The sequence below is a fragment of the Notamacropus eugenii genome, chromosome 4, assembly GCF_028372415.1.
Source record: "Notamacropus eugenii isolate mMacEug1 chromosome 4, mMacEug1.pri_v2, whole genome shotgun sequence".
Lineage (NCBI taxonomy): Eukaryota > Metazoa > Chordata > Mammalia > Diprotodontia > Macropodidae > Notamacropus > Notamacropus eugenii.
The window spans coordinates 407,728,431-407,872,609 of record NC_092875.1 but is presented as its reverse complement, the minus strand read 5'-3'; the positions used below and the strand labels follow the sequence as shown (position 1 = coordinate 407,872,609).

The following is a 144,179-nucleotide window of genomic DNA, read 5'->3' as shown; positions in this document are numbered from 1 at the left end:
CACTGAGGACTGAGATAAACTCATTGGATTGAGCAGTTAAGAGGTCATTTGTAAACCTGGAGAGAGAAATTTTGCTAAAATGGCAGAATGAGAAATCAAATTTCTTTTTTCCCCCTTTCTTTTATTTTTAAAAAAATAAAATAAGCATTTCCATAACATAGTATAGTAAAAAAAAAATGATTGCACATGAAACTGCAAGACTATTATGTACTACCTGCGATTCCTTTTAAATATATTATAAAGTTATCGTGTAAATTTTTTCCTTGTTTTTCCTCCTTCCCTCCACCCGTTTCCCCGCCCTAGATATAGCTACCATCTGAGAAATCAATTTCAAATAGCAGAGAAGTGAGTGGAAGGTGAGGAAGTGATGATGGTGAAAGCAACGAGACTATAATCAGAGCTAGCAGATGGTAGAAGAGGGAAAGGAGAGACCTCTTTTCATGAGAGAAAGCATAATTCGGAGAAGATTTTTTCTTCAGGTACATACAGTATGGAAGAAGCTAGGAAGAAATATTGTCATTAGCGAAAATTACAATGAAAGAAAGGCAGGATGGTTAGTGAATTCAGTGGGTAAGAAGATCAACAGTTCAAAGGTGGCTAAGACAGAGAGTAAAAGCTATGTCAACTGCTGAATTTAATAAGAAAAAATGAACTGCTCAGTGAAGCCAAAAAGGTCAATATAACCAGTCCATGAAAATGCAGCCTGAGAAAGGTTATTGGAAGACAAAATAGATATGAAAGGAAGACAATTGAAGGAAATGAGGAAGATGGAAGTGCTGAGTCTTTTTGCTAAAATAAAACTTGTGAAATTCTCAGTGGTGAGATTTGTCACTGCCGTGAGAGAAACAGGAGGGTGCAAAATATTGAAGTGAAGTGAAGTACCACTGAAATGAACAGATCTTTCTTTCTTCAGAAAAAAATAGCTCTCTTTCTCTGTTCTGCTTCCCCACGGTCAGGCTCACAAGATAACTTCTTGTAAATTGTCTGACCCAAGGAGAACGCAGGGCTGAGGAGAGGTGCCCAACTCAAAGAAAAAGGAGCAAAAGGAGCAAATCTTATAGATTTGATTCAACCTCTCCTTTTTGAAATGAGGAAACTGAGGCCCAGGGAGGAGAAGATTTGTCACAGTTTGTACAACTGTAAAAGTCTTTAGATTTAAGGCTCTCCCTCCCCCTCAAAGAAGTCAGGATTTTATGTTGCCATCCTGCCTCCTCCCTTTTATATAGTGCTTAGTTTTACCCACAAAAGACGGTTATTTTGCTGGCCTTGCTAATGGTATAATGCATCATCGTTCCCATGAGTATTACACAGAGATTAAATTCACTCAGTGGAAAAGACCACGGTTGAGTTATCCTTCTATATCTCTCAACTAATGTAGATAACCAGCAACCACTGAATCATGCTTTGAACACATCACATCCTGTCTGCCACAAAGACTACAGTGAGTGAAACCACTGATCAGTGATCTTAGCCTTGCTTATGGCATCATGACAGGACACAAGGAGCCCTAGCTCTTTGCCTGGAGACAAACAGGAGGTACATCCTTCTGGGGGTTAGCTCTGAGTCAGGACTATGGCAGTCAGTCAGCTGGAAAGGGACAGTCCCACCCCCTCCAGAAGATCCATAGTTCCATTGTTCTCTTGTCACAGTGCAGTGCTTAGACATACCAGGCCAAGAGCCAAACCCGCAGGAAACAGACCTACTGCCCAGCCTGCTGGACAGAAGACAGTGCCCAGGCCAGCGCCACTGATTTATATTCTGGACCCTCAGACGGAAAGGTCATAAAAGTGCTCCTTTACCCATGTTAACTGCAAAACTAGCAGAAAGCTGTCTTTTTAGGAACCCACATCAAAGTCAGTGCTGTCTGGGCAGTATTTATGGCTATGGTTAATTAAGCTCATTGAGAGAAAATGGCATGGATTCCAACTTACAACTCTGGGTAGTGCCAGGCTTCCTGAATAATTATAATAGCTGGCATTTGCATAGTGTTTTATGGATATATATGCATATATACATATGCATATACATACACAAACATATATACATATACACACATGCATATATATACATACATACACATACATAAATATACATATACACTAAGACAGATAGCTACATGGAATATATATGAAATATATGCACAAATGTAATAATAATAGTAGCTAGATTTATATAGCACTCTAAGGTTTCCAAAGCACTCTACAGTATTATCTTGTTGGATAAGATAACAACTCTGGAAAGTAGTTGTTGTTGCAGTTCAGTCGTTTCCAACTCTCCATGATCCCATTTTGGATTTTCTTCACAAAGATACTGGAGGGGTTTGCCACTTTCTTCTCCAGATCATTTTATAGATGAAGAAACTCAGGCAAACAGTGTTAAGTAACTTGCCCAAGGTCACTCAGTAAGTATCTAGGTCTAGATTTGAACTGAGGAAGATGAGCCTTCCTGACTCCAGGCTGGATGCTCTATGTGCTCTGCTACCTACCTGCCCTAGATGCTACTATTTCTCATTTTACAGGATAAGAACCTGAGTCACACACAAGAGGCTTGCCCAGGAACACACAGCTAGTAAGGCTAAAACTGGGTTAGAACTGAGGTCCTCCTGACCTCAGCTCCAGAGCATTATGTACTCTCTGTATAGCTGTGATATGTGTGTATATGTTTGGAACACAGTATTCCAAAACTCTTAGTGTGGTTTTAAGCTAATCTTTCTGGGCCTCAATTTACAAATTTGTAAAATGAATGGGTTAAACTATATGGCTTCTGAAGGCAGATTTTAGTATTAGTGAAAAGTATATCTTGAAGCACATTTCCTGAGTGACCTTAGACAAATTGCCTCATTGTTCTCACCTGCAAAATGCATGTTTTGAATTTGATGGCCTCTGAGGCCCCTTCCAGCTCTAAATCTATGATACTGTGGTCCATTCTAGCTCTCCAGCCATGAATCTCTGACTTACAGTCCTATGACCTGGATTTGAATCCGAAGTATCTGTGACATTGGACAAGTGATGCAACACCACACCACCAAGAACACTCCAACTTTAAAGTTGGTTAAGAGGGGGCAGAGCCAAGATGGCAGAGTAGAAAGACACACGTATTTTAGCTCTTTCCCCACAGCCCATATGATACCTGCCCATAAAAAAAGAAGACTCTCAACAAATTCTAGAGAAGCAGAAGCCACAGAACAACAGAGTGGAGGAGATTTCCAGTCCAGCGTGACCTGAAAGGTTGATGAGAAAGGTCTGTCAGAGTGGAGCCCAGCCCAGCCTTGGCCAGGTGGTGCTGGGAGGAGGACCAGAGCAGGCCTCGGGGTGGAATCAGCAGTCATGTTCACAGATCTCTCAAACTGCAAGTGCCAGAGGAAGCTTCAAAGGTCAATGAAAGGGTTTTTTCACCTTTGTGACAAGGGAGCAGGGTCCCCCACAGCCCTAGCCCCAGGCGGCAGCTGGTGGCCAGGTAGACAGCAGTCAACATTCATTGTTGGATAAAGCCTCTGGGGGAATTGAGCAGCTTATCTGAACCTCAGCCCTGAGCAAGGTCTTGGGGCATGGCAGAACTGGAGGCCCCTAAGGAGTAAAGCCCTCTCCTTTGATTGTGCCACCTTGGAGGAACTGAGAACCTACAGGTCCCCAGAGTATACCCTATTCTTGACAAAGGAATCAAAAGTCAAGTAACTGGTTTGGAAAATGCCCAAAAAAGGGAAAAAAAATAAGGCTATAGAAGGTTACTTTCTTGGTGAACAGGTATTCTCTCCCATCCTTTCAGACGAAGAACAATGTTTACCATCAGGGAGAGACATAAAAGTCAAGGCTTCTGCATCTAAAACCTCCAAAATAAATATGCAATGATCCCAGGCCATGGAAGAGCTAAAAAAGATTTTGAAAAGCAAGTAAGAGAGGTGCAGGAAAAATTGGGAAGAGAAATGAGAGTGATGCAAGAAAATCATGAAAAGTGAGTCAACAGCTTGCTAAAGGAGACCCCAAAAAATGTTGAAGAAAATAACACCTTTAAAAATAGACTAACTCAGATGGCAAAAGAGGCCCAAAAAGCCAATGAGGAGAAGAATGCTTTAAAAAAGCAGAATTAGCCAAATGGAAAAGGAGGTTCAAAAGCTCACTAAAGAAAATAGTTCTTTCAAAATTATAATGGAACAGAGGGAAGCTAATGACTTTATGAGAAACTAAGAAATTACAAAACAAAACCAAAAGAATGAAAAAATGGAAGATAATGTGAAATATCTCATTGGAAAAATAATGGACCTGGAAAATAGATCCAAGAGACACAATTTAAAAATTATGGGACTACCTGAAAGCCTTGATCAAAAACAGAGCCTAGATATCATCTTTCATGAAATTATCAAGGAAAATTGCCCTGATATTTTAGAACCAGAGGGCAAAATAAATATTGAAAGAATCCACCAATCACCTCCTGAAAGAGATCCAAAAAGAGAAACTCCTAGGAACATTGTGGCCAAATTCCAGAGTTCCCTGGTCAAGGAGAAAATATTGAAAGCAGCTAGAAAGAAACAATTCTAATATTGTGGAAATACAATCAGGATAACACAAGCTCTAGCAGCTTCTACATTAAGGGATCAAAGGGCTTGGAATAGGATGTTCCAGAAATCAAAAGCACTAGGATTAAAACCAAGAATCACCTACCAGCAAAACTGAGTATAATACTTCAGGGGAAAAAAAATGATCATTCAATGAAATAAAGGACTTTCAAGCATTCTTGATGAAAAGACCAGAGCTGAAAAGAAAATTTGACTTTTAAACATAAGAATCAAGAGAAGCATGAACATGTAAACAGGAAAGAGAAATTATAAAGGACTTATTGAAGTTGAACTGTTTATATTCCTACATGGAAAGATAATATTTGTAATTCTTGAAACTTTTCTCAGTTTCTGGGTAGTTGGAGGGATTACACGCACACACACACACACACACACACACACATACACAGAGAGACAGAGACAGAGAGAGAGAGACAGAGAGCACAGGGTGAGTTGAATAGGAAAGGATAATACCTAAAAAAATAAAATTAAGGGGTGAGAGAGAAATATATTGGGAGATGAAAGGGAGAAATGGAATTGGACAAATTATTTCTCATAGAAGAGGCAAGAAAAAGCTTTTCTAATGGAGGGAAAAAGGCAGGAGGTGAGAAAAAGTGAAGCTTACTCTCATCCCATTTGGCTCAAGGAAGGATTAACATGCATACTCAATTTGGTATGAAAATCTATCTTACACTACAGGAAAGTAGGGGAGAAAGGGATAAGCAGAGTGTGGGGGATGATGGAAGGGAGGGCAAATGGGAGGAGGGAGAAATTAGAAGTAAACTCTCTTGGGGAGGCACAAGGTCAAAAGAGAGAATAGAAGAAATGGGGGGCAGGATAGGATGGAGGGAAATAAAGTTAGTCTTAGGCAACATGACTATTATAGAAGTCATTTGCAAAACTACACATATATAGCCTACATTGAATCGCTTGCTTTCTCAGTGGGGAAGGGTGGGGAGGGAGGAAGGAAGAGAAGTTAGGAACAAATGTTGAGAATTATTTTTGTGTACAACTGGGAAATAAGAAATACAGATAATGGGGTATAGAAATTTATCTTGCCGTACAGGACAAGAGAGAAGATGGGGATAAGAGAAGGGAAGGGTGTTAGAAGGGAGGGCACATTGGTGGAAGGGGCAATCAGAATGCATGGCATTTTGGGGGAGAGGGGAGAAATGGGGAGAAAATTTGGAACTCAAAATTTTGTGGAAATGAATGTTGAAAGCTTAAAATAAATAAATTTAAAAAATTAAGTGGGTTAAGATACAGAAGCAGAAAAGCTCTGGTTTTATTCTAAGACTAGTCTAAAATTGATTATGGCATACATGTAAGTCAGTAATGGACAGCTAAGTGGTGGAGTCAGAAAGACTCACCTTCCTGAATTCAAATCTGGCCTTATTATTACAGCCTTAGTAGCTGTGTGACCCTGGGCAAGTCATTTAATTCTGTTTGCCTCAGTTTCCTCATCTGTAGAATGAGTTGAAGGAAATGGCAAACCACTCCAGTATTTCTGCCAAGAAAACTCCAAATGGGGTCATAGAGAGTCAGACCTGGCTGAAATGACTGAACAACAACACAGGTAAGTAATTTGGAGATGTCAAGAATAGTTAGGTTGGGAACAAAGCCCCTTAATGATTGTATGTATGTATGTGCAGGCTTTATTCTTTTCTTTCTCCCCCTGTACCCATCACATTAATGGATATTCATGTGTCTCAGCAGGGATTGAGACAAGAATCAGCTACAGAATCTTGGAGCTGAAGAAATGTCAGCGACCACCTCCTCTAACCTGTACTTGACCAAGCAGCTCTTCTGAAGCTGCCCCCACAAATCCTCAGCAAGCCTCCAGTTCAAGAACTTTGATGAGTAGAAATTCACTGCCTAGTCCATCCCCTCTGGGGATATCTGTGACTGTTGGGAATTTTTCTTTTCTTACATCAAACCTAAATCTGCATCCCCACAGCAAGTTTTACCCATTGTTCCTAGTTTTGTCCTCTGGGGTCAAGCAGAACAAAAGTAATTCCTCTGACATATTATAACCCTACAGATATTTGAGGACAGGCATTTTGCTTCCCCCTAAATCCTTAGGGCTAACCTGCTGCCATCTTGATTACCTTCCTTTGGATACTTTCCAGATTGTCAATACTTTTCCAAAAATATGGTGACCAGAAGCAAACAGTTCATACTATTCAGTGAGCATGGACTATGTAGTCAGAGAGCCTGGGTTAAAATCCTGGCTCTGACATTTATTAATCATGGGACTTTGAGAAAATCATTCAACTTCCCTAAGCCTCAGTTTCATTATGTGTAAAATGAGGATACTAGATGATCTTGGAAGGTCCCTTCCATTCTAAATCTATGATCATATGAAAGAATTTTCTCAAGAGCTAAAACTTGAACACGGGTCTTCTGAAATGTGGTCTGATCAAGAAAAAATAAAGTGAGACAATGACCTACAGTATTCTGGATACCGTATTTCTCTTAATGAAGCCTAATTAGCATTTTTCCTGCTACAAGTCTTACATTGGTGACTCATCTAGAATTTATATAGCACACCAGAATTATTAGTGTACTTATTCTGTTTCTGTCTCCTGATGTATTCTCCACACAAACTGTTGTCCAGTGATGGTGCCCCCAGTTTCTGTTTGCAGAGTTGATTTTTTTAACTGATGCATAGGGTTTTAAATTTCTCTTTATTAAATTTCATCATATTAGACTTGGGTCATTATTCTAGCCTACTGAAAGTGAAAAAAAAACTAATCCATAATGCTAGCCACAATTCCCATCTATGTGTTACCTTCAAATTTTATAGATATGGCACCTATGCTTTTACCCAGCACTTACTAAAAGTTATATCATACAGGGTCAATCACCAATCCTGCAGGCATCAAAACCTTCTGCAAGTTGACATTGACCAATTAACAACTACTCTTTGAGATTCATTGTTCAACAGCTTCTGAATTCATCTAATTTTATTTTTTTTGACCAGACCCACATTTTCCAATGATATCGAACAGTACAGCATGAAAGATTGTGCCAGTGTTTTGCTGAAATCTAGGTTAACCATGTCTAAAGCATTCCTCATCAATCTCATTAATCCTGTCCAAAAAGGAAATAAAGTTAGCTTGGTTTGACCTGTTCTTAGTGTAGTGGATAGAGAGTTGAATTTGGAGTCAGGAAAATCCTAGTTCAAATCCTCTGTCACACACATAATAGCTGTCACTCTGGGAAGTCCTTTAACCTCGCAGCCTCCATTTCTTCCTCTGTAAAATGGGAAAGATAACTTCTACCTTACAGGGAAATTATGAGGATCAAATAACGTAACATACAAAAAGTTCTTTGTAAACCTTTAAGTACTACATAAAACCTAGGTATTATCATCACTGTTTCACTTTCTAGAAGTTCATAAACCATCCCTTTTAAAATGCATTTCACCATTTCCCCAGAACTCAAAGTCTAGCTTACTGGAATATAGTTTGCTTACTTCATTCTCCTTTCTTTTTTGAAAATAAGGAAAATACTTGCCCCATTTTGCCTTGTAGTATCTCCCCCATTCTCTTTTCATAGACCACGGATGATGGCTCAGCAATCTTTTCCGCCTCTTCTTTTAGCACTATAGGATATAATTTGCTAAGGACTGGTGGTTTGAACTCATCAAGTGCTTATTCTGTTTCTGTCTCCTGATGTATCTTGGATTTCAACTCTGGATTAGCCATTTTTGTTTTGTCCTTACCAGCCCATGTTATCATCTTCCTCAGCAGAGAAAACAAAAACAAAATAAGATCTGAGTAACTCTTCCTCTTTCCCATCCATTATCCTTCTCTCTGGTCTGAGGAGTGGTCCTATTTCTTCTTTGATTCTGTCCTAGCTTAAAAAAAAGTTTGGGTTTTTTTGGTTACTGTCCTCCAGCATTCACAGCCAGCCTCAACTTTAGTGCTCTTGTCAATCTTCTCACACAGTACTATTACCCTTTTGTATTCATTCCTCTTTATCTTTCTTTTATTCCATCTCCTAAACATGACTTTTAAAATTTCCAGCTGGTTGATATGGTAAGTTCCCTTTTTAGCCAGCTTCCCCTTTCCTTCCTTATTGGAATTGTTTCTGTTTACAGCTCCAGAATTTTATTGTATTCCCCTCAAGCTGACTTGCCTGGTAGCATTTCAGGACATGGGTTTTTTTGTTTTATTGGTTTGTTGTTGTTGTTTTGTTTTGTTTTTTTAACATTTTTCTGAACCTAGTTCTACATACAAACTTTCTCAACCCTCTGAAATCTGAATTTAAAATCCAGCATGACTGCTGGGTGATGTCTGGCTTTCCTCTCTTCTGTTACTAATTCTAAGATAGAATGGTCACTTTTCCCCCAAGGTTCCCATCATTTCTACTTTAGCAACCATTGCTTTCTTTTTCATTGGTTAGAATTAGTTCCAGTATACCTGTCTCTCTCTTTGCTTCCTTTGTCTTTTGAAGAATGAGATTATCTTTAAAATAAACCAAGTCTTTATCTTAATTTCGTAATGAGTGAGCTCCAGTATAAATCACCCATCCCTTCTGTCTCGTGCCTCTAGAGTTCTGACACTTAAATCTTTGTATCAGTGGTGCCTCACACATAATTAGTGCTTAATAACTGCAGAAAGGACAGAAATTTATACTGGAAACAACACTGGATTTTGGACCTTTTTAGTCTCAGTTTCCTCATTTCTAAAGTGAAGAAAGTGAACTAAGTTATCTCTAAGTTTCCTCATCCTGTGAGGACGGGGAAAAGCATTCTTTCTCCCTCACACATTCTATTTTTCTAATCTAAGATCCACTTATACTCTTTACCACCTACTGATGAATAAGAAGCAAAATCCAAAAGAGATATTCTTCATGGTTGAGTTTGGAACTATCTGCTTAGGGAAACAATTTAGTACAACATAAAAACACAGAATAAAGTCAGAATGCTTTGGTTCCACCACTTAGCTAGCTATAGGATTTGCCCCAGTTACTTATCTTCTTTAAATCTGTTTTCTCCTATGTGAAATAATCATATTAAAAGTTACATTCCCAGATTATGGAGACAACATCGCTGTAAGGACCAAATGAGACACAAGTGCTTTGTCACCCAAAAGTGCCATAGAAATAGAAACCATTATTTTGTTGACTCGTAATATATCATGATTATTGACCATTTTTATTGACTGTATAACACATAACTAATATTGACCAGATAGTCTCCTGGAATCTTACCCTGATGCTTCATTATGGTATGGAGATAATCAATCTTATCCAATCCAATCAACATTTATTAAGTACCTACAAAATGAAAGGCACTGAGTGAAACCACTGAGAATACAATTAATTAAAAAAAAACAACCAGTCCCTACCCTCAATGAACTTACAGTACAAAGGAGGAGACAACACACAAAAAGAGGCAGAAAAGGGGTGGGGGAGGGGAGGAGGAACACCAAGGGTAGCCAGCAAGGGGGCATTTTGTTCCTTGGAGTTGGACCTAGGCAGAGCAGCAAATGTAAAGTAGAGAGACTTGAGATTCCAATTTCTGCCTTCTATAAAGAAAGGAATTGGGAGGAGTTTGGTTCTCTACTCTCCAGCCCTCTAATCAGAGGAGAGGGGAGGTTGAGGGAGATGGGATCAATCAAGACCTGAGTTAGCAGCAGGATGGTAAGTTTAGAACTGATGAGCTTATCCTGGGCTCCTTGTTTTATGGAGTTGAAACCAGGCAAGTCAGCAGATACAAAATGGAGTTGTGACTTCTGGATAAAATCCTGGGTTTTTGAAGGTCATTCCAGTAGAGTGCAAATTCTGTAAAGTTCTTCAATGTTGGAAAGATTCCAAGTACAGTCCTGGCCATAAACTGAATCTACTAATCAAGGACTCAACTATCTATTACCAATAGGATGTCTATTGGATGATGAATTGTTTCTCCATAGCAACCCGGGAAACAGAACCAATACAGAATGGCTCGCAGTAATCTTATGCTTCTGCAGTGATGATAGCAGAGTGGTAGAAAAAGTACTAAAGTGTGTTAAGAACCACACAGTTCTTAGACCAGATACAACTATTAATGTAACTGCTTGTACTCAAAAAGTGAGATCTTTGTGCAACAACCAATGATTATCTAATATACTGCTACAGAAAGTGAACCATATCAGTATTCATATTCTCACTGACAGGGAAACCAGAAGATATAAGAAGCTTCAGATAAATGGAAGAGTTCTTCTGAGAGAGGCAAATGAGTTAGCAAAATTGGTTTCATCCTGCGCCCATGGAATACTTGGTTATCAAGTCCCAGAGTGCTCACAAAGAACGTAGGCAAAGGCCACCATGAATATCTACAACATTGTGTAGCAATAACTTGACAAGATCTTCCAAAACAAGTCAACATATACATGGATACTCAGTGATTTCAGTATGAAGGCAGGCCCAGAAAAGAATTATTCCCATACTGGAATAAATTTTCAGATTAAGAAACTAAAGAAGCAAAGAGTTACAAACTATTTGGAAGGCTTACAAGTCTCTATCATGAATACCTTATTGAAAGACAGAGCCAGAAGGGGATCTACATAATGTGGTGGCAGCTTTCCTCTAGATCTCCTGATGTTGCATCAATATCAATGGAACATGTGGTCTGTCTATTGGCTATCCTTTGTCCTTACCACATGACCAGTCCACCTCCTTTCAGGTAATACCTCTCTCCAATGATATCCTTTAGACCACTTCTCATGCCAATTTATTTCTTCATTGGTAATATGCCATAGTCTACTCTTGTCCACCATGTACCTTCCCATTGTCCTTTGGGTGACCTCCAACTTTAATTCTTCAGGAACTATGATAGAATACTGATGTTAAAAGTACAGGTCTTTGTTTCAGGGAAAAGCTTGGGGTCATTAAAAACATTATTCAGTTTCTCAAAGGCAGTCTAATCCAATCTCCTGCTCCTCTTCAGTTGTGGACCTGATTTGTTTTCTATCTCCAGTGTTTACCCAAGATATACACATACACAAACACATACACATATTATACTAATACTTAGTACATACTTATACATGAATACTTAGAATATACCTAAATACATAAATAAGTACATTCACATACCAACTCTATCATCTGCATATCCAACTACATAACATTGTCTGCAGAAGAAGCATTATTCATTCGTTTCTTTGTTGTTCTTCTTGAGTAATTAGTATGACCAAACTTAGCTGAGTGATTATGGTTGCTAATTTGTGTTTTGTTCCAGGGCTTGATACAATCAATCAACACTACAGAATTCACTTTGTTCAATGACTCTCTGGTTATTAACATCAAGACATTAGACAAGGAGATATGTTTACTCAAGGTATTGATTACTGTCATGGAGGATGTACAACTCAGAGTGTAAATGGAAGGGGAAATCCTTATACATGGTGAGGGAGTTCAGATACTCCTATCTGTGGACGATAGTATCACCATAGAAAGATGATTTTAAGGACATTGGCAACTAGGTGACATAGGGGACATGGTGTTAGGCATGAAGTGACAAAGACCTGAGTTCAAATCCCACCTCAGACACCAACTAGCTCAGTGACCCTTTGTAAGTGAATGGACCTCTTTCAGCCTCAGTTTCCTTATATGAAAAATAGAGAAAAGAATAGTGTGTACTTCATAGGATTGTTGTGAGGACCAAATGAAATAATACATGTAAAGCAAATCTTAACATGTTATATAAATGTAAATAGTTATTCTGATACATAAATTCTAGGGATTGCAATATCTTTCCGTGTTTATTTTTTGTCAGTTGTAAAGAAGCATTGACTCAAGAAAGCATAAGATGAAATCACACAAGATTTCTGAAGATCACTTTATTCAATGATCTTCTGATTATCAATGTCAAGCAAGGTATAAAACAGTAAGCCAGGTTTGCTAACTATATTCACTATCTTTACACCACCTTTGCCATTCAGAATGATGTCCAGTGGATGCAGAACCTAAATGAAAAGGGATTCCCTGTGGATCATGAGATTCTCCAGATGCTCTAAGACACAACTGAGTACTGATCACATCAGGTCTCAGGGTGTAGATTCTTCAATGAAATTCACAAGCACTCAAAAAAGACTGGCTGAGTAAGCCACACTAGAAAGACAAAATGGATGAAAAATGTCTCTTGTCTACTTTATGATATACAGGTGCAATAGGGATTTCGTGTCTGTCTGGATCCCCTAAGATGATGTCACTCGTATGGAAGATATGTAGCATCTCTTTCCAGGAGATTGGAGGACGAAAGCATGCATAGTAATTCTAAGTTGGGCTACCAAGTAATTGAGAACAGCCTTTGTTTTTTCTTCATTGGCTGTGTTGCCTGAATTGTAGGGGTCATTAAAACCCAAAACTCAATATGGGGGAAATGTGCAGCATTCCTGGCATTCCTGACAGAGGATGAAAAATTCCTTCACTCATACCACATGGTAAGAAGGAAGACTCTGAAGGCAGCCTCCTTTTCTCCCTCTGAGTCTTAGGCCTTCCCTTAGTTCCATTTTAGGTGCCAAGAGTCTCTGATCTGACCTGAGAGTACCAGCCAAGAGGATCCAAGAACCCAGGAATCTAGGATGAATGTTGAAACAGCGAAGAAGGTCACTGGTCAGGCCCCTAGCCCAGCACTGACAGCTTTGGACTTGATTGATGGGACAATGCTCTGGAGACTAAGGGAGTGGGGGTGGGGTGGGGGAAAGGCAGTGCATTTTGCCCCTAAAATATAAGGGGAAATGTTTGTATGTTGGTTCTTGCTATACTTTTGAAGTAAACTTCCCTTTGTAAAAGCTATTCCAATTTAAAGTGGTTAAATAGAACTGGGATACTAGGGTATGAGTCACTGGCTCCCTGCAAAATGGGGGGAAATATTTGGTGAAGGCTTGAGCCAAGGGCAGAAAAAAGAGATGTCCCCAAGGGGGGAGTGTAAAAGTTAATAGGTCTGACCCTGACATTTGCACAACTTAAAGCATTGTTATCAGAAAAATGCCTTGTGAATCTTCAAGTCTCATACAGATTTTAGTTATTACCACTGGAGGATTTAAGTGACATCACCAAGAACTGAGTCTATAATTATGGCTCAGGATCAGGATACCTCAAAGCGAATCCAGGAAAGTAGGAAAGAGCAGAGCTCACCTTTGTCCCTTCTCCAGTCATTCAGGAAGCCCTCAGGTCCAGGAGACCCCAGTCACCATAAGCTCTGGCCAGCTCCTTGAAGGCAGGGACTCTTTTCCATTTTTGTTTTGTATCTCTAGTGCTTCCACTACTACACAATGTAGAGGTAGACAGTGGGGTGCCGGAAGGCTGCAACACATTTCAGCCGAAGACCTGCATTTTGTTGTTGTTCATGTCTGACTCTTTGTGACCCCATTTGGGATTTTCTTAGCAAAGACACTTTAGTGGTTTGCCATATCCTTCTACAGCTCATTAGACACATGAGGAAACTAAGGCCAACAGGGTAAAGTGACTTGCCCAGGGTTACACAGCTAGTAAGTGTCTGAGGTCAGATTTGAATTCAGTAAGATGAGTCCTCCTGACTCCAGGTCTGGCGCTCCATGCTCTGTGCCATCTGGCTGCCTAAGGGTTACATGGGAGAATTTTAAAGGATGTCATTAGAGGAATGTATGATGTGGAAAAAAAATAAAAAGGATGAGCCAGTCATATAGGCCAATGTATGCCTATGGTAGTCGCATGTCCAGAGAAGTTAAGGAAGACCCCTGGTATGTTGAGTGGACCCCCAATGTTGAATTAGTGGGAGAACATAGACGAGTTATGAAAAATTGTCAGGGTGAGAGACAGTGAAAAGTTGCAAATGATGGATAGGCAAATATGGATGGTTTGTACAAGCAAGCAACGACAGTTCATAAATGAAGAGGAAGGTGAAGCAGAGATACTTGACCAGGAAGACAAAGAAGGGATCCAAGAGAATTCCTTAGAAATGACTTCCTTATGACTACTTGGGAACTCTGCTTTGCCATGAATAAAATAGAGACTGAGGCTTGCTCCAGCTTCCTTAGTAGAAGTTATATTTCTACTTATGCTACCAGCTGCCACTCAAAGGGAGGGCAAGTCAAACTAGCTGAAATAACATGGTGCCCTGAAGGAGAGACAGGAGGCAGCATGTCCCGGGAAGGTCAAACCACCACCACCACCACTTTGGCTAATGGAGACAGCCCAGGACCCTGAACTCAAGAGCCTTGGAAATCGCAGACCCCCCTTTCCTCACCTCCTTCTGGTCTTGTTTCCAGCTGGCCCCTGGCCATCACTAAAGGAAGCAATCATTTAGAGAAGGGTTTCACCTTCCTCCATCACCAACATCAACTGCTGACCAACAGCCACCAATAGGCATGTGACAAGACGTGACCATGCTCCCCAGACCACCTGTCCTGCTTCTGACCTAGACCCTACAGCCACCACCCAGGGAAGCAACCCTTACGGAGACAGGATCTGGCAAGCACAGACTCAGACTCCTCAGCAGCCATAGCCCCTGAAAATCTGGAAAAAGAAGTTCTCGTTACCAAAGTTCTCTGCTTTGTCAATTAGCTTAAGGTCTGAAAGGGATATGATTTTATCTGTGGAAATGATACTAAAGACACATTACCACCTGTTTTGTCATTATACCCTAAGGACCACAAGGCCTTTCTCTCTGACCTGCAACTGAACCTCTGATATATATTAATAATAATAGCTAATATTTATATATGGCAGCTAGGAATGCTGAGCCTGGGGTCAGGAAGACTCATCTTCCCAAGTTCAAATCTGGCCTCAGACTCTTACCAGCTGTGTGACCCTGGGCAAGTCACTTAATTCTGTTTACTTCAGTTTTCTCATCTGTCAAATGAGTTGGAGAAGGAAATGGCAAACCACTCCAGTATCTCTGCCAAGAAAATCTCAAATGGAGTCACAAAGAGTTGGACATGACTGAATAACAACAACATTTATATAGTGCCTACTATGTGTGAGCCACTGTGCTAAATGTTTTACAATTATTCTCATTTTATCCTCAAGTAATATTTTTAGCCCTGTTTTATAGATGGGGAAACAGAAGTTAAGTGACTTGACTAGGGCCACCCAGCTACTATCTGAGGCCAGATTTGAACTCAGGAAAATGAATCTTCCTAACTCCAGGCCCAGCACACACTGCACCACCTAGCCACCCCCTGAACCGAGATCAGAGATGGAACATTTAGAGCCTCAGGCTAGAATAGGTGGACTGTGGAACTCATGGAAAGGAGTAACACCTGGAGGAGAGTGGAAAGGTAGATTGATCATAAAGAACTTTAAATGATGAGTAGATATTTCCCCATCGAGTTTATTGTCTAGCTTGGAAGGAATAATCTCAGTGAGCCTAGATGCGCTGGAGCTGGCATTTCCACATCCCAGCCCACCACCTTGTACATTTTGGGGGGTGGAGTCTAGATCTGTGATCTAATTGGTGTGGGGAGTTTCTGATGAGGAAATTCCCAACACCTGGACAGATCAACAACTTTTTTGCACCTTAAAGTGGCCGAAGAGAATTGCTCAATGCACTGAGAGGTTAAATGCTGTCTAGGGTCACAGAGCCAGAACGTGTCAGAATCAGGAAAGGAACTCAGGTGTTTCAGACCTGAGTCCAAATCCAGTCTCAGATCCTTACTAACTGCATGACCTTAAGCAAGTCAGTTAATCTCTGTTTGCCTCAGTTTCCTCAGCAGTAAAATGGGGTTAATAACATCACTCACCTTGCAGGGTTTCTGTGAGGATCCAATGAGGTAATATATGTAAAGTGCCTAGCACAGTGCTGGTACATAGTAGGTGTCATATAAATGCTAGTTATTATTTCTTATGGCTGACTGTAGGGTTGACTACTATACCATGTTGCTTCACATAGTAGATGCTTAATCAATACTTACTTAATCAATGCTGGGATTGAAGAGCCTGGCATTATGAAAGTTAGCTCAGCACAGTAGGTAGAAAGAGTCTAAACTTGGCTAAGTATGCCAGGAGTAATGTTTGCTCATTCTATTAAACTGGCTCCAAAGGGTGGGAATGGAGAGGTGGGGAAAGCAGGGAGGGGAGGAGTGTTTATTTTGGAGGACTCCCCTGCACCACTCTCAAGATGTGATCTTCAGATGGCGGCTCAGGTCCTCCACCTTCCGGGGCTGGGACGAATCCCTCTGCACAGCACGGAGCACCATGCCAGAAAGTCCTGGGTCTCATAGCTAACGACTTTAGGAAAACAGTCCTTTACAACCAGGCGAAAGTGTGCATGGAACAGTCCCTCCATCCAAGGTGCTGTATTACATGCTGTGGGAATACAATCACCACCACCTCCACTAATGATAACAATAATCACCGTTTATGTTGCTTTAAAGTTTACAAATCACTTTTTATATACTATTTCATTAGATCCTCATAATAATCCTGGTGAGGTTTGCGCTATTATCCCCATTTGGGGGTTTTCTTGGCAAAGATACTGGAGTGCTTTGCCATTTCCTTCTCCAGCTCATTTGACAGATGAGGAAATTTAAGCAAACAGGGGTAAATGACTTGCCCAGCGTCACACGGCTAGTAAATGTCTGAGGTTGAATTTGAACTCAGGAAGATGAGTCTTCCTGATTCTATGTCCAGCACTCTATCCAGTGTGCCACCTATGGTGTAAAAAACTCACTTGAATAACCCCAGGCAGAAACTGTTTCAACCAAACTAGGTTCCATGACCAGATGTAAAATGTTTTCCTTGAGGGGCAGCTAGATAGTACAGTGGATAGAGCACTGGCTCTGGAGTTAGGAGGACCTGAGTTCAAACTCAGCCTTAGATATTTGACACTTACTAGCTGTGTGACCTTGGGCAAGTCACTTAACCCCGAATGCCTCACAAAACAATACAAAAGCAATAAAATCCTTTCCTTAGTGATAGAGGAATAGATGAACAATGTCTTGTACACGGAACCTTCCATGATCCCTTTTCAGAGGACAGTGAATAGGAAGCAGCGGTTCAAGTCAAGAAGACTTTGGTATGACTCCCATCTCAGACACAGACTAGCTAGTCCTAAGTGGACCTTATGTAGCCAAATCATATAATCTCTCGTGGGCTCAGTTTTCTCATCTATAAAATGGAGATAATAATTCCTGTGGCAGTTGTTGTGAGGATCAAATGGGATAATTTAGGCATTTGTAAATCTGAAGGAGCTATGGTAATTCCAATTATTATTAGGAGGGAGAGGCCTCTGTCTTTTGAGGTGACTCCCAAACCACAACTGATCTGTGATTTCTTCCAGGAACTGAAATAATATATTTTCAGTTCTGGAAAAAATCCAAGTCTTCCTCCCAACAAAAACTGAGAAGGAAATTTTCAGTCTTGGACAGATTCCAGGTTTGGTTTTACCAGTGATCAACACTTTGGAACACAAATACGACATCTGGAATTATGCCTCATGGCCTGAATCACATGGTGCTGTTGGGTGCGTGTGTGTGTGTGTGTGTGTGTGTGTGTGTGTGTGTATTTAAACAAAGTAAAGGAGACTTCCTAAGACAAAAGGGTCTAGGGGGCTGTAGGAGACAGAAATTAGGATGGACAGGCCAGTCATCACTGTACCACCACTCAGAAAGCTCTTGCTAGACAGAATACTGGTCTCATGCAAGTAAATCATACTGGTTTACCCTGGTGGAACAGATTGCTGGGCTCAGAGTCAGAAAGTGCTGGGTTAAAATCTTCCCTCTAATATATACTTGCCAAGCGATTCTGGATAAGTCACTTAACCCTTCTGAGCTTCAGTCTTGTTATCTATAAAGTGAAGGTGTTGGACTCAATGACCCCTAATGCCCCTTCCAATCCTAAATTTAAGACTCATGATCCTAAATCACTTAATCTCTAGGCACATCAGAAAGTTCCCTAATACCAGGGTTATGCTGATGTCAGCTCCAATCAGTGCATGAGATCTGACTGTTAAATTTTCAGTGTGAGCATTTGCACCTTGAAAACTGGCAAAAGCAATAAATCAGGATTTGATTTATTATTTTGTGGATTGTTTAGACTAGGGGCAAGGAACCTACAGCCTTAAGGTCATATGTGGCCTTCTAAATCCTTAAGTACGGCCTCTTGACTGACTCCAGTCAGTCTGACTTACAGACAGACAAAAAGCCACACTTGAAGATTTAGAAGGCTGCAGTTTCCCTATCCCTGCTCTAGGTTTAAAATTTTGGAGAAAATATTAATAATGAAGATTAAGCTTAAAAGTGGGTCATGTGTTCATTTTTTCAGAGTTCATCATTTAACATTTACCATTTAACCATTGCTTTGGACTTATCTACTAATTCACATCTGATTTGCTCAGGTATCTGTGGAAGGACTCTACGTAGAACCTTTGAGTATTCTCATAGAAATGTTTTATGTCCTCCTCTGCTGAAAATATTTCCAACATATATGGGACTCTCCTTATAAGTGCTCAGACCATAATGATGTCTTAAGAAATCTTTCCCAGAGGTTTTTGTAGCAGATAAGGGCAGGTAATAGCATCTCCATTTAACAGACAACAATGATCATGATAATAGCTAGTATTTACACAGTGCTTTAAGGTTTGCAAGGCATCTTACTTGATATTTCATCTGATCCCTATAACTACCCTATGGGGTAGGTGCTGCTATTCTCCCCATTTTGCAGATAGAGAAGCTGAGACTGAGAGAACTTAAGTCACTTACCCAGGTCTCACAGCTAGTAAGTATCTGAGCAAAGGTTTGAACTCGGGTTTAAGTCCTATTCATCGTAGCATTCTAGATGGAGAAGGGGAGATGCTAACAGACAATACTGGTAACACAAATCAGGGGGCCAGTTCAGCCAAGTACCCAATCCTCTTTGCCCTGACTGCAGAATCTTTGGGCCTATACCTCTGAGATCTCTCCTGCCATTTTGTTAAGCTGAGCAGAAATTATCCATGTAGCAGCCTCCAGCCCCCTTTCTTTCCTATAACTACTAAAACATTGTCTTTTCTGGCTCTGACCACTTTTTTCCCCTCTCTGTCCTAGTTTCTCGCAATTCTCCCTATAAGACCCTTGGAAGGGCTGTACAGCCCAGCTCTGCTTTCAATTACAATACAATACCCTGGGAGGGAGTTTCTGAATCGGAGCCTTTGGGTTTGCAATTGGCCATGGCAACATCAGCCACAAAGATGGGAACTCTTTTCAGAATAAATGCATACTCCATTTACTGTGACTTGGAAAGAAAGGGTCAGATTGCTGTCTCTGCAGTTCTTGGTAGGGGGATGGGCCTTCCCCTCAAAGAGAGGGGAGAGAAGTGCTGTCCAGACTAATTCCTCCATCCTCTGCTCTCTTCCTACAGCTTCTCAGAAGTGACACTCCTGCTTCCTCTCTGCTCCAAGACCCAGAGAAGTTCCGAGATGACTCCTTGGCTCTCAAAGCCAGGAGAACCAAGAGAAGCTAGGCTCAAGAGGCAGTTTCTGTCATTTAGTGTAAGGTCGGTGAAAAACAAGGTCCTAAAAGTGCTGGAGAATTAAACTGTGCCTTTCTTAGGAAGAAGAAAGGAAAACTTGAGAGCAGCTAAAGCGTGGGAGAAGAGATAGAATAAAAGGTGGTCTTAAGGTAGAATAAAACAAACCTGGTCTAGGAATCAGGAATCCTGGGTTTCAGTGCCCTATCTGTCACTCTCTGGATGGCCTCTGAAAAGGCACTGGGCCTCTGTGATGCCCAGTTACTTCTATAAAATGGGCTTTTAAAGTTCAGTGATCTCTAGGTTTCCTTCCAGCTGCAATATTCTATATTTTGGAAGCAGAGGGAAGTTTGTGCTTGAGAAAGCCAAGGGCAATGTGGAAGGAAGACAGTGCAGCCAAAAGAACACTGGCTCTAGAATCAGATTATATACAAATAAATATCTATATTATAAAAACACACACATATATACAGACATATACATACACACATAGATACATGCATGTATGTATGTTTACATACATCTATCTATGTGTAGCTCTTTTCATAGGAACAAAAAGCTAGCATCTAAGGGGGACTACTTATTGGCGTATGGATGCACAAATGATAGTACAGGACTATAATGAGATGTTATTGTGCCCTGAGAAATGACAAGATGAACAATTTCAAAGGAAACTTGAAAGATGTCTATGAACTGATACAGGCAAGTAAGCAGAACCAAGAGACAAATTTATACCATTATAACAACATTATAAAGAAAAATAACTCTCAGCAGCTTTAGAACTTTGACCAATGCAACGACAAAACATGTTTCCAGAGCTACCCGACTCCTGTCAGAGAGGTGAGGAATTTAAAATGCAGAATGAGACGGACAATTCTGGACATGGTCACTGTGGGAACTGGTTTCACTTCACTATGCTACGAGGGTTTTGATGTTGTTGCTAAACGGAGAGGGGGGAGGTAGTAGTAGGGAGTGGAAACAAATGTTTGTTAACTGGAAAAATAATAAAATTAAATTTTTAAAAAAAAATTAGGGGGATGAACTAAATGGCCGCTGAGTTACCTTTCAATTCATATCAGAATGAAATAAGTGGAGGGAACACTAAACTCAAAGGAATGGGGGAATTTTAGGCAGGTGACAACTCGCTGGGGAGAGCTCAGCATCATGGAAAGAATAGTTAAAATCCTCCAGACACTTTCTCATTGTGCAATCTTGGGTAAGTCCCTGACTTCAGTTTTTTCTCTTGTAAAATGAGGGGATTGGACAAAATGGTCCATAAGGCCTCTTCCAACTCTAGAATTAAGACCTCTGACCTTCCAACTGCTGAATTTTACAAAGGTGTATTTAGAAACAAATTTTATATGCAGAAGATTTAGAAATACATAATTTTAACTCTTTTTTTACTTTGCAAAACATTGAATCACGACTCAATTTTTTATTTGGATACTTGTAACAATTTTGATTATTAAACTTGGATAATTTTTATTTGGATACTTGTAATAAATATGTAAATACATACTTACAAAAGGGTAATGTGATAGAAAAATATGCACCGTGAAACAGTTATGGACTTCTTTTTGTAGTACATCCTTTCTATTTTCCTTAATTGAACATGAAAAAAATTACATTTGTACAACCACTCAAGAATGTGTGGTATGTTGGGCTCCTATCTATAATGAGATTCCTTTTTAATAAACACAAAGCATAGTCATTCAAATCGTCATGATTTCCACACATACAATCAAAAGTTCCTTTAGGAAAACATCTTGATCCAATTATGCTAAACTAAAAAAATCTCAAATATGATACATTGTTTCTGTATGTTTATGTGCATTTCCCCTCCATGTGAGTTATTTAATCTTCATCATTCCTAACAAACAAGTCATATTTCTTGTTACATTATGTTAGTGCTATCTTTGAGGTATTTCATGGATTCCATCTGTCCTGTCAGTCAGTAAATATTTATTAATTTACTATGATCATGTGCCAAGAATTGTGCTAAAAATTGTGGATACAAAGAAAAAGCAAAAACAGACCCTGCTCTCAAGGAGTTTACATTCAAATGGGAGAGACAACATGTAAAAAGCTTGGTATATTCATAATATATACAGAGTAGAGAAGAAGGGAGTGGGTGGGAGTCTCCTGCAGAAAGTGGGATTGGATCTAAGTCTTTTAGGAAGTCAGGAAAACTAAAAGAGATGAGGAGGGAAAGCCTTCTGGATATGGGGGAGAGCCAGTCCAAAGGCATGGAGCGTCCCATGGAAGGAACAGAAAGTTGGCTGATATAACCAGATAGACTGTTGTTGTTGTGTTTGTCCTTTGTTTTCAAAGAGGACCATGGCATCAAGATAATGACTTGACTTGCAGTTGACTTTGATTTCAGTGAGGGAGGGCTATGCAAGGTCACCAACTTCACTTTTTTCTCCAGAGCCATTTTGGTCCAGTGGCCTGATATTCATCAGGATGACTGGAGATGGCCCAGGATGCAATGGGAGACCCTGGCCCTTTCAGGCTAAGGTCTTACTATATTCTCACTTTGGGAGTGAGATACACCATTCAATGAATAGGCTTCTTTAAGTAGTTGTTCAAGGGATGGCCCCTTTAATAAAAAAAAAAAAATTAAACTGGGAGGAGAAGACCCTCGGGGTTCCTGGGTGAAAGAGAAACAATTACTATTTAGTATTTAAATCTACTCTTCCTCTGGGTTTACTGGCTACATTTCTTGCTCAAAGATTTCTTGCTCCTCAAACCCAATTCGCTCTAGAGCTCATAGACAGGACAACAAGTCCCCACCTATCTCGCACGGAGTAGATTTAAATACTAAACAGTAATTGTTTGAATACTAAATAATAACCATATAATAAAATGTGGGGAGGAGGTTAAAATGAAAGAAGACTCAGATGTTGGGAAGGGGCCAGGTAATAAAGAATTTTAAATGCCAAACAAAGGACTTAAGATTTGATTCTGGAGTTTTAATAAGGAAATTAGGAGTGGTGGGCTGAAATGGTCAAATCGGTGTTTTAAGGCAATTGTTTTCACTAAGGGGAAGAGGATAAACTGGAATGGGGAGCAATTTGAATCAGGGAGACTGGTAGCTCAGGTGAGGGGTTATGAAGGCCTGAACTAAGGTGGTGGTCATGTTAGTGGAGAGATATTGTAATGGTAGAATGATTTGGCAATGGATAGTTTATGTGGGGCAGCCAGGTGGCACCATGGATAGATCACTGGGCTTCGAATAACAAAGATTCATCCTCAGGAGTTCACATCCATGCTTAGATACTTACCAGCTGTGTTAGATATGACTGCACAACAACAAAGACTTTAATAAATTAAAATACAGTAGAACATAGAGAATGTTAATTTGTGGTTTTCTAAGTCTCTATGCTGCTCCAGAGATCTTTACGTACAGCTTAGTGGCCTGGTTTGTTCATGCCATTGATCTAGCATAACACTATCACCTTCAGATGAGGAAATGGAGATGTCAAAAAGAAAATTAAGTAATTGCTTCCTGGCCCCTCATTTTCTGAACTTCACCTCTTCCTCAGTCACTTTCCCACCTTGGAGAAACCTCCACCTTAAAGCTGCCTTTCTTGGTTGGTGGGCCTATTCTTCTGATTAAGGGGAAGCTAGGTGGCCTAATGGATACAGTACCAGACCTGGAGTAAGGAAAACTCATCTTGCTTAATTCAAATATGGTGCCAGACACTAGTTGGGAAAGTCACTTCACTCTATTTGTCTCCATTTCCTCAACCGTAAAGTGAGCTAGAGAAGGAAATGGCAAACCACTTCAGTATCTTTGTCAAGAAAACCCCAAATGGGCTCATGAAGAGTCAGACATGACTGAAAGGACTGAATGACAAAAACAGCAAAGTCTATGTGGAGTGAGGGTAAGGAGTTGAGGATGATACCAATGACTGGGAGGATGATGGTACCTTCAACAGTAAAAGGGAAACTAGGAAGAGAGGAAGATTTGGGGGGTAGAGGGGAAGATGCTAAGTTTGAGATCCAGTTCTTTCAGAACAAAAATATTATGGAATTTTGTACCTTAACACAGACATTTCGAAAGTATGCCTCTTTTTCCACTTGGATTGTCAGACTGTTCACTACAACATTTTAAATCCTCTATAACCTATTATATAGTTTTCTATTCCAAAACATTTGCTATCACCAGAATAGGAATTTTTCTAGCCATGATCTAATAAAATGATGCCCAAAAGGAGTCTTTATATGATATTAAGCCTTCAATTTTCTGAATTTTTTCTACAGCAATGTTTATCTCTCAAGGAGCAGCCTCAGAAACCATACCCAACAGTCATCTTTAATCAGTGAAATAACACTGAGAAAAATTAATATAGCCATAAAAAGGGAGCACAGAGGATTAGTAATAAACCATCCAAATTGCTCTGAGAATTATGGATAGAACCCCACTAACACTGACAAGCCTGTCTGTCAGTATAAGTAGACACACGTCTCACAGTAACATTGCTTCCTCTTCATTCTCCTCCCATGCCAGTTCCTGACCTTTTGGACTTAAAAATCATGTGCTTCTACTGCGGTATCATTGGGGAACTTCCCTCAGGGGTCTCCTCATCCTAAATTATCCTACCTCCCATGAGGCCTGCTCCACATAGGCCCACTCCACCTTTCCCATTGGTAAGTTCCTTCTGCAGCAGACATTTTGTGAAGAGGCCTAGGTTAACTGGCCTTCATTCCTTTCCCAGCTTTGTCTTTGACTTCCAAAATTTCAAAATCAAACTAAGCCCCATTCTTTCATTTCCTTCCACCCACTTTTTGTATGTCTTCCCCCATTAGAATATAAACTCCTTGAGAATAGGGAATATCATTTTTTTTGCTTGAATTTGTATCCCTAGTATTTAATACATGTCTAGCACATAGCATGCACTTAATAAATTGTTGTTTCCTTTCTGAAGGTCCATAAGAAGACCTATAGTTGAGCCTATGGTCACTGTGAGGATGGCTATCACCATGACTGTATCTATAGTGTGAATGGCTGATCATGTGAGCGACAGCCTCTTTTTGATGCTCCATGGGCATGGACATAAATATGAATAGGTACTGAAAAGGTTCACATACAACTGATACGGACTTTAGAGTCAGAAGATTTGAGTTCAAACCCCATCTCTGCCACTTACTACTTGGGTAAATTTGGACAAATCATTTACAATAGAGGGATAGATGGACGGTTAGACATTCAGACAGAAAGATAAATGATGAAAGAAAGAAGGAAAAAGGAAAAGAAAGAAGGGAAAGAAAGAGAGGAAAGTAGGGAAGAAAGAAAAAGAAAGGAAGGAAGGAAAGAAAAAAGGAAGAAATGAAGGCAGGAAAGGAAGGAAGGAAGGAAGAAAAAGGAAGGAAAGAAAAAATGCAGGAAGGAAAAAGAAAGAAAGACAGACAGAAAGAAAGAAAGAGAAGGAACATTTATCAGTGCTTACTATGTGCCAAGTACTGTGCTAAGCATTAGGGATATAAATACAAATGGAACCCTGGTTTCCAAACCTTGGAGCATTTTGTGAGCTGGGACTTTGCTGAGATTCCCTTCCCCCCAGTTATGAAGTTCTAGACTAGGTGTCTCTAGTGAGGCAAGCTGGGAACCAGAGAATGATGAGGAGCCAGCTGTGTGTCCACAATTTCCCAAAATCTTTATTCTCTCTCTGAAATCATTTCCCAAGTGAGTTCGGAACAGCACGCATCCTCTACTAAAGTATAAAGGGAGATCATCTCTCCTCAACAAAGCTCTCTGGTCAACTCCTGCCTTCCCCTGCAATCTTGCCTAAGTCCCAACTTGTCAAAAGTCTTAGGACTTTGAAATCTATTTTGTACAAGAAAACAAGAAAGCCACTGTCCTTAAGGAGTTTACATTCTAGTGAGGGAAGATAACCCTTCCAGAGGAGCTAGAAGTGGAGAGGAAGAAGGTATTTGTGATAAGAAAGAGAGAAGTCTAGGGAGTGAGTTCAGCTGGAAATTAAGTGGGCATGACTAGGGGCCCTTAGGAAATGGTGGTCCAGGTAGCCTCACCAATCAGCAGAATTATGTTCAGTTGTTTCAGTTGTGTCAGATACTTCATGACCACATTTGGGGTTTTCTTAGCAAAGATACTGCAGTGGTTTTCCCTTTCCTTCTTCAGTTTATCTGACATAGGAAGAAACAGAGGCAAACAAAATTTCACAGCTAGTAAGTGTCAGGCCACATATGAATTCAGGAAAACGAATCTTCTTGACTTCAGATCTGGCCCTCTAACCACTGGTCCACTTAGCTGCCCATCAATCAAGAGACTAGGCCTCACCAATCAAGAGAGGCAGCCTCAAGGTGGAGGTTTCTCTAGGGTGGGAAAGTGGCTGAGGTGGAGGTAAAGTCCAGAAAATGAGTGAAGCAGGAAGTAGTTGCTTATCTTCCTTTCTGAAGTCTCCATTCCCTCATCTGAAAATAATAAGGGCTAAACTAGAAATAGTCTAGAAACTTAAATAGAAACTGGGTCACTAAGCAGTACATAAAGATCCCCAGCATATGGACTTAGAAAACCACAAATTAACATTATTTATGTTCTACTGTATTTTATTTTGTTAAAGCTTTCTGGTGTTGTCCAGTTATATCTGACTCTTCCTGACCCCATGGACCATATTGTCCATGGAGTTTTCTTGGCAAAGATACTGAAGTGGTTTGACATTTACTTCTCCAGTGGATTAAGGCAAAGAGTGATTAGGTGACTTTCCAAGGTCACACAGCTAATAACTATTTAAGGCTGTATTTGAACTTAGGTCTTCCTGACTCCAGGCCCAGTGCTTTATCCACTAAGCCACCTAGCTGCCTCCTTGTTATTAATTACATTTTAATCTGGTTTCTGCCCCTTATAGAGTACTGGGTCGCAATGGGGCAGGAAAGGGAGGCCTGTTGAACATCTCTTGACAAGATGACTGCTAAGGTTGTCCTGTATTGCTCTTGCTACACCCTCATTATGGCCCTCACTAATAATATTTCTCAAGCTCTGGAGGCCCCAGTGAGGGCCTTCCTAAGTTTAGCCTGGCCTCATAACACATGTGGAATTTCTAGGTTTTCTTTCCACAGGCATAAACATTTTAAATGGCCAAATTAACACTGCTCATATTCTATAATGAAACCCAACTTCTCTACCCCAGAGTTTTAATGCACCCTTTCCATCAACTGTACATTCTTCCCACTGAGCTCTTGCAACCTGAGCTGCAGAGTTTATGACAGGCAGGGCTGCTAACACAACCACTACTGTGAAAGACCTGGCCTCCCTCAGACTAAACACCATTGAGTCTTTCTAAAAATATTGGGAAATGTAATAAATCGTAGTCTTGCTGTAGAACATGGCACTGACACGTCTCTGACTTCTGGAATTTGGCCTGATGGGCAAAGGAGCTTCGAGACACATCAAGCCAGACTGTCCACTGATCTGGGTCAGCAGCATGGCTCTGGAGACAAGGGAACCCCAAGAGGTCCTGGATGCCACAGGACTAGGTCTCATGCACATACTCAGCAGCTCTATGAGCAGCACTGTGTGCACAATTTGTGGTAAGCCAGTGGCAATGAAGATTGCTGTTCTAGGAGTAGATGAATTACTCAGGTTATATATATTTGAGGGAGTCTGAGGGAACTGGTCAATGCTAGGAAGACCAGGTAGGAATCAGAGAACCTAGGTTCAAATCCCAACTCTGTCATTTCCTACCTGTACAACATTAAACAAATGGCTTAACTTCTCTGGATCTCACTTTCTTCACTTGTACAATAACGGGATTAAAGCAGATGACTTCTAACGGCCCTTCCAATCCTAAATCTATTCTTATGATCCTATGAGCTTATTCATGGCAACAGGCATGGGACAACCTGAATGGGTGAAACTTCAGAAGTCACTAGTAATTTCAAACTTTAGCCCTTATGAAATAGAAAAAGAAATGGAATGTTTTGGGCTTCCCCATCTTTTCCCGTTCTCTATCACTGTTGAAAGTCAAAGAAGCTTTCTTCCAAGTAGTCTGGTGGGAAAGAAGGTAGAAGGAAGGAAGGAAGAGACTGAGGCCAGTAGAGTGGATAACCAGCCCCCAAGTGATGCAGAGTAACTTCCCTGTGGAAGGCCTGTGAGATGTGAAGACCCCACAAAAGGGAGGAAATGTTGACAGCATTAAGCTGGAAGTTTCTCCTTTCTGGATGTTTCCTGTTGTACCATTTTTATCAAGTGTGACTTTATCTTCTCATTCATCCAACTCTGCCACTTACAGATGAGGACATTAAAGGCCCAAGGAACACTGCAGTGACTTGCCCAAGATCACCCAGTCAGTGAAGTCCAGAGTTGAATGTTAAACCTAGGCCATACAATTCTTTCTGTTGTCTCCCTTCCCGGGGGTCACATCCCATCATTCCTTTTCACTCAGTTTGATTTTAAAATAGATGTCACTCAGGGAAAGATGATCTTATATCACTAAAGCCTTAGTGAGAATTAACTGCTCAGTCAGTAAGGATTTGTGCGTTTGTCCTTCGCTGCCGAAGAAGACTATGTCATTAGAGAACTAATGACGTGACTGGCACTTGACTTTGTTTTGAGTGAGGGAGGGCTGTGTAGTCACCAACCTCACTTCTCCTCCAGAGCCATCGGAATCCAATGACCAGATATTCATCAGGATGACTGGAGATGACCCAGGATGAGGCAATTGGGGTTAAGTGACTTGCCCAAGGTCACACAGCTAGTGAGTGTCCAGTGTCTGAGGTGAAATTTGAACTCAGGTCCTCCTGATTCCTGCACTGGTACTCTAGCCACTGCACTACCTAGCTGCCAGTAAGGATTTAAGTGCCAACCAACTAACTCATTGCTCTAGGTCCTGGGGCTCCAGAAAAAGAAATTAACCAATCCCTGTCCTCAACATATGTATATTCTATCAGGGGAGACATGCATATACAAAAGTATAGATAAAGCAAATATAAGGTAATTTAAATAATTTTTTGTCACTGTGAGGGAGACACTAACAGCTGGGGAGAAGGCCTTGTGTAGAAGACAGTGCTTCAGCTGAGTCTTGAAGTAAACCAGTCGTGTCTAACTCTTGATGACTCCATTTGAGGTTTTCTTGGCAAAGATACTATATTGGTTTACCAGTCCATTTTACAGAAGAGAAACTGAGGCAGAGTTAAGTAATTTATCCAGGATCACACAGCTACTAAGTGCCTGAAGTCAGATTTGAATTCAGGAAGATGAGTCTTGATTCTAAGACCACTGCTCTACCCACTCCACTACCTAGTTGCCCCTGGTCTCGTTGGCATAGTAAAGCCTTAGGACACTTGTGATGTAAAAATAAATGGGTGACATGAAGAGAGAAGGCCAGTTCGGTTCAATCACAAGGTATAATGTCTGCTGAGGATGGAAAACAGGTTGAGATTAGGTTGTATAGGGCCTTATAAACTAAACAGAGAAATCTGTATTATCCTATGAGCAAGGGAAAAGGAAATTGTAGATGACTGAGTCAGAAAATCACATGGTCAGATGTGCGGCTTAAGGAAAATAACTTTGCCAGGAGTATGTAGGATGGCTTGGATTGAGGCTAGAAGCCCAAAGAGGCGGTTGCTTCAATAGTAGAGATAAGAGATGAGGGCCTGAACTAAGAGATGAAAAGAACATCCATTCAAACCTGGTATTCATCTTAGAAGTGACTTGGGCTAACCCTTTCTTTATCTGTAAAATGGGGATAATACTAGTATCTGACTCCCAGGAGTAACTGAGATGACAATAACAGTGCTTCGCAAATCTTAAAACACTAAAATAAATGCTAGCTATTATTTTGTTGTAATTTCTGTTGTGTCTGATGTTTTGTGATCCCATTTGGGGTTTTCTTGGCAAAGATACTGGAGTGATTGGTCGTTTCCTTCTCTAGCTCATTTTACAGATGAGGAAACTGAGGCAAACAGGGTGAAGTGACTTGTCCAGGGTCACACAGGTAGGAAGCATCTGAGACCAAATTTGAACTCGGGTCTTTCTGGTTCTAAGCCGGCACCCTATCCACTGAGCAACCTAGAATATTATTATTATTCTGTGTAATACAATTATTAAAATAATACAAAACTGAATTCTCGAGAAATTAAGTGAATTGCCTAAGGTTAAGACTCTCCGCATCTCTGAGAGCACACTGAGGGATTCAGACAATGTTATTTATCATCTACCACAGGACGGGTTTAACTCGGGCACCCAGGCTTGATGGCACAACTGAAAGTTCAGCAGCCAGTCAGGAATCCCCAGGCACCCGTTTTCAACCACAGTCTCTTTCTCTGCCACCCCCCTCTCCCAACTCCCATTACAACATCCCTCAATTTAAAGTCAAAAGACCTGGGTTTGATTTCCACTCTACCACCACCAAGGTGTGTGATCATGAAGAAACTGCTTCACTTTTTTGGCTTCCGTTTCCTCTTTCGCAAAATGAGGCAAGAAAGCGGGTGAACAAGATGTTCTTTAAGGTCCTTCTAGCTCCAACATTCTGTAATTCTACCAGGAAAGAATGCAAGAGCTGCTCTGTAGGGTCAGCCTCTTTACCCCACTCTCTTTCATCCACAGTGGCTCCTCACACCTGGGATTGTCTTTTAGCTATGGTTGTTTGCATTGCTTGCAGGCCCTAAAACGAATAACTTCAGACTGAATTGAATTTTAAAACCCCCTTTTCAACACTGAAGATGATCACCCAAACTACTACTTACTCCCTCTTCCTTTCTTTATTTTTTATGAGTTGGAGCTAGCTCTAAAAGCGAATGTTGTTTCTTTTTAATTGAATACATCTGGAAATCAGGGGGGGATCCCCTTTCAAAGCTCTTCAGAAATAAACTTCCTTAAACCCCATAATTAATAAAGGAATTCACAAAGAGTCTTTACCCGTTGACTTTATATGCTGTCTTCGTCCTAGCAGACATTCTTACTAAAGCAGCATGATTGAATTATTTTTTGTGCCTAATTGTTTCCTTCTAATGGGGTTAAATGATTTTCAACACCAGTCCCTCTTAAATGAAGAAAATAAAATGGAGCAGAAAATAATCGGGCCTCTTTCATTTAGACATGTTAGATCAGAGACTTCATGGCTAAAGGGACCAAGTCTTTTGGTCAAAGAACTTTGGGTTCTGTCTGCTTCATCATGGATGAGACACTGTTATATTCTCCCTTTTTGGGGTGGGGAATCATTCTATCTGGCATTTAGTAGCTTAAAACTGCACAGAGACTTTTGGGACACTGCATAGTGCTTTACAAGTTTGTAAAATGCTTTACATACATTATCTCATGTAATCCTTGCAATGACCCTGTGTCCTCTAGGTACTATTATCCTCATTTTACAGAGAAGGAAGTTAAGCCTCAGAAAGGTTTATGACTTGCCCAGGGTCACACAGCTAGTAAATTATTGATATTGGTGTTTGAATACTGGTCTTCCTGACTCCAAGTCCACTTCTACCCATTACCATGAGTCATAGTTACAACAGTAGAGAAACAGAAAACTGGACACAGATTCTTTGTATTTGAGTAATATCTTTGTGTTTGGAGTCTGACCTCCCAATCTCCCATTTAAAGAACGTCTGTGTAAATGTCCAAACTGTGTTTGCTTTCTTCAGAAAAGAGTTATAAGACCCAATTCAAATTAGACCAAAATTCAGCAGGGTTTGAAGAAGGTTGGCTACCACAGAGATATGCGACTGAAAGAAATGCATGATCATTTGCCTCAAGGGATGCTGCCTCCTACAGGTACATGTCCCTGGGATCTAAGGAGCCCAAATCTTCCTATGTGAGAATATTCTCAATTGGGCTCTCACAACAGCAAGGCAATCTTTTCATTCCTCTCTAATTGATTTGCTATCCTATTCCCCATAGAGGTTGTTTAAAATCGTCTCTTCTTAAGCCTCTGATACTATCCATCCTTTCTGCCTTCTCAGCTGAGGAACAAGAAATATATTTTACTGAGAAAATAGAGAGATGGCACAGCAGATGGAGTGCAGGGCCTGAAGTCAGAAAGACTCATCTTCCTGAGTTCAAATCTGGCCTCAGATACTTATGAGCTGTGTTACCCTGGGCAAGTCACTTACCCCTATTTACTTCAGTCTCCTCATCGATAAAATGAGCTGGAGAAGGAAACGTCTCTAGTACCTTTGCCAAGAAAACCTCAAGTGATTGAACATGACTGAAATGATTGAACAACATTTTCCTTTATTTCCCACTATCTCCCTCCTTAACTCCAATTTCTGAGCAAAAGGAAGGAAACAAGCATTAAGTACCTACTAGGTGCCAAGTACAGTTTCAAGCACTTTACAAATATTATCTCATTTGATCCTTAGGATAACCTGGTGAGGTAGGTGCTCATTTTACAGCTGAGGAAACTAAAGCAATGACTTGTCTAGAGCTAATGTCCGAGACTACCTGGACTTAGGGTTTCCTGATTGCAGGCACAGTAATCTATCCACCTTACCACATAGCTGCCAAGGCCAGCCCTTCCCTAGGTGCTCCTGATCCCATCCCCTCCTGTCTTCTCTAGGAGAGTGCCCTCAAACCATGCCCTCTCTTGTCTTCAGTCTCTCCCTTCCTACTGATTCCTTTCCAACTACCTACAAATATGCACAAGTCCCTATACTTAAAAATATACAAGCATAGAGACTCACTAAACATTGCTATCTCTTGCATGACTGTTCATACCAATACTCCATTCACAGCCAAATGCCCAGAGGAAGCCAATTATCCTCTTTGCCTCTACCTCTCCCAATATCTAGCACCATAACTGCTCTACTTTTCTCTCCAAGAGGAATGAAATGGAAAAAAAACTGTCTCCCCTACTTCCCAAGGATCTCCACAGGCCTCATTAAGAAGTAAAACTGTCTTGGGACATGTCCTTAAGAAACAGATCAATGCATGTGCTGGGATGAGGGTGGGGGAGGGAGAGTATCACTTCTCTATTTTAAAAGTTACTGCAGCTGGCATGATGTTTGTTAGTGGCATCACTGCAGTCTCTTCTCTTTCCCAGGCTCTCTACAGAAAGGCCCTGGGGCTCCCTGAGACTTTGTGTTTGATGTCTCTCAACCTTCTTTTCCAGTTTTACTGGATCTGCTCTCTTACAAAGCATGGAAACCAGGCTGTAATATATGTTCTTCTCCAATTGATTTTGTAAATTATGCATGTTGCCTCTCATAATGGGTGAGTTTAAACAGCTCTGGCTATTACACAGAGTTAAATAGCTCTGGCTAGGAAGCAAAGGCAGAAGTGCTGAAAAGAAAGGGGGGGGGAGGGAGAAAGTGAATTCCATATGCAGTGCACCTGGGGAGGCCCAGGGAGAGTTTGGGGGGGGGGGTGCTGTGACCTCTCCTGCACCTTTGTAAATATTCCTACCAAATGTGTTCCACCTGCTCACAAAGGGCTTCCTGGCTCTCCATATTCCTCTTCTAAAATGTCTGTATGTTAAAAAATTTAAGGGGCATTAACCTGATTTACAAAGAAACTGCTCATGGTTACCATTTATGAGACAAGTTTAAAAACATACTACTGTGGAATTTCCAACCCCTCCCTTCCCTGTTATGTTACATAATACACTTTACACATATATTCAATAGCAAGTTTATTCATCTTTCACAGTGTATATGAAGGTAGGGAACTTTTCACTACAGTTTACACAAAACATCAAAATATAAAATTGATACATTCAATAAGGCTCAGATCTGAAGGATCAAGGGAAATATTTTCTGGCCTCTGTGTTGTGATCTCCATTTTACTTTGAGAGAAACTGAGGCTGAAATGGAATATTTCCCCCTCTACTAAGTCACTTAAATAAGAATGCTGGTATTACAAAATATTTCATACAGTAAAAGGCACAAGAAATGCAAACATACCAGTGACTGAACTTGTGAAATCAATCTGCAAAGTCTCAACGTTGCTTTAACTTTTTGACTTTGCCAACCGTTAAAGTGAGGTGTGCTATAAAGTCCTGGTTTGTAATAGAAACTAGCAGATGTTTCTCGATAACAAATAAAGTTCATAGAAAATATCCCAGAAGGGTGACCAGCCCTGCTGGCCTTCTCTCACAGACCACAGATGATGAGAGAGGTATTTACTGCATTAAGAAAAGAACAAGGATGACCCAGAGGTTGCAGCTTAAGGTCCAAAGAAATAAAGCAAATTTTAAAATAAACAATGTAGAGACAGGTTCAATAATTCAATAAATAGCCTCTCCTGCTTACTTGAAAAGGTTCATGTATTTCCAACTGACTCACTGGGAGTGAATCCATTAAAAAAAAAAAGAAAAACCAAAACACCATAGTTTTCTTGCATTTGGACCAGCTTCCAAACAGAGGAGCTAGTCTGACTTAAGAGGAAAGTGGCTTGTATCTTGGAAGAATAATACTTAATCCCTACTAATTTTTGTCTGTATTGAAAAACTCAGATGGAAGAGGAAAGTTGCAGTAGTCTTTTGTAAAGGGTTTATACAAACGGACTTTTCTGTTTCTTGAAAAACATGCTATGACTAAGCTCCATATTTCTTTTCAGGGACATAGAGCCTCTTAGAAAAGACACATAAAAATAATGTTAAAAACTAGCTAAGGGGGCTACCACAGATCTTTTTGTAGATGACAGGAACCCAAACTACTTTGCAAGTTTTCATGCCTGCCTAGACCCAGTATTGATTGTGCCTAAGTGTTGGGTTGGTTTTCCGGCAGTGTTGGACCATTTCTGGATCCAGATTCATCCAGACATCCCAGAGAGAGATTTTCTCAACCGGTTTAGCCACTGGGGCAAGCAATGGTTGACATTTTGGGGCCAGATAAGAGCTGACTGCTGGGCTGCTGAAGCTTCTTTTAAGGGGTGTCACTGTGACAGAGGGGATGGTCACACTCCTTTCTGGACTTAGGTTTGGAGTCCTGGGCTCTGGGCTAGCCTGAGGGTCAATGAAAGGTTTAGCTTTTTTTACCTTGCGGCACATCAGGCAGATACAGAGTGCTATCACCGTCACTATCAACAGAAAAGTGGCAACAGCAAGTGGTATGATGACCATGAGAGGATTGCTGCTCTCTCTGGGCTGTGCTCTGGCTGTCCTAGAGTTTGCTCCAGTGGTGGCCTGTGGCCAGGTAAACTGAGTCATAGGAATCTCTGCATCTGCCACCAGATCTCCCCCTTTCCAAGGTCCCCAGAGATTTGAACCCAGTCTTCTGGTCTGCGTTGTTTTCTTTGGGCCTTCAGTCTGTGCCATGGGTCCTATGGAAATCATAGATTTTTCTTGGAAAACTGTAGATGTCATCAGACCATCCGATAACAATGAGGTAAAATTTTGCACAACCAAGGAATCAGGTAGCACAATAGTATATGGAAAGTAGCCTACAGCTGGCTGCACGTGATCTGCCTTGAGCATGAAGGTGAAGGAATCATTAAGTGTGTCCACACCAGTCATGTTAGCATATGTGTCAAGCATCAACATACCTTGATCAATGTCCATTTGAGTAAATAGGTCAACTCTTTCTGGTGCAGCATGGCGACTGACTCTTCTTAGAAGTCTTCCATGGATGGGTGGCTCTGTGATTTCAAATCTGGGAACACTTTTTGTCAAATTAGCAAGTGCAGAAGCATCCAGGTCCTCTCGTCTCAATTGATAAGTCACGCTGTTGGGAATTTTCAGACTCGATGTGACTTGCAGCAAAGGTTGCACTCGGATGTGGAGAGCCTGATCTGTCAGGTTGTTCTCCGTTGTAAACAACATGAAGTATAACTTGTCCTGGGAGGCAGTGAGATTTGTCATATGGTAAGACAGTCTTCCAGAAATTAAATCTTCTTGTTTGAAGTCAGTGACTTGTTCATTTTCCATGAGAAGGTACCCATGCTGGAGGGGCTGGATTAGTTTATAAGCAATCTCAGTACTTTTCCCATTGGTCATTGCTGACAGATGTACATTGGTGATAGAGACTGAGGTCTGGCCTTGGGGAAGGAGCAGGTCAGTCAGATTCACAAGGGTGACAGAGATAGGTATAACCTCCAGGTGGAAGAGTTTGTACAGTGGACGATGTTTGCCATCTGTCACACTAAAGTAAAATGCCCCAGACACTGGACTTCCATCTTGTATAAACCACAACTGGCCACTATCAATGTCAGCCTGTGTAAATTGGTGAATGGGGAAGTCTAGATGGGGAGATCTTGCTAGAAAGCCATTGGTAGGGCTGCCAATGACTGTGTATCTGATCTCTTCTGAGGAGTTGTCTAAGTCCTCCACCTTCAGATTGTCTGGTCCCATCCTGAACATGTTGCCCTGAAGCACTTTCAGAGAAGGTCCTTTTGTCTTCAGCTTTGGTGGCTGATCATTCACAGGAGAGATGGTGATATTAAATACCTCTTCGAGAAAGTCAGCCTCTGGTTTTGTGGCAGACTTACTCTTCTGGTTCAACCAAACGGAGAAAGTAAAATTATCAGCAAGGGATTCGGAGTCATCATGGTGATACATGATGCCATATTTATTAATTATGTACTGTGAGAAATAGGGTTTTTCTTTGGTAATATTTCTCTGTCCAACCACAATTGTACCATGGTGGGGAAGAGATGTAACCTGGTACCACACTTCGTATGTAGCACGCTGAGATGCAGGTAATTTAACTAGAAGATTTGAAGCATCTAACTTAGACCTATCAATTAAGACTTCCCTTCCTTCCTGGACAACAGCTCCTATAAAAAGAAAAGAACAGTATTTTACTGAAACAGATTTGTATGTCATAAATCAACTGCCTCCCCATTCAGACATGATCTGAATACAGAATTTCTTTGTTTCTTATGCATTTGAATTCTTTTCTGTCTGGTACATTAGATGCATCCAAACACTTAAAATATGCACATCAGCTCATACTATTAAATTATCATTTCAGTTTCAAAAGAGCTTTTCTGTTTTTGTTGCTGAGTTTCTTTCACTTCATTTTCAAAAGAACTATGCTTTCCTCAGTATGGTTGTTTCCTCCATGAAGTTGATCAAAACCTACTCCCAACTTGTAGGCTGATTATAGGATCACAGATTAAGAGCTAGAAAGGACCTGAGAGGTCATCTAATCCAAGCCAATCCTTTAATTTTACAGATGAAGAAATGGAGCCCTAGTCTGCTAAAGTGACTGTCTCAAGGTCACACAACTTGTAAGTGGTAGACTCAGGATTTGAGCCCAGGACATCTGACTCCAAGGCCATCAAACATTTCCCTCCACCATGCTGCTTTTCTGTCATGAATTGTCTGGCTCCCACAATCAATCACCTGGGGATTGGTTATGTGACCACTCCCACAATCAATCACCTGAAGGAGGCTAGGGTAGCTCTTTGGTGATAGATACGGAGTGAGTCACTAGCTTGTAACTGAAACCTTTCCAGCTTGGTAGGGTTCATCAACCCCATGCTCCATGGGCAACTTAAAGTCCCTTCCACCCCAAAATGAACAGGACTTTTGTGGAGGAGTCTTAGTTTAGGGGACTTTAATTTCCTGATCTACCTTTTACTGACCCTACGCTAAACACAGGCATTGGTGCAAATTTCCAAAACCAATCAATCAACAGTGTTTATTAAGAACATATCAAGTGCCAGATACTGTGCTGAATAGTGGGAGTACAGTACCATTCTAAAGGGCAGACAATATATATACATCAAAACTTATAAAATAAATACAGAGAAAGTGGAAGGTAACCTTAGAAGGGATGTCACTAGAAGCCAGAGGGGTCAGGAAAAGCTAGAGAAGTGGGGCTTGACTGAGGTGAGTCTTTAAAGGAAGCAAGGAGTCTATGAGTTGGAGATTGGGAGAGACAAGAGGCCCAGCTAGCCAAAAGCATGGAGACTGTATGCAGGGACTAGCACATAGGCTAGTATGGCTGAAGAGGCCACAAACAACTCTTCTGTCATTTGCCTTAGGGAAGTAACATGGTCAAGCAAAAAGAGCATCAGACTTAGCACCAAATAATTCTGGTTCAAGTTCTAGGTCTGTGACTTTAACATCTCTGATTTTCAATTTCCTCATTTACAAAATAGAGATTAGATGATAAAATAGAGACTTCACAGGGTTGTTATGAGGACTCAATGAAATAATCTTTGCAAAGTATTTTAAAACATAAAGATTTTATTTATTTTTCTTACTACTATTATTCTTTTGGAAATTGTAGGTCAAGGGTATAGTAAAATAACGAAATGATGATGTATATCATTAAATGTCTTTTGGATATTTATAATAAAGAGTAAAAAGTTATGTAAAGTTTTTTTTTTCCTTTTCCAACCACCTCAGTGGTACAGTGAAAGGAGCCTTGGTTTTGGAATCAGGAAGACTCATCTGCATGAGTTCAAATCCAGCTTCAGACACTTACTAGTTGTATGATCCTTGGCAAGTCATTTAACCCTGTTTGCCTCAGTTCCTCATCTGCAAAGTGAATTGGAGAAAGAAATGGCTAAACTACTGCAGTATCTTTGCCAAGAAAACCCCAAATAAGGTCACAGAGAGTTGGACACAACTGAAAAATGACTTAACAACAATAAACTGTTATTCACTGTCTCTCAGAAATAGCAGTTACATAATTTCCTAGCTTATCATAATCCTAATCACTTTAAAAAATTTTTCACAACAGAAAACAGAACAGATTTGGACAAAGCACATAGGTAGGGAGATGGATAGCACTGTGCAGAAGAACCCTAACTACATGTACCAAAAATATTGAGGTCAATATCATTAGTGTGAATAAAAAGCTGAGAGAGAGAGAGAGAGAAAGAGAGAGAGAGAGAGAGAGAGAGAGAGAGAGAGAGAGAGAGAGAGAGAGAGAGAGAGAGACAGAGGGAGAGAGAGACAGAGAGAGAGAGAGAGAGAGAGAGCGCCCGAGCCTTGATCTTTCTTCCCACTCCTAATATTGCCACAGTTGATCATAAAAACCTAATAGCCTCACATTTTACTCATTTTACCTGTGTTTGCAAGAAGGTGACTGTGGTGACCAGGTTCGTTAATATCATATGAGATTGTAATAGGAAACACCTGGGGTCCTAGAACTGCTGGAGGTGAGGACACCGAGAATGTAAAAGAGTCTTCTGCATCCCAGACTTGAATTTCACTGCTTGTATGCTTGTATAATATCCGACCTTCATTAACCTGTTGAAAATGCAAGAAAAATCAACCATTGGATTTAAAAATTTTTTGGAACAAGAAAGACAATAAAAGTAGAAGAAAGGATCTGCATGAATTTTATTCACCTTAGTCTTCCTTTGTACTTTGATTATTGTAAAACCTCCTTTGTTGGAAGGGACTTCAGGCGCTATTTGGTTCAGGTCATACCTGACCAAGAATCCCTTCTGCATCACATCTGACAGTCATCCTGCTTTTGCTAAAGACTGGATTTATGCAGGGAGGAGCCAAGATGACAGAGTAACAGCATGGGCTTTCTAGAGTGCTCCCACCAGGCCCAGCCAAATAGCTATAAAAAATGGCTCTAAACAAATTCTAGAGCTGCAGAACCCACAGAATGACATAGTGAAGCAAATCTCCAACCCAAGACAGCCTGGAAGATTGCCAGGAAGTATCTATCACACCACACTGGAAGCAGAGCCCGGTCCAGTGTGGGCCTTGAATGCACAGAGGCAACCTGAGCAGGCCTTGGGGAGACTGACTCTCTTACACCTGTGGTGGCTTCCAGACCTCATGACCTCAAAACACTGTGGATAAATTGGAAAGTCAGTAGGAAAAGTCTGTGGGACCAGTGCAGGAGAATGCAGTAGTCTGGCCCTGGTCCCAGCTCCCTGGGTGGCTGAGGGGGTAGGGGCCAGAGAAACCATAGGCAGCCACAGCAGCAGCAGGGACAGTTGCAGCCACTGTTTCTGGAGCTCTAGACCCACAGATTATGGGGGGAGGGGTTGAGTGGCTGACAGGACACTCCCCACCCTCACTGGAAGTAGAGAACTATCTTGACAAAGAGCTCAAAAGTCAAGTAAATGGCTGGGGAAATAAGCAAAAATCAGAAAAAAGAATCAGACCATACTATAGTATCTTACTTTGGTGACAAAGAAGACCAAAGCATGCAAACAGAAGAAAACAAAGTCAAAGCTCCTCCATCCAAAGCCTCCAAGAAAAATATGAATTGGTCTGCCCTCTTTTCTGTCACACCCCTCCCTTCCCTTATCACCATCTGCTCTATTTCCTTATAGGCCAAGATAAATTTCTATACCCCATTACCTGTATTTCTTATTTCCCAGTAGCATGTAAAAACAATTTTTAACATTTATTTTTAAAATTTTTGAGTTCCAACTTCTCTCCCTTCCTCCCTCCCCACCTATCCCCACTGAGAAGGCAAGCAATTCAATATAGGTTATACATATGTAGTTATACAAAAGACTTCCATAAAAGTCATGTTGTGAAAGACTAACTATATTTCTCTCCATCCTATCCATCCATTTATTCTATTCTTTCTTTTGACCATGTCCCTCCCCAAAAGTGTTTACTTCTAATTACCCCCTCCTCCCATTTGCCCTCTCTTCTATCATCCACCCCACACCCCATTTCAGTGTCACTGGAACACAGAATATAGAAGGGAGGGGAATAAGTTATAAGGAGACTGGAAAGGTAGGAAGGGACCAAACAGGGGATTTGATATTTGCTTCTGGAGGTAATATGAAACCATTGGCTTTGACTGGGGTGGGGTGGGGGTGGTGATGGTGGTGGTCTACTTCCCTTTAGAGGAAATACCTTAAACCTGAAAATATGGCTATCTCATTCCTATAGGGATTGTAATTTTAGACAGTAAAGTAAGCCTGGCTTTCTCATGGCAGAAGGGATATATAGTTTGCTAGCAACGGAAAAGGAGTTATTTTGGATATTGGTTGGTCTTTGATACTTACGTCAATGGAGGCAAAGAGCTATTATTAACGTAATATAATATACCATAACCACTCCCTATAAAAATATATAAAGACTTTCCAGCCTCTACATTAGGGGATTCTTAAACATTTTGTGCATCACAGACCCCTTTTACAGTCTAAAGCCTATGGACTCATATTTTTAAAAAAATCCAGACTGGACAGAAATACTAAAATCTCAATTAAAAGTTAGTGAAAATAAAGATGCAATTTTTTTCCCTATCCAAGTTCACAGATCGACTAAAATGGACTCCAGGTTAAGACCTGCTGCTTTAAACGGAGTGTGAATTTACAAAGGAAAGAATGTCTCAAAGAGTCATTCTCCAATAGATAAGGTGGTCAAGGGACATACACAAGCTGTTTTCAAAAGAAGAAACATAAATCATCAACAAACATATAAAAAAATGATCCAAGTGACTAATACAAATGAAAACAACTCTAAGGTTTCATTTCATACCTATCAGGCTGGCAAAATTGATAATACAAAATTAGAGTTCAAGAGAAAGACTAGGGACTCATTTGTGGAGAAGTGATAATTTAACCCAAGCATATTGAGAGAATAAAGAAGAGGGTCCAGGCCTAAGGTTTGGGGGATGTCCTTTGAAGGAACGGAAAATGGATGAACTGGTAAAGGATACTGAGGAATGGAATAAAAAAAGAGAGGCAAGAGAGAGTAATGTCATGCAAGACAAGGAAAAGGAGAGTATTCTGGAAAAGGATATTGTCGACACTTGTAATGGCTGGAGAGAGGTCAAGAAAGATGAGGACTGAGAAAAGGCCGGTGGATTTAGCAAATGAAAATATCAAGGGACACCTCTGAGAGATTTCTCTTCCTGCTAGAAGAGTGATTATATATTATTTATTATATTATAATTACATTATATATAATATATAACATTATATTATATATAATTATATATATGATTACATTATAGATTATATTATAAATTATATATTTGCACGCGTATATAATTTATAATTATCTTTCAGTCACTAAGAAGTCCCGATCTGTGAGAACAAGGCTGGGTCTCCTTTCACCCTTGCCTATAAAACAACTGTCATTTTGGATATCCATTAGAGGCACTATAAGGACTCTGGATTCCACCAGCCTTTTTGTGCAAGGTTAGAATTGTGGAGGGGGCTAGAGGTTCCATTTCTCTGAGCCCCATCATTTCTAGTTATCTTTTTTCTTAAGCAAAAAGCAAGCTAATTCTCTACCTTGTCTTGGGGAAAATACTACTGGATTTGAAGATCTTTTAGAGCACAGACTACTTCTTAATCAAATTCCTATTTCTGCTTCCCCCACCCCCCTTGGACCTAGCACAGTGCATTGACACACACTCAGCACATTATCCATTAAAGAAAAAATGAATATGGCATATGGTAGATGCAAAGGGAGTACCTATGAACCTAGAAGAATCATCACAAGGGTTGGTTGATAGTCCCCATGAGAGTCCCTATGGTCCCTATGAGAGTGCCCTGGAAATTCTGGGTTCAAGTCTCATCTCAGATACTTATTGGCTGTGTGATTCCAAATAAGTTCATTTAACTTTTCTGAGATTAACAAAGCTGATCCAGAAAAGGAAAATGTCAAATGTTAAAGGGGCAGTGGGAAAATAGAAATTTATGCCCTCATAGTGGAGGTGAGAATTGATAAAGTTATTCTGGAAAACAGTTTGGAACTATGTTCTAAAAGTTACTTCATTGCATATGCCTTTTGACCTACTGATATCACTTGTAGCTCTATAACCTACAGAGCTCAAAGAAAGAGGAAAAGGACTCATATGCAGGAAAATCTTTATAGTAGCTCTTTTTGGCAAAGAACTAGACACTTAGTAGGTGCCTATCAATGAAAGGTAAGGCTAAATAAACTATGGTAAATCATGAATATAGTGAAATACTATAAGATACAATGAAAGGGATGTTTTCAGAGAAACATGGAAGACTAACATGAACCAACAGAAAATAAAGTGAACAGAATCTGAGAACAATGTGCACAATAGCAACAAACAACTTTGACAGACCTAAAAACCCTGTTCACTGCAACAATCAATCGTAATTACAGAGGACCACTGATGAAACATACAACCTACCTCCTGACAGACGTGGTAGACTCAGGATGCAAAATTGGATATATTTTTGAATAGAGCCAGTGTAGGGATCTGGTGACTATGGATATGTATTATAAGAGTTCTGGTTTTCTTTTTCTATTTTTTTTTTCATTAGGGGAAGGGTCTGGGATGGGGGAAGTGGGAGAGAGAGAAAATAAATGATTGTTACTTGAAAAAAAATTATAATAGTTTTTTCTATGTATCTACTATATCGTAGAATATCTGATTAACATGAAGGTTCATACAAATTTTTGACTCTGATGAATAAACATTAGATGAGTGAATATCAAGGTGAATTGAGGTATGATTGCTATCAGTGGCAGAGAGTGGTAAATTTCTTAACATGTATAACTTGGAGGGAAAGGGGGAGAGTAAGTATACTAGTTGGTAGTTAAGGTCCCTTCCAGGGGTGTATGGTATTTTTTATGAAATAAAAAGTCAAATGAAAAGCCAAAACATTTTTTAAAAGTCCACAGTAACAGTTACGCAAATAAACAAAAGAATGGGAACTGACAAAAGATAGACCAATTTGAAGCCGGGATGTGAACCCTGGTCATCTCCCTCCAAATCCAGTGCTGTTTTCATCTTATCATAAAACTGGCTTATTTAAGTTTGAGCTTTAGTGAAGATAAGGGAGGCCATTCACCTCTCCCCTCTGGAATGGCCTTGAGAATGGTCAATAAGGAATCTGGGGAGAGTACCCACATAGACTAAAATCTGCCCTCCTAAGAGTACTTAAAGCTGGATTGGTGCTCATGGCAACATCCATGTGTCGGCCCCTACAGAAACCACTAGACCACAAAGAACCAAGAAAAAGAGTCACTTAATAAGCAAGCTTGGAAGTGTTATTCAATTCCAACTTTGGGAGAAAAAAAGAAACCACATCATTGGCAGTTAGCTTCCCCTATCTTTTAATAGACCAATAGACTAGTGCTGACCAAACGTGTCACTAATGCTTAATGCCTGTATAACCTAAAGAAAGTCACTTAACTTACTTGGGTCTAAATTTTTGTATGTTTAATATGGAGGAGGAAAGAAAGGAAATATGGCCTCAGAGGTCTTTCCAGCTCTAGATATATGATAAAATATTAAAAGCCAACCAAAAAGCCAAAACATTTAAAAAAGTTCTCTAGTATCAGTGATACAAATAAACAGAATAATAAAATCCACCAGAAGATATCTGGAGACCGCATAGAACAGAGGATAGAATGCTGGATTTGGAGGCATTAAGACCTGAGCTCAAATTCAAAACCTTGTATACTTACTTGCTGTGTGGCCCTGGGCTAGTTAATCAACTTCTCTGAGCCTCAGTTTCCTCATCTGTAAAATCAAGAAGCTGGACTAGAAGAACTCTAAGGTTCCTTCCATCTCTAAATCTAGGATCCTGACATCTTTCCTGCTACTGATGGGCTAAAAAGAAAGAAGGCAGAGTCCAATGGTTTCAAACAGCCAGCCCATTTGCTGAGGTCTGACTGCTCATGCATGGCCTAGTTTCTGTATATGGTCTATAACTCACAAGCAATGAATTTTCAAGATAAACTATATAAACTGACATAGGACTCAGCCCTTACTGTACCTCATTTGCTGATAAGCACTCTCAAAATAGAGAAGAATCAGTCAAAGTCAACGGATCTTTTTCTCGATTCCAATTCATATAATTAAAACACAAAGGATTTAATGATCTCATTACATTCTCTATTAACTTTGACTAAATTGATTCCTCTCCAAATTTAGGTTATTTACTTTCTTTGTTACTACACCCGAGCTTTGAAAAGCTGTAGATTTATTTCCTGTAAGCTGGAATGATCCTTCAGTTTTAATTTGCAATGGAAAATAAATGTTGCATAACTTTTTCCAATGTAGTATTGTAAAATGGCATATTAATAGAAGAAAAGAAAGGAATGGATACATGAACAATAATTGCAATGCAATTTCTACTTTATGGGAAAGAAAAAGAGCCAAGCATCATCAACCACAAAACCAGAACATTTCATTTTTAACTGCTCAAAACAATCTGAATAAGTCCATCAATTACAGTAAAAAAAAAAAAAAAGTCAGTTAATCTAATCCTGTACTAGAAATGATCAGGGATGCTAGAAATTGAAACTTTTTTTGACTCATTCATTATTTCTAATTAATAAGAAGTTTCCCTTTTTGAAAGTTTGGAATTCATTTTTGAATTCTGATCATTTTACTCATATTCTGTGTGTATGAATTGTTCAGTTCTTTGGGATACAATCTTTTTAGAACAAATTTTTAAGATTTTCCCATTTATGCATGTAACATGTTAACATATAATTTATTTTAAGATGATATGGTAGTTTGAGGAATTGGAAATTGATTTATTTTAAGATAAGAAACTACTTATAATTAACTTATATTTGTTTACTTCATCTAAGCATACTATTCATTAATTCAATAAGATTTATTAAATGCCTACTTACCATATGCCAACCAATGTACTAGCCTACAATGTAGAACTATAATAAAATTGTACCCTCAAGGAATTTGGGGGGACTTATATTAAAAAGCATTTGTAAATAATTACTTTTGTTGACTTCCAATAATTAAAGACAATTGAAAAGTTCTGAGGGAAGAAATCTCCTGGAAAAAATTCCAAATTATAGTAAAAAGGAAGTAAACCTGGATTACAGAGAAGGATGGGAAGACATAACGAACTGATAAATGAAATAAGCAGAACCAGGAAAACCACATACCCAAAAATGACAACAGTGTTAATGGAAAAAACAACAATAAAACAACTGAAACTGACTCCTGGGAAACTGTAATGCACAAGCTTAAGCCCAAAGAAAAGACAGGAGAAGGTCCTCCTCCCTGAATCCCTTGCTTTTCTGCAAAGACAGTGCCTATGGGTGTGAAACATTGAATGTAATAGAAACATTTTTTTTGCTTAGTTTTGCCAAACTGTTTATTTTTTTAAAAAAAAATTCTCTGAGAGAGAGAAAGGGAAGAATAAAATGGGAAATACAGGTGATACAGAAAAAATCAGAAGAAACAAAAATTTACTAAAAAAAGGAAAAACTGTCTGAGGGGAAGAAAGTTATGGCCATGCTAGGTGCAGCCATGGTTCATTGGAATGTTAAATCTAAAGAAGGCTGGAGAAGAGTCAGGAAAGTTTGAATATGTAATGAAACCAAAGTCAGGAAGTCAGTGTGGAGTCTGGACAAACATGAAAAAGAGGATTATTAGGGAGCACTGAGAAGATTTATTCCATGTTGTCCCTACTCCAGATGACATTTTTCCATGGTAGTAGCATGTTGATTGAACCCATTCTTGCCCTTCAGCTTTGGATCAGTCCCCTTCCTTTCCCTTAGAACAACTTCACAGAGTTCAAGGTCATGGCTTGGTGGGATAACCTTGGTGGAAGGCTTCTACCAACTCGAAGGCTCCCATGTCCTCTCCTCAAACCTCTAAGTCTGTCCATGTTAAGTACTGGTGGTACTGGAGTCATGCTAAAGTCCCCCTAGATTTAGGATCTTCTTAACCAAGCATTCTTCTTAACCATACTCAATTACTGGGCACAGTCAAGGATTCAGTAGATCTGGTTTAGGGTTGAGGTGAACCCATCACAGTGAAGACGGAAGGGAGGGATGTTGGGTAGGACGTAACCCAGTTTGGCCATGGGGCTAATCATTTGTGATGGAAAAAGCTACCTATTACCTTTTCTCTCTCTTTGGCTTCACCTCAAGACTCAGCTCACATCCTACATCCTGGAGACCTTTCCCACTGTCTACCCTACTCCTTCTTCCCCCTGAGATCACCTACTGTTCACAATGAATATATCTTGTAGGTACATATTTATCTCCCTATAATGCCTGGCCCATAGTAGGTGCTTAAAAAATGTTGATTATTAGAAAGTGAGATCCTTGAGAGAGTAGGGACCATGCTTTGTCTTTCTTTGTAGTGACAGTGCCTGGCACAAAGAGCCTGATAAGTGCTTGTTGACTGACTGACTTTCTATCAACCTCCAGGAAAGGCTATTGATCCTCAAGTTATGGAAATATAGTCAGGCCAGATTCCTTAGGGACTCTGGTGGTTGGCCTCCCTTTAGTGGACATCGGTTGCCCATAAGTGTTCTTTAAGTTGGTCTGGGCAACTTCCAGTTCATTCAGGTACCAATTCACCACAGGAAATGTGTTGAATTGAGTAAGTACAGAGAAAAACTGGGAATAGAATTTATATAGTTCATGTAAAAAGATGTCCTTTGGGGAATGAAAAGCAAACCATATTATTTTATTTATTTCTAAAAATATATTATTTATTCCATTAAATATTTCCCAATTACATTAAAAAATTTAATATTCATTTTCTAATTGTACTCAAAAATGCCTCCCCCCTCCCATCCCTATCCCATCCCCTGAGAAGGCAAGCAATATGATATTGATTATACATGTGAAATCATACAAAACATATTTCTATATTGGCCATCAAACCACATTGTTTTCATAGGATTCTATGGTGAGCAGGGAGTACAGCATCTAAGAAGTCCAATTCACATACTCTGTGTAGTAGGTGGTGGGCCACTGGTGTAGTAGACTAAGTATCAAGGGCAAGAAATATTAATTTCATATAGTGATGGCTTTCAAGGTTGTGTTGTCATGTAGAGCTCTAACTGCTTTACTCTTCTTGACAAACAGTACTGAGGTTCTGGTGGGAAACCTAGAGCATCCTATGAATCCCTTCTACCAGTTCCTTTTCAGAAACTCCTGCCATTTGTGGCCTGGACAATGAGTAAATCCAGACAGCTGGAGTAGGTGCCCTAGGGATAAAGTTAATCATATAATAATAGCACAGATGGGGATAATGTCTCTGCTCGACAGTGCTAAAAGCACAGCCTAGCCCAGTGTCAAACTCAAAGAGAAATAGGGGCCTCTAATCCATATACAAGGATCCCCATGGGGCACATACTGACTTAGTTTTAAGATGTAATATTGTCTCTATTTTATTGCATTTTTGAGGCAGCTGGGCGGCTCACTGGATAGAGTATTGGGTCTGGAATCAGGAAGACCTGAGTTCAAATCTGGCCTCAGACACTTACTAGATGACTATGGGCAAAGTCACTCAATCCCCTGGAGAAGGAAATGGCAACTCCCTCTGATATCTCTACTAAGAAAACCCCATACACAGTCACAAAGAGTTGGACACAACCGAACAACAGTAAATAGTATTTTTATTTATTTTGTTAAGTATTTCTCAATTACATTTTAACCTAGTTCTGGAGTTCACTTGGAATGTTATGGGCCACATGGTCAGAGCAACACATGTGACACCTCTAGTCTGCACTTGGCTCAGTTACGCACTGCAGAATCCTGTTGAAATGTGTTTTCAAATCCACCCAACAGATGCCCTCTTACATGAGCAATGGGTTCCAATCCTTGGTTTTTCCTTTCTACTCCCTAAATGTATCAAGGTGCCTCTGGTGAGTTTACACCTGGATGTATACAGCCATGTGGCTGGATGAGATGTTCATCTACTCCATGTAGTGCTTTAAGTGATACTAGGAGGAAAACGTAAGACTGAACCTCCAGTTTACCCTGATCCTCATGTGATGGTTGTATGATCCAGCACCACCCGGGGGTCCACAGCTACACTAAGGAGGATAAGGGGGAGTAGGCTCCTGTTGGGCTGAATACTTTTCAATATTCCCTAACTTAAATGCACAGGAGTTTGGTCTCCAGGGTCATCAATCAGAACCAAAGGGAGCATCCAAGAATTATTTCAACTATCACCAGGCGCATTTGGGGTTCCGAGGTATTGTGAGTACAGCTCTAACTGTTCAGGTTTGAGCTTGGGTTGAAATGAGGCACTCTTGAGTCCCTGGACACAGGGGTTTACTTTGTCTGAACACATTAAGGATATATTGCAAGAATACAACAAGAATGCCTTAGCTTCTCTGGATGAAGCCTCCCTTGTCTCCAGCTGGAACTAGGGCTTGGTGACTCAGGCACCCACCAAGCCTAGAGGCACTGACTGTTTGGGGCTGGGGGCCTCTTAAATTCCCAGGTCAGGAAGTTGCTTCAAGGAAGCTGCAACTAATCAAGGATAGGGAAGGGGAGTCAGGGAAGCTGAGTCAGGAAAACATTGGTCCTTTCATACATGGACACTTAGCCTCAATTAAGGTGAAGAACAAATTCAAAATATTGGCAGAAATCCCCAAGTCCAGCAAAACTGGGACAGACAACACATAGTGGTAAGGAGGTTTAATTTTAAGAGTCAGGAACAAATACAGTGCTGGATGGGCTATGGGGACTGATCAGTCTTGGGGTTGGATGGGAAGAGGGTATTCTTGTGACTAGTCTGTGGATGTTTGAGTAGCAGGGTTGATCTGACGTGGCACCTTCTGGGCTACACAGTCACACACTGAGCTACTCATAGACAGGTTAGGCAAGTGCTGGGGGCGCTTTGAACTCCTCTGAAGGCAGGATTTTATGCACACACTTCTGAATAGTACCAGCTAGGTAAGAGGCTACCTCTCCCTGGGATACCCCATCATAGACAGACATGGCTAAATCCTTGAAAAACTGATCCATCAGGGCAGGGGAACCCTATGCCAAGTTCTGGCTTAGGATCCACAAAGTTGCCATAATCTACCATGGTTCCTCATCCCTCCAATAGTCTGTGATGGTTTGTTTTTTAATGGAGTTTATGATTTCATTAATAAAAGGAACTCCTACCAATACAGGCTGGTACTAGCTATACAATGTAGCCTTAGAGAACTGCCCAGAGGAAATCAGTGATCAAATGTGACTTGCCCATCATCACAGAGCCAGTACGCATCAGATGCTCCACTTGGACTCAGGCTTTCCTGACTCTGAGGTTAGCTTTCTCTTCACCATACCATGTTGTTCATTTAGATATGTCCAACTCTTTGTGACCCTGGGGACCATGCGATCCATGGGATTTTCTATGCAAAAATACTGGAGAGATTTGCCATTTCCTTCTCTAGCAGATTAAGGCAAATAGAGAATAAGTGATTTATCCAGAGTCACACAGCTAGTAAGTGTCTGAGGCCAGATTTAAACTCAGGTTTTCCTGACTCCAGACCCATCGTTCTATTCACTGAGCTACCTAGCTGCCTCATCATACTGTCTATGAATAAAGGGTGGTAACTTCAGACTAAAGTGGTCGTGTGTCATAAATCTCATGAAATTCTAGGGAAAACCCTCCACATTGTCCAAAAAGAGCTATTTCCCCTTAGACAGCAGCTGGCTCAATGGGTAGCAGATCCTTGCCAGATGAAACAAAGGCTACTTACATTAGGCTGTGGGGAATATCCATTGGGGGACACCATGAATAATTTTCATAGTGAAGAAACCCCAGAAAATATTCTTCCTTTCTAGTCTAGTGAAAGGATCCTGTGAGCCAGTGGTGCTGCCAGTAGGGAGGGCAGCTAACTTCATTAACTCCAGAACCACTTGGTCCTTCATGCAAGCCTGCCCCAAAGTGCGACTAGTGCTGAAGTAGTCTGCTCTGTGGACATAGCATCACTGGAGGACTTAGGAACTCTGTTGTCATGGGTGGAGGAAGGTTTATCTGGAGGTGTGGGTGTATGTATGCACATAGGAGGGAGTGGAAAATAAAGTTATCAATCACTGGCACAGTGGGCCCCAACCTCTGAGGGTCTATCTATGCCAGGGATTAAGGGGAATTAACAGGGAAGAGCCCTCCTGGGGAGAGAGCATGGATCAAATCCTAATCACAAAGAACAAACAGAGGTTATGCAGGGTCAATCCAGATTTCACTGGAATACCAAATGCAATGGACAACAGGGGGCAAGGGGAATGTGTTTGTGCCAGTTCCCAAACTGGAGAGTTACCATGGTGACTGTCAAGGCCAATACATTTCCAAAGGGAGAAAGCAGTAGGTTTAGTGATATGGCTTGTTCCCATGACTTTCCAGCTCCAGATAGGTTTCTTTTATGGCTGGGCATGGTAGCCATGCCCACTCCTCATTTCTCTGCATTGGCATTGCTACAAGGCACAACTTTAACCGGCATTGTTTTCTGAAGTTTAGCTTCAGAAAGGCAGGGTGTTGGAGTAGAAGGATTCTAAATTTGGAGTCAGAGGTCCTGCGTTCAGTTCCCAGATCTATGCATTTAGGAGGTATATAACCTTCTACCCATCTTTGGGCCTCAGTTTCCTTATCTGCAAAATCCCAATCTGAACGAAGTAGGATTCTATGTCTGGACCGTTACTAGATACTTATTTATAAAATAATATATTTCCAAGGCATAAGAAAGTTTTTGTAGGGGTGAGTGGTCCCATCTGTATAAGTTGCAGACATTAGTTTTGTCTCACCAAGCTTTGAGTTGTAGAATTCAAGACTACTGAGGAATGCTTAAGCATAATTGCTAGACCACTTAGCAAGTCAGTTGTCCAAGAAACTGGGTCACAGTTGCTCTATCTGTAAAACTAACTAGATGACCTCTGAGGGTCCTACTGGTTCCAAATCTATGAACATTTTCCTACGAATTATGAGGCAAATACTTAGTGGGTTTTTATGGTTTCAGCTACAATAACCAACGAAACTGTAAGTAGAGGAAAAATCGCCAAAGTGACTTAGCATTGCTGAATCTTAACTCCTTTCATAACTATAGTGAAATATCACCCTCAGTTAGCAACTGATTGCTCCCCACTTCTTACATGGGTATTGTTTTTGTTCCACCAGTGAAAGAGGCTAGGCAGGTAATAGGTGTTTAGTACTTACTTTCTGATTAATTTAAGTTAAAATGTTCTGGGCATCTTCACCACCACCACCATTAGTGAAGAACTGACCCCACCATTTCTCTCACTGCTAAAATGTTATCCGGGTAACACAGGGTGCCTGTAGCAAACCCTGTAAAAGGGATGACTTTAAAAAGGGATAAAGTTAAAAGTGGGTGGCAACTACATCATTATTTGACACAGGCCATGAAACCACAGACATCAGGAAAAGATTAGCATTTCCATCTGCTGGCAGAAAGGAGACAAGGGAACAAAAGAGGAGAATGGGGAGGGAGGAAAGAGGAAGAGACTAATTGCCCATCAGCAACACAACAGTTAAAAGAAATACACTTTGTTGAGAAATATATTGTATATTTTCAAACACAGAGGCTATTATATATGCGTGTGTATGTATGTATATACAAACTACAATATATTAAAATTAAACTCAAATATCTTGTCTGTTGACACATGTTTTGTGGCTTATATCTCTTGATAGCCTTTGTACCTTACCTACCATTTTTTTCTTCTATCATTTTAAAGTTTTAGGGGCTTTCTATAGGAAATGTTTTCACAATTTTCCTCAAATGTCATTTGCCCTGTTATCTATTCCCATTATTAACACCTTACCCTGAGGGTCAAATAAATGTTAAGGGAAGGGACCTCAAACAAAATGGGAAGATCATCACAACTCTCCACTTCCTACTATTCCACTGAAAAGTGTCCTCTGAGAAGCTACCAGAGCATAACTTCTTCATTTCTAAATCCCATGATCTAGTCTTTCTCTCCGGTCTTTTTGTGGCTTTTCACATTGTTGAGCACACCCCCACCCTTTAGCTATTCTGTTTTCCTTTGGCTTCCATGAGCCTGTTTTATCTCTTATTTTTTCCTACCCACATGTATGTGACTTTCTTTTCAGACTTTTACTGCTCATTATCCATGTTTCATCCTCTACTCCTGTAAGCAGGGATGTCCCCCAGGTTTAGTGCTGGACCCTATTCCTTTCTCTCTATACTCGCTGTCTTGGCAACTTCATCTGCTCCCCCTGGTCTTCTTATCTCCTTTATGCAGACAACTCTCACATTTATATATCCAGCTCTAATCTCTCACCATCTAGTTAATCCAGAAGAGAGGATTAAGAGAGAGGGAGGGTAGGAGAGGCTAGGGGAAGATGGAAGAGAAAAGGGGGAAATAGAGAAAGGAAAAAAGAAAGAGGCTAAGAAGAAAGAAAAGGAGAGAAAGGGAAAAGGCAAAAAAGACTGGGGAAAAGGGGATAAAGGGGGAGGAGACAAAAAGGGAGGTAAGCAGGTAAATGAGAAAGAAGATGACAGAAGGTATGGAGGAAGGAAATTTTAAAATAGGCATGAACTTATTAACAGAGAATTAATAAAGTTAACAGAGCTGTGAATATGAAGACAGGAGAAAAAAATGCATTGCTAGTATATGTTTCTTTACACCAGATACCAAGTGTCACTCGTAGCTATCAGAGAACAAAAGAGTGTGTGTGTGTGTGTGTGAGTGTGTGTGTGTGTGTGTGCGCGCACTCGAGCGCCCAGGAAAGCCTGGCACTTAGCAAATGCTTTGTTGACTATGAGAAGATTGGGGAGAGGGGTGCAGGGCAGAACCAGGTAGACTGGAGCCATGGAGCCCTGGCACATCAGATGACTGTAGTCTGAAAGGTCTCTGATCTGACGAGACTTGCTAACAGTCATAACATTTTCAGGTTCACAAACCACAAGTGAATGAAAGGAGGGAACAAGTAATTTCTGTAGTTTGTGGATAATTCATACCCCAGGCCTGCTTCCTGGTTGAACTTTGAAGGACTTAAGTACACAGAGTAGGACAAGCAAGGAAGGAGGAAGAGGACAGAAATGCTGGCGATGACAAAGAACATTAGCACACTTAAATCATATGCATGTTAGATACTGTTAACCCTTCCAGGGTTGCCCCTTACCCCCATCTCTTTTCTCTGCTGGAGAAAGAAGAAAATAAATTGCCAGACTAAGATTGGAACGGGGGTGGGGGGAAGATCAATGAGAATCATGGGAGTGGGGGGAGGACCCTTAGAGATTAACCAGAGGCATCAGCTCCTTCTATACTTCAGGCTCAGCAGAACTGACTGCCTAATTAAATCTTTCCTATACTACATTCTTTCAGCCTGTATTCAGTAATTATGAGTATCATAACAGGTTCAATTCATATCTCTTAACTACTTTTCCCTTGCTACCATACCACCATCCACAAACCTCTTAATTAGAAACTGGCCTCGGATGTTTGTTGTTTCTCATATACAGCACTCTCACCTCCCCTTTCCATGTCTTTGCATAGGCTCTCTCTCAGGGCTAGGAATGTACTCCCTCCTCATTTCCCTTTCTTAGAATCCTGTTTCCTCAAGGACCCCATTCTGTGTAAAGTCTTCCTTCCTCCCTCCAGATGCCAGTGTCTTTCTCTCAACCTTTACATCACGTATATTACATATATACTTATATATGTATGTGCTACCTTCTCCAACAGAACATAAGCACCTTGGGAGATGAGTACTGCTTCATTTTTATCTGTGTTCCCAGCACCTAGCATGGTACCTGACACACAGTAGGTGTTTGATAAATGTTTGTAGACTGAATGACTTTCATGACCTCATTGTCATGGACACATGGACACATTGTCATGGAGACATGGACACAACCTCATTGTCAGGACCTTATCATGCAATTATTTTGTACAGTGTTTATTATTTTTTTCTTATGAGGCAATACAAAAAAATAGGTCATCATATGTCCATTCACCCCAATAAAATATTATGACTCAACAATTAAGTTGTGCTTGACACAAGATGTGTGTGTTGTGTCGTATAGAAACTACCTTGACAGTACAGCAGGTGAGTGACAAGAACATGAGACAGAAACAGCAACATGGTGCATACTGTGTGCCAGGCATTGTGCTTAGTACTTTGCAAATATTATCTCATTCGATCTTCACAAAAAACCTAGGAGGCAGATGCTATTATCATTTCCATTTTACAGATGAAATTGAGGTAAATAAAGGTTAAGTGACTTGCCCAGGGTCACACAGCTAGGAAATGACTGAGACTACATTTCAACTTGGGTCCTCCTGACTCCAGACCTATCACTCTACCCACAGTGGCGCCAGATGCTTCTAGATAAAAGTTCAAACTCCCCTTGTGTCAGTCTTCTAGCTCCTATTTGGCCACATGGCCACTTGAAAAAGATACACAAGTTCACTCAGAGAAGTCATTTCTCATCAAAGAACTATTCCAAAGAAGTCTTCCTGAGAAAAAGTAGACGTCAGTGATCTATCCCTTTTGGATAGCACCCAAACAGCATCTGCAACACACAAATTTACTTGATTATATGCTGTTCTGGCCTCTCCTTCCCTCAGTAAATCAGTTCCTACTTATCCTGTATATAATTGTTTGAACATATTTGTTTGCTTGTCTCTCCAATTAGTTTGTAAGTGCACTGAGCACAGAAACTGTCTTTTGTCTCTTTTTGTATCCCCAATATTTAGCACAATGCCTGGCCCATCATAGATGCTTAATAATAAATGCTTACTGACTGACAGTTTTCTAATTATTTCATGCATATTAGTCTTTTCCTTCTGACTGTGGCTTATTATTCATTCTCCAAGAGGACCATGACATCAGGAAGGTGATGCCATGACTTGCCAGTTAATTGGATTTAAGTGAGGGAGGGCTCTGCAAAGTCACCAGCCTCACTTTTTCCTCCAGAGCCATCTAGGTGCACTGGCAACATACAAATTAGGACAACTGGAGATGGTCCAGGATGCAGTGGGAGTCCTTGACCTTTTATACAAATAAGGATAGGGCCATGTACTTCAGAATTGAAGACGTTTAGCCTAGAGAAAAGAAGACTTACTGGAGACAGGATAGATGTCTTAAAGGATCCAGAGGGTTTTCATGCGGAACAGAGAGATTAGGCTTGTTCTGCTCGGTCCCCAAGAGAAGAACTAGGAAGTGTTAAGTTTCAGAATGGGGCATTTAAGTTTAATGTCAGGAAAAACTTCCTAAGAAGTAGAGCAATTCAAAAGCAGAATGAGTTGTCTCAGGAGGGAAAGGGTGTCCTTCAACACTAGAGATGTCTTTAAGCAAAGGCTGAAGAACCATTTGTCAGGTATACTACAGAGGGAACTCTTGTCTGAGAGCATCCCAGGTTTGGGATTCAGTGATCCTAAAAATAACAAGAATCATAACTCACATTTCTACATTACTTTACAATTTAGGGAGTGCTTTTCTCATGGAAAGTTCCTAATATTTAGAAAAATCCAAAAAGGCTATGTATGGGCCATCTTGAGAGTTAATGAGTTCACCATCAGAAGAAGTATTCATCCAATAACTAAAGGGCCACTTGTCAGGGATATTATATATTTCAGGTGGGCATTGGACTAAATGAATTTACCTGCTTACTACTTGTAACTAAAGTCACTAAAATTTTCTATGCCTCAGTTTTCTCATTTGTAAAAAAAAAAAAGGGGTTTGGAGAAGAAGTCTTCTAAGGTCCCTTCCAACTATAAATTTTAAATCTTATGATCCTATAAACTCTAAGATGCCTTTCAACTCTTGAGTGTTCATGCCACTGATAGTGAGCAGAGCCTGGAGTCTGGGCCTGGAGTCAAGAGAACCTAAGTTCAAATATAGTGTCAGACACTTCCAGGGCAAGTCACTTAACCTCTGTCTGCGCCGCACCCCCCCTCCTCCACTTCCAGTTTCCTCATCTATAAAATGAGGAATAGCACCTACCTCCTAATAGTTGTGAAAATCAAATGAGAAAGTATTTGCATTCTTTTGCAAACCTAAAAGCACTACACAAATACTTTGTATTTGTATATCTCCTACCCTCACTGCCCACCCCAGCAAGTACTTCGAAATGACAAGCTCAGTTAAGTGTGGAATAAATTCTTGCTGATTAGATTAAGGCTCAGGTACCTTCTGAAGTCTTTAAGCAGCCTAGAGGGCCCATGTATCCGCTGTGTGACCCTGTTTGCCTCAGTTTCCCTATCTGTAAAATGAGCTGGAGAAGGAAATGGCAAATCACTCTAGAATCTTTGCCAAGAAAACCCCAAATGAGGTGACAAAGAGTCAGACACAACTGAAAAACTGAATAACAAAGGTGTTCATTTCCCCTATTCACCTCTGCTGTGCATATTTTTAGAGCTGGCAAGACTCTTATGGAAGAGTCTGGATATATGTTACCTGGGATACGCCTAACAAGAGGCATTGATGACCCATTTCAGTCAGTATTATTCTTATTACTGTCATGAAGGAATGTCTTCTTACAGGTACTGTGCATTCACCTAGGTCTCTTAGATGCTTGTTGGGTGGTACAGTGAGAAGTGCATTGGACCTGGGGCTTGTAGACAGACGACATGGGTTCAGATCATGGTTACACCATCACTTACTAGCTGGGTAACCCTGACCAAGTCACTTAACCCCTGTGAGACTCCTACCTTTCATCTGTAAAATGGAGATGATCATCCTTGCACAATCTACCTCAAAATGCTATTGGTTGTAAGGATGAACAGGAATAACGAATGGGAAAATGCTCTATAAACTGCAAAGTGCTCTAGAAACTACGTTTGTCTTTATTGTATTTGAAATACTGACTAGAGCAGCCTCAAGCCTACATGTGGCCTTCTAGGTCCTCAAGTACAGCCTTTTGACTGAATCCAAATGGATTCAAAGGACCACACTTCAGGATCTAGAGGGCCACACGTGGCCTCAAGGTCCCCAGACCAGAGTAAAGCCAAACCAACCAAGATCGTACTTCCATCCTGAGTGGCTGCCACCACATTAATCTCATCACATAAACTCACTTCTCTCCAGGAGTGCAGGGAGAGCAGAACTGATCCTTCCTCATCTCAGTCTCACACTCCATGCCCCCGCTAGCCATATGACCTATTCCCTAAATACATTGAGACAAAAGCAATGTGGAAACCAAAGAGAAACTGAATTCTGCCACATCAGCCTGAGCAGGGGCCACACCGGGTCAAAGGGGGCAGTCTGGTGAAGTTCTGCTATTTTCATTCAACTTTATGCTCACTCAAATAGTATGCAATTTTCATCTTTCCATCTACAGTTTATTCAACTCACAGGCCAACAGTGAGGATATTTCAGAATTGAAAAGTAAACACACATCAAAAAAGGAAAATATATTTTCCCCCTAAAATTCAGTGTAGTTATCTTTTTAATCACAGTAATTACTCATGTGCATTTAGCTCTAAGGTCTCCAAAGTGCTTTTCTCACAAGAACCCTGCAGAGTGGGCAGTGCAAGGGTTATTAACCATACTTTACAGTCATTTCAGTCATGCCTGACTCTTTGCTACCCCATTTGGGGTTTTCTTGGCAAAGAGAATGGAATGGTTTGCCACTTCCTTCTCCAGCTCATTTTACAGATGAGAAAAATGAGGCAAAATGAGTTAAGTGACTTGCCCAGGGTCACATAGCCAATAAGCATCTGAGGCTAGATTTGAACTCAGCAAGAGTTGTTTTCCTGACTCAAGGACTGGTGCACTATCCACTGTGCCCCTAGCTGCTATACAGATGAGGAAACTGAAATATAAATAAATAACATGACTTATTCATAGTCACAGAACTAGGACCTGTTGGAGCCAGGATTCAAACCTGGGCCTCATGCCTCCTACTCCAGACGTCTCTCTACCAAACCTTAATGCTTCTCTATGTGTGGTATAAACCTTCAAGAATGCCCGGATACACAGGAATATCCAACAAAAAAAATCTCTTGCAGGCATAACTCTGGTTACACAGGTTCCCAGTGTGGCTGAAAAATCAACCAAATCCTTTTATCCCCCTTTTAAACCATTCCTCTTAGAATCACAGGATCCTAGAACTGGCAAAGATCTCAGAAACCATCTAGTAGTCTAAACTCTACCTTCTACCATGGTGCAATGGGTAGAGCACTAGATCTTTAGGCAGCGAGATATGAGTTCAAATCTAGCCTCAGACACTTACTGTGTGGCCCTGAATAAGTCAATTAGCCTCTATCTGTTTCAATTTCCTCACCAGCAAAATGGGGATAATAATATTTACTTCCCAGAACTGTTATGAGGATAAAGTGAGATGACATTTATTAAGTGTTTTTTGTGATCCCTAATTCTATAATTCTAGCTACTATAATAATAATTACGTGTTGTTCTTAAAATTATAATTAAATTATGACATAAATTGTTTAAAATTATAACTGTTATGGCAGTTCAGGTGATGATGATGATGATGACGATGACAAAAACATGGTCCAGGAAGGTAAAGAGATTTCCCCAAGGCAAACTTGTTCAAATTAGGTAATAAACCTCATGGTTGTGAACTGTTTCGCAACTGTGACACATGCTCTCTTCCATACTGTGCTTAACCCTCCACATATGTTAATAAAACAACAAGTGCTAAGCCACTTGCCTTCCTATTATACTAGAAGCTACTAAAAAGGGAGTCCAAACTCTGTTTAACTATTTGGTGCCACATGAAGGCCCCTGGAAATCTGATTTTAAGCACATCGTCACTACAACTGGCAAAGAAGTTCCATCTACTCAACTGTAAAAGCATGGGAAGGAGGAAGATGGGAGACAAAGGCTGAGTCATCTTGGCAGAGCCCTGCTCACCCTGGTTCTGTCAGAGTAAGGTCACATCAGAATTAGGGTACTTACCGCTTGCTGTGTAAATGCAGAAATATCCTGTGTGTCATGGCCAGAGTCTCGTCTAATGAGCCTCCCAAGTTTGGGGGAACTCAGAATGGTGAAAGTGATTGTTCGGTTTCCCAAACTGTCCCCATCATTGGTCTCAGCTTTCAGGACATGAGACGTAATGGGTTTTGTGGAGCCTAAGAGACAAATCAAGATAAAAATGTAGAATCAGTAAGGTCCCATCATAACACACTGCTCCCTCTAAAAGGCTCCTCCTGGATGATCTCATTCATTCTCTTATCCTTTCTGCAACTCAGGAGAAGGCAAAGTATTCTTTTGCCTCTCTTTGAAAGCCATTTCTATTCCAGTATTTCTAAGAGCTGTGATTCCATTAGTACTGGGACACCCTCCATCAATGCAGATCACTGTCCTTCTGTACCTTACTTAGTAAATGGTATTCATGAGCGGCTAGGACCAGGGAAAATAGCATCACTATGTGGTCAAACCCTAAGTCTAGAGAGTGATGAGATTCTCCAAATATTTAGGCCCTTTATTTCCAAATACCAAATTTATTTCCAAATATTTCCAAGATGTCTCCAAATAGTTAGGCTCCAAATTAAGGCCCTTCCCAGTCTGGTAGGGTCTGGCAGAGTTTGGGCTCTGCTGGCACAGCCTTCAAGAACCCAAGGTCAGAGGCAGTCTTTATTTTGTTTTGTTATTAAGCTAACATTTAGATAGTACTTACTATATATCAGGCACTGTACTGTGTTTTAGTAATACTATCTCATCTGATCTTCATAACAACCCCAGGAAGTAGGTGCCATTATGATCCCCATTTGGTAACTGAGGAAACTGAGGCAAACAGGTTAAGTGACTTGCCCAAGGTCATACAGCTAGTAAGTTTCTGAGATCAGATATGAACTCAGGTCTTCCTTTCTTCAGGCTCTATCCACTGTACCACCTAGCCGATTCCTAAATGGATTCCAAATGGCATTTATAATATTTCAGGATGGCCAGGTTGTAAAGGGAATTCATATCTTTCAACACACAGCCCAAGATTTTAGCTACTTTCTTTCTTTATAGGAAAATAATGCCTTTTGTGGGAGTTGTACACACAGCAGGTGCTCTGTAAGCACTTGCTGACTAACCTTAACACCATAAACAAAGCTTTTAAATAAAGCCACTTTAATTCAAGGGAGCAGGTGTTTCCCACTGTGTAGGGAGGGCCAGACTTGCTGCTTAAATCTAACCACAAATCTAAGAGCCTAAAACAAGAGAGCGGCTATTATGCTGGTAAGACTCTGGGGCTGAAGTTTGGAAACATTTCAAAGTATTCTTTCTCAGTCCTCCACTTAAAAATGCCTTTGACCTCTAAGATAGGGAGTTCAGTCCTGGGGACAGAGGTGGGAATGACGGCTGAGAGTATCACAGGCTTAGGAATACTCTGGCTCTATGCTGGTTAAAACCTTTATACATCACATTTCCTATTGCAAACTGCCTCCTGGGCCCCTTTGCTTCTGTACGGCTTAAACCCTCGAAACCACTGCCATCTGCAGGCCTTCAGAACTGATGGAGACAGGAATGAGAAGAGGGTGCCTCGAGGCCGGGTGGGATCATGTGGCTCACTGCCCCTGGCCAAGTTTCACAAAGTCAAAACCAGGTCTGAATTCTACACTTCCTAGACATCAACCAACCTCAATATTCCAGCCCCAGCATTTATGCAGGAGGGGAACCAACTGGCCCAACCTTACCACTTCTGTTTTTTCCCTTTTGTCTTCCTATCTCACTAACTGTTACCACAATCACCAAGTCAGGACAATTGATCTGTAGAGCAGGGAAGGCAGCAGCTGTTGCCAATAACCTTGATGAAGGCAACAGCCTCTGCCCATCCCCCAGCCCAGGCTGCTTCCAGCAGCCTATCAAAGCAGAACTCCCCCAGGTTTCTTGGTTAGGGTTTCTAAAGCTGACCTAGGCCTAAGCAGCATGTTTTGATAGGGTATACATTCAGGGAATTATTTTATTTTAAGTGAATATTTACTGAATACTAAATCATTTTATTCACCAAGCTAAAGAAACTAAGCAACTCTGATTTTTATAAAAACTATTTAAAAAATAAAACTTTGCAAAGCTCTCTTCTTAAACTGAACTCTTCCCTTAAAATTCAGAATAACCTTTTCAGCCTTTTTTTACCTAACAAGAAATCTTCATACCTATTTCTTGTTCTCCTCTCTTCTCCTCCTCCCACCCAATGAAAAGAGGAAACAAGTATTTATTAAGTACCTACTATGTGCCAGGAACTGTGTGTGCAAAGCACTTGACAAATATCCCATTTGATCCTCACAACAGCCCTGCTGTTGTTATCCTGCTCATTTCACAGATTAGAAATTAGAGGCAAACAGAGGTTAACTTGCCCAGGGTCACACAGTTTGGAAGTGTATGATGAATTAGAGTTCAGGTCTTCCTTACTCCAGGCCCAGCACTCTATCTCCTGAACCACCTATCAGAGGTGGGGAAACCAGCCTCAAGGCCCCATATGGCCCTCTAGGTCCTCAAGTGTGGCCCTTTGACTGAATCCAAACTTTACAAACTAGATGCACTGAAGTCCATCAAATTAAAAATTTAAACTTTTTTTTTTTTTGGCCTTTCTTGTCCATGCCAACCAGAACACCAGGGTAGAGTGCTACAGGTAGAATCAAAGGAAAATGGCCAGAGAAATCAAAGGTGGGGAGGGAAGAGTCAAGTAGAATTTTTCTTTTTCCTGTCCTGGCTGTAGCAGGCTAGAGTAAGGAGGATGTGTCCAGGGTAGATGTCTCTAGGGCCTGATGCCAACAGGATCTAGACTCTGACAAACAGAAGCACCACCAAGAGTAGGCAACACCTCTTCTGGAAGACAGTCTTAGCATGTCCATACTGTGGGGTGACCCTGTCATTAGAAGTACGTATTTCTTTGTCCTTCCTTAAAACCTAAAAGCCATTTTAGGTAAATAAGTGTGAAGAAAGAAAAGAGGAGAGGTAGTGACTAACAATAGGAACTAGGAGTGTCAAGAACCTGGTAAGGTCACTCCAGCAGGTTCCCATCATAGCCAGAGAGCAGGCCTTCCTGATTCTAGGCCCAGGGCTCTATTATCCACCTAGCTGATGCCTAAACGGATACAAAATGGCATCTTGAACATTGTAGGATAGCCAGGCTATAAGGAGAATTCATATCTCTCAGCAGACAGTCCAGGATTTTAGCCACTTTCTTCCTTTGTAGGAGTAATGCCTTTTGTGGGAGCTATGCACACAGTAGGTGCTCTGCAAATACTTGTTGATTGACTGGTCTTAATACTATATCCTACACATATTCCTCTGAGTGCTGAGTATAGTAATAGCAGGGTGAGTGAGACTTCTGTGTAGTGAAACTCTAGTCTAGATGAGAGGTTCTTAATATATTTTAAGATCTATTGTTTTAATTTATAGTTATGTTATATGGTCAATATATTAATATAATATAATTTATATTACTAATTAGTGTAAGTACTTATTAATGTAAAATAAATTAATAAAACACAAAACAAATATAACTAATATAATTCATCTTAATTGTGTATATGTCAAAAATCCCTTGGGTAGTTAGATGAAGCCTTTGGATTCCTTCTTAGGAAAATGTTTTTAAATTACTGAAGGTAATTCTAAATTTTTAAAGATAAGAGGAAATAAGAATGTAATTTTTTTCTCATTCAAATTCACCACTCTCCTGAAATTCAAGTGGTCTATGAATCTCAGGTTAAGAGCCCCTTTTTAGAGAATCTGGTTACCTGAGTGGCTTTTGCTACATCTGTATTTGTACTTCTGTGTTTTGTGCATCTCTGTAAAGAGCTATATTACAAGCTGCCAGAATTCTTAAAATATAGTATATACTAAATGCTGGGGAGAGATGATAATGTATCCTAAAACCAGAGGCTGCCTAAATCCTTCTGAACCCTCTCTTATTCGCTCAGGAGTATCTATGCCAGCGGTCACAGAATCCTGACTCTCAGAAAGCAGGAGGTGCTGGTGTAGTGGAGCACTGGACTCAGAGTCAGGACAGACCTTGGTTCACATTAATTATGTGTCTCCAGACAGCTCACTTCACAAGTCCACAGCCCCAATCTCCCTCTCTGTAAAATGGGGTAATAATAGCGCCTATATCACAGGGTTCTAGTGAGAAACAAATAAGAATGTAAAGCCCTTTGCAGTAAAACCTTAAAGCTTTATATAAACATTAGCTATTAACCTCCATATTGTTTCTTCATCCCTTACTCCTTTGTAACATGCTCAGTATTCCATTCTCTTCCCCTCTCACCTCCTAAAAGTCTAGGATCTATGCCCGCATTAGGGGTCAGAACTACTTTTTAACCTAAGCTTGTCTCCATACCAGGTGGGTGAATGCCCTATCTGAGGACCCCTTTTTTGTCAGATAAGACATTGAGAAGACAAAGCATAGAACCAGAGGTCCAGAAGGTCTCCATTCCAGACTCACTCCTGCCACATGCTGGCTGAGTTATCCTAAACAACGCTCTCCTTGGTACAATGAGTCTACCTGGGCATATTCAGTGCACAAGAATGATTCCCTCCAGGTCCTTTTAGTTACCATACCATATTCCCTCTTGGGGATCTTTTCAAAGTGCCTGCTGACTTTGAAAGATTTAAGACCTCTGACCAATACAATGACCAACCATGATTTCAGAGGACTGATGATGAAGAATGCTACCCACCTCCTAGCAGGGAAGCATCAGGTAGGACTTGAGTAGATAACTGCTATCAGGACAACAAATATGTATCCTAATAGTGTAGATGACATTATAGCAGGAATCCTCTCTCACTACGATCATTACATGGTATCTACTGGATGTACTTAGAGTGTCAATGAGTAAGAAACCCACAGTCACTTAATTAGTAATAATAGCTAATAATAACAGCTAGCACTTATATAACGCTTTAAAATTTGCAAAGTGCAAAGGGAGGTAGGTGCTGTTATTATTCCTATTTTATAGGGTGAAGGAACTGAGGTACATAGATGTTCAGTGCCTTGTCAAGTGTGAGGTTGTATTTAAACCCAGGTCACCCAGATTCCAGGCCCAGCACCCTATCCACTGTGCCACCCAGCTGCCCCCAAGGTTGGTGGTAACCTTGGCAACAACAGGGAAGTGAGGAAGAGGTTGAAGTTTGAGGAGAAAGATAGAATTCAGTTTAGGACATGTTGAGTTTAAGACGTGTACAAGACATCCAGCTCCATCTGATGGACAAATGGAGATACTAGACTGGAGTCTGGAAGAGAGATCAGTGCTGAGAAAGCAGAATGGAGAGCCATTTGCATAGATATGAAAATCAAAATCCACAGAATGTTTGGTTTTAGTGATAGATCCATGAGCCTGAGTTTAGATCGAGCCTCTGACGCTGACTATGTGACCCAGGGCAAGTCACTTGACCTCAGTTTGCTTTAGTCTCCTCAGTTGTAAAAAAGGGGGTTTAGTACCAATCTCCCTGGGTTGTTTTAGGATCAAAAGATAATTGTAAAGCACATTTCACAGTGACTGGCACATAATAGGCACTTAATAAATGTTAGTTTCCTTCCTTCCTTGTAGAAGTTCATATTCTAATGACATCATTCTCACCAAACTCTCAAGGTTAATCTGTTATCCAGACTTTTAAAAACAGTGCCAAGTACAGTTTGGGCAGAAATGAAATGCAGGCCTTAAGGCCATAGTATGTTCTAACATGCTACCTCTGGAGATAAGCAAGTATACAACACGCTGGGTTTTTTTGTTTTTTCAAATTCACAAAATCTCAGATGAATTCTATAAGAGGAAGGGAAGGGAAAGGAAAGAAGCATTCACTAAGTGCCTGCTATGTACTGGATACTAAGCACTTTACAAATATTATCTCATTTGAAACTCACAATAACCACATGAAATAGGTGCTATTATTATGCCCATCTTATACTTGAGAGAAACTGAAACAAACAGGGTTAAATGACTTGCACAGAGTCATACAGCTAGTAAGTGTCTGGGGCCACATTTGAACTTAGGTCTTTCTGACTGGTTCAGTGCTCTATTCATTTTGTCACCTTATAGGTTCTAGAGGTGGAGAACTTGTGTTCTCAAGGCCACATGTGGCCCTCTAGGTCCTCAAGTGTGGCCCTTTGACTGAATCTAAAATTAACAGAAGTTGTTCTAGCAAATTTCTTTGACTCACATCTGTACTGACAAATTGTGCTCATGTTTCCCTATATGAGACAAGGAAAAGACAAAACTATAAATCAGGTTATGGAGGTGTATGGTAACCAGTGGAACAAGGATAAGAATTTATCTTGTTTCCTGTGCATTGCAACTGATTAACAACCATAGTTCTCTTCTTCAAGGAATGTACATTTTAAAATGGGAAAACAACGTGAAAGTAAAGAAGCGGGTTTAATGGAAAAAAATGTTGGATCTGGAGATGGAGATCTGAGTTCAAATCCTGACTTGGACACTTACCAGCTGTGTGACCTTGGGCAAATCATTTCAGCTTTCTGGGACTCAATTTTCTTAGCTGTAAAATGAGAGGGGCTGGATTAAATGGCCTTAAAAATCTCTACCAGCTCTAAATCTATTAAATTACTTTATTAGATAGTAAATTAACTACTTTACTTTGCCTTGCACAAGCCAATCAAACACACTGATTATTGTTTCCTATAAAAACTCAAGTTTCAATCTACACTCACCAAAAAGGTGTTCTCCTTCCTGTCCCAAAGGGAAAAAAAATAACAACATCTGGGTGAGTTGAGATGGAACACAGCATTCCCTCACCCATTTCTCTGCTCCCACAGCCCCATGTGAACAGCCACTAAGAGATCCTTGTTGTGGGAAGGTAACCTCTATCCATCAGCTGTGGCTTTAAACAGCAAGAAGGGGAAATGATCACAGAAGCCAAGGATCAGGGTCCATAAATGCCTGCTGTAGGTGCTACGGTGCAAAAGATTACTATTCCACTCCACCTAGTGTCAAAATTGATTCTCAGTTTAGGAAAAGTGTTGTTGTTGTTAAAGTGTTTTTAAAAAAAACAAAACAAAAACTTAAAAGGTCTACTTATATGTTATATGTACAAAAGTCTAAATGGATTTTGGTGCTGTCTTTATGATTTGGTGTGAATTTCTCATTTAAATTAAAGGAGGGTTAAAATAATTACTTCCTCTTATATGGTTAGGGAAGACTGGAGGAAAAATGTGATTTCAAGAGGAAGGACTCTTTTGTGTGTGTGTTTTTGAGGGTTTTTTTTTTGGAGGGGGGAAAGTAAGACAATGACTTGCCCAAGGTCACACAGCTAGTACCAGTCACATGTCTGTGGTTGAGATTTGAACTCAGGTCCCCCTAACTCTAGGGCCTGTGCTCTATTCACTGCACCACCTAGATGCCCCGAGAGGAAAGACTCTTAAGAGGTCAGAGAAGGAAAGAACATTCAGATACAAGGCATGGTAGGTATTTTAGATCTATATGCAGAAACTATGAAATATCTGAGGGTTTCAGGACAATCAGAGGTGAGGGAAAAATTCTGGTCATTTTTTTCTTTTTGTGTCTGTTTTTATGAATAAGTAATATAAATGCAAGGGCTTGGCTCTCTAATTATAATGGCCTTGTAACTTTCTCTTTAAATGTACTATCTTAATGAATGACACAGAATTCAAAAATGTGGCCAGAACACAATGAAGACATCTAAATGAATGTGAACTCTGTAACCTTAGGCAAAAGACATAATCTTTTGGGGACTAAAGTTCTCCCTCTGCGAAATGGAAGCAGTCTGGTGGAAAGTGCTAACTCTTGAATTAGAGGATCAAATCCCACTTAAACCATTAAATAACCGTGTAAATCTGGGCCAAGTCTTTTGATCTCCCTGGACCTTAGTTTCTTCAGATATAAAATGACAGGGTTGGACAAGGTGACCTTTGAGGTCCCTTCTACCTTCAGAACTACAATCTTATAACTAAGTCATGATTAAGTTATTTCAAAAGTCTCCTCTTCAGCTCAAGGATCTTTCAGAACACTTTGTTTTTACAGTAGATTTTCTAAGTTTGTCACTTTCTGGTCATCAGTACAGAGATACTTCACTACTCAGAAGTAATTTTTAACTAATGCTACTCGATAGCCAGAAAGATGAGTCATTATTATTTTTTAAACTAAAACCAGCTTTTCTTCTTGATACATTGTTTCTGTCAATGGCACCACAATTCCTTTTGGTCACTCACCCAGGCTAATAACCTTGGAGTCCACTTTGACTCCTCCTCCTTCACCTCTCATCCGAACCCATTTTAATCAGTAACCAAGGCTAGTTGATTCTATCTCTGTACATTCCTCCCATCTGTTCTCTCCCTATTCATCCCCACTGCCACTGCCTTAGTTTAGAATTTTTCCTCCTTTCCTCCTCCAGTCCCTTAGTTCTAATCTGATAAAACAACTGACAGATTATTTTTTCTAATGCACAGCTCAGATCATACCATTATCCTAGTCAAACTTTTAAGAGCTCTACATTAATGACTTACTGAATAATGCACAGACTCCTTGGCCAAATCAATAAACATTCATTAAGCTCTACTTTGCATCAGGCACTGTGCTAAGCAATAGGGGATATACAGGCCAAAAAAAAAATGTCCCTGCCCTCAAGGAGCTCAGTCTAATGGGGGAGAAAATGTGCAAACAACTATGTACAAACATGATACATATAGGAGATATTGGAAATAATCTTCCAAGGAAGGCATCAGTGAGAAGGATTGGGAATCTTGCAGAAGGTGGGAGTCTACTGAGATGTGGCGGAAAAGAGACAGAGTTGAGGAGGAAGAGCATTCCAGGAATGGGGAACAGCCAATGAAATGATGCAGAGTCTGGACACAGAGTAGTCTGTTTAAGGAACATTGGGAAGTCCAGTGTCACCAGCCCAACCCCAGAGTTACATGGAGAGAAGTAAGATGTGTGACGACTGGAAGCATAAGAAGGGTCTTGGTATTCAAGACCCTCCACAATTTGGCTGCAGCTCACTTTTCCAGCTGAATAAGACTACTGTCCATGATGTACTCAATGTTCAGCTACACTGGACTACTTGCCATCACCTGAACATTTCTCCAACCTTCCCACCTCTGTGTGTTTGCTAGTCATCATCCCCTACACCCAAAATGCCCTATCCATTCTCCCTCTTCCATAAAGCCTTTTAATCTCTATTAGAGGTTAGTTAGTCTACTTGATCTCTGGTATATTCTAAGCTTTCTGAGGACAGAGATCACATCTTATTGATCTTTGTATCTATCCCAGCACCAAGCACAGTACTGTACGCAGGAGGAATTTAATAAGATGGGATCATAGATCAAGAACTGTCAAGGACCCCAAAACCTGCTACTGTACAGATGAGGACACTGAGGTCCAGGGAGGTTAAGAATCTTGCCCAAGAACACACTGCAAGTAAGTGGCAGAGTCAGCAGTGGAACCCAGGCCCTCTCACATCAAATAAAGTGCCTTTTGTATGCTTAAATATATGCTGAAATGATATGGGGGGATAAGGGTGGGAAGGAAAGGCTAGAAAAAGGACAATAAGACTTGTTTCAGCTAAATTCCTACAAAGAAAAAAAAAATCCTGCCTTTATGTTCAAAACAGAGACATAGGAAAATATGTGCACAATTCACCAGCTTTCTCCATGACAAAATATAGCACATTCTGACTACGTAAATGGAGGATTATAATCAAATGGAATGCATAAAACTTAGGCCTGAAAATTTCCTTCACTTAAAGTCTTACCTGGAAAGACTCCCAGTCCTTTATTTGTTTCCAGACTGAGGACCAACGATTGAGCTGTGATGCTAAAAATCTGTCGGGGTGCAGAGTTCAAGCCATCAGTAACCTGAAAGCTAAAGCCACCAGACAAAGCACCTGTAAGAGGAAAGATGACATCCTTGTCGCTTCGGTCAATCAACAAAAACAAACTCCTACAAATCATTCTCTTGTCTGTTAAAAGGGAAAGAGTGAGGCAAAGAGTACACAAAGCTAAGTATTGTGGTTTTTTAAAAGGTACTTTTAAAAAAGGCATAACTGAAGGTTTGAATAGTATACATATGGATACATGCATGTAAATCTACATGCATAGAGCCATGTATATAAATCTACATACATACACACATATTTTTACGTATTGTGGGAACTTAGTTAGGCAAGCAGTCAATATGTAAACCCTTTGTAGTGAAGTCACTAGCACTGAGCACTAAGATTTTAAAAATAGATGCACAGAATCTTAGGCAAGCTAGAAGGCACCTCAGAGGTCATCTAGTCTAACCCTTTTATTACTTTAAAGATGAGGAAATGGAGCCCTGGAAGGTTAAATGATGTGCCCAAGATCATAAAGTTGAGGAAGAATTTGAACCCAGGCCCTGTGAATCCAAAGCCAGCGAGTTTTCCAGGAACTTACGTTATTTGAAATACAAACATAAGGCCAAGGACTGGCACTTCTGGGTTAGACAATGTTGGTACAAATAATTGATAATAACTACAGAAAGCAAGAAACAGGGCAAGGGGAAGGGAGGAGGGAAGGATGATATGGGAAAATTTTAAAGACTGCCAGCAGTTGTAATTGTTTATCAGTCTCAATTTAGCTGTTTCTACTAAATACACATACCAAAGGAGATGGATTATCTCGGTTAATCCTGTGAGGGGATCAGTGATCTTTCCAAAGTTATAAATTAACATCTGAGCAAAGCTGTGTCTGAGAATGAGAGCCTAGACTAATGACTTCCTCCAGGAGGACTTTACCAGCCTTTTTCTGAAAGTTCAAGTCAAAGAAAAAATTTACAAATGTAAATATTTACATTATCTTCATCCCCTAAGAAATGCTCATTTAACAGCAGGCTGGAAACACCATATTTTTTGGTCTCATTTGCTTATTTGCTCTCTGGGTCACAGTGTAGCAAAGATATAGGGAAGGCATCATCAGGCACTGCAGCTCCATCATGAGCATGTATTTGGTTATTAAAATTATTTTGTAAAGGCAACTCACTAGTCTAACAGGCCTCTCACGTTCTCATTATCCAATCAAGCCAAGTTAGTTCTTCTTGCCTTATAAAAAGGTTATAGACTATTAAAAAATCCTATGTAAACTCAAAAGTTCTCTAATAAAAGTGAGAAGCCTGTGTTTCATCTACTGGAGAGCAAGAAACCAGTCATATGTTGTATTTACAAAGTACGATGGAGCGCAGAAGGCTGTATATAATGAAGCTTGAAATTAAAGTGACTCCTCTTTATCATTTTATATTCAGGGCATTTTATGAATACAAAAATAAAATGGAGACCAGTCAAAAAGAAAAGAACTACATCAACACAGATGCTGGAATATGATACCAGACACAACATGGTGCCCAGGCTAATTAGAACAAAAATTAAGGTAAAGGAGGAGATGTGAAAGCTGTGTGGTCCTGTGGTAAGAGAACAGATGGGAACCTAAGAGGGCACACAACCCCATCCAGACTCAAGCTTTCTGTGTGATCCCTAAGTAAGTCACTTAGTCTCCCAAGTCTTGATTTCATCAAGCGACTTGGGAGGCAATGTGGAATAATGAATTAGATTAATGGCAAAGCACTTTGCAAATATAAAATGGTAAGGAGGCAAATGAAGAAAAACTCTTTTACTGGGTGGGAGATAATGGATGGATGCACCAGTGGGTTGGCCAGCTGTTCTAAGCAACAGAGACATTTGTGGTTAAGAGCCAATCCATTACGTTTTCAGAGCGAACGTGAGGGTTGCTAAGAGCATTTAAAGTGGGCTGGAGTCCATGTTTTCCCTTCCTCAATCACTTATTACCTTTATGTCCAACTGTTATAAAAAATGGAAAGTGATTTTATCTCCTGGCTAAAAGCTAAACTGAATGTTGACTCCTTGAAATATTAGTCAACTCTCTGAAGGTTTTTAATTGGGAAGTTGCATCAAGATGCTTATTCAGGAGAAATTTTTAAGGATTTAACATCTCTTGTGCATATAGCATAATCCTGGGATAGCATTAATGCTACCAAGACCCAATGTTCCTCACATCAAGATGCTGACATCTTGGAAGCTATAAATACTGCAGCCTGCATCTGCTACGTATGCTGTATCATGTTTCAAACTTTGGGTTATGGTCATATTAGTGCAACTCATGGTTAACAAGACAATTGAGAAAATTGTCCCTCAATCTTCTTTTATTTCACAAAAGAAAAGTAGTTTAAGTTCTTTAAAGGTAAACTGAGTTTTGCACAAGTATTACATGTTAATAGAAGGGATTGGGTGAATAGATGACTCTAGATGTCTCTGTTAATGGAAGGAAGCAGTAGCACAGATAATCCCCAAAGACAAATAATACACCCCTTGCATTAGGCTTCAAAAGCTGTTTTACACATATTTGAATACGGGATATAATGACGTGGGAATTTGCATTTTCAAATAAGGTAATAAAAAATATACCAATCTGACTCAAAATCCTTCCCATTCTGCTAAGTCTTCCTCACCTCCTCTACTTCCATCTCCTATTCCTTCCCCCTACTTCCCACCACATCACAGATTTCATGCAGGGGATATACTACTTAAATTCTCAAACTAATTTAAAATGTTTGCCTAAAGTCAAGTTGGACATTCTCCACAGACCAGTGAGTCCAAATCATCCTTAGGGTAGGGAAATAATTGTGTTGGCTTAAAAGGCTTTCTTTTCTACCTTCTGCTGGTCATCAAAGTATTTAAATTAAAAAGGGGGGAGGGAAAGTAAATAACAAAGTTGGTAAAAATTTGAATGCAAGTTTGCAAATAACCATATTCCCCTTCCCCCAAAATGATCTGTAACATTACTAAAAATTATTGCATGGTTCTTAGTACAGATCCTAGAAAGGATTTAGGTGGCCTATATTCTTCAGTCTAGGAGAAAGACAATTCATTTAAATGCTAGGTAAAAATCCAATAAAAATGCATTTTAAAATTAAAGTAATACTTTTTGAAGTATTACTTTTTTCCCCTTTAACTACATACCGGTATGTACAAACACTAGTTGACCCTCATTGATGTCAGCTTGAGTGAAATTCATGATGCTTCTATTTGGAAAAGATTTCAGAGCCAAGTGACCATTGCTGGGAAGGGTGACAGAGTAGAACAGTTCCCTTGGTGAGGAATCAACGTCTTCTGCACAGAGATCATTTTGGGTTATTTCAGTAACAGAATTCACCCAGACCTTAAAAATAAAAACAACCACATATCTTGTATGGATTGAATCAAACCATCATATTTCTAAAACGGCAAACTGTATCCCTCCCCACCCCCAAATCAATGATTTTAAAATTTCAAGGCAGAACAACATAATTTTGAGACTTTCTACCATGCAAAACACATGTTTAACAAACACAGCAACATGTCACATGTTTTATCTGACATTTTTAATACAGCAGAGAGTTTCAATCAATCAAAATTACACACACTTGAGTGAATGATACAGCATCACAGAATCACCATCTAAGAGAGTTAGCAGGGGTCTTCATAGCCATCTAATCTAACCCATGAGGGACTGGAATGCCCCCTATGATAGGCCTGACAAAGACAGCCTCTGTTTGCAAACTTACAAGGAAGGAGAATCCACCATTTCTCCAGGCACCCAATTCCACTTTTTGTTACTCTGTTAGGAGATTTTTCCTGATATCAAGACTAAATCTGCTTCTACAACTTCCAAGTAGTGTTCCTGGCTCTACCCTCTGGCCAAATGAAATGTCTAGTCCCTCCTCCATGTGTCATCCCTTCACATACTTGAAGATGGGCAATATATCTTCCTTGAGTTTTCTCTTCTCCACACTAAGCATCCCCAGTTCCTTTAACTGATATCTCATGGCATATGAGCTCTTTTGGCAGTCAGATGGTCCAATGGATATAGTGCTGAGCCTGGAGAACTGCGATTAAAGATCTCAGACACTTTACTAACTCTGGGACCCTAGGCAAGTCCCTTAACTTCTGTTGGCCTCAGTTTCCTCAAATGTAAAATGAGGATAATATCAGCATCCACCTCCTAGGGTTGCTGTGACAATCGAATGAGATGACCTATGCAAAGCACCAAGCACAGCACCTGGCACCAAGTAAGAGCTTAATGAATGTTTGTTCCCTGGGGGACTCAAAAAATGATCATTCTCCTGAGTCCTGTGCTTTCTGCTCTGTGACCATGTTCCCCACCTAGATATCCAACTACCTTCTGAGGTAATTCAAAATGATATACATTTATTGAATACCTTACGAATCCTGTCGTAGGCAGCATAAGCACTATTACTTAGGGAGTTGCCATAACAGTGGCAGATGTTTCTCCATTTTGGAATGGGTCTATGCCCTGGTACAGCTTGCATCATTCCCACTCTATCCAAGTCCACTGTCTGATCTGTATGTTATGCAAGGATTCCCCCAGCCCCATCCATTTTGTGGTTAGGAAAAGCTCATGTATTTAATTGCTGGATTCCAATTTGGGGAAGAATATTGGTGATATACTCTTACCCCCAAAACCTCTTGGGCCCCTTGGAGTCACTAGGGCACCTGCTAGAGGCCCTGCCATGATTCTCATGGATTTATGAATGAATTAAGCACCCACTATTGGTAAGTATCATGCCAAGTGCTGGGAATGCAAATGCAAAAGAAAGAGAGACCCTGCTTTCAAAGAAAAACAAATTAAAAAACAAATAAGCGTTTGCTCCCTCTCTCTTCCCTTTACCATCCAGGCTGCCACATGTATTCCTAATATTTACTATATATTCATTCCTATGTATTTATTCCTAATGAAAATTATGCTGTTAATAAATGGCAGCATAGGGTGGCCCAGTGGATAGAGCACCAGTCCTGGAGTCAGGAAGACCTCAGCACAAATCCGACCTCAGAGACTTACTAGCTGTGTGGTCCTGGCCAAGTCACTTAAAGCTAACTGCCTCTCAAAAAAAGAAAAGGAAAAGAAAGGAAAGAAAAAGCACAGCATGTAACCTAAGGAAGAAAAATTTCATCCATTTCTGTGCTTTCTTGAGAACAATGCTGCTGACTGACACTCATGTTTCTACATGTCCTCTTACGATCACAGGACTTGGCAGAGTTTGAAGGATCAGGATCTTAGATGTTGCTCAGTTCAGCTTCCTCATTGTGCAGAAGAGTAAACAGGTCCAGAGAGGTGGGTGACTCACCCAGCTTCACTATACGAGGTGGCCTTTGCATCATCCTCACCCTCTGGATAAATGAGCATTCATATAAACTCTTTTTACCTTGAAGTAAGATTACACAGGGTGATTGATGTAGAACCAGAAGAATCCTTAGAAAGTCTAGTCCTATACTATTATGTTACAAAAGAGGAAAATGAGCCTCACACAAGTTAACTACTTTCCCAAAATTTTACGTGTGGCAGAACACAAGCTAGTTAAGATTAAATGTCTATCTCCAGTGTCTAGGGAAAAATGTTTTTCTGTTTTCCAAAATCAAACATTTCAAAATCTACATGTGCTGCTTGAACTCAGTTTCTTTCTCTGTTAATGGACAAGTTGATCCAAATTATCTCTGGGTATCCTTTCTAGCTTTGATGAGCCTGAATTATTCCAACATGGTGTCCAACATTTTGAATTTTTATTTTTTACCTATATTTACCTTAGATTGCATGATACATGGAGGAGGCATATGATGCACTGGAAAGAATATGGCACTCTTAGAAGATCTGAGTTCAAACCTTACTTCTGCTTTCTGCACCTGTTACCTCATCTGTAAAATTAGGGATCTGTACTAGAAGACCCCAACTGTCTTTTCTAGCTCTATGGCATTAATGCCAATTAGTGGTCATATCACAAAACAGCATAAATGGTCAGATTTATAAATATCTTAACATTCAAACTGCACATACTAAGACATTTCTGGAGAGGTGGGGAGCACCAGAGGAGAAATCAAGGAAGGCTTCCTGTGGGTGATGGTACATGGACTGAAAAAAAGAAGTGTGAGGTAAAGTTATAAGACTGAATTTGTGAAGTTTAGCAGTTTAAAAAGTGTTGGCTTGAAAATGTTTTGGGCAAAGGGAATATCAGACAGTTTGGGATTCTAAGAGGTGGAGACGAAAAGGAAGAATATTCCAGGTATGGAAAGGGTTGTGGAGGGGGCAGCCTGCACAAAAGGCACTTGAGAGGAAACAGAGAAAATGTCCAGTGTGGGGCGTACCAAGTAGGCCAGGTAGGCCAGAGCATAGGGAGGATGAAGGGGAATGATGTTCAGTTGTGTCCAACTCCTTGTGACCCCATTTGGGGTTTTTCTTGGCAAAGATATGGGAATAGTTTGCCATTTCCTTCTCCTGGCACACAGAGTTAGGTGCCTTGCCTAGCTGGGGCACCCAGCTAGTAAGTATCTGAGGTTGGATTTGAACTCAGGAAGATGAGTCTTCCTGACTCCAGGACTGGTGCTCTATCACTGCACCACCTAGCTTCCAGACTTACAGTACTTACCTAAGATCAAAGAGATAAGTAGCAGAAGTGAGATTGAACCCAGGTCTTCTGATTCTAAATCCAATCATTAGATTAGAGATTTGAAGTTGGAAGGAAGCTCAGATGTCATCTGGTACAACCCTCCTATTTTAATGTCAACCAATCAACCAGCATTCATTAAGATCCAACTATGTGTGCTATGTGCCAGAGACACAAAAAATGTAAAATATAGTTCCTGCTCTAAGGAAGCTCATCGTCCAACAGAGCAGACAGCATGCAAACAAATAAATTATATATTTAAATATATATAAACCATACATCATGATGCATGTTACATATTTAATATATCATGTTACATATAATTATATGGTTATCTACCATATATAATTCTATTACATGTACACACATGCACATATGCACATACATATAATACATATATGTATACACATACATACATATGCAAATATACAAGCATGTATGTATAAATAAATGAATGAAGAGATAGATGGCCTATTAGGTCCCTTTGACAGATCTAAGATTCTGTACTGTCTGATAATAAAGTAATAAGGATGTATCTGAGTGTGTGTGAAGGTGTGTGTGTGTGTGTGTGTGTGTGTGTGTGTGTGTATGTGTGTGTCTCTGTGTTTCACATTTTTCTACTGTCAAGGTCCCATAGAGTCCCAGGATGTCCAGAACAGGCTTGTCAGAGAAACCAAGGCAGACTTCAGGCCTTCACTGGATTCTGTGCTTATTGCCTCAGACTGCTTTCAGATTGTGAAAGATTTCCTTCAAAGGCAGGCAGAATAAAGGAGAAAATAAACATATTCATGTAGGGAATGTCACCTAGGGAACCAGACTTGACAGAATTGCTCTGTTAGCAGAAAGTCTCATCCCACTCTCTTGTAAGCTGTCTTACCAACACAGACAGCTCAGCCTGGGCTCTCCCTGATTTTATATGTTGCCTACAGAAAGCTTCAGAGTGAGAGGGGGCTGACAGACTCATTGAGGGAACTGGCACCGCTGTTTCCTCCTCGCTTCTCATGGCTCTGGAGTCCATCCATACCAGTGACAAAAGATGAGCATTTTCTACCTTCAGAAGAATGTACGACAAGATTCTCAGACACATCCTCAAAAGCCACAGTCTAATCACTCCAATTATATAAGTAGCATTTAGATTATTGTTAGTTCCAGGCAAATTGTTAGTAATTCTTTCTAATTGCTGGGTGTAAAATACAAGGCTCATCACCTATCATTCACATGAAATAAATACATAGGAGAGTGCTCCTTCTTTTTTTGGGGGGGGGGGCACATTAAGAGTGGAAGGAGGAGACCAGACTTATGAGCTCTTTGTTACAGAGAACTCTAGGTGAAGAAACTCCCCTACCAATGCAGACTGACTCCTGCTCTGCAAAAAACAAAAACAAAAAAACCTAGAAGAGTTGCTCGAGGCACCGAGAGGTTAAAGAACATACAAACAGCAGTAGATGTAGAAGGCAGATCTCAAACTCACATCTTCCTGATTTTGAAGTTCACTCTTGCTTCTCAGTCTCTTAAAGGGTCTCCAAGTCAGTGGGGATGTAGTTTAATTTTTAATTTGAATCAACCCAGTTAAATTCTGCTGCTTGAAAAAGAAAAAAAAATACAACATTCTACTTAACAAAATCCCAAGTCTCCTCAGCCCCTCCTCTCACCCTACAAGAAGCCTTTCAAGTCCAATTCAAATATCTTATCCTCACTTGTTTGGGCACTCAAATGGATTCTGGAAACTATTAATACCATGTCCTCCCAACTCCACTGCAATGATTGGCAGAAACTAATTTTTTCCAAAGCAAAAACTAAATGAAGTATGTTTTCCACTGCAGGCCTTCTACAGCGATATTGTCTTTTTTTAACCCTTCTAGCCTCGGCATACAACCATCTCCTTGAAAGGAAAGGAAACCTGAACCCCTAAACCAAAGACTCAGGAACCACTATTTTTCATTCTAATCTCTCCAGAAACATTTACTTGACTTTAGAAGTTCAATATATCATCCACCACAGCCCTTCTCTAATGTCTAATTTTCATACTAATTCCTTTGGAAACAACCCATTTAACTTAAGTAGCTCAATTTTATCCTCCACCGAAGTTCTTCTCTGATGCCTCACCACAGTGTGGAGGTGATCTCAAAGGTTCTGTCATGCCGCACATGAACTGGCTGGTCCTACCTACTTGGAAAGGACTTAACCATGGGACCAGGGATGGAATATATGTTTATTATCCTAGGAACAGACTAGTTAAGTGTGGAGAAGTTTATTATCAGAAATGCAATCATCAGGTGATTTTCTTCCTTCCTTTCTTTCTTTCCTTTCTTTCTTCTTTCCCTTCTTTCTTTCCTTTCCTTCCTCCCTTCCTTTCTTTCTTTTTAAAGATTCCAGTAATTCAATGAGTCACTTGCTAAGCCACAGAAGATTTATGAGCTGAGTAGATAGAGAATTCCTATCAATGAAACAGGTCTTCTGCAGTATTAAAGAAGCTCAAATTATATCAGAATACCTTGAGGTTGGTTCCTGCTTTTTATGTCTGATGTCCAGGTTATAGGATCTTCAGGGAGGCAAAAAGATGAAAAGAAAAAAATGACCTAAGACTTTTATGAAACTAAGAAGTAATTGTGCAAGGATGTGAAAAATTTAAAATATCATTTTGATTTTTAAGTTCCTTGAAATTATTAAAATTTCTTAGTACATAGGGATTAAGGTTTGAATATTTCTTTTTTTTGTACATAGATGATTTCATATTGTCTCCTCCATTAGACCGTGAACTCACTGAGAGCAGAAAATAAATGTCTTTTATCTTTCTCTGTATCCCTAGTACTTACCACAGTATTTAGCATGTAGTAGGTACTTAACAAATGCTTCCTGACTGATAGATGCTATTTAAGAAGACCTTACTAAAATATTTTAAGGGAGCTAAGTTTTCATTCGTAAAGTTTTCATTGGTAGGTAGTCTCTGTACTGTTAAGACTTAGAGAATCATTAAAAAAAAATAAAAGCATTTAAAGCTCTCCTATTTTTACAAATACATTGGGATAATAGCACATTTACTCACAGAAAAAATATCAAACACCTACAAGTCTATGGCCCCACTTTGAACAAGCACATAGTTACATGCTTATGGTTATGCTGTGGTTCTTCTAGGGTTATGTTTACAGGCTCAAATGCTGGTTTTATTAATGAGCAGTACTCCTTAAAAGTAATCAGAAGTTTCTACTCCCCCTATAAATATTAAAGAAAGGATTAATATTAGAGACATTTATAAAATAGGAAAACGTAGCCCCCTTGTGGATACAGAAAGACAGTTTTATATAAAGCCTATCTATCACTTTCATCCATAAACAAGACCAATCCAAAAATGTACAGCATTTACTCTGGGAAAGGAAGGCCCATTGTACAACTACTGAATAGTTTATCAAGATGTAAATGATTTCCCAGGATGCTGGAATGGATGGAGTCACACATCTGTCAGCCATAAATTCTGGTGTTCAAAGAGACTTTCAACATGGAGAAGAAGAAAAATAACTTGTATTTATAAGCTAACAGCTTACAAGAAGGACCAGGTATGTCAAATGACACAATTTAAAAAAAAAAATACTATACTTTCTCCTGTCAGTGCAAAGGTACTTTTAAAAAATATATTTATTGATTTATTTACTTTTCATTTTCCACATTCACTTTTATAAGATTTTGAGTTCTAAATTTCTCTCCTCCTTTCCTTCCCTTTTCCCCAAGAAGGCATGTAATCTGATACAGGCTATACACATACAAGCATATTAAACAGATTTCCACGTTAGTCATGCTGTGAAGGGAAAAACCACGAGAAAGGAAAAAAAAACAAAAATGAGAAAATAGTATACTTTAATCTGTATTCAGACTCCACAGTTCTTTGTCTGCATGTGGATAGCATTTACCATCACGAGTCTTTTGGAATTGTCTCAGATCACTGCATTGCTGAGAAGATCTAAGTCTAACAAAGTCAGTCATCGAACAATGTTACTGTAACTGTGTACAATGTTCTTCTGGTTCTGCAAGTCTTACCAGGTTTTTCTGAAATCTACCTGCTCACCATTTCTTATGGAACAATAGTAGTCCATCCCATTCATATGCCACAACTTATTCAGTCATTCTGCAATTGATGGACATCCCCTCAATTTCTAATTCTCTGCCACCACAAGAAAAGACTTGCTAGAAATATTTTTGTACATGTGGGTCCTTTTCCCTTTCAAAGATACTTTTAATAGTGGTAATATTATAATTTTATTTTGAAATAAAAAAATTCATCTTGTTATCTCTAACTTCTTTGCCTTATGGATGAAAAAAATGCACTGTGTCAATTTGGCACAGCTTGGTTCTTCAAGGTATTCTTAAAGTCCGGTCCTCTTTGTGTTAAACACAAATTAAGGGACCCAAGTCCTGCTCCGAGCTCAGCTATGCTGGGGCTTATAAACCAGTCTAAGTGCCCTTAGCCAGCTTTTGCTCTTCCCTGCATAAGACAGAGACAGACCCTGGCCAGATTCTGACTGCCTCCATGTGAAGACTGCGGATTAACAAATGAAAGAGAGAGGGGTTAGCAATTACATGACTACTTGAACTACTTGAGAAAATGCTAAAAGGCCAGGTATTAGAATAAATAGCATAGTAATGAATATATAACATGATCTGAGATTCTGAAAAGTAAAAATATTCTTCTGTGCTAACCCCAAGTCTTGACCTTTAGCTATATTTTATGGTATCACCGGTTGAGTTCAAAGGGACCTCAGAGGACATCTAGTCTAAGACTCTCATTTTACAGAGGGGTCAGTTAAGTGTCTTGTCCAAAGTGCCAAGTGGCAAGACTTGAACTCAGGCTGTTTAACTCCAAATCCAGTGCTCTAAGGAAGTAAAGCATAGCCTTGGAGGAGCTTTTTGCTGTTGAAAAAAATGGAAAAAGAACGCCTCTAGTCTCTTGTGTTGGCAAAGTTAGCTCTCAGGATAAGCTGACTGATAAACTTGGTACTTCAGCCCACTCTATTTAGGTTGCTCCAGTCCAGACAATGCTTTACATCTCACCCATCTCTTCATGTGGTCCATGCTGCCACTGGTTCTGTTACACACTGCCCCTCTCTCATGCCAATTCTATTTCCTACATCCAGTGCTTCTGGAAAAGGCATGTCCATCAGCTACTCTATGTATCAATGTATCTTCCCGAGGACTCCTCACACCCAAATGCCCTTCCCTGCCCACTATTCCCCTACTTGTGTCATCTTTCTATTAGTATACAAGATATGTCTCACTATTATATTTGTGCTCCTAGGCAGGGCATGGGGACTGGGACAAAAGAAGCCTTAAATCTCTCTCCCTCTTTCTTCCTTTGCCCTCAAGTAGCTTAAATTTTCATGGGAAGAGATAAGACAGACACACGGACTAACTTCCAATGTGTGAATTCCAGGTCTGGAAGGAGGTTTTAGGACACAGAGCTAGAGCATGATATAAGAAAGCCCAGAGCGCAGCTTGGAGAGGAATGCAATGTTTCATTCTTACATTTAGTATCTCTAAAAAGAGATATGCTATGGGGAGATGCTATGGAACCTGATCTCTGATTTCACAGGTAAACGAACTTACAAATGATGAGATTCTTTCCATAAATGCATACTTGTACCTTCTCGGCAACTAAGTCTGGAAGAACTGCCTAGGGGCACCAGAAACTTGCCTAGGATCAGCCAGTATGTATCAAAGGCAAGATTTGAACTCATATCTTCTGAACTCTGAATCCATGGATTTCTCCTTTACACTATGCTACCTTAAAGAAAAAGATATAAAACATTTTTAAAAAACCAGATTTTTAGAAATATTTATGTCCTCAGCCTCGAGACCACATGTGGCCCTCTACGTCCTCAAATGCGACCCTTGGACGAAATCCAAACTTCACAGAACATTTGGATTCTATCCAAGGTCCCCACATGAGGACCTAAAGGGACACAGGTTTGCAGGGAATCCAAAATTTGTCTAGGGATCAGGGAGACTGCCCGAAATCTGCTTTCATATTTTCCAAGGTCAAAACTAAACTTATGCTAAGTCTTAAAACAGATATTTTGATGAAAACCAATTATAACAACACATAAACATTCAGCATGGATGAGGGATTTTCATTCTCAAAATAGAAAGAGGAAAAGAAATCAAATGTTTGAGAAAATCATGGAAATTATGAAAATTATGGAATTATGGAAAAAGTGAAAATAACAATAACTACTTACCCATATTCCTACACTCTCATCTCATATACAAAATTTTTGTGAATATAATTGATGCTTAGGCATTCAGGACTTGGAGATGGTATAAAAAGGAAAGAGGCAGGCTTTGACGAATAATATTCTTCAGCAGTCTACCTCTTTACAGTGACAAAACTGTCTCAAGAATGTAAAGAATAGAAGGTTTCACTATGGTGATTGTTGAATGACCACAAAAGAACATATGAGCAAATATGCTACCTTAAGGGCTCCCCTCTAACAAGGTATCAACCACAAATGTCAAAATCATCTAAGATTTCTTCAAAGATGTAAGAAGAGATATATCAAGTCAGGTATAAAATAGTGATATGTAAGTTAGCCACTGAGCATGAAGGAAACACAGAGAACATTATAATATAACCCACAAGTCTCTCCCTACTTCAGTCCATCCTCCTCTAGGCAGTCAGTGATTTTCCTAAAGTGCAGGTGTGACCATGTCACTCCAGCCACTCCCTACTTCCTCCCAACCCACTACTAAATATATTCCAGTGGTTCTCTATCACCTTGAGGATCACAGCCCTTGAAAACCTCCCCTCCCCCAACTTTCCAGTTTTATTTCTTATTACTTCCCCCTCATACTTAATCTAAGATCTAGTGATATTAGCCCCCTTGTTCTTCCTCAAATAAGACCCTCCATCTCCCGACTGGGGATTTTCACTGGCTGTCCTCCATCCCTGGAATTCCCTCCCCCCTCAGCTCTATCTCCTGGCTTCCTCAAGTCCCAGTTAAGACTCCACCTTCTACTGGAAGTTTCTCCCAATTCCCCTTATTTTGAGTGTTTTCCCTCTATTATTTTCAATTTATCCTACATAGAGCTTGTGTGTACATAATGCTTACTGACCATTGACTAGTCACAATGTCAAGGCTACAGAGAGGTCAAGAAGGATGATATATCCTGCCTCTTGGTATATTGTGTTTTCCATGGAAAAAATTAAGGAGAGAAAAAAACAAACAAGAGTTTAACTTTTTCAGCAGAAGAAACTCAGAACAATTTACTGAGAAACTAAGGCAGTAATTCCAATGACCACAACCCTACATATACATTTGTATAGGTTTATTTAAAACACTCAAATTCATGGCTTTTCCTCCTCTTCCCTGAATAGACTAGATTTAGAGTCAGAGATTCATCAGACAGAGCACTGAGCCTAGAGTAAGGAAGATAAAATCCTTGATATTGGTTTGCTTAAGTTTTTCAGGAGAATTTCTCAGCTGCCTCCCTACCCCCATCCCAAACCAAAAAACTTTCCATTAGCACTATGGATATTAGTCGATTAAAAACTCTTGACCTGCACCAACTCTGACTCCACCCAGAAGTTAGGGTAGGAGAGGGATAAAAGAATTAATGTGAAAGTATCTTGAAGTACAAAAAGCATGATTATATCCAAAAGGGAAACAGCACATAAGCAAACTGGAGTATAAAAGCATTCCACAGATAAAACATTTGTGCATCCATTGTTTTTTTCTCAGCAGAATATAAGCACCTTAATGAAGGGTATTATTCGGGGGTTTTTTGTCTGAATCCCCAGTGACCAGCACATAGTAGGTGATTAATAAATTCTTGCTGAACTGTTAAATTCTATAGTTTTCCCATTAACCCACTTGTAGTATTTCTCCAAAAGTATACATATAAGAGCTCTATTCTTCAAAGGGCAATATGAACGGGAGACACAGGAGACAAATTAGTACAGCTCCTATTCTATTAATTTAGATCCTGACCTAGGGGTACACATACTGGAGAACTACAGAATACCATCAAGTACAGAAAAGACATTCTTCAATAAAAATAAACATTTAAAGAGGTAGTCATTTAAATCATATATATTAGGGAAATCCCTCCCTGGATCAACATCCCCAAAAGTATATATAGTATATATACATGTACATATATATATATGAAAGTATGTATATTAAATATAGACTTGAGTGCAAAAGCATTTACTTTGTAAAAAGTCCAAAAGCCTTGACACAGGAGCATTTTAATAGAATGGAATTTTAATTTATTCCACCGCTGTCTACAATTGTTGTAGTTCAGTCGTTTCCAACTATTTATGACCCCATTTTGGGTTTTCTTGGCAAAGATATTGGAGTGGATTGTCATTTCCTTCTCCAGCTCATTTGACAGTTGAGGAAACTGAGGTGGTTATGTGACTTGCTCAGGGTCATATAGCTAGTAAGTGTCTGAGGTCAGATGAGTCTTTCTGACTCCAGGCCCAGCACTTTTCACTATGCTACCCTTGACAAGAAGACAGCAAAACATACTAAGTGCTGTAAGACAGGTACAAATTGGCTTCAGGAGAGGGACATAATCCATCATTTTCTCATTTAAAACCTCCAAATGGTTCTAGAAACAAGCTTATGACAAGTCTGATTAATTTCTCCCAGATCAGCTGAAAGTAGACATAAAATAACCATTATCCAGCTTCTTTCTAACTCAGGATGACAGAGTTATGATGTTAGAAGGGGACATAAATAGGTCACCTTCCGAAACCCTACTCAAAGTATGGATCCCCTCCTCATCCTCAACAAGTAGTCTCTCTGGCTTAAAAGCTGTCCATCCTTCCTCAAGCCTCCTCCTTAGCCCCCAAAGCAGATGATTCAGTTTCTGTCTTCCCTGAGAAGACCAAGACCATCTGACTTGAGTTGTTTCAATGCCCCTCCTCTACAGTTTAAAAACAACTCAGAAGCATGATTCATTCCTTCCAATATTAACTACCTCTTCTATGCAGAACACTGTGCTAGGCACTGGGAGAGATATGAAGTCCCTGCTCTTGTCGAAATTACAATATGTAAGACATACAAACATGGATCACAAATTTAGAGTGTGAAGGGAGATAGATGCCTTACAGACTACCTTTTCCAAACCCCTCATTTATGGATAAGGAAACTGAGTCTCAGAGAGGCTGAGTGACTTGGCTAGAGTTACACAGCTATGAAGTGTCTGAAGCAGAATTCACACTCAGGCCTTCCTGACTCTTAAGTCCAACACTCTATCTTCTATACCGCATTGTTAGGAAATTACTATATGATAAACTCCTAACTTAGAAACATCCACGTTTACCTTGACATTTAAAATAAACAGACTGGATGAAGAGAGGAGAGGCAACAAACTCACTGCCCTATCACTTGTAAGTGGGTCCCTCGAACCAGAGGAAAATGTCACTGGGAAATGTTTAACAAAATAAATAGAAATTCAATACCACATTGGTAATGTTCCCTTGTGGCTTTCTAAGTCAATATGGACAGCTAGTTGGCATAGTAAAGACAGTGTCAGACCTGGAGTCAGGAAGACTGATCTTCCTGAGTTCAAATCTGGCTTTAGACACTTCTTAGCTATGTGACCCGGGACAAGTCCCTTGACCCTGTTTGCCTCAGTTTCCTCATCTCTAAATGAACTGGAGAAGGAAATGGCAAACCACTCTAATCTCTCTGCCAAGAAAACCTCAAATGTGGTCACCAAGTCAGACACAAATGAAAAACAACTGAACGACAACAAGAAATGTATTTTTATTTATTTTGCTAAACATTTCCCAATAACATTTTTATCTGGTTAGATGCTGGCCTAATGCTATTTTTGACATCCTGGTGCCAGGCAGCTCTAAGTTTTGGAAGAGATAATGACTTCCATGGATAGAGAGAATTTCCTTACCAAGACATCCCTACAGCACTGGCATCCCAGGTCTGGTCCCTTTTCCTAGTCCTAATTTTAAAAAATAAACAAGAGCAAAACTCAAATTTTCCTGCAAATCCGTTCAAGACCTGTCACTTCTTACTGCCTTTAAGATCTATACTGAACACTGTTAAATGCAGTCAGACACGGATTGGTTATGTTACTGGATGTATGCATTAACTTAGGTCATTTAAAACGGTCACTCCAAAAACTATCTGAGATGCATTCTATTATACTTAGAATAATCTCTAGGAGCTTTTTAACTTTACTGATCATAGGCTTCAGTGGCTTAACTTGTAATCCTCAACCACACGCTGGTGGTGAGCTAGGAAGGTGGCATGCTGAGCTACATGGGAGATTAATGCGTCATTAGCAAGTTAACTGACAAAGCAATGTGCATAATACATACGTAAGAGATGATTTAACTGTGACATAAAGGAAAATATATATTCTAGACTCATCTGTCCACACTAACTGTATATTGTGCAAGACCCAATGAATTCTAAGACAAAACAGAGGGGTATCTTCACGGTTTTTGGCAAGTGTTGGTCATTGACCACAAGTCTGCCTGTTATTTCCCTCAGAGAACAACACAAAGGGCAAACTTCAGAAATGAAAGTACAGTGCGTGCAATTTTAAAGAAAATACTGACAGTGGCGCTTGTCTGGAAAAAGTACAGAAGAAAATAGACTTCTCTCAGGAGGACAAGGACAAAGACAGCAGGTGGTGTGAGAAGGGGAGGAAGATGTGAATCCTCTGGCAGTCTGGTAAAGCCTATGGACCCCTTCTCAGAAGAATGTTTTTAATTGGTTGAAGGAAATGCTAAATTTCAGTTAGTGGTTAATGAAAATCAAGATGTTTTTCCATGTAAGCTCACAGACCCCCTGAAACCTGACAACTCTAGCTTAGGAACTCAACTATAAAAGAATTAGTTGGATTTTTTTTTTCCTGAGGATAGTGATGGTGAAGCTATTGGGGTTAAGTCACTTGTCCAAAGTCACACAGCTAGTAAGTATCTGAAGCCAGATTTGAACTCAGGTCCTCCTGACTACAGGGCTATCCACTACACCACCTAGGTTCCCCCAAAGGGTTAGTTTTTAAAGTTCTATATCATTCCAACCAATTTTCAGAGATGGGCAGAATTTATAGATTCACATGTCAGAAAAACTACTGATCACAGGAAAAAAAGTCCAAATTCCTTGGCCTGACACTCATGACAGAAGAATGGTGGATGAGGAGACACAGGATCTAAGTTCTAATCAGAGGTGTGTGGGGGAAAAATGTAGGTGCGACATACCTTTAAGTTTAATCTGCTTTATTAACACTTTCTCCATCACAATCTAAAGTCTAGGTGATCAATAAAACAATAACTCAAGTCCTGATGTGCAGCATTTTCCAATTTTCGAGGTTTAAATGCACATACTGAAAATTTAATTACTGGTTTTCACAAACTGGTTTGAGCCAGTTCCAGCATACCCTAGGTCTAGTTCTTCATCTGTTCAGTACTAATGTATAGCCGCTGGCATGTTGATTTATCTTTAAAATCAATTTAAATTAATTTAAATTTAATTTAATTTAAAAATTAAGAGTACTGAATTTGATGACCTCTAAAATCCCATTGCAGCTCTGCAATGGGCAAGCCTGACTTGACTCAGTTTAAGTTTGGAACTGGAATGAGAGAAGACACTCATTAAGTCGTTCAACAATTATAACAAAGAGAGGTTAGCCTAGCCAAAACACAGAAAGGATATTCAACAGAGTTTTTGTAGCGCTTAGTTTTTGTAGATGTAGCCCCATTTGCTTCCATATGAAAACAAATGTGGTCAGTTGCCCTTCATTCTCCTACCTAGTGCATTTTCTTATGTTATTCCCTGTTTCTGAAGTCTATCCATCCTTCAAGGAAAAGTTCAAATCTCACTTCATCCATGAAGACTACCCAGACCACCCAGTCAGAGGACAGTGGGTTTCTCCTGCCTTCAAATACTTGCAGTACAACATACATTCTTCTCTACCAATCACTTAACTTTCTCTTCTGTTGTAATCTGTCACTCTTTTACTAGGCTGCCATCCCCTTGAAAGCAGGGACTATGTCTTCTACTTTTCTTCCTCTCCCACAGTGCTTATGTCTCCATAGGTATTAAGCACTCAGGAAATATTTGCAGACTGATATTATTGTTTTTATGACTACTATATGTGTTCCCAAGTCACATTCACTATTAATAAATATTTACAAAGAAAACCAAGTTAGGAGAGCTAGTGTTTGTATTAAAAAAATCAAAAGCATGGCATACTTACCCGCAATATTTTATTGGCTACTATGACTGGAGCCTCATCATTTACTGGTTGAACCGTCACAAAAAGAGTTTGGGGCAAACTCTGTTTCCCAAGTTCTGTGTTATTCACAAAGACTGTAAAACTGTCCAGTAGTTCTTCACTCCCATCATGAACATAGTAAATTAATTCTTTTTCCACCTAAGACAAAAAACAATAAGCCAACTATTTAAGTTTAAGGGAATATATTTTTTTAAAAGCTAAGATCCCAGTTTGTTTGGTTTTTTTGCTTCTCTCCAAAACATTGAAACCCCTTCATCCCTTCCAGGATTACTCAAATCAAGTTTAATTTGTAATAATAAGTTGTGTGTATGTTTTCTGAAATAACACTGGGCCCCAGACACACAGGAAAGCTTAAGGACTACCTTTTTTCTACCAAAAAAAATTTTTTTAAAGGACTAGAAAATGTGGTGTAACAAAAAGAACTGGGCAGACAATCTAGAAAGAAAGGCCATGTCCCAGATCTGCTAACAACTAGCTGCATGACCTTGGGCAAGTCAAAACCAAGCCATGTATCTGGGCTACAGTGTCTTCATGTGTCATGAGGTTAGGCTAGAATTAGAGTTTTGGAGTAGGAAAGGAATTTAGAGTTCATTTAGTTTAATCTTCCTTTCTAATTTTTCCTTATGAACTAGATATTCATTAACTAACCTGAACATTTTCATATACAAATATTAGAAAATGAGGACTGCACATGAAATTACAAATTGACTCCATACAGCACTTAAGATTTTTTTATATTAAATATAAAATATATATAAATAAATTGTTTCCCTAATACATAATAAATAAAAAATAATATAAATATTAAATATATTAAAATATATATTAAAGTAATAACACTGCCTGCTTGTCTGCATTCCCCTCTGAACCCCATTTTTATTTCCTCTGTGAGCTTTTTAAATGTCTCGACACCATTTTTTTTCCATTCCTATTTCTACCTCCCCTACTCAGTCTTCCTAGGCTCCCTCCTTATCTGCTGAAATTAAAGCAAGCACAGTAGCTGTGAAACCTTGGGCAAGTCGTTTAATCTCTGCCTGCCTCAGTTTCCTCAACTGTAAAAATGAGAATAACAGAATATATTTTTAAGTGTTGTTGTAAGAATCAAACGAAATCGTATTTGTAAAGTGCTTAGCACATACAATGCACAGCACATAGTAGGCTCTATATAAATGCTTATTCCTTTTCCTTTCCCCTTTCAGCAAGAGCTTCAGCATTAAAACAACCACTGGAAGAGAGCTCCCTGCTTTCTGATGTAGCTTATTCCATTCTGGATGACTTTTAACTATTAGAAAGGGTTTTATTTTTGATTTTTTTTTTTATCATGGAAGCACAGTACATATAGAATCAGGTCTGGAGTCAGGAAGACTCCTCTTTCTGAGTTCAAACCTGGCCTCACACACTTACTAGCTGTGTGATCCTGGGCAATTCACTTAATACTGTCTGCCTCAGTTTCCTCATCTATAAAATGAGCTAGAGAAGGAAATGGCAAACTATTTCAGTATCTTTGCCAATAAAACCTCAAATGAGGTCATGAAGAGTCAGACACAGTTGAAATGACTGAACAACAAGTGTTGAAATCTTCTCCCTTTAAGAATGGTTTCAGAAAAACCTGGGATGAACTGCTACAAAACAAAGTGAGCAGAACCAGGAAAGCCTTTTATATCATGACAGCAATACCATAAATACAATCTCCTGTGAAAGACTCAGTAACTCTGATGAATACATCTACCCAAAGTCCGAAGAACTCATGATGAAAAATGCAATCCACCTTTAGACAGAGAACTAACAGACTCGGTGTCTGTATTTTTGTCCTCTTTCTTTCCTTTTGTCACCCAGAACTCAGCAAATGCAGAAATATACTATTTCATACACATAAAGGATATATTTCTTGCCTTCTCAATGGGTGAAGGAGGGGATGTAAGGAGGGAGAGAATTTGGAACTGAACATGAAAATAAAATCTTCTCCATTTAACTACACATTGGTACTAGGGGTTAGCCTCTAAAGCATCTCCAAGTCATTCTACGCCCTCTTTGCTATGAAAGCCCTCTATCATCTGCCACATCTCTCATATTCTCTTGCCTCAGTTCTCTCCACCATTTCTTATGTCACACATCTCTGATTCTCTCATCACTATGCCTGCCCTCCTTGAGAAATGTTACAGTTGCTTATCTCCCTCTTAAAGGGTAGCCCAAAAAATCAGACAGAATGCTCTAGATTAATAGCGTCAGACTCACAAAGAAACAGATCCCTACAGGCTACATATTGACTTAGAAAGTTACAAATTAATATAATCTATGTTGCAACATATATTTGTTTTTGTTGCCATTATTGTTGTTAAACACTTACCAATTACAGTTTAATTTGGTTTTCCAATGCTGAGTTGGACATCTCTGCTCTAGATGGGGTCTGACCAGTCCAGAATATAGTGAGATTATTACATCTTTGACTGAAAGTCACATTTTAAGCCACTGATAAATGATCATTTGGACTAAGAAAATGATGACTGCATATGAAATTACAAATCTACATGAAATAAAATATGGTAGTAACAACACTTCCCTGCTTATCTGTGCTCCCCTTTGAATTCCATTTTTGTTTTCTCTGTGTACTTTTTAAATGTTTCATCAGTATCTTTTTTTTAACATTCACGGTAGGCTATTGCCTAATATGTAGCCTGTGGTCAGTAAAAATGCCGCAGCCACCAAACCAAGACTTCTACATCCTGTATTTGTGCAACTGACTTTTACAACTAAAATATACAACTTCATATTTTTACCTCTGCTAAATTTTTTTCTTGAGAGGCAGCATGGCATCATGTGGAAAGAGTCAGTCTTATAACCAGATATATCCAGGTTCAAGTCTTACTCCTGACACATAGTCAGTGTGTGACCATGGGCAGGTTACCTAACCTCTTAATACCCTAGGCTACTCTCCAAGACTCCTACTGAAGTCCAGTAGCTGATCCTCCCTGGAAGAATCTTCAACACCAGAAATTTCTTAACACCAGGTCCAGACTAAAAACTACATACCTACACTTAATAATATATAATATATTAATATAAACATGTTAAGCATGTAAGTATATTAAATATAAATATATAATTATAAACCAATTATAAAATTAATATATGTGTATTAAATAATAAATTGATATTATGTATACATATGAATAAAAATATATACATGTATCACTAGCAGATCTATCTGCATATATGTATACCCTGGCAGATCTATTCCATTTTCGTATTCCTTTGGTGTTGTATTTCCACTGACCATGCTTTGAGGATTGCTCTCATTCATACCCAACATCTCTGAAGGCATGTTTTCTCCAGAACTTTCTTTTGGATATTTTCTGAATCAATAATACTCCTCTCCAATGTTTTGCAAATGTGTGTGTATCTAGGAAAGTTATATTTTGATCTTTTGGGTCCACTGTCCTACCCTATCAAAGTTCAAAATAATAGCAAGTGTGACATCTGTGTAAATCTGCTAAATACTCTTTCTAGATTTTTATTAATGTCAATGATTAAAAAAAAAACCAGGGTCAAAAACAGAACTTCAATGATTTGTACTTTTCAGTACTCTCACAATCTCAGAATTTGATAGGCTGACAAAGAGTTTATCAAAGCCAGCTAAAGTCGTTAACTTTTAAAGAAGGTGAAGCCACAATATTTGAGAATTTGCTTGTTTCCATTAAAACAGTTGAAATACTTCAGCAGTTCAACAACTCCAATTCCTATTTGTCTATCATGTGTGTTCAAGTTACCTGCTTTGACTCAAATTATTTGTTTCCAAGAATATATATAGATATACCTACACAATGAAATATATATGAAAAGTCTCAGAGGGGAAATGTTGCTTCTTCTACAGAGTTGTTACATGAATTCACTTGGGGAGAGAAAATGTACTCCATGGAGAAAAAAAACTGGTTTTCCAATTCAATGCCTCCCCCTTTTTCCCAATATAATCTGTATCCCATTCATTGTTCTAGGACCTACTCAAACCCTAGGCAGCTAAGTGGTGCAGCAGATAGAGCACCAGTGCAGGAGTCAAGGACCTGAGTTCAAATCTCACCTCAGACACTTGACACTCACTAGCTGTGTGACCTTGGACAAATCACTTAACCCCAATTGCCTCATCCTGGGTCATCTCCAGTCATCCTGATGAATATCTGGTCACTGGATTCAGATGGCTCTGGAGGAGAAGTGAAGCTGGTGACCTGCACAGCCCTCCTTCACTCAAAACAAAGTCAAGTGCAAGTCATGTCATTATTTCTCTGATGACATGGTCTTCTTCGGCAATGAAGGACGAACACACGCTTAAACCCTAGGACTTTCAGCGAGTCCTTCTTCTTTGCACCTAGCCATAGACAATTCCTCCCTCATTCTGAATTCTTGGAGCACCCTATACTTCAATTAATTATTTGTCGCATTCTATTTCGCATTTTGGTTGTGTATACATTCTACCTCCCAAGCTAGATTTTAAGCTCCTTCAGGCTGGGGGCCCTCAAGCACCTACCACAGTTCTTAGCAGACAGTAGGTACTAATTCATTAATAGTAACTTAATTATTAAAGTGAATTTATACTTGTCAAAATGTTTCTTTTAACCACTGGGAAGTACCCTAGCCCAGAAATTTTATCAAAACTTAGGAAAACTCTAGATAATCAACATCAAAATCTTTACAACTGTTTCCCCTCCAGTCCTGCCAACAATTCTTTTCAACAAAAGGGGGCAGCCAGAACCTTCCCTGTTCCAGTTCTCTGACAGTACATCTAGTAAGATTCCTAGGGTCACTTGAATTACTGAAATTGGAGTTACAAATGCTTTAAAATCTGGATACTAAGGGCAGTTCCTACAGAGGAAGAGGTAGGGATGAGACTGGAAACAGGAGTAACTAATGGTACCTCTATTTGTTACTATGACATGTGGTTCCAACATTCCAGTTCAACACCCTACGACCTCATTTGGAGTTTTCTTGGCAAAGATACCAGTGTGGTTGGCATTTTTTTCTCTAGTTCATTTTATAGATGAGGAGACTGGGGCAAAAAGAATTAAATGACTTACCCAGGGTCACACAGCTTGTAAGTGTCTGAGGACAGACTTGAACTCAAGAAGATGAGTCTTCCTGACTTCAAGCCTTAGCACTCTACCCACTGCACCACCTAGCTGCCCCTACTAGGGCCCATCCTTCCTATATTCAATTGAATAAGCATTTATCAGGTGCTATGCAAAGCACTGGAGATACAAAGACAGAAAAAGGAATTTACATTCTAAGAAGAATATACTATAAGTGAGATTCAGATATCAGCTACAGTGAAACACAACTACCTGAATATACAAATCCAATTATCTAGGCTTTGGTTTTGAAAGAGAAACTAAGAAATGAAAGCCAGAGGCCAGGCAGACAGTAGATAGCACCAGAAATCAATATCTGAGGTTAATGGTTTTTAGGACTGTGATGTAAGAAATAGATTACAGTCACAACAAAGAATTATTTTAATTCTTACTTAAATGATAAATTATTTAAGCAATTTTTTTCTCCTCCACCCCTAACATGGACAGAGATATTGCCAGAAGATCCTTACCTGTTTTCTGGTGAACTTTATTAGTTTTATTCTTGGAAAATGAGAATTTTCAATATAACCATGCTTTGGTGATTCAACCAGGACAAATTCACAGTCGATTCCCACAAAGTGGTGATTTGGAATTTTCAGGAAGTCCTTTAAAAGGGCTCTGGAGCCACCTTCTAGTACTGTGAAGTTCTGTATGACCAAAGGAATCAGCCTAGGAACAATATCCACCAAGATTTCTATACCACTGATGGCTTGGACACCATTTGTCACATCCAGCAGAAATCGATCTTGCTGCTGGTCAGAAGCTGTCTGCTCGTAATGGATATGACCATCATCAATATCTTGTTGAGTAAATGATGAAGGAGAATTCTCATCAGCATCCAAGTCATCTTCTGGGACAAATTTTCGGAGCTGTCCATGGACTGGGGGGCTCTTAATGATGAACACTATCTCTGATGGAGAATTATTTTCATGTACAGCCTCGAGTGCAGATATACACAAAAACACACACATAGAAAAGAATCACATTAAAATGGAGACAGGCAGATTCTTTAAACTACCCATAAAAACCTTGGGGACAATTTCTCTGGGTCTGTTTCTTCAAAAAGAAAAAAAAAGTTAAATCAGATGGCTTCTGAGGAGTCCTTTCCAGTTGTAAATCTATGATCATAGGGTCAAAACGTGTGAATGGGCTAATTTATAATGCAGTTAGTCAACAGCATTTACCTGAGAACCTAATTCAATCTATACAGGAAACTACAAGATTCACAAAGTTGTCCCTAATCTTCTTCTCAATTATCTCAAAAGGAAAAAATAAAGAGAGAAATCTTTGACACTTCTCTTCACAGGAAATTCATGGAACAAACTATAAGCTTTGAACTTCAACTGATGTTGCCCTTCCACTCCCCACTCAATAAACTCCAGTGGCTCTCTAGTGCCTCCAGAACCACATACAAAATAACCCAGTCCCCTCCTTTCTGGTCTTTATCTACCTTAGTCCCCAAGGGACTCTGGCCTCCTGGCTGTTCATGAATGAGACTCTCCATCTCCAGGCTCTTCTCATTTTCTCTGGTTGCTCCCATGCCTGGAACACTGTCTCTCCCCCACTCCTACTGACTTCGTTGGCTTCCTTTAATTTCCAACTAAATTCTCACCTTCTACAGGAAACCTTCTTCAACCCCTCTTAATTCCAGTGCTTTCCCTCTTTTAATTATTTCCTATTTATCCTGTCTATTCCTTGCTTTGTATATTTTTGTTTGCATACTGTCTCTCTCACTAGATTCTATGTTCCTTGAGGGCAGGGGCCATCTTCTACTTCATTTTGTATCCCTGGTGCTTGGCCCAGTTCCTGCCACAAGTCAGGCACTGAACAAATGTTTAATGAATTGAATTTAACTAAAAACAAAACAAAAATCTATGATTCTGTGATTCTCTAAAAACTGGAATCAAGCCTTACCATTCTTTTTATTCAATTTCAACAAATACTTGTTAAAATGTTTATTAAAAACTTGTTAACAGGTTTTCAAATTTTTTAAAAATTTAATATGAAAGCAACACTTGCTTTTTAGGTAATAACAAACTGGGCTCTACCATGGCGACCCATGTGAGACCCCTGGTGGTGGTTATGTAAATGTCACTAACAAATGATGCAGAAAAATTAGAAAGAATTGGCAAGAACTCCCAGGTCCATTTATTCCAAACTTAGGATGATTCAGTCAACTGCTAGGACTAGAATTCTCTACTCACTATTTCATTTCCATCTGCCTTATAATAAACCATGTAAGCAGAGAATTACAGATATAGAGGTGGGAGAGAGGGACCCCAAAGGCCATCTAATACAATACTCTCATTTTCCAGATGATGAAAATGAGGCCCACAGAGCTTGAGTGACTTTAACCAAGGTCACGACCCAAGGTATCATTGTTAGGAGTGAGATTTGAACCCAGGGACACAGAGGAGATGAATAATTGCCTATTTTCATTGTCATCTCTCATAAACCACAGTTCTTATAGATTTCTAGCTTCAAAGAGCTTTTATAGCTCCTTATGTAATCTTTTAATCAGCAAGGGCATACTGGCTAATCCCCAAATATTAACGGAAAGAAGAGGGAAACAGCAGGATTCCTTCTGGTAGTAGAGAACTTTCATCTCTATGACGTCCCTTTGCTCTGATGGTATGGGAAATCCTGAGCAGTCAACCTTCAGAGCTCTGTACGTCACATTTTGTGACTGCCTAACTAGGAAGAGAAATTATGTTATTTTTATTGCTATTTTTACAAATTTAGAAAAATTCAAATTTCTTAAATTGATCTAAGTTTTGTAAACATGAAGTTGTTACATCAATGTATCTTGAGACAAAATGAATTTTGCTGCCATCAAGCCTAAATAAAAATACCTTAATAAGTATTCCCTTCCTTCTTAGGAATTTCTTCTCTTTCCAATAATGGGAAAACTCCTCAAATGAACAGTGTTGAAAACCTGGAACTTTCTCATCATATCTATATGACACCCTTCCCTTACTAAAGGTCATGGCTTCAGGACAAGAGTTAATTGGAGCACTGTGCCATTACAGGACTCTTAATACTCAGATAATGGAACAAGGAAAGATGTTTGAATTTTATAAAATTAAACTGCATGCAGTTATTTATCTTTTACCTTAATTGTTGGAGTTTGTTTCTAATGTAAACTACTGTAAATTTAAATAAACATAATTTAAAAAACTTTTTTTAAAGGTATCAGAAATTCAGACTAAATTGACTTTGCAAATTAAAAAAAGAGTTAACTGGAATTAATATCTAAACATCTTCCACAGGCACATGAGAATATGCCTAAGAGACCAGTCCCTATGTCTGTGGGAGAGTGAGCATGGTTGGTGTTATGGATTTCCTGAGTCTTTCTGCAGAGGATATAAGCAGACACCCATGTACTCTAAACATACCTGAAGCTTTCTTCTACTGAGTTTCACTGATTTTCCTTCTTCAACTAAAAGGTTCTCATTATGAACAACTTTGGGGGGATATTGGTGGCTTTCCAAGTATACCTGGACATGAATCCCAACATCCAAGTGTGTATCTTTAACTTTTGCAGTCAAATTGAACATATCAGCAAGGTAGTGGTTGTCATCATGTCTGTAAATCACATGTCCTTGCTTTAAATCATTCTGGGAGAATGAAGCCGATGGTCTATTTTTCACTAAGATTCTGCCATACTTTGGAAGCAAAAAGATCTCATACTTGATCTCAGTGTCACTTCTGATGTCATGATTTGTGGTAACACTAAGGTTAGCAGTTGTGAGAGTTTCTCCTCTTCCTTTTGGGACAAGCAATCCTGTGTTGTTGGCTATCCGCAGATAAGGCTCTGAAGCACTGACCTCTAAAAGGGAGGACGCGTAGTGGGTGCCATCCGTGACAAACAGCACAAATCGGGCATTGTCTGCACCATGATGCCTGAACAACACGGACCCTTCCTCTAGGTCTTCTTGCTTGAACTGGTAGAGCTTTTGGTTGGGATCACTAGCTAATACCAGCTCACCATTTGGAATGCCCCGCCTGGTGTACAGCAACTGTCTATCATTAAAATCTGAATCAGGGTCATGGTAACAAAGATCCATCAAGGTCAATAAGCGCTGACCATTTCTAATCACATGAAATACTTTATCCACCACACGTATAGGCTTCTCATCATTTTTCAGTTTCACAGAAATATTTACTTTGATTTCAGGACCCACCCTGGTTTCCTTGTCTCCTGGTCCTTTGGTAGATGCCATAACAACGAACTCATCATACATGGTTTCAGAGTCATCATGGACATACATCAAACGTTCACCAGTGATATCTTGGTTAGTGAAAGTAAAGTTATCATTACTTTCCAGTGAATCTGAAGAGTTAATAAGTTTCAGTTTCCCATGTTGAGGGCTCTTGGTGATTTCATAATGGAAAACCTGATTACCTAAAGTTCTCACAAATAATTCTGCTTTGGTGATTAACTTCCCTTCCCCTTCAGTCACAGAAAATCCTTTGTTAGTTAAAACAATGTGATTGAGATCTGCTCTGATATTTATTGTGAAGCTATAAACTTTTGATTCTATGTAGCTGGTACAAATCAAGAATCTGAATGAATCCTGAGTGTTTTCTTGTGACTTCTCAAGTAGCTGGTAAGCCACTTCATTATCTACAATATTTTTTTGGCTGAAGGTGGAGTTTAGTTTTAAAACACTGCTTCCAAGCAGCAGTTTTCCTTTCTTAGGCAAGGAGAGTAACTTAAAATGAAGCTCACTCTCAAATACCTTCATACTCTCCATCCTAATCATTAAGTGATTTGAAGTTAATATTTTTTTATCCACTGTATCAATATCTAGGGGACCACTTTTCACTAATTTATATTTCAGCCAATGTATGGTTATGGGAAACATCAGTTCTTTACTGACTTTATTTTCAATGCTAATTTTAAATGTAAAATAATCAGTGACATTTTCCAGTTGAAACTCTTTAAAGGTACTAAAGTACCTTATCCGATCCCGATCAACAGAACGTTGAGAAAAGGTGTTGATGACCTTCCATTCCCCACTGGAGCTTTGTCTTTGAATCTGACCAAAACGAGGATGTTGGATAATATCATAGCATATCTCCATCTCTTGCTCCCCAGCATTAATCTGTACTGACAGGTTGCTCCGGGTAATCAGAACCATGCTGCCCTGTTGAACAGCCACACCAGTGTTATTTACCACTTCATAATCCCAAGGAATGGTCTTGACTCGTAATACAATTGTATTACTAACCAACTCCCCATCACTTACTCGTAGAACAATCCGGGAATTCTGAAGCCCATGATGCACATAGAATATTCTTCCATGTTTTAAATCCTCATTTGTAAATGTATTAATTACTTTTCCAGGATGTTTAGCGTTTTCTAAATATCCAGTATCAGCATTGAAGTTTCCAAGTACTGAAAAAGTCAGGTTCAATGGGTTGGTATCTGGATCCAACACTTCTATCATGTTAGATGTCAATTGTTTCTTAGAGTCCTCTAACAGAAGAAGCAAATTTCCTTCTGGAAGTGAAAGCTCTGGGGGATCATTTACTGGACTGATAGTAATGTTAAACACATATTGATCATTTCCTTCCAGATGGAAAGGAATTTCCTTCTCTTTGTTGAAAGAGACAGAGAATACAAAGTGATCTCTGGTGCTCTCAGAGCCATCATGGACATACAAAACCCTTTCCTGCCACAAGTCTAACATCGTAAAAGTTGCTTCCACCTGGGATTCAAGTGCAACATCTAATCTCAAGTCTCCATGAAGAGCGTTTTCCTTAATTTGAAACAGGACTTGGGAATGATGAATTTCTAATTCCTTAAATTGCAAATTCATCCTAATATGTTTACTTTCAATTGGAGCATGTCCACCTTCCTGAACTACCAAGTTATTCAAAACCAAGAAATTATTGCTGTCCTCCTGATGGGAAGATTTGAACCTTTCAGGAAGAATGCTAGAAGAGGGAGCTGCTGTCTGAAATGTCATTTTTTCAATCGTTGCTACAGAAATACTTGAAATATCACCACTTCTAGTATTACAACCAGCTGAAATATCTTTAGAAACAAGGGCATTCTTTAGTGATAGTTTTTCCGAGTTAACCTTCAGGTCTTTTAAGCAGCCTTTGAAGGAGCCACCTCTGGCAGATTTCCTAGAAACAAGGGTAAACTTTAACTTCTTTATTTCTGACCGGGCACTGTTATCAACACCTCCCACAAAGAGTGGACCTTTACATTCAAATGCCCTACTGTGCAGAGGCAGGGGTATTGTGACTCTTTCTTCATCGACCAGCAAGCTGAAATACCTCCTGGTGAACTCAAGTTGAACAAAGTGCCACTCATTGTCGTTAATGAAGCTAAGGGAAGGAAGTTCCATTTTAGTTTGATTCCTTCCAACATGTGCCTTAATCAGTCCAGCTTCTATTTCCAAAGCAACAAAGTCCCCTGATCTTCCAGACTGATAGAGGAGCAAACCCTGGCCAGCTCCTGTCTGAAAAGTGAATTCCCAAAGTCCTTCTCCCTTGGTGTTCCACTCTGGGAAGGCGACATAAGATTTGGAGCTAAAGAAATTGACAGCTTCGTTCTTACCTGCAAAGAATTCATCACTACATCCCAATGATACCTCATGAACTTTCTTAAATCCAGGGTAAGACCTGAGGGAGTTCAGAATGTCATGTTGGTTAAGTATCACCTCCTCTATACATCCTCGGAAATTAGAGTGTCCTTTGTCCAAGTAAGGAACATCAAGATCGCCACTCCCTCCAACATATATTCTTTGCTGAATATTCAATCCATGTATCTTCCCTGATATTATTCCACTGGTCCTATAGAGTTTGTCAATAATCACAGTGACAGTATCACTGGCACGATGTAATTCAACCACATGCCAAGCCAGGTCGTCCAGGCGCGATTTTTGTTGAGAATGTAGCACTAATTCACCTGTACCCAAATTCACTCTCACCTGGAAAAAAGGAGACTAGAATTAGCCAATCACATCTCTCTATCTTTAATATTTATGTATTTATATTTACAGTTGAGCACTAAGCATACAGGGGCTCTTTATAAAAACAGCACAATAAAACTGGATGCTACCATGACTCTTCCATTCTTTATAACCTAAATGGCAAGTAAGGTAAGGCCAAACTTCAGACTTCTAACTATTGAGATAGGCTGTTAAAAGCAGATGGTGCTATGAACATTGTAGTCAGCATATAATAATAATGGTGATAATAACTAGCATTTATTATAATGCTTCAAGGTTTCCAAAGAGCTTTTACAAATATTATCTCATTTATTTCTCCCAAGCATCCTGGAGGTAGGTACTATTATAGATGGGGAAACTGAGGCAGCAAAAGTTAAGTGACTTGACCAGGGTCCCAAAGTAAGTGTCTGAGGCTGGATCTGAACTCAAAGTTCCTGACTCCAAGTTCAGCCCTCTATACACTGTATCACCCAGCTCTCTATTCCCATGAGAATAAAAGTATTAAACAGTTTTTGTTTTTTTCTTTTTTCCATGATTGTATCCCTTTTAAAAGTTATGTTAAGCACCCCACAGTGTCTACTATATTTGTGAATACATATAAATATATTTATCATATGTAATATATCCATTATGTCTTCCACGTACATAAACATATTAATTATGTTATATATTATTGTTGTTGCTATTGAGTCATTTCAGTCATGTCCAATTCTCCATGGCTCCATTCTGGGTTTTCTTGGCAAAGATATAAGAGTGGTTGGCCATTTCCTTCTCCAGCTCATTTTACAGATGAGGAAACCGATGCAAAGAGGGATAAGTGACTTGACCAGGGTCACACAGCTAATAAATGTCTGAGGTCAAATTTGAACTCCTGATTCCAGTATTCTTATCTACTGTGTCACCTAACTGTCCCGTTATATATACATATAAATGAAACTATTATGTATACTATATATGTTACGTTTTATATATGATAAATATACATTTTTATCTATAGAAGCTATTCATTGTTATATATAGAAATAAAAATTGATTATATAATATATATTCATTGTTATATAATAAATACAACTGATTATATATAATATATTCATTGTTATATGCATACAAATAAAAAGACTATATATAATATATATTCATTGTTACATATAGATATATACACAAATATACATATTTTAAAGAAATGCACCCGTAGGTTTCCTGAAATGAGTTCCACTGCACAATAATCATCTTTCCCAGCTGCTAGAAAAAGTAATCCATGTGATTTGCTGGTCTGAAATTTTAAGTGAAGGGATAAGTCCGGAGAAGCTTCTATGATGTTCAGTTCCACAAAGCTTTCACCAAAAAAAGATGCTACAAAAAAAGATAAGAATGGCTTTTCTGAGTCATGTTGAAACACACAATTTATAAAGATATTATAATACAGGAAAGCAGAGTTTTTATTGATCTATTTAAAATCTGCTTTACAAAAGAAAAAGTAACACACTGAATTTATTGTACAGCATGTCCCAAAAGAATGAGTAAGGTTATACAATAACACTTTGGGGATAACTTGTATTCCCCTGCCTCGCACAGAGGCACTTGTTAGGTAGAATGTCCCTGAGGTGTGATCTGAAGCTCAGTCTTCCTGCCTCTGGGTTTAGAACCCTTTCATGACACCACATTGTATTACAGCAGTAAAAGTAAGTACATGCTACCCTACACCACCCTTTCCCTTCTCCTCAAGGAATCATTTACTCAAAATTTTTCAAGCTGGAAGGAACCTTCTTACTTCCTTATTTTGCAAATCAAATGGCTGAGGCTGAGACAAGCTAAAAGATTTGACCACAGTCATACAATGGCAGAGCCAGAAAAATAATTTTGCCCTGATTCCCTTTCTAGTCCTCTTCACGCTGAAAAAACAAAAAAACAAAAAGCAGATTCTGAATGAAAACATTCTACAATTACCTGATTTAAAGAGTGAATGAAAGTCCCACTGCACCCCCCAAAAAAACTTAATGTGATTTCTGCTGCATTAACAAAAGTATAATGGATAGAAGAAGAGGAGGGTTAGTTTTGCAGGGCTCTGTCCTGGTCCAGACCACATCTGGAATCTTGTGCTCAATTCTGGGCACCACATTTAGGAAAAAACATCAATTAGCTGAAGAATGTCTAGATCAGAAATTTTTCACTCCCTCCCCCTTTTTTTTTACAATTATGGACCCCCTTTAGTAATCTGGTAAAACACAGGGATCTTTCTCAGAATAATTTTTAAATGTCTAAGATAAAACACATGGGATTACAAAGGAAATCAATTATACTGAAAGGCAATGATCAAAATAGGAAAAAAACTTTTGTTTACAGATCTCAGATTTAGAACCTGTGATCTATAGGGAAACACACATTTATTAAATGCCTACTATATGCTGGGCACTGTCATCTCATTTTTACAAATGTCATCTTATTTGTCATCATAACATTGGGAAATAGGTTCTATTATTATCTCCATTTTACAGCTGAAGAAACTGAGGCAAACAGTAGTTAAGTGACTTGTCCAGGGTATTTAGTAAGTGCCAAGGCCAAATTTCAAGTCAAATTGACCCTACACTCTATCCACTGTGTCACCTAAATGATTCCAGAAGAAGGGGAATAAGCTAAGACTTAAATAGGCAGACCTGGATAAAGGGCAGGCCACCAGACTACATATATTACAATGATTGCACATAAGAAAGAGATTTGTTTTTCTTGGCCCAGGAGTAATGCGTGGAAGTTGCAGAGAGACGGATTTTGGCTTAACTTAAGGGAAAAATTCCCAACAATTAGAATTCCAAAAGTGTAATGGGCTACATCAGGAAGCATGCCCGTCACTAGAGGTCCTCAAGTGGAATTTGGATGATTACATGGGGATGCACTGGGGAATATTCATATTCAGGAATTGGACCAGATGACCTCTAAGGTCCTTTACACTCTGAGATTCCATGACTCCGCTCTGTCTGACACAAGGATGGAAAGGGGGGAGGGTGACAGAAAGGGTAGAAGAGTCAAATAAATAACTTCTCTCCACTCTGTAAAAACATTTTTTAAAAAATCCTGTAACAGCTCCAAAAACATTGTAAAGTGAAATGAGGTATCAACCCCCTGGAATTCTTACAATCCTCCACCTACCCATCCACCATATTTGATAAGTCCAGTGTGGTACACTGTTGCATTTGCAAAACCAGAAAATGTTTTCTAAATCATAAGATCTGCTCCTCAGAATGACTAAGTAATGTTTATTAATAATAACACTATGTTTTCCTATATCTTACCTCACTGGCAGCAATTCAAATATAGCCTAAGCTGGTAGCAGGAAAAATCTGCTGCCTCTGGATAGTTTAATTACAACTATGTCCTGGACCCAGTTATTTGGTCCTGTGGATGACAAATTCCCACCATCCCAACTGGCAATAATTTTGGAGATCCCTACTGAGAAACTTAACATCTGGGGTGGGGGAGTTAGGGAATAAGCATTTAAAAAGCACCTACTATGTGCCGGACACAGTGCTAAGTGCTTTAGAAATAGCATCTCATTTGATCATCACAACAACTCTAGAAGGTAGTTGCTATTATCCTCATTTAAGAGTTGAAGAAACTATGTTAAATAGAGGTTAAGTGATTCATCCAGGGTCACACAACTGGTAAGTATCTAAGGCTAGATTTATACTAGGTCTTTCTAACACCAGGATTAGTGCTCAAACCACTGTACTATATAAAAAGAACCAAAGGAATATAAACTACTCAGAAATATCATGCTTTTATTACATGAATTCTTTTTTGAGAAAAGATTTGAAAAGGGCAGGGCAAGCACCAAGCAACACAATTTTTAAAAAATGAAACTGATCAATCTTTAATAGACAGGAGGCAACTGGTTACCAATGTGGGTGCCACTTCTGAATCACCTTCCCACACAGGTAGGTCACAGACTAATTAAAGAAAAATCAAAATCAAAACACCCTATTAGAAGACTAAAGATAAGAATGTAGTGATGAATAGGCACAGATTCCCAAAGTGAACCTTGGGGGGGGAGCTGGAACAATCCAGGGGACAGCAGTAAACTTAGGTGTAATTAGGGGGCATTAATTAAAAATAAGGGCGTGGTGGAAGCATGAGGAAAGAAGAGAATTTTGTAAAACTGTTCATACATGTTTCATTTGTTTTGTAAGAGTTAAAAGTCATAGTCATTACACTATTTTCCAAACACATAAAATGCAAGTTATAAACTATCATTAGTCAAGTCCGCTGACAGGTCTTAACAAGCAAGTGTTGGCAGGCGAGTATGGCACACATTGTTGGGAAGTCCAGCTGGCATCAGCAGGAATATGTTCACGTAATGAATTGTTTACAATATGATACTATCAGTTACATGATACAATACTGTATCATCAAAATTTCAATGCAGGAAAAACCCCCACAAATTTAAAATGAATTATTAAATTTAAGATGTATCATTTTTCTAAAAAAAATTTTACATTTTAAAAAAATGATACAAATAAAAAAAAAAGTTAAAGTAGATTTCCAGGGATACACTGAGTAATTTTTTCAAAGGAGGTGGCAGACCAAAGAAGTTTGGGAACCTCTGGGCTAGATGGTCTCTGGGATACCTCTAAATCTATGATCCTATCATCCTAAGAAGACACAATATCGATTTAGTGCTTCTGGAAGAGTCAAGATGGCAGAGTAGAAAGATTCACATACGCTAGCTCCAAACCCACAGCCCATAAAATATCTGTGAAGAAGAACTCCCAACAGGTTCTGGAGCAGCAGAGGCCACAGAACAACGGAGCAGAGGAGATTTCTGTTTCAGAGAGCCCTGAAAAACCGACGCATGAAAGGTCCGTCGCGCCCCAGACCCGGAACAGAGCCTAGTCCTGCCTTGGCCGCGGGGCACTGGGAGGAACGGATCTGAACAGGCTTCAGGGACAGAATCTCCAGCCGCCACACAGGTCCCTCCACCCACGGACACCAGGGGTGAGTGAGAGAGTCTTTTTGGCTTGCCAGGAGGGAAGCGGGGTGTCTCCATGACTCAGGCCCCCTCAGGAGGCAGCAGCGGAGGCCGACAGGGGCTCCCAAGGCAGGCAGGAGCCCAGATTCATTGTTGAAGGTCTCCACATAAACCCCCTGAGGGAGCTGAGTCCTGTGAGGCGGCCCTGCCCCCACCTGAGCACCTGAACTTAATCTCACCCTGAATAGCAGCCCTGCCCTGAAAGCCCTGAGGCTGGGAAGCAGCATTTAAATCTCAGACCCCAAGCGTTGGCTGGGCAGATCTGGAGGCAAAGTGGGTGTGAAGAGAATACTCAGAAGTCAAGTCACTGGCTGGGAAAATGCCCAGAAAAGGGAAAAAAAATAAGACCATAGAAGGTTACTTTCTTGGTGAAGAGATATTTCCTCCCTTCCTTTCTGATGAGGAAGAACAATGCTTACCATCAGGGAAAGACACAGAAATCAAGGCTTCTGTATCCCAGCCCACCCAATGGGCTCAGGCCATGGAAGAGCTCAAAAAGGATGTTGAAAATCAAGTTAGAGAGGTGGAGGAAAAACTAGGAAGAGAAATGAGAGAGATGCAAGTAAAGCATGAAAAGCAGGTCAACACCGTGCTAAAGGAGACCCAAAAAAATGTTGAAGAAAATGACACCTTGAAAAATAGGCTAACTCAATTGGCAAAAGAGGTTCAAAAAGCCAATGAGGAGAAGAATGCTTTCAAAAGCAGAATTAGCCAAATGGAAAAGGAGGTTCAAAAGCTCACTGAAGAAGATAGTTCTCTCAAAATTAGAATGGAACAGATGGAGGCTAATGACTTTATGAGAAACCAAGAAATCACAAAACAAAACCAAAAGAATGAAAAAATGGAAGATAATGTGAAATATCTCATTGGAAAAACAACTGACCTGGAAAATAGATCCAGGAGAGACAATTTAAAAATTATGGGACTACCTGAAAGCCATGATCAAAAAAAGAGCCTAGAGATCATTTTTCATGAAATTATCAAGGAAAACTGCCCTGATATTCTAGAACCAGAGGGCAAAATAAGTATTCAAGGAATCCACAGATCACCACCTAAAAGAGATCCAAAAAGAGAAACTCCTAGGAATATTGTGGCCAAAGTCCAGAATTCCCAGGTCAAGGAGAAAATATTGCAAGCAGCTAGAAAGAAACAATTCAAGTACTGTGGAAATACAATCAGGATAACACAAGATCTAGCAGCTTCTACATTAAGGGATCGAAGGGCGTGGAATAGGATATTCCAGAAGTCAAAGGAACTAGGACTAAAACCAAGAATCACCTACCCAGCAAAACTGAGGATAATACTTCAGTGGAAAAAATGGTCTTTCAATGAAATTGGGGACTTTCAAGCATTCTTGGTGAAAAGACCAGAGCTGAAAAGAAAATTTGACTTTCAAACACAAGAATGAAGAGAAGCATGAAAAGGTAAACAGCAAAGAGAAGTCATAAGGGACTTACTAAAGTTGAACTGTTTACATTCCTACATGGAAAGACAATATTTGTAACTCTTGAAACTTTTCAGTATCTGGGTAGTGGGTGGGATTACACACACACACAGAGACAGAGTGCACAGAGTGAACTGAAGAAGAGGGGATCATATCTTAAAAAAATGAAATTAAGCAGTGAGAGAGAAATATATTGGGAGGAGAAAGGGAGAAATGGAATGGGGTAAATTATCTCTCATAAAAGGGCAAGCAAAAGACTTTTTAGTGGAGGGAAAAAGAGGGGAGGTGAGAGAAAAACATGAAGTTTACTCTCATCACATTCCACTAAAGGATGGAATAACATGCACACTCATTTTGGTATGAAAACCTATCTTACAATACAGGAAAGTGGGGGAGAAGAGGATAAGCAGGGTGGGGGGAATGATGGAAGGGAGGGCATTGGAAGGAGCAAGCAATTTGAGGTCAACACTCATGGGGAGAGACAGGATCAAAAGAGAGAATAGAAGCAATGGGGGGCAGGATAGGATGGAGGGAAATATAGTTAGTGTTATACAACACGACTATTATGGAAATCATTTGCAAAACTACACAGATATGGCCTATATTGAATTGCTTACCTTCCAAAGGGAAGGGGTGGGGAGGGAGGGATGAAGAGAAGTTGGAACTCAAAAGTTTTAGGAACAACTGTTGAGTACTGTTCTTGCTACTAGAAAATAAGAACTACAGGTAAAGGGGTATAGAAAGTTATTTGGCCCTACAGGACATAAGAGAAGATGGAGACAAGGGCAGGGAGGGATGATAGAAGAGAGGGCAGATTGATGATGGGGGCAATTAGAATGTTCGATGTTCTGGGGTGGCGGGAGGGGACAAATGGGGAGAAAATATGGAACTCAAAATTTTGTGAAAATGAATGTTAAAAGTTAAATAAATAAATTAAAATTAAAAAAAAAAAGAAGACAATATCACTGACATAAGAAGAAGGAAGATAATCAAGGAATAAAAGCATTTAAGGGTTGCATTGGTTCAAAAGGTGTTAAAAGAAGTAGATAAATGGTATCCAGCATGATAAACACCTCTTCATGGCTCTTCCTGATTCCTAGTTCAATACTCCACTATTTCATTATTCCATTATCCCACAAGAGTGTTATTGACCTGGAGGGCAGAGACCAGGTCCCAGGGAAGACTCTTATGAGAGATCCTAAGGACTCTAGTCTTTTTTGATTTCCTTTTGCCATAGAACCATTCTAAAATATTGTCTTCTTCCTATTAGAATATGAGAATATGAGTCGTGTTGTATAACACTAACTATATTTCCCTCCATCCTATCCTGCCCCCCATTGCTTCTATTCTCTCTTTTGATCCTGTCTCTCCCCATGAGTGTTGACCTCAAATTGCTCGCTCCTTCCAATGCCCTCCCTTCCATCATTCCCCCCACCCTGCTTATCCCCTTCTCCCCCACTTTCCTGTATTGTAAGATAGGTTTTCATACCAAAATGAGTGTGCATGTTATTCCATCCTTTAGTGGAATGTGATGAGAGTAACTGTTTATTTAGATAAATGCTTCTTCATTTGTTTCATTTAATAGGGATCATGAATACCATTAATATCATCTAAATATATGTTTATTTATGTATACATATGCATTATATGTATTATACATACATATGTACACATATTTGCGGTTGTTCAGTTGTTTTCAGTCACATCTGACTTTTCATGACACCATTTGGGGTGTTCCTGGCAAAGATGCTGGAGTAGTTTACCATTTCCCCACTCCAGCTCATTTTACAGATGAAAAAACTGAAGCAGTTTTAAGTGATTTGCCCAGTGTCACTCAAGTAGTGTCTGAGGCCAGATTTGAACTCATGACAAAGAATCTTCATGACACCAGGCCTGGCATTCTATCTACTGTACCATCTAACTGCCCCCCCCACACACACACATTCACTCACTCACTAACCACAAACACTGTGCCACTAATAGTTGGTTTTAACCTGTTTTTTGTTTTTTTCTGTTTTGTTTTATAATTTCCATCACTGCATTTGTGTACAACGAACGTGGAGATGCAGCTGCTTACAGAATGTGGCATCATGCAAATGGAATCTGGGAGCAACTAATGTGATATTTACCTCATGCAACATTCTTAAACTTTTCTTACATAGCTGGTAATGATAAGAGAAGCAAATGCTTTATAGGCACTCTATGGGTAAAGATTTGGAAATGAGCAGGGGAAGGGTGTGAGGGGGAGAGGGTGGTAGTTTTTACATTTGGTTTTATTTCTAAAAAATGATACCCCTCAAAATTTACATGGGGGGGCATCACAAGAAAGGGATTTTAGGTAGTTTTTTAAAAAATGCCTTTGGACCATGTGCTTATGTCCTAACTGTACTTTTATAAGAGGCACTTTCCTGTTAATTCTATAGAGTGTTTGTTACACAATGACTGTGGTGATGACAATTAAGACTAAGCTATTTTCATAATCCAGTTTCTTGGAATGAACCAAGCAAGGTTAACCCAGACAATCCAGGCAACATGAATTCTTTAGCGATGTGGTTTTCCTACGTGGATTGTTAAATCCATCTCTTTTATGTGACTGAGGAGGCCCTGTAAGGTCTCGACTTAGACATGAGAGAAATGACTATTAATAACCAATGATTCGGGGAGATTCAGAGCTCCCCCCTTTTTCTAAAGGCCTGATTTCAAAAGTTCAGTCTCTTGAAGGGCACTATTGATAATGAGATTAGATTAACTTTCTTAACAGTCTTGTTCAGACCCCACTTAGGTGGAGAAGCTATTGCGTTCTACTTAGGTTGGGTAGGGATAAATTCTTTGACAAGATTGCCCAAGGCTGGGGGTGGTCTGGGTATAGGGAGACTCTCTCTTTGATGGGATGCCCCTCAGCCCCTCATTGATTACTCCAGGAATACTCCTTATTCAAAGGGCATATAAGTGTGAGCCTGCTACCATGACTGCCGTTGGGATTTGAGAGTGTTACTGGTCCTTTTATTAAAATGCTGTCATTATTAATAAAATGACTATACTACCCAGAAATTATGTCTCTTGACCTTTTTCAGCATCACAGAAACTTAGCTCTTATCTTATTACAAGATAGCTATGCAGAGCTAGCTGTGGGTAAAGTGCTGGACCTCGAGTCAGGAAGACTTCAATTAAAATTCTGTCTCAAACCCTTACTATGTGACCCTAGGCAAGTCTCCTAACCTCTCACCCTCAGTTTCTGCATCTGTAAAATGGGGATAATAATAGCACCAATCTCCCAGGGTTGTTGTGAAGATAAAATGAGAAAATATTTGTAAATTTTTTTTTACATAAACCTTAAAATGCTATATAAATGCAAGCTATTAAGATGATTACTTCACTTGAGATTAGAACTAGTGTTGAACATGAATCTCTTGCTTCACCTGGGAGCTTTCCTTTAAAATTTGTGGAGTGTTACTGTAATAGAGTTTTCATAACATGCTAAAAAAACATATAAACTATATATGCCACAGAACATTTCTGCATCTTATCCAAAGAATTATGCCCCACTTCTGACACCTACTGGCTGTATGACTGAAACCAAGCCACAACCTCTAAGTGCTCTGGTCAACTCTCTAGTAGTCAAAGAAGATGCTGGTATACATATGGTAGATGGAGTCTGTTCATCCAGAAGTTCCCACTATCAATGAAATTTCAGATCCCTATTGTGAAAATACCAAAATTAATATTACCTCTGATTTGATTTCTACTATATTGATACTACAACGTAACTGATTATTACATGTAACTGTATTCACCTAGTTTGAGCTTAGCATGGCAATCCAGCTGAGTAAAAGGTTGGTATCTCTCATGCCAGTATCCCCTAGGATACTTCATGGACATCTGTTTGCTAACCCCACAAAATTACCATCCCCCAAAAGATATGGTCTGTCTTTCTGTTTTTGTGTAGTTAAGGGAGACAGCATGTCTGTTAGTTATGATTCCCTAGCAAAGACTACAGGATATAGATAGGCATCCATAAAACAATTAACATTTCTTAATTGTTAGAGAGGGAGTGATTAGCCTTACCTGAATGCCAGCCTGCCTTTCTCAATACAACCAATGGTAATGTTCTTGCCCTAACCCCACAACCTATCACCTTTTCTCCATGTCTAACAAGACCCCTACTTTGATGCATGTTAATAAAGGGGGCCCCTCCTTCTCTGGAGGGTCACGAGCCTTACAGAGGTAGCCACTCTGACCAGCTGTGTTAATAATAACATGCATTTTTCTCTGGAACATTCCTTAGCTTACCTTTATTACACTTTATTTGCCACACTACACTTATCCTATCCAAAGAGTTTTGGGGGCAGAAATTAACCCAGACATCTGCCAATAATATCACCCTCTCTAATTTGTTGGAAGTAACCTTACTTCCAAGTATTCAACAGCATTAAGCAAGAGAATTTAGTCTTCTAACCTTTTACATCTGGACTGAAGAGTAATGAGGCAAACAAATGTTTGATCTTGACTGGGCATTAGAAATATCTGTTGGATGGCTGCATTGTGGGCAGCCAACCAGGTATCGAACAGGCAGGAGTTATGAAGAAAGGGTTTGCCTAAACATGCACAGGCCAGACTTCTACCTCTATCCACCCGCTCTCTGCAGACACACCACAGATATAAACAATATGAGCTGCCCTCATCCTTGAGGGTATGTTAGGGTAGTTGGTTCTGCTATAGTAAGTCAGCTTCAATTTACTCCCCAGGGGATCTGTCCTGCTGTCCAGTTCAAGTCTTCACTCTTCATTAGGGTGGCTAGATAACATTCAGGACGAGCACATTGTATAAAAAAGTTAATTCTATTTTAAAAAAAAGATTGGAGGAGAAATGTCAAGAAGTTATCTATTAAGAGAACAGAAAGACGAATTCAGGGGAACTCTCTGGGTAGAGTCAATTTTATATATACGTTGATATGTATATTGTTTCTCTAGAGAGAACAGAAGCTTGCTGAGGGCAAGGCAAATCCTCTTAGACTGAAAACAAATAAAAAGATGTCTGAGAAGCAGCCTGACTAAAACAACAAGGAGGTTTCCAGTTAACAAAAAGAGAATGGGAAAAAAATCTTGAAGTTTCAAAAAATTTAGCCCAGCTTCTAAAAATTCAAAGTCACAGTCCTGTTGACCATCCTACTCCTGTCTCCAGAGGGTCAGAGATACTTGTCCCCTGAACCTTCAGACTCTAGACTTAAATAATTAAGAGTGCTTGCTTTGAGTCAGAGGATCTGGGTTCAGATCCTGGCTGTGCCATTGGTACTTATGTCACCTTGGACAAGTCACTTAAATTTCTCTGGGCCTCAGTTTCTTCTGATGTAAAACAGGGGAATGTAGATATCTTCTAAAGTTCTTTCCAATGCTAGATCTAGTATTCTCCTTTCTACACATTATGGCCAAGGCTCAGTAATTTCCCATTCTTCTATTCCTTTGAGGATGATCTCTTACTTTCTCCTATGATCTTTCATTTAAAATCTATGGAGTGTCCTTGCTTTGTATAGCATAATTTTTAAAAAAGGAAGGAAAGATGGAAGGAAAGAAGGAAAGAAGAAAAAAACTACATATGTAACAAAACAGTTTTGCATCTTATCCAAAGAGCTAAGTGAAAATCTGCATTTATCCTTCTCCAGATGTAGAACATGGATTTTTTTTTAAATCCATGCATATCTAATAGTTGTCCCTCTATCTAGATCTTAAACTAGAATTTAAGATTCCAGAGGAGGAATTAACAACCTTTCCCATCTCCCTCTCAGTTTCTTACCATTTTCTTTGCATCTACTACTCTAGGCAGCTAGATGGCCCAGTGGATAGAGCTCTAAGCCTGGAATCAGGAAGACTGGAGTCAAATGCAACCTCAGACACTTAACCTGGGCAAGTCATTTAACCCTGTTTGCCTCAGTTTCCTCACCTGTAGAATGAACTGGAGTAGGAAATGGCCAACCACTCCAGTATCTTTGCCAAGAAAAACCCAAATGGGGTCATAAAGAGTCAGACAAAACTGAAACACACTATAGGCCCCTCTCCTTCAGTTCCCCATCCTACACCCTCTTTCCTCCCCTATCCCCTGACTTTTAGATACAAACTCAAGAGCCCTTCCAATGGCTTGGTGGGTAAAGGTCTCCATACTTATTAGTGTGTACAACCAGCTGCCCTCCTCTCTATCAGACTATCTCACTAAAGATGGATTTTAAACTATTAATGTCTGAATTTTGGTTGCCTATGGTGGTCTCTTTCATTTATTATACTTGCCACTATATAACTGTCACTTAAAGTGTTATTTTACCTTTCTTAGAACCAATTATCACTGATTGGGTGAAGTATGCCTCTGTCCCTCATGAAATGGGATACTGATTATGTAATCAAAGCAATGTATGGGGAGAGACGCAGAAGGTTCAACAGACCCTTAAATTCCCTAGGCTCATTCTCTTCTTTCCCCAACCCCTCCACCTTTTCTCTTTTCTCCCTCCCTCCATGTCCACCCTCAGTGCTTATGTTCCCTACCAATGGACACAGGCATGCATGTCTGTTGTTTGATGAAGCAGAAAGATTTCTAGATTTGGCTCTGAAACCTAATGTTGCGTCCAGTTACCTGGAGTTAAATTTCCAGTACCAGAGACAAAATGGCAACTGAGAAGTCTGATCCCTGCCTACACACAGACCCTTTCAATTCTAACATTCTAACCTAGCAATCCTTAAACTTTTTGGTCTCGGGACATCCTTGGAAGTCTTAAAAATTAATGAGTACCCTTTTTATATACTTTTTTTTGAGGCAATCAGGGTTAAGTAACTTGCCTAGGGTCACATAGCTAATAAGTGTCTGAGGCCACATTTGAACTCAGGTCCTCCTGACTCCAGGGGCAGTGCTCCAACCACTGGTCCACCCAGCTGCCCCTTCTTTTGTATCTCTTTAAAATTATTGGGGACCTCAAAGAGCTTTTGTTAACATGGATTCCACCTATCAATATTTACTGGATTAAAAATTAAAACATACGTTTTCAAAATACTTCTTTATTAAATCATTTAAAATAGCAACAGCAAACCTATTATATGTTAACATAACATTTTTACATAAAATTGTATTTTCTAAAGCAAAAACAATTAGTAAGAAGAGTGGCATTGGTTTTCACATTTTTGCAAATCTTTTCAATGTCTGGCTGAGAAAAGACAGCTCATCTCTGCTTCTGCACTCAGTCTTATCGCAATATGTTGTTAAGACAGAAATATATGAAGAAAATTCAGCCTCACACAGATAAGTAAATAGAAGAGGGAAGAGAATAATACAGAAATTAGACTTTTCTCCAGAGTCCAAGCTGCATACATGTGAAAAAACCTCAAGTGACTCAGAAGCCTCAATCTGAATACCACTGCATTAGACAAAAGTAACTTTTAACAGTAAATTAAAATGTGGTTTATGGGAGATATGTCCTATGCTTATCAAGAATTGTGAGCTCAGTTCACAAGAGACTTTTCCATTTGGTTTATCAAGGCAGCAGCTTGAATACAAGCAAGGAATCAATGAAGTGATTAATCCCTTGAGTGAGGAACTGCAGAGTGAGAAAGTCCTCAGCCAACATGAGACACAACCCATCTATAACTTAGTACATAACACTGAGGGAGCTGCTCAACACACAGGGACGTGACTTACACAGTTAATAAATGTCAGAGATCAGATGTTAATCCAAGTCTTCCTGACTTTAAATCCAGCAGTTTCATTCCATCTGTCCTGCCTATATAAAGTGATTTTCACCCCAGTTATAAATCTATTGTTCCCTCTAAATTATATAGTATGGTAGGTTCTGTCTCTCATATTCCATTTGTAGCCTCAGAATTAGGAATGCAAGCTATTTGAACCCAAATGCTGAGGAATTTCTTCCTCTAATAAGTCCTTGACACCCATATTATATATGAGTCTTTACCTGGCTTTCAAAACATAAAAGGACGCTAACTGGTTCTTTAGTCCCAAACCATGCCCCGTGGCTGCAGTCCTCATAGACTGACTGACCAATCAGATGCTGGGGATGGCCCTTCCCTGCCTTCTGTTCTAACAAGCACAACCAGGTTCCCCTCGGTAACAGACTTATCTTGGTGACAACAGAAATTTCCCTGATTTCACAAATGTACCTCTACTTGATTGATCCTGACCCTATGCTGGTCAGCTCCACTGGTTCCAGTTCCTTTCCTCTAACACAACTGAACCATGAGAAATGAGAGAAGGTGGAAATTAATAAAGAAGTAAAGTAAGGAGGAGGAGCTGTAAACATGGGCAGTAGAAAGCAGAGGATATATTTTTTAAAATAGAATCAGGACTGGGATAAGGAAGAGAGAAGGATGAAAACAGCTGAGAAGTTAAAATAATGGAAGAACAGGGGAAAGAGGAAGATGAATGTTAAAGCAGAGAATCGTGGGCTCTGAAATCAGAGGACCTGAGTTCAAATCCCACCTCAGAGAATAACCATCTGAGTAACTTTGAAGGAGTTATTTGATCTCTCTGAGTCTCCATTTTCTCACCTCTAAAGTCGCAGAATCAGAGGTTCTTAACATCTCCATGTTAAGAACTTGTTCCGTGAACTTGTTTTCTTAATATTTTGATCAACTATATTTCAATGTGATTGGTTGCTATGTAATCCTTTGAATTTTGTTTTATGCATTTAAGAACATTCTGAGAAGGGGTCCATAGGCTTCAATTACCAAAGAAGTCTATGACCAAAAATGTTAAGAATCCCTAGACTAAATGATCTCTTAAGTCCTTTCCAGTTAAGATATGTGGGCAAAGAGATACTTTCAAAACAATAGGGAAGGGGGAAGGACGTCAAAGGGGAAAGGGAAGGGGAAGGGGAACCATAAACCAAAGCAACAAAAATCATACACATCTAATATACAAAGTCAGTTTTAAGCCTCCATTATCTAGTTTCAAGATAAGGATCATTTAGAGTTGGAAGTGACATCAGAGTTCCTCTAGTCCAAGCCACTCATTTAACAGATGGAAAAACAGGCTAAGAAAAACTGACTTGCCCAAGGTCCTACTGGTAGTAAGTGCTGAGGAAGGATTTAAATTCAAGTGCTTTGACACCAAATCCAGTATTTAATCAATTAACAAATATTTGTTAGGCATTTACTGTGAGTCAAGCACTATGCTAGGTATTGAGGATAAAGATACAAAAAATGAAAAATCCCTAAATAGAATATGCTTACATACTAAAATAAGTACATGCAAAAATACAGAAAGCATAAAGTTAAAAATACATATATATGCATATGTGTGAATACAAAAAGAAGTTAAATACAAGGTAATATGGATGGAAAGGTACTAAAAAATTTGGGGGGGGTGTAGAAAAGGCTTCATGTAGAAGATGGTGTCTGAGTTGCATCTGAATGGAAGAGAGAGATGAATAAGGCGGAGAGAGGGAGGGAGTGCCTTCCAGGGTCTGCCAGTGCAAAGGCACAGGGATGGAAGTTAAAGCATCCTGAGAAAAGAACAGTAAGACCACCAGTCTGGCCAGATTCAAAAAATGTGGAAAAGGAAGTAACATCCAAAGAGGATGGAAAGGTAGGTAGCTAAAACAGAGAAACTCCTCTAATACTAATCCTAACCCTTCTCCCACAAAATACCTAGTGTGGTTGTAAATAGTTAACTCCACCATCTTTGTAAGCTAATGAAATTGTGAGTCAGCCATTTACATTTCATTTTTAATCATGTCAGTTCTTAGATTACTGATTTCTTTTTCTCTCTAGAGAAAGTAGAGAAATTAATTTAGATGCTTGTTTGCAATAAAATGAATTCATTTTTAATTTTAATTTAATTAATTTCTTGTTAAAAATTTTCACCATCAAAATCCAAAATCCCTTTAAGTTTCCCCAAAGGGGAAGAATTTACGTGTGTGCTTCCTGGACAGCTTCATTGTCTGCGCTTGGTACATTCAGTTGTTTTTTTTAAAAAAACTAAATGTATACTGGAAACTAATTTATTTAGAAATATTAGTGCACAGTTTTATTTTTCCCCACCCCTAAGACTTTAAAATATGAGGGGGGAAAGAGTATTGACTAGAAGAAATTGATGTTTTATCCTGGAGGCAACAGGAAGCCACTGGAGTTGGTTCAGTAGAGGAGTCCTATAGTTAGATCTGTGTTTAAGGAAAATTACTTGGACTGCATTATACTGGGTGGACAGATTTGATATGGGGAGACCAATTAGAAAGATGCTGTAATAATCTAGGTGAGAGATGAAGAGGGCCTGAACTAAGGGGATAGCTGTATGAATACAGGAAAGGGGTTGGATGTAAAAGATGTTGTGAATATAGAAATGTCAAAATTTGGCCACTGATTGGATATGTGGGATGAGGAAGAGTAAAGAGTGATGACAAGATAATGTGACACTGGAAGGATGGTGGAACCTTCAGGAGAAATAGAGAAGTTTAGAAAATGGGAAAGTTTCAGGAGAAAGATAATGAGTACAATTTTAGAAGGACGCAGTTTCAAATCTTTCTTGGATATCCAGTTTGAAATGTTTACAAGGCAAGTGGTGATATGAGATTGAAGCTCAGGGGAGATACTGGGATTGGATATGTAGATCTGGAATCATCTGCAAAGAGATGCTAGTTAAACTCTGGGGAGCTGATGAGGTTTCAAAGACAGCCTAGAAAGGGACAAGGGAGAAGGGGAGTTGGGACAGAACCTTGAGGAATACTCAGTTAGGAGGTGTGATGATGAGCCATCAAAGGAAAACTGGGGAAAAAGTTGATAGCTAAAAGAGGTGAAGCAGAAGAAAGGTCACAAAAGCCAACAAGTACCTAGGAGATGGTGGTTAACAGTAGCAAATGCAGCAGACAGGTTAAGAGGGATGAACACTGAGAAAAGACCATCTCATCAATGGCAGTTTTGGAGAGAGCACAGTTTTAGATAAGTGATCCCAAATAGAGCCAGACTGCAAAAGTTTGAAGACAGAAAATGGAAGTAGCAACTTTAGACAACTTTTTCAAGAATTTGCCTTAGAAATTCCATTTTGCCATGCTGCCTCTATCCACATGACGGAACATGTTTCACATTCTTAGGAAAATGATGAAACTGAGAAGATCCTCCACTCAAGTCCTGCTCCAGTGCCTCATGGTGATGTAGACTGGTGATTCTGGATTCTTAAAGACTGAGCGAAAGGAAAGTAACCTCTGGCAGGACCTTCCAATCTGGAAAGGCTTCCTCTACAATTTGTCATTGGTCTGTTAAAGCCAATCATGGTTAATTTCAGAAAGGCTCATTAGCAGGTTAAACTCTGGGTATTATTTATTTATTTTTGCCACAGACCTCTACAGTAGAGGAGATTATATTATGGACCCTTAACACAGTGAATTGGACAAGGTTAACAGCTACTGTATTTACATCTAAAGCTTAAACTAAGTTGACCAGGATTAACACAAAAATAATACTAAGCCTCAGATTTATAATTCCCTCTTCCGACTTCCAAAATCTCTCTCTCCTGTACACCCTGAATTTCAAAACTGAGGGATAGGGGTGGAGAAACCACAATGCTCCCCGATTAAATAACGCACCACTTCACAGTAGTTAAACTGAAACGTGAGGAGAGGAATTTTGACCTGAAAGGAGGGGGAACAAAAAGGGGCCAGGCCAGTGCCAAAAAGAAATTAGGTGCTTTATTTATGGCAAAAATACGCCCTGCTACAGGAGTCACGCGCAGTTTTTCAAGTTCGATGTTTCCATACAGGAGAGGTGGCCACAAAAGAGCTGGTAGAAGGCCCTGGGCACACAGCAGCGCTCCTGCCTTCCCTTGGCGTGAAATCTGAAGCCCGGTTCTACCGCCGGCCCGGTGTCGTTAGATCAAATAAAAGTCTGGTCAGGTGCGAGCCAGTGTGGTACAGCGGGAAAGCAACCGGGCCCAAAAGACCCGTGAAAGGCCAGTCTCCACCACGGGTGGGGCGCACCATCTTCGGGGGCCTTTCTAGGCCTCAGTGTCCTCGCGTGTAAGGCGAGGAAGAGGTGGGCCCTTCCAGCTTTTAGTCGCTAATGCTAAGAGAAGGTTCTGGATGTTACCCCAGTATGCCCAAGAAACCATCCGGGACTAGGAGATCGCTTTAAAAATGCATCCACCTCGTGCCCTTCGCAGCCCCCGTCCAGGGGGTGAGGCTGGGACACGCGGCCTCCCTCCCGGCAGCCCCAGCCCGGGCTCCCCACCCTTCCCCCGGCGCCGCGAGCCCGCGCTCTGGGCCAGGCAAGCCTTAAAGTCCGGGGTCCTCAAGTTACCAACAAGGCCTCGGAGTTTGCTCGATCGCCTCCGAGCTGCCCCCTGGCAGCGCTTCCGCCGGGCAGGCAGGGCGGAGTTGGCCCGGGGCACCTGTCCCCAGCCCGCCTCCCCAGGCCCCAGCCCCTCCGGCTCTCCGGGTTCCCCGCGCGCCCTCCCGCCTGCCCGCCCCGCTCCGGCCCGGCCAGCGCTGCCAGAGCTCCCGGAGAGGCCAAGGGCCGGCGAGAGGAGCAGCCCGTACCTCCGAATGCCTGCCTCGTCCAGAAGAGCGCCAGGAAGGCGGCGAGAACGGGAAGGAGGCTGGCAGGGGGCCCCTTCATCCCGCCGGGAAGCGCCCCCCGAGCCCGGGGCACGTTCCAATCGCGGGCGGCAGCCCTGGCTACCTGCGCGGCTCGGGCCCCTCCCCAGCGGGCGCCCAGACCGCGCAGCGCGGGCCAGAGCGGGCCGGGCCGAGGGGGGCCGGCCTGGGGCGGTGGGCGGAGGAAAGGGGGGACTGAACGCGATCTCTGAGTTGCAGCTGTTGTGCTCTGTCAGGCCTGGCCACCGGGCAGCCATCGGTGGAGAAGTCCGCTCTGGAGGTCTGGGCTGTTTGGAGAGCCCGTCCTTGGGCATTAGCCCCGAAGTAGCCTGTGGAGAGGAGAGGTCTGCTGGGGCGGTCCCCCAGACCTAGCGCCCAAGGGCCCTGGCGCAGGGGTGCGCACCTCATCATGGCTAACTCATTCCTGGAAGTTTTTCTTGAGCATCGGTTTGGGGTATAACCTTAACATTTGGTGGAGGAGGTGGCCCCTGCCTCTCAGGTGTTAAAATGTTCTCGGAGTCTGATAAGACTTAAACCCTGTAAAAGCCTGGGGTTGTTTTTTAAATCATCAGTAACTTCTTTATTGTAGCAAACTCCTGGTCAAGTCAGCAAGAATTTATTAAGCACCTGCTATACTCCAAGCACTGTGTTAATGGATGGACAAAGTATTGTCCATCAAGGAAATCACATTGGAATGGAGGAGCCAGTATGCACCAACTATGTGCAAATAAGATCTATAGTGTAGATATATCTACATAATGCACATATCTATATCTATATCTATCTATCTATCTATCTATCTCCAGATCTATCTGTCTGTCTATCTATCTATCCAGATCTATCTGTCTATCTATCTATCTATCTGTCTGTCTGTCTTTCTATCAATCTGTGTCCGTCTAATCTTTTTTTTACTGGAGACTAAGTAAATCAGTTAACTTTTCAGTGCCCCAGGCAACACATTAGAAATTGCAAGGAAGGTGTCAACTTGGTAGATTTCACCATGAGGCTCCTTCCTGCCTTTCCTGAAACAAAACATCATACTAAACGAGTGGACATTGAGTGAAAAGGCAGAGTCCTGCCTAACCACTAACCACTGAGAGGTTAAGTGGTCTTAGCTGGAGGCCTGCTCAACAGTACAAGGCAGTATTTATTCTAGTAAACCAAATAAAAAGAATTATAAACCTTCAAAGTAGGTAGACATCTCTGGTCTGGTCTGGTCTGGTGAGGGAAATCTTTATAAAGAAGAGACTTGAACCGAGTCAAACCTATGGCTAAGACATGGTTAAGGAAAGAGAAAGGTGTGGGATGGGGGGGTGCCATTTTTGTCAGTGAGAACAGTACCCACTAAATGACTTAGTATGTCAAAGTTGGAAAACACCTTAGAAATCACCTTCTAGCGGAAAGAATATTGTATGGGAAAATCAGAGGATTCAGTTTTCAGTATCCATGTTTTGCCACAAGTTGTTTAGCCTTGATTAAATCTTTTAACCTCTTTGGGTATCAGTTTTGTCATTTGTGAAATGAGACAACTGGACTAAATGTTGGGCCTAAATGAGCTCTAGGCACCAGGGCTAGAAGTATTCACGACAGTCCTTTGAACAAGCTACAGTTTGCTGATTATTTTTTAAAATGCAGTACCTTGAACTGAATACAGTACTCCATAGTGTTGTTACAGGTGAAATATCTCCTCTCTGACTTCATATTGTAGGTAACTGCTGCCAAAAGATCTGCTAGGTGGCACGGTATACAGAACACTGAGCCTGGAATCAAGAAGACTCATCTTCCTGAGTTCAAATCTGGCCTCACACACTTACTAGCTGTTTGACTTTATGCAAGTCATTTCACCCTGTTTGCCTCAGTTTCCTCACCTGTAAAATGAACTGAAGAAGGAAATAGGAAACCACTCGAATATCTCTGCCAAAAAAGAAAAAAACCCTAAATGGGGTCACAGAGAGTCAGACATGACACAAATGACTGAAAACAACAAAAAAATTGGGGTAGCTGGGTGGTGCAGTGGATAGAGCACCAGAATAGGAGTCAGGAGGATCTGAGTTCAAATCTCACCTCAGATACTTGACACTCACTAGCTGTATGACCTTGGGCAAGTCACTTAACCCCAATTGCCTCATCCTGGGTCATCTTCAGTCATCCTGATGAATATCTGGTCACTGCATTCAGATGGCTCTGGAGAAGAAGTGAGGCTGGTGACCTGCACACCCCTCCCTCACTCAAAACAAAGTCAAGTGCTAGTCATGTCATCATTTCTCTGATGGCATGGTCTTCTTCGGAGGTGAAGGACAAATACACAACTGCTGCCCAAATATATTTACACACAATGCAGAAACTGAAAAGGTAAAAACCTAGCTTTTATTATTAGGTTCAAGCCTCAGAGAAAAAAACAAAACAAAACAAACCTGAATGACCATTAGGATTCTAATGTAGGCAAGATTACATCAGAGTGACAGAGAATTGCTTCTGTTACATGTTGCTGCTTTGTACATTTCTCTTAAGTCATAAAAGTTAAAAAGACAGATTTATAATAGCATACTTCCTTAAATGTCATAAAAGTTGAACAAACTTAGTAAAAAATGTCAAAATCTCATACATCTCAAATAAAATCTCTAGGTAAAATGAGTCAGGTTACAGATTAAACTACATTGACTGGTTTCACAAATAGACTCAATTGAGGGAAAAGATTTACATGTCCCCAAGGGGTCAAGAACATTTGAGATTCTTCCTTTGGTTTCTTATCTGAGGAAAATATAAAGCCTTACGTAAATTTTCACATCTCATGGAACAAGTTTAAGGAAACTCAGCAACCTCTCCACTAAATGAAAATACCTTGACCTTAACATTATTATTCCATGAGTCAGGTTTTGGTCAAGTGAGGTCAGTATTAACAGAAGATGGACCATTAGTCAGCCAAAACTTGCAGGAAGAATGGTCCTTACCCCTGAATAATAACAATTAATAAAAAATAAAGATTCCCATCACAGTGTATACTCCATTCACTGAACACAGATGTAGTGTTACCAGTGCAGAATACTATCTATTAATGCAGTCCACAATTGCTGCATAGTTTCAAAACCATATGGCATTTTATAATTTTCAAAGGGCTTCCATATACCTTTTCATATACCTTATTTCATTTGACCTAAACAGCAACACAAGGAATATGAAACCCAGAGAGGTGATCCAGTTCCTGTGTACTCTTCTCTTGGCACTTTGCTCATGGTGGGGATGAAATTAAAGCTTGGAGGTTCTATACAAGCCTCAAACCCACATCCTTGGTCTCATTAACATGCATCAACTAAATAAAGTTAAATAAGTCCAGTGGGGGAAGGATGGAGTTGACATCTAGACCTCCACTACAGCTGCCTCCTCCACTGTCCTTCCTTCTGGGCTCCCCCTTGTGCATTTGTACAAGTGATTGCCAAGTGTTTATCCCTACTATTTTCCCCAAATATAAACAGTTGCAGTTGAGAAAACAACAAAGTTACATGTTGTCTCCTTGAGAGGACTGTCTTTTATCTTTCTTTGTATCCCTAGTGCTTAGCACAACGCCCATCACATAGTATGTGCTTAATAAATACTGATTGACTGAAATTTAATTAGCCTGCTAAGGAAGACTGTACCAGCTGGTAGCAACTTCTACTTATTAAGATACAAATTGATTTTTTATAGCTTTTTAGGCTTACTGAGAGCCCACAGCCAATCAGTGGCATTCCAACGTCAAAAGGAAAGGGGGTAGAGAGAGTCTTAGAATGTAGAAGCCTGAGAGTCCCCATGGATAATAAAGGTCCGATTTGTTCCTCTGAGAAAACGAATTTCTCTGTGGCTAGTAATCTCTAATATAGTGGAGACCTCTTTCAGCAGAGAAATCAGACTGGCTCACCTTATTACCAGTAGGAAAGGAAATAAAGGATACCCTGAGGGTCTTTATTAACATAACTTGGTAGCTCTGTTTCTTTGACCTCTGAGGTGGTTGCTCTCTATCTGGGGAGATGCTTCTCCAAAGCTCACAGTACTCATGTTTATCCTCCTCCACAAAGGCAACAAGGATGTTGACAAGATGTCAGCTCTTGATATGTCCTAATATTTTCCCAAATTTAAAAATTGACAGTTAGGAAAATGACACTGTTGGTAGCTTGACGGCCTCAGGAATGAGTGATTACCTTTTTCTTGAATTATTCTTCATACTGACTTGGAGAGATTGCATCTAATACAAAGCCTCCCCAAAGGTCCAATGGATCTTTGCTTAATTGAATTGAGAGTGTCACACACACTCTCACATGTGTGTGTGTGCACACATGTGCACGCTCGCTCACTTGCTCACTCACTCACTCTGGCAAGTATAGGTGTAAATTCAGAGCAGATAGGTGGTACAAGAAAGGTGGTGTAGTGGATAGAGTACTACACTTGGAGTCAGAAAGACTCATCTTCAAGAGTTCAAATCGGGCATCAGACACTTACTAGCTATGTGGCCCTGCATAAGTCACTTAATCCTGTTGGCCTCAGTTCCTCATCTGTAAAATGAGCTGGAGAAGGAAATGCAAATCACTCCAATATCTCTGCCAAGAAAACCCCAAATAGGGTCACAAAGAATCTGACATGACTGGAAAAACAACTTAACAACTGTCTGACTTCAGATCTATTATTTCATGCATTGCTCTACCTAGCTACCTAGATTAGAAGAAAGGTAAGGTGAAACAGCTCATGCCAGTTAACTTGGGTACTGGAGAAGACTTTTGAGAGTCCCTTGGACAACAGGGAAATCAAATTAGTGAATATATAAAGAAATTAATTCAGATTATTCACTGCAAGGTCAAATGTTGAACACTGAAGCTTAAATACTTTGGTCATATGATGAGAACAACTGATTGGAAAAGACTAATGTTAGGAAAGATAGGAGGCAAAAATAAAAGGGAATGGCAGAAAATATGATGGATAGATGGTGTCACGGAAACAATGAACACGAACTTGGACAGATTTTGAGAGATATTAGAGGATAGGAGGGCCTGGACTGAACAAGTGAATAACAAAAGGTGTAAAGTCATTGGAGACAGCTGTGTTCAGTTCTTTGTCTCTTCTTATCACCCAGCGCAAAGTGTACCATGTATACTTGATAAATGATTGATTTGGTCACAGTGAGGGAAAGGTGTGACTGGATGGTGACAACTTTCAGAGCTCAGAAATAACTACTCCAGTCAAGAAGTCTTCTCAGCTAAGAGGTCTTCTCATCTTCCTTGCTGCTTTGAAAAGAGGAATAATTTGCCTGCTGAGGAATCAGAAATAAAAAACGAAAGCACAAAAGAGAAATATTTAATTATTTAACACTATTTAGAACGCTTCAGGTTTTTCATATACGTAGGCATTTGTTAAGTTAATCAAATGAGTATATATAAAGTGCATATATATGCAAATAAGTATACATAAAGCACTTTAAGTACTACAAAATGTGAGCTATTATTAATTACAAACATTTTGAGCATTTATGCTGGGCACTAAGACCATGGCAGGAATGAATTAAGGTATGGTCCCTGAAATTAAAAAAAAAAGAAACTTTCTATATTATTATCTCTCCCATTAGAATATGATCTCTTTGACAGCAGGGACTCTTTTACTATTGTATTGCCAGTGTTTTGCACATAGTACAATGTTTTGCATATAGTAAATGCTTAATAAATGCTTATTCATTAATTTATGTATTCCTTCACTTAGTATAAAGAGCTTACCTACCCATAGCAGTCTTATAAGTCTTCATAGTAAATAAATAAGTATCATCATTATTGGAAAGTATATATTTAACACTAATACTGGGGGTATAAAGAAGCATAAATTTCAAGGGACACAATCTAGCTGGGAAGATATAGTCTTGTACATAAAAAAGACAAACTTAACAATATATGATGGCCAAAGCTAAGTACACATGAATGTTGTGTTCATCTTGTGTTTTCGAAGAAGACCATGACATAAGAGAAATGATGACATGACTTGCACTTGACTTTGTTTTGAGTGAGGGAGGGCTGTGCAAGGTCACCAACCTCACTTTTTTCTCCTGAGCCATTTGGGTCCAGTGACCAGTTATTCATTAGGATGACTGGAGACAGTTCAGGATGCAATGGGACACGATGGCCTTTTTAGACTAGGCCTTTTCAGGTACTAACTACTGACACTAAATGATACATGCATTTTTATTTTTGATAGGTTCTCACCAGATGAATAACATAGAAGTAAATGCTGCAAGAGTGCAGGGGACATCAACTATACGGGGATCAAGGATGGCCTGATGGAACAGGTAGGAGTTGAACTACCCAGTTCTTAAACTACCCAGTTCTTAACTTAAAGAAAAGGTAAAATTTGCATACAAATTGTGAGCAGAAAGGAAGGTATCCAGTTAAGGAAAAAAGCAGAAGTTGGCATGTAAGGTCCTAAGTTGGGGTAGGAGAATTTCATTTATTTAAGAAGCGCAGATCAGTAACTAGCTAGAGTCTGCAAAATCAAGCAGAAACATCAACTGTAGCTATGGTGTTAACTGGTTAGTTCCTGCTCTGTCCGCAAATATCCAGCTTGAGATAACAGCTATACCCTCAGTACTTCTCACCTAGTTTCCTGTTTTGCCTAATATAGATCTTCCCTCTCTGCTGTCTATTCTTTGTTCTATAAATTATCATCATCCCTTTGAATTACTCTTTGAAATTCCATTATACCCATCCTGACCATGTAATCAAAACCTATTTAAGGTTGCTAAAATGCTTCTCAGAGCTCAGTGCTTTTTGTATATAGTGAGTCTATGCTCTGAGCATAATAAACTGGTTTTTCTATCTTTGGGTTATTGATTGCATAATTGGCAGCAGTTCCCATCAGTGAGTCCTCAGACAATTTTTGTCACAGGGAACAAGAAGTAGATCAGTTGGACTAGGGTTTCATTTTTGTGGGGTGGAAGAGTGAAAGATGGAGGTCAGTTTATGAAATGCCTTGAACACCAGCCTAAGTAGTTTGTCCTCTGTCCTATGGGTAGTGGAAAGTCATTAAAAAAATTTAGCAGAATAGCAATATGAAAGAATTTGACAGTGAGAAAGTGTACATCTAGCCTATCCCATATATGGAAGGAATCTCCAACATCACATGCCACTTAGGGGTTGCTCGCCTTTCCTCAAAGACTTCTAGTAAGAAGGAACCCACCACTCCTCAAGGAAGCCTATTTCCTGACATCAAGTTTTAGGTCATAGGAAACTCTCAGAAATGATAGGAACAAAGGATGTTTGTGAAGTCTATGTCTGTACATTTGAAAAGATGCAACGTATTGTATTTGTCCAATATAGGCTGCCCTAAAATATAGGGCACACCTTTGAAATTAAATATATATCAAAGCAATGGCTATCTTTCATGTACTTTCTTTGTATATATTTGTTTGTGTACTCTCTTCCCCATTAGATTGTGAGCATCTTGAGGACAGGAACTATCTTTTACTTCTTTTTGTATCCCCAGCACTTACCACAGTGCCTGGCGCATAGGTAGGAATTTAATAAATATTGATTTATTGACTGATGGATAGGTCTTCCTAACTTCAAGCTCAATCTCTCTCCATTGTACTCAGGACATACTTTTAAGTTTAACCTGCATTATTTAAACTTTCTTAAGTCCAGACAATCAACCAAACAATAAATAAAGCTATGTTTTGTAATTTGCCAATTTCCAAGGTATAAATGCTCACTGAAAATTTAACAGTCGGCTCTCATAAACTGGCAGAGCTGGCTCGAGCATTACCACTGCCCTAAACTAACAAAATTTAGTTGGAGGCAAATAGATATCATTCTAGCCTGACACTTTTTTTTCTTCTATCTAGAATCAGTCCCCTTTAGAGAAGGGCTGACAAAGAAAGCTCTAGAGATGTTTAGATCCACATCTAGACAGACCTATGGGAACACATACAAGCTACATGGACAACATCTACACCCTAATAATTTGATTTCTTAGCAGAAAGAGCTGATTACCCATGTGAATGTCACTTCAGAATCACTAGTCTGTGTACAGTCTGGTGATCAGCTGCTTAAAGCAAAGGTCAAAGTCACCAACAGATTTGAAGAAAAGACAATGAGAGAAGTCATTTCATGCAATTATTGGAGTTTCATCCCAATCTAATTAAACAAAGCTATGAACAAAAGGAAAATGGATAAAAGTTAAAACACGGACTCAATCACCATTTCTTCGGGGAGCTTAATGAATATAAAAGACTTCTATAATTAGGAAGCTGTAAGAGCTCAGAAACTGCCTCAGCCAGCAAGTATTTGATCTCCATGCCAGTCTGAGAGAAGTGGCATCCAAAGGGAACATGCATGAGTCTAGAGAACAAGCTCATTTGCAAAACATCATAGAGAAGGATGACAGAGGATTATAAATGGTATTGACCCACAAAAAAACAAAAAGCAGTGATGAAAAATGCTAGTCAGTAAAACATTTGTCATGAGAGCCAATTAATCCAGATCATCCCAAGAACAATCACAGATGAAACTGGAAGGAGGAAAACAAATAGATGTAAAATAGGTAAGATTTGCTAGCATTCTATATTTTTTTAAAATCTCTTATTACCACACTATGATTCTAAGCCTTCAGTGACCCAATGGGCCGTATGTGAGGGAGTGGAAATGGTATATAAAAAGATGAAGTCAGGAAGGACTGTGGGACTAGACTAAGTAAATACAAAAGAAAACCCTGCTGGAAGCAACAGAGTTTTAAGGCATTCAGAAAATAATAAGCAAAATGTGAATCAAAATAATTTTGCAGTTTCCCTTCATATCCAGCAAATTTGCAAAGATGATAAAAATGGGAATAGATCATGTAGGAGGGATTGTAAAATATCGGACACTTGAACACGCTGTTGGTGGGGTGGTGAATTGGTCCAACTCTGGAAAGTAATTTGGAATATACTAAGAAACTGACTAAAATGTCAACTTTTCGACCAAAAGATCCCACTGCTAGGCATCTGCTGCAAGAAAGCAATGAAGAAAAAAGAGAGAAGAAAAAAGGGCTCATCTATAGCAAAATATTTTAGTAGCATTTTTTTTTTATAATAGCAAAGAATTGGAAACAAAGCAGATGCTCACTAAATAGGAAATGGCTAAACCAATTGTTGCCCATTAACACAATGGAATATTGCTGTGCTCTAAGAAACCATGAATATGAAGATTATAGAGAAGACATACAGGAACTGTTGCAAAAGTAAAGTAGAATCTGGCAAACAATATACACATTAACTCCAAAAATATAATGGAAAGAATGGCAAAGACAAAACAGTCCAAACTGAATACTGTGAAATTATAATGTTGTTTGTTCTTTGTCTTCAGAGAGGACCAATAACATCACAAGGGTGATGTCTTGACTTGCTCATGAGTTGGATTTAAGTGAGGCAGAGCTGTGCAAAGTCATCAGTCTCACTCTCTTCCAGAGTCAATGAAATCTGGTGGTAAGATAAAGTCAGGATGATTGATGATGGCCAGGGATGCAGTGGATGACCTTGGCATCTTTGATGTCCAGTGAAATTCTAAGTGCTCCATAGTGCCTGCTTCAGCTGCTATTACAGGGGGAAATCTTCACATACTTGGCCTAGACACCTCCTTAGTTCACTGACAGTTTTGTGGCCCATCAGTTACCCTCAACCTGGTTTATCCCACCTGCCTAGACTGTTTACCAGGGTGTGACCACTTCACATGCTACAGCTTCTTGGAGCCACAAATGAGAGCTAGGTGAATCAGGCAAACACCAGAGTGGGATGAGCAGCTCTGAAAAGGGCTGGGCAAGCCTTCACACCAGAGGTGCTGGTCCTCCTTGAACAGTCATATACACCAGTGAAGTTATAGTAAGTTTGACATATAAGAAAATGAAAATAATAATAATTTAATAGCTTACATTTACATAGCACTTACTATGTTCCAGGCACTGTGCTAAGCACTTAATTATTATCTCATTTGATCCTCACAACAACCCAGAGAAGTAGGGGCTATTATTATTCTCATTTATAGGCGAAGAAACTGAGGCAAATAGAGGTTAAGTGACTTGTCTAAGGTCACACAACTAGTAAGTGTCTGAGACAAAACTTACTCTGGTTTTCCTGACTTTAGCACTATATCCATTGGCCACCTAGCTGCCCATTTCTTTGCATGGGTGGGGAACTATTGGAACAGAACATCACATATAATATTGAGCTTAAATGTTCTCTTTTTGCTAGCTAACTGGTCTTGCAACAATGTTTTTTTCTTTAATTTTTATTTGATAAGAGATGGCACTCAGGGTAGAGGAAAAGGAAGGGCCATATTGCAATGTAGGTGATGCAAAGCAAAAGATAATCAATAGAAATATATTTTTTAGAGATAGGACAGCAGGCACATAAAATTTGAGAGGGTTAAAATCCAATTCCTTCATTTTCCAGGTCAGGAAACTAAGACCCAGAGAAGTTAGATTGGCAGGTAGCAGAACTGAGATTCAAACTTGGATTCTCTGACTCGAGGTTGTCTTACAACAATGTTTGTCTCTGTCTGTCTTCCTTTGGGAAGCAGGATAGGCTGGCTTATCTTCTCTACTTTCTTACAGACACTTCTCCTCTTGGGCCTCAGTTTCTTAATTGGTAACATTCAGGAATTGGATAATATCATCTTATATAATTTTCTAGGATTCTAACATCAGTCTCAACAACAGAAACGGAAAATCTCTAACATTTAAATGGGGGGAATAACCTGTGGGGAAGCTTTAAGTGTTTGGTTTTCTTTGCCAAGAGCTAGCTGGTGATCTCTGGGTAAATTAGGGAACATTTAATTAATGAATTCTCCAAAGATATTTGACTAATATCCTGCCAAAGTGCGAGGATTTGTTATTTCCCTTAAGAATACTGCTATTCCCCTTCTTCCTGAAATCCGGTCCAATTTATCACTGAAATGCTTCAAAGACAGCATGGTCTCTAGCCAATTTCTGTGCTGTAAGGGCTCTCTGGATACTGTAGAACCAGGATGCCTGATTTAGCACTAAAATAGTGCTAAATTCCTAGACCATACAGAAGGGCAGGCTCCTCATTTATCATCAGCCATTCTCTTTCCAACTGTGAAACTGCTACAGTATAGTTCTCCCAATATTATACCTTACCTGATTATCAATGATTGCTCCGTTTAGATAAAGATCTAAAAGTTGTTCATTTAGAAGTGGAAGTGGATTAAAAAAAAGAAAAGAGATACAAAATCATCAACATCAGAGGAAGGCATCTTATTCATTCATTCATTCTACTGGAACCTTCTAGGTTCAAGCCACTATTCTAGATGGTGTGTGTGTTCATCCTTCATTGCCAAAGAAGACCACTCCATCAGAGAAATGATGACATGACTTGCACTTGACTTTTTTTGAGTGAGGGAGGGCTGTGCAGGTCACAGCCTCACTTCTCCTCCAGAGCCACCTGAATCCTGTGAGCAGATATTCATCAGGATGACTGGAGATGACCCAGGATGAGGCAATTGGGGTTAAGTGACTTGCCCAAGGTCACACAGCTAGTGAGTGTCAAGTATCTGAGGTGAGATTTGAACTCAGGTCCTCCTGACTCCTGCATGGGTGCTCTATCCACTGCACCACTTAACTGTATCTAGATGGTATAGAGGATATACAGAGGAGTAAGCTCTCAAAAAAATAGAAACCTAATGGATTAAGAAATGCACATGAATTGACACAAGTGACAGCTAGGTGACACAGTGGATAGAGCATTGGGCTTAGGATCAGGTAGACTCATCTTCCTGAGTTCAAATCTGGCCTCAGACTTTTACTAGTTGTATGACCCTGGGAAAGTCACTTAACCCTCTTTGTCTAGGTTTCCTTATCTGCAAAATGAGCTAGAGAAGAAAGTGGCAAACCATTTCATTATCTCTGTCAAGAAAATGGCATCACAGAGAGGTGGATATGACTGAAAGAAGGCTGAATATCACCAACAAAAGTGAGATGTGGAAAATACTATGAGAAAAACAAAGCAGTCAAAGGACCCAATTTCTGACTAAGATAGTGGCATGATATGTCACTCCCCTCAGCCAATGTTTTCCCTAGGAGCATTAGGATTCAGTTGATTTTGTCCCTGCTCATGGTTTCTCCTAGAAATCTTAGATTTTAATTCATGTTTAGGTCTTTACAGAAAGGGCAAGCCCTGGTTCCTTCTTGGTCCTAGAACATACTTCTGTTTGCTCTAGGACAGGGATGGGGAGTGGCCTTCTAGGTCCTTGGCTGTGGCCTTGTGACTGAGTCTAAGTTTTATGGAACAAATCCTTTTATTAAGGGGATTTGTTCTGTGAAGTTTGGATTCAGTCAAAGGGTCCCACTTGAGGACCTAGAGGGCCACATGTGGCATTGAGGCTGCAGGTTCCCCACCCCTGGTCTAGGAATTTGGCACTCTTTAGGGCCTTCATGTTCTAGTCAAGCACTCAGGATAACTTTGAACAAAGGAACGGTTTTATTTTACAGAACAGAAGAGCCTTTCCTGCATGCCCCCTCACCCCATAGCAAGCAATCTGATATAGATTCTACATGTACAGTCATGTTAAACATATTTCCATATCAGTCATGTTGTGAAAGAAGAACCAGAACAAAAAGGAAAAACCAAGAGAAAGAAAAAAAAAAAGAAAATAGTAAGCTTCAATGTGCATTCAGACTCCAGAGTTCTTTCTCTGGATGTGGAAAACATTTTCCATCATGAGTCTTTTGAAATTGTCTTAGCTCATTGTATTGCTGGGAAGAGCAAAGTTGGTCATAGTTAATCTTGCACAATGTTATTGTTGCTGTGCACAGTGTTCTCCTGGTTCTGCTCACTTCACTCAGCATCAGTTCACATAAGTCTTTCCAGGTTTTTCTGAAATCTGGTTGCTCATCATTTCTCATAATACAATAGTCTTTCATTACATTCATATACCACAACTTGTTCAGCCATTTCCCAATTGATGAGCATCTCAATTTCCAATTATTTGCCACCACAAAAAGAACTGCTCTAAATATTTTTGCACATGTAGGTCCTTTCCCTTTTTTAATGATCTCTTTAGGATACAGTCCTAGAAGGGGTATTACTGGATCAAAGGACATGCACAATTTGGTTGCCCTTTGGGCATATTTCTAAATTGTTCTCCACATGGTTGTATCAGTTCACAACTCCACCAACAATGCATTAGTTTGACAACTGTTTCTGTTAATGATGCAGCCACAGTTACTGAAGATCCAGAAAAATAAAAGTCCACCACCAAAGTCTTTGGTACTATTCAACATCAGAGAGACAGAGACAGAGAAAGAGAAAGAGAATAAATAAATAGGGACTCTAGATGGCACAATGGGAAGAGTCCTTGGCCTGGATCAGGAAAACTTGAATTCAGATTTGTCCTCAGTCACTTATTAGCTGTGTGACTCTGGGCATGTCACTTAACCTCAATTTGCCTCAGTTTACTTATCTATAAAATGGAGATAATTATAGCACCTACCTTGTAAGGTTACCATAAGGATCAAATGAGATCATTGTAAAGCACTTAGCACACAGTACACACTATATAAGTGTTAGCCATTGTTATTGTTACTTAACCTGCTTGCCTCAGTTTCCTCATGTATAAAATGGGGGTAATAATAACACCTACCTCTCATACTGTTGTCAGGATCAAATGAGATAATATTTGTAAAAATAATAATAGTAAAGTGTATCCATATATGCAATATAAAGTTAAATATTTTTTATTGTTGTATGATTTCAACAGTGGAAATGACATTACAGAAGATGCAGCTATCTGCTGCACCCTAAGAACCATAGGACCTTGCCATAGGACTTGCGACTTAAACTTTCTATATGTGTTTTCTTTCCTATTATAACATAAGTTCCCTGAGAACAGAAATCATCTTAATTTTCTTTGTGTATCCTAGCATTTAGCCAAGTGTTTTGCACATAGTAAATGCTTAGTACTGAAAGGCAAAAATATTTTTTCATTCATTCATTCATTCATTCATTCATTCATTCATTCATTCATTCATACGATGTACCAAGCACTGTGCTAAGTGCTAGATACAAAGACAAAAATGAAATATTCCCTGCCCTCAGGGAGTTTACAGTCTGCTCTAAGGTTTCTCACAAAAAATTAAGTTTTAGGCTTATCGGAAAATGACAGTTACAGCCCATTAATTGAAGCTAGAAGGAAGATAACTCCTACCTAGAGCCAAAAAGGGGTACACATAAAATGCACATGAAATTGGAGGGGAGGTTATCTCTCAGCAGACAGCCTCCCTGGGTCCTCAGCATCATTATCCTCTCCTAACTTCACAACTGCTTCTCTTCTAGACCCCAGGATGGGTTGCCAAGCCACCCACACAGTGATGAGTTTTCCCAGATGGTCAATTCAGATTAGGAAACATGCACCCACCAGCCCACCCAAGAGGCCAACTCCATGCTGGAAGCCCCCTGCTATGGAAAAAAACTCCAGGGTAACTCAGAACTGTTCATTCCCTTTACCAGAATCCTCTAGGTTTTGTAGGAATGGGAAAATCAGAGACTGCCGTGGTCGTCCTTCCCTGAGGGGCCCTGGTGCCTCAAATATAATACAAAAAGGCACCAGGCCTCATTAGGAGAGTGGGTTTTTTTTTTTTTTTTTGGCTGAATTGACTTTTTTTTTTTAAATGAAGCTGCTTTCTGTTTCTATTAGCTAAAGAAGTGCAAGAAACCACAGGAAACTATATTTGACTATATTGTAACCAGAAAATTGGCTTAAGGTTGTGGAGCTCTGCTTTCCAGAAACTCATTTACTGCTATCTTATTCCTCTCCCTCATGCCGTTTAAACATATGATTCTACGCTGTCCTTTTGTCCTTCAGCTTGATGAGATGTGAGAAGCAAAATGCCCTCTAGCAGCCCTACCCAGCTCCTGAATAACTGATGTTTGAAGCACATTGTTCAAGACAAAAAAGCCAAGAGCATCGTTTGCTTTGTTGACTTTTGTGGGGCTTCTCTTCTGAGCATCTGGTTGTCATCTGCAGGAAATAGGAAAATCCCTGGGGGGAAGAGCCAAAAAGCAGGAGTGACTGAGTACAGGAGAGCAGGATTTAGAACTGGAGAGAGCCTCAAAGGCCATCTAGCCTGATTCCCTCACTTCACAGAGAGAGTAAGAGACGGTCAGAGAGATACTAAAGGACTTACTTCCTATCACACAGGGAACAAACAGGATTGTACATTTAGAAGGGAAAGGGTCCTTAGAGTTCAGCTCTGTCATTTTACAATTAAAGAAACTGAGTCCCAGAAAAGTTGAGGGAATTGCCAAAGGTCGCACAGCTAAGACTACCACACAGAGGCAGAATTTGAAACTAGGTCCTCTGACTCTAAATCCATTACTCTTTCCATGGTACCAGTTTGCCTCAACAGAGTCCAAATCTGCTGCTGCGAGGAATAATGAACTCAGGTCCAATGTAGGCTTTTGGGAGTCACTGACCCATCAATCCTTCTTTGTCCTTGCTCGTTCCTCTCAATCATGCCATTTTGGCCTTACTTTCCCATACTCTGCTTTTGGGGCTGGAAAAGCTTCTTGGGCATGACTAATAAAAGGCCTGAGACCCCCAACTTCATCTTGCCTTCTTCCTGGAATCTCAGGGCATGGTATAAAGAGGTTAGTATTCACATTTAGAAGATTTTCAGAGCTACTGTATTCACAGGACTTTAAAGACAACACAGCTCTCTCAGACCAATTTAACTTAAGGTGTGCAGAGCCCTATTAACAAAGTTTTCCTTATCTGGGAATTCCCTAAACTATTGAAATCACAGACCCAGTACCTTTCCAGATAAATGTGAGCTGTCATTATTATTATCTTGCAAGAACTAACCTTCCCAGAGATCTTTGAATTTTAACTGGGCTCCAAGGTTTAAGTCAAAGACCATGGAGCTCAGGGTCAGATTGGGGCATGCTTAGAGGGAGATGGAGTATTTATCATCATTCAACCCACATCAGACAGCCCAGTCTTTTCTATTGGTCTCACATCCAGGTACCAATCTATACTTCCACCCACCCAGGACGTTACAGAACAAGGAGGAGATGCAGCATCTATAATTGAAACACTTAAGATTGTTTTAGTAGTAAAGGACCACATCTGGTGAAATCCCTTCACCAGGCCCCTGTCCTTCCTGGTACACAGAAACATCAAAGAGATCTAGAGATAGCCCAATTCCTTCATTTTCCAGATGATGAAACAGAGGTAAAGTCACTTGCCTAAGGTCACACAGCTGTTTGGCAGTGCCAGGACTACAAGCCAAGTCTCTTGACTCTCAAGCCAATATTGTTTCCATTACACCATTTTACCGTGTGCTAAATGGGCTTTGATATTTATTTGAGTATAGGTATAGCTCACCCTCCAGATAAGGTAGGAGGAGTTAATCATTGCTTCCACTGCCCCATTTCCTACACCAACACACATGAGTACTTTCAGTATTATTCATATTGCAGCCAGTGCAAAGCTATTAAGAAGCAATTAAGAATCTTTCAATTAGCAATCTTTAAATATAATTTTCCTTGCATTAAAAAAGATTGCAAATGTCAATGAAATGGTCTTAGTATATCAATTTTTCCAGTTTAATAATACAGCTTATTCATAAACCCTCTTTTGATTATTTCTCAGAAAGTCAGTCAATAATATTAACCTAAGTATGTTTGTTTCAGAAAGAACTGTTTTTCCCCGAGAAATGTTTAGTCCAGCAATGTGTTGCTACATGGGTTCTATATAAATACCAGAAGTCCTCCAAGCTTCAACTAGTCACTAAATTTTTAAAATAAGAATATGAAGATATCATTTGTTTATTAAAATACTTCTCCCTTTTCCAACTATATAGCTGTATGAGGCCAGTTTTCATCATATTACCAAAATCACATATTTAAGCAGGCTGACTGCTCACACTTCTGACTCATAGACCAGGAGGAACCATCATTCTTGCTGCCACTTTCAGAACCTCCCTCTCCCATCATCACTCAGCAACCAGCTCATCTCCTTTAAAGTTCACTCCATTCTATCCATATCCATGTTAGTGCTATATACGGACCCACAGTTCCTTCCTTGGTGGGGCAGGATATAGGGCCAGTAGATTAAGGGATGTAGGAAGCAAGGAAAAGTTTGAGCCTCTGCTTACAACTTATTTTCCAGCTCCTACTACTTCACCCAGATCCAACCCTCCTGAGCTCATCATATGATACCTCATTCCAGTGCCACTGATGACCATAAACCAGACCTAAAAAAACCACCAGCCAAAAGCCTTTCTTACTTTCAAGGCATCTAGTAGTGATCTCAGAAGGGGATGTGGGATACATGGAGTGGTCAAGAGAGGCCATGAATCAGACCTAGTGGCAGTACTGCTGTAGGAAAATGGCAGCACTCAGAAAGATATCGTCAGAGATATAGGTTCAGTCACCCACCATTGGATTTTTACCTCTCTTTCTCCAACATTACCTCAGACTTGAACTCAGAATATCTGTTTTGTCTTCTGTTCGCCTAGGCTGAGTTGATCCACCATTTTGATTTCAATTGGGCAGCAATTTGGTTCAGTCCTATGCATTAATTTTCCTATAGACGGGAGTGCTTGATATTTCTTCCTTAAAAATACATTCCTCTGATTTAGGTATTATCTCCTCTCCTATTACCATTAATCCTACTTTTAAAAATGCCTTTTAGGGGGAACAACTTACATCTTGTATGAATTTGTCTATTCCCTCGGTAGCAATATAAGAGAAGAGGTGAGAAGTAGGGTTGTCCAAAAGGAGGGGAGAATGTGAAGGAGGAGAAGTAAGGGCCGGGTCTTGTTGCTCGATTGCTTCCTTTATAATTTTTCCCCGGACAATACTTTCTCAGGAATCAAAGACATACATGTTATTTGTAAGTGTTGCTTGCCTTCAGGAAAACACTAGGTTCCATCAATTGGCAGAAGACAAGAGGTACGTGACAAGAAATTTAGGATGAAGGGGCATTTGTAAACAACAGACAAATCCACAGAGCATAGTGGAAGGGAAATGGGGACTAGATAAGATTAGAAATTTTCTGAAATTAAGCTCCTTATAAGTCAACAATTGCCCAAACAACCGACTAAAGTTCCTATGAACTAACATTTTTAGAAATAGAAAGTAACAAGTCCTCTGATCATTCAATCTGTTCCTAATGCTTAGAAATCTATTGAACTTACAAATCTAGCATCAAACTCATGTTAATGTTTTAAATCTCTGAGTTTTATTAAGTCAATTTCCCTCCCTCTCCCCAAAAGACCTTTGGCTAGATCAGGTACACTTGCAATTTCAGTGACTATTTAATCAACCAATAAGCATTTATTTGGCACGTGCTATATGCCAGATACTGCACTAAATGCTAGGGTTTTGCATTACTAGAGTTAAACAGAAGGCTCTTGGGCATGGGGAAAGTAAAGATTGGAATGAATGAAGACATCTGCAATGATGCTTTCAGTTTGAACTGAGATGACTGACTGTCCAGGGGTGCCCTCTTGTGGTAAATTTGCATTATCAGTTTAAATTCTTACAGAGTTAGCCTAGCCTGTTCTCTAATTTTGCTACATAGGCAAGTTTTTCTGGAGATCTAACTAGGGGATTGATCATTTTGTATAAGTATTAGGAACTGCTTCTCTATGATCAGATTTATAAAACCAAACATCTCTTACTTGGATATATTTCTATAACCAATACTAAAGAATGCTAGATTTGTTGTCAGAGACACTGGGTTCAAATTCTGCCTCTACCACCTACTATATGACCTTGGAAAAGTCCTTATGCTTCTCTGGACCATAGTTTACTCATCTGTAAAACAAGAGGATTGAACTAGATGACCTGGAAGGTCTCTTCCATCTCTAAATCTATGATCCTATTATACTTTCTGAGAGTCAACTGTGAATAGTCTAGTTAACTAGTTAATATGGGGTGAAGATTCTATCAATAAATTTAGATTCATAGCACCTAAGAGATGAAAGAGTCCATCTAGCCCAACACATTCCTGACTGAGAATTCATTCTCCAACTTCAGTAGCAAGTTTTCCAGAATGCTTTTGAAGACTTCTACTGGAAGTGGAACATGACTATTAATTGTTAGGAAGTTTTTTCCTTCTATCAAACCTAAATTCATCTTACTACAACTCCCCTTCTGGTCCTACCCTCTGGAGGTAAGCAGAGCAAACCTAGTTCCTATTCCACATAAATCTTCAAATACATGAAGACAGGCACACTCCCTTCCCTAAAGGATGAGTACAATACCTCAACCATTCACGAGGTTCCCTATTCTCCCTCTCCAGTTTTGAGCCAAATCATCCTACTGCAGCTACTTCCTGAATGAATGAAGTGAAAAATTCAGACTTCTGCTTTTTAAACACCTGTAGCTCCTGTAAAATAATCCAAGTTTTCCTCTTTATTCTTATTTTGAGGAAATAAGAATGACATTTAACCAAGAAGCAAAGGGGTCCTTCCCTGGTCCATTAAACAAGTCACTGAATCAAGTTACCTTACCCAAAGTCCTATGACAACAGTATCATTGAAACTGAAATGAAATACCCTCACTTTTCAAGACACTGGGAAGACTTATCAAAGTCAGGCTTTCTGATTCCTGTTCTAAACTTCTAAACACAAGAATTTATTTTTACTCAAGCATGCATCTAAATAATATACTCAGCAGATGAACCAGGTGTTAGGGCAGTGGTCAGAGCAAGGCTAAATTTGTGATTCATTCTGGGCTTCACCAGTAACATGCTCTTTTATGTGGTAGGTACCATCATCCTACCACAGAACATAAGCTTGTAACCTCAGAATCATCTTTGACTTCCTGCATCCTTACTTACCACATCCAATCAGCTGCCAAATGCTGTCAATCCTACCTCAGCAGTAATCTCATCTAGTGAATCTAAGCTTTCCACTCCCACTGCTACCGCCTTAGTTCAGACCCTCATCATTTTCTCCCCTGGACTATTGTAAGAGCCTCATGTGTTCCATTCTGAGCCATCCTTTTTATAGTTGACAAAAAAATGAATTTTTATGCTCTCATTACTTCTCTAACTCTCAGTGATTCTCTATAACCTATATGATAAAATGGAAATTTCCTGACCAGGCATTCAAAGTCTTCCAGAGTCGGTCTCCCAAGCCACATATTCTGCCTTTTTTCCATACCACTCGCTTTACATATTCTACATTCCAACTAAACTGAACCACTAGCTATGTATAATATAGTGGTAGGAAAACAGATGAATTAAGATAACTGAAATCAGCATCCTTTGCCACAGGATGCAGCACAAATCATTTTCTCACTTTATTCATTCTGCGTAGAGGAAGTCAAGCATTCCTCTTTCTCCACTAATTGCTAGCTATGTGCAAATGTCAAATCTGCGGAGGTAACTAAAATTCTCTGAGTAAGCTCTCCCTTTCCCACGGTGAATGATGTAAGGAGATAAGGCATGAATCAACCTGCTCGGTTTCACTCTCTGAGGGGACCTTGCTTTCTTCATTCCATAGTAGTATGTGCTGAAAGACTGAACCAGGTATGAAACTCTAGCTCAAATATTAAGGTCAGGTAGGCTAGAAGAGTTCAGTTCGTTTATTATATGAAACATACACATGTGCCTCCCACAAAATCTTTAAAGGTGCGGCTAAGTAATAGTATCCATCACCCCTCAATTCCAACAAACAGTAACAACAAATTCTTTTCTTCAAATACCCAAAGAAAAAGAAAAATTCTGCTCTTTTGGTTATAATGACAGGAAAGGATATACCACTTGAGGGCGCCATTATCTTACAAGAAAATAACTTTCTGCCACCATACACTCTTTGAAAAAATATTTCAATTCTTCAAGGATGGACAGCCTCATTAGCGTATATATTCCCACCAATGATAAAGTCAGCAAATCCTTGATAACTCAGATGTTTTTTACAAGTTGTTATGGCTGAAAAATTCCTCCCTCTGCAACCAGTTCAATAAAGGCCTTTTCATACATCAGCCTATTGCTAGGCCCATGCCCCAAGCCTTTTCAACTTGAAAAGACCTATCAGAGCTTATGTTCTACTGTCATAGCTAGGGTCATTTGGATGCATGCCATGAGGAGGCAACAATAATAGTGATGAATAAAGCTATTGTTTAGGTCCCTTTTCTATGAATGAATTAATGAAAAAGCATTTATTAAATTCTTATTATATGTAAAGCCATTGTGCTTGGTGCTGGAGATACACATTGAAAAAGTAGGGTGGTCCCTACTATCAAAGAAGCTTTGCTATAATTAGGGAGACAAGATATTTAAAAGAAAGTTCAACTATAGGATAGATAGAAAGACCCAGAGACCCTAAGGGTACTGAAGCAGGGTGGTTGGCAAGGCCCAGTGTTCTGCCAGGACCCAGATGACAGTGCCAGAGGTCTGAAGTATATAAAGAAGTGAATAAAGACAAATAGCAAGGACTAGAGGACCTTGGGAGGCAATGTTAGTGCAGAAAATAAGGCTTGGTGGTCCTCTGTCTCACCATAAGGAGCAGAGGTCATGACTCCATCTCATTCAAGCCCTGTGAGCAGTCAAACTTCTCCTAGCAAGAAGATGGGAAACAGTAATAATCTAGTTTTTCCAATTCCAGTGGCCTCAACCAAGATTCAGTTCACAAGTTCCAAATTCCCTGTTTTGCAAAGTTCGCTTTTTACCATGCCAAGCGAAATAAAAGGGATATTGTGTTAAAAGATGCCCTGTATATTTTTGTGGAGAAGGCAGTTGCTTAATATCAACATTCCAATAAGAAATATGAAAAAAATTGGGAACAAATTTCATAATGGGAATCTTCTGAGTTTAAACCGGAAACCTAAGCTATTTTGGCTCTGCAGGGGAATCTTTGCTTTACTTGGGTGTTTAGAAACTCCCAGGGAAGAGAAATGCTGACATATGAGCTTGGCTTCCTTTAATTGGCTCTGCTTTCCCAACATGTCCTACTTCCAGAAAGGGACAGTAGAGAATAATGGACACAAATTCTTCAAACCAAATGAGAATTGCTTGAATGGGCTAAATTGGAGCTTTAAGACACAAGCAATATTTAATACAGCATGGCTAAATCTATATCACACAAAGATGTACACTGTGTGGAATAAGCTGCTGTCCTGATATCACGCTGTTTTCCTCTTATCACCAATTTCTGTGAATTCAATTTTTGTACCAACTACTGGCTCCATTTAGTATTTCTTCTTCTTTCTTTCCCCCTCCTTTCCATCTATCTAAATTCAACCTATTTCAAGATCAAATCCCAATCCTTCCATTAAGCCTTTAGATTTTGAATGATGACTATATTTCTGAATTTCTATTGTACTTATGGCCTTTGTGAACCATATCATGTAAACCTTGATTTATATGGTCTTATGTTGCTTTCTCTTTTTCCCATGTGTATCCATATGTTTTCATTTTATTTCTCCAACTAGACTATATGAGGCAGAAATTGGTTTTGTAATTTCTGTAGCCTTTGACACATGCTAAATGTGCACATATTAGGCATTCAGTAACAACTGAAGAAACATGGTATGTCTAACCTGGAAAGGAAAATGTGTATTAATATAAAAAACATTGGGTATAGACTCAGAGCTCCTGGGTTTGAAACCTGGTTCTTCCATTTAATTAGTTGTGTGACCTTGAGAAAGTCATTTAACCTCAATTTCCTCATCTATGACAAAATAGGTGATTTTTAAGGTGATTTCAACTGTACATCCTATGATTCTGTACTTAATGAATTTTCTAGAAAACAAGAAGAACAGAGAATTCCATTTCCTTTCCTTGGCAATTATATAAGAGAGACTGGAGAGAAGGCAACAGTTTTGCCAGGCCTAAGACTTAAACTTATATCAAGGTTTAATTTGTATTATATCTTTGGTTTAAGAGCTAAAAATGCTTAATATTGCATCATTCAATCATTTATTAAGCTCCCTAGGATACAAAGAATGAGACAATCCCTACTCTAAGGTATCCCTGCTCTACTGAAATAATCCCTACTCTAATGACGTATTCTTACTAACCTTCAAACTATTAATAGAAGATAGAAAAAGAAATGGCTCTTTCATTACCTTCATTTTATGAATGAAGGATCTGAAGCACTGTCACCTCTGTTCAGTCACATTTCATCTAAACTCGTATAGGTTTTTTTAGGTACCTAGATGATTTAAAGGATAGTTCAAATCTCTAATCTATTTACCTCCCAGGACATTGAAAGAAACTACAAATGTAATTAAAGAATTATTGTCATTAATATTTGAGAATTATGGGATATGGAAGATGGTTGCAATTCACTGGGAGACAGAGAAATGTCCCAATTTTCAATTGCGAAGAGGTAGATTCTTAGCTATAACAGACTGATGAAATTGAGATCCATCGCCAGAAAAATTCTAGAATGGATTGTCTCCCTACTCTGAATTTCAACTGTATACTGCTCTCTCTGGACCACACTACCTACTGTACTCATCTGTTTTTTAAAGCTGTATTAGCTTTGTCTTTCTAAACAGATATCCCCCAACAGATAGAGCCAGAATGGGTTCACTAGGAACAAGTCATATTTAATTAACTTTTTTTTGAATAAAGCTCCTAGAGAAGGTTATAGGAATGCTATAGATATAACACATCTTCATTTCAACAAAGCACTTTATGAAGTCTCTTATGATGACATTATGGAAAAGATAGAGAAATAGAAATCTGATGATAACGTAGTTAAGTGAAGTGCTGAACAGATAGGGTACTTGACTCAGAAATCAACTCTCTATCCACCATGCCACAGCTGCTTCTCAATCCTATGTCACCTTATATTAATAAAAGAACAAAGGGTAGAATGAGGGAAGTAAGACTCCTCATGTGTTCTGCACTAATCAGATGACAATGAGTATACTCTGTCAGTTATGGATGATACATTTGAGGAGGAACACTAACAAATCAAAGTCCATCCCAAGGAGAAAAATAGGCTGGATTAAATGAAGAAGAGTTCAGGAATTTGAGAAAGTTTAGCCTAGAGATAAGAATACTAAAGGGGACATGATAATGGTCTTCATATATTTGAAGGACCTGTCTTATAGAAGAAATATGATCTATCTATTTATCTATCTATCTATCTATCTATCTATCTATCTATCTATCTATCTATCTATCTACCTACCTACCTACCTACCTACCCATCCATCCATCCATCCATCCATCCATCCATCCATCCATCCATCCATCCATCCATCCATCCATCTATCTATCTATCTATCTATCTATCTATCTATCTATCTATCTATCTATCTATCTATCTATCTATCTATCTATCTGTCATTCTCTCTGTCTGCCTATCTATCTATCTATTTCCAGAGAATAACAATAAGATTAACTGTGGGAGTTTACAAAAGGACAGAGGCAGCTAAGTCCTTATGGATAGATCAATGGATAGATCATTGGTCTCAGAATCAGGAAGATTCATCATCATGAGTTCAAAGCTGTGTGAGCCTGAGTGGGTCATTTAACTCTCTTTGCCTCAGTGTCCTCTTCTGTAAAATGAGCAGGAGAAAGAAATGGCAAACCACTCTAGTATCTTTGCCAAGAAAACCCCTAATTGGAGCCATGAAGAGTCAGACATGACTAAACAACAATCTAAAGGGACAGATTTTGGCTCAATACGATGAAGAACTTTCTAACAGTTCAACTTGCCTCAAATCATAGTAGTTGTCATATGAGTTCCCTGTGACTGAAAATATTTAAGGAGAGCAGTGGTTCTTAAAGAGTGCCCCATGACATATGACATAACATCACAAGATACACTCTGGAATTTTGGAAGCTATTTTGTCACAAGGAAAAGAAAATGTGTAATTGTTTTCAACATAGATTTTACTTTTCTAGCAAACAAACCATGGTCTGATAGTATTTGAAAAATAAATAAAATACACTTTTTACACATACAAACTAACCTCAAAACAAGTCAGAAC

General features: G+C 39.7%; 1 protein-coding gene across 1 annotated transcript; it reads right to left on the bottom strand.

Annotated features, from left to right (window-relative positions):
• Positions 1-33,551: 33,551 nt before the first annotated feature.
• On the bottom strand, positions 33,552-119,453 carry LOC140501743 (chondroitin sulfate proteoglycan 4-like). Its single transcript, XM_072605634.1, has 10 exons — positions 119,165-119,453; positions 101,373-101,536; positions 96,611-100,162; positions 93,686-94,153; positions 88,060-88,236; positions 72,362-72,560; positions 69,122-69,253; positions 59,366-59,538; positions 38,895-39,078; positions 33,552-36,647 (listed from the first exon to the last, which is right to left on the bottom strand). The coding sequence occupies exons 1-10, from the start codon at positions 119,241-119,243 to the stop codon at positions 34,612-34,614; spliced, it is 7,164 nt and encodes a 2,387-aa protein (XP_072461735.1). The 5' UTR covers positions 119,244-119,453; the 3' UTR covers positions 33,552-34,611.
• Between the last annotated feature and the right edge of the window lie 24,726 nt (positions 119,454-144,179).

Bases quoted from the DNA above. Each gene is read 5' to 3' on its own strand.
- LOC140501743 (XM_072605634.1), bottom strand. From the start codon at position 119,243: ATGAAGGGGCCCCCTGCCAGCCTCCTTCCCGTTCTCGCCGCCTTCCTG. The intron at 72,561-88,059 runs GTAAGTATGCCA...TTTATTTTTAAG, and splicing joins TAGCCAATAAAATATTGCGG to GTCTGGGTGAATTCTGTTAC. The intron at 59,539-69,121 runs GTAAGACTTTAA...TTTGTCTCTTAG, and splicing joins AGGACTGGGAGTCTTTCCAG to GCTCCACAAAACCCATTACG.